The 144,179-nt window shown below is 37.2% G+C and overlaps 3 protein-coding genes and 1 pseudogene across 3 annotated transcripts; 1 reads left to right on the forward strand and 3 right to left on the reverse strand.

Moving 5' to 3' along the window:
- Positions 1–5,944: 5,944 nt before the first annotated feature.
- LOC108995270 (berberine bridge enzyme-like 18) lies at positions 5,945–7,855 on the reverse strand. Its single transcript, XM_018970810.2, has one exon. The coding sequence runs from the start codon at positions 7,822–7,824 to the stop codon at positions 6,208–6,210; it is 1,617 nt and encodes a 538-aa protein (XP_018826355.1). The 5' UTR covers positions 7,825–7,855; the 3' UTR covers positions 5,945–6,207.
- A 10,049-nt stretch (positions 7,856–17,904) lies between these two features.
- On the reverse strand, positions 17,905–62,178 carry LOC108985406 (annotated as a pseudogene).
- Positions 62,179–64,305: 2,127 nt separating this feature from the next.
- LOC118347985 lies at positions 64,306–67,428 on the forward strand. The gene is made up of 5 exons (XM_035688697.1): positions 64,306–64,527; positions 64,797–65,646; positions 65,856–66,297; positions 66,373–66,585; positions 66,897–67,428. The coding sequence occupies exons 1-5, from the start codon at positions 64,306–64,308 to the stop codon at positions 67,426–67,428; spliced, it is 2,259 nt and encodes a 752-aa protein (XP_035544590.1).
- Positions 67,429–111,082: 43,654 nt separating this feature from the next.
- On the reverse strand, positions 111,083–114,790 carry LOC109016332. The gene is made up of 4 exons (XM_035688698.1): positions 112,278–114,790; positions 112,002–112,089; positions 111,768–111,883; positions 111,083–111,611 (listed from the first exon to the last, which is right to left on the reverse strand). Exons 1-4 carry the CDS (start codon positions 114,788–114,790, stop codon positions 111,083–111,085), a joined length of 3,246 nt encoding a protein of 1,081 aa, XP_035544591.1.
- Positions 114,791–144,179: the final 29,389 nt, after the last annotated feature.

Genomic DNA, 144,179 nt, shown 5'->3' on the forward strand with positions numbered 1-144,179 from the left:
AAATAAAAATAAAAAGATACGAAAAATAATTTTTTCTTATCAAAACTGAACACTCTCTCACTCTAAATCTCGTATTACCTAGCTCACATCACTCTCTAACTCAACTCTCTCTCACTCTAACCCTCTCACTCTCTCTCTCCTGCAGGAGCCTCGTGCCTAGACGATTCTCTCTCAACTCTCTCTCTCTCTGTTGCGCGCATGGGAGAAGAAGAAATGAGTCGCTTCCTCCCGTGCGCGTATTCATTAAGTTCTAAAATTATTAGTTCAAATGTTCGAACATTTAAGTTGTACGTTCAAACGTTATATTTTTAGATGATGTTCGAACGTAGTGAAAAACAAAAATTATTCCCGCCCAGAACGTTCGGAAGTTTTCAATAAATGTTCAAACGTGCCCTTTTTATGATAGAACATGAAATCTAGCGGGAAATTGCCCGCACTTTTATTTTTATGTTCGAACGTATCACAAATTTCCGTTTGAACGTTCGTAGATTTACAGATTAACGTTCAAACATCTAATTTAAACGTCCGAATGTTCATATCATCAAAGTGTTACCATATTTGAGCAGAAAATTTTCCACACTAATTTTCCTAACGTTTGGACGTTAAGAAATTTGGCGTTCGGACACTCATAATTTTCTAGTGATTTTCATCAACTAACGTTCGAACGTACAGTATAAACGTCCGAACGTTCAGATCATCACACAGATACCTTAATTGAGCGGAAAATTTCCAGCCCTCTTAGTTTAACGTTAACTTGAAACGTTCGAACGTACCATTCCTAATATAGTATATTATAGTATAGTATATATACTACATTATATATATATACTACATTGTATAGTATGATAGCATAATACTTTAGATGAAAACGTAATAATATATAGTATATAAATTATACCATATATATAAATCAATAATATATAATTCTTTGTTACTTATTTAATTCAGCATTATATACTATATTATAGTATAGTATACATACACCATTTTATATATCTATATATATACTACATTGTATAGTATGATATCATAATACCTTAGATGAGAACATAATAATATAGTATATAAACTATACCATATATATAAATTAATAATATATAATTCTTTGTTACTTATTAAATTCTGCATTATATACTATATTATAGTATAGTATATATACTACATTTTATATATCTATATATATCCTACATTATATATATATATATACACAATAAGTATTTATTTTGGACACCTATCTTGATGTCTGAAGATACGTATGGCTCACTTCATAGCCACAAACGCAATAAATGAAGGTACGCAACTACAACGTGATCATCAAGCTAGATAGCGAGTCGGTCCTTTATTTTTTATTTTTTTTAAGACATAATTTATATTATACTTATCATTTGAATAATAATCATATTCTAACAAAATTAGTATGAATATATTATATATACTTACTCCATCTTATATATTAAACTTCATATTATCTGTATATTAAATGTTTTTAATCTTTACTTAAAATTAAGATCATAAACTTATAATTTTCTTGTTAAACATATTTAATAAAAATTCAAAAACAATAATCACAATATTTTAAATCCATATCACAACATATTCACAATATTCTCACAACAATATTTATACACATATTAATTCATCAATGAACACCATAAACTCACAAACTATTCACAAAATTCACAAACAATAATCACAATTATTTCAAGAGTAAGCATAAAATCACAACAACATGTATAAACATATTGCTAAACTTTACAAATATAACTAGCACTCACAAATTCAAAAAAACCAATTAATCTAATTGTCAATAATATAGGAAGAATAATTTGATTCCAATCAGTCTATTTAGGAATTTGTACACAAGAATTTTGGGTACTAGATTGTAATAATAAAGTATATCGTTTTGGACTAATAATAAAAGCATGTGATTCTAATGTTGATTTCATTAGTTTATAACAGATCATATAATATATAATATATTATATAATATTAGATATATACTGTACTATATATATAATACAGTATATATATAATATATTATATAATACATTTTATATAATACACAATATATATACTATAATATACTATATATATTATAGTATAATATTATATATAGTATGCTATATATAACATTATAATATATAACATAAGCATTTATAATATAATATATAATAGTTAATATTTTGGAAAGTAAATTGACTAACGTTTGAATGTAATAATAATTACGTTTGAACGTTTTGTGTATATAAGGCCAAAACCGAATGTCGAAACGACATTTCCAACAGCTCCATCATCATTCTGTTGCACGCCACCACTCTTCCGTCATCGCCGCCATCAAACTCTGTCACTAAAAGGTAGACATTCATCTTTTATTCAAATAACATGTATTTTATTTGATATTTGGATTAGTTTTGTTTAAAATGGGATAAGTAGTGGCCGGATTTTCAACTCCATTTTCCGGCCACCACGGCTTGCCGTTGGCTAAATAGTCACCGTAAAAATATTTCTTGAAGTGTATACTTCATTTCTACTGTGACATTTCGGCATTTAGAACCTTGTAGAGTAATTTTTAGATTTCAATAATGGCTGAGTCGACTCAGCCTACGTAGTAACGTTCGAACGTTTCACCAAGACGTTCGAACGTACGACGTTTCAATTAAATAGCCATTATGGCTTCTACGTTCGAACATTCATTGTCTTACATTCGGACGTCATTTTCATAAGTTTTATGTTCAAACGTTTAATGTATACGTCTGGACGTACTACTTTTTAAATATTATTAAACGACATACGTTCGAACATGAATATTTTACTTTCGCACGTAAACCACATACAGTTGGACGTTTAATTATAACGTCCGAACGTACTGATTTTCTACTTTATTCATGCTTCGACGTTCGGACGTTCATATTTATGTTCACACGTAAAACAAATACGTTCAAATGTATAACAGAAACATCCAAACGTATGTCAGCCAATATTAATTTACTGCTTATGTTCAAACATGTATGTTTTACATTTGAACGTAGATGTTTTACTTGCAAATGTAAAGGATACACGTTCGAATATAAATTTATTTACATTATTTTACATGCAACCGTATGAAATAAACGTCCGAACATTTTATCTTAACGTTCGAACGTTTATTTTGGTATGTTCGAACGTTAATGCAGAGCAGTTTAAAATTAACACAAAAAAATGCATTAATGTAAATAATTTTTTTTCCTTTTCTATTTTCAGGATATGGCTCATCCACTTCATACTAGGAAACGAGGGAGGGAAGGAGCCACTCAGGACACTGCTCGTATCGGGGCTTGTACATTTATGGTAGAGTGAGAGGTCCTGATTAATGAGTTCGACGAACTCAAATGGCAGCAGACGAACCTGAGAGATGTTTTCCTCAGTAGAGGCTGGGAAATATTTGCACATTGAGGGGGAAGGTATACCCCTCAATGTTTCAGAAGTTCTATATGAGGATGTGTGACATGCCCCAAGACGCATCCTCTCACACCGTGACTGTACGCGGTGTTTCCATTGAGGTACCACCAGATGTCTTCGGCGAGCACCTCGGGATTCATCGAGGAGTTGAGACATTTGTACACTCAACACCCCGTGAGGATGTAGGCACTTCTACATCATCTACTGGCCGCTCATTTGAGCCAGAATCAGCCAGAGATACAGACCAGTCAGAGGTAGAGGATACTGGCATCGAGGCTCAGGATGATGATCGAGACGAGGATTTCTACATCCTCACTGGGAGGAACCACATGCAGATCGAGCGGAAGAACACCTTCAACCAAAACCATCTGCTACATTTCTTCCACATGTTGCACCTTATTGTTGCAACAAATGTGGATCCTGTGGCATATAAAACCACATTTAGTCAGTTTCGGGCACAATTTTTTATACAAGTGGCATGTGAAGATCCTATAGATTTGCCACTGCACATCTTTGAGAGGATCCGTTACAAGGCGAGCATCATCTTCACGGATAATCTCACATACGGTGTCCTAATCAGCCGACTATTACTTGCACGGGGAGTGCCGACCCAGCCAGAGGAGCGGGTCAAAGATTAGATGAGGCCCCTCGACATGACCATGCATCAACGTAGTGTTGGACAGGCAAGGGGATGTCAGCCACCCCTGTAGAAGATTTAGTTCCTCCGACGCAACCTAAGCCAGGTCATGTGGGGAGTAGTAGTCAACATACGCCGAGTACATCTGCAGGAGATGTGCGGCCTGCTTGGGTTGATGCGGTCATCTCATAGTTGACTGCGCATATCGATCATAAGATTGATCGAGGCTATATCGGCATCTGGTGTCGAGCTCACCCATCGTGTAACTGTCCTCAATGACAAGGCTGATACCTTGACTAAGGAGGTACAGAGTTTGACTTTCGCGGACAACGTTATCATCTGACTGTTGTTTACTATATTTTATCAAATTTTGTATTTTATTTTTAATATTTGTAAAGAAAAATATTATTGAATATTTATATCGTTTTTTAATTTCAATTCTTAATCTTCTTTAATGTTATATTTTGCAACTTTAATACTAAATCACTGCATTTCAAATATATATATTTATATATTACAAATTGTGTATATATAAATATATACAATTCAATTTTTTAGACTTGTTCATAAATTATGCACAATAAAAACCACATAATTTTTAAATTACAGTCATATTTAATTTAAATTTACAATGAACGTTCGAACGTTATTAATTAACGTTCAAACATTGGCGCAAACATTTTACGTTCGAACGTTAATTAATAACGTTCGAACGGTTACGCCAAAACATTTCACGTTCGCACATAAACAACCACAATGTTTGAACGTATATGTGACTTTCGAATGTAAATTTCCCATACGTTAGAACGTACAAAAAATCTCATCTGTCTTTAGTGACGGTTTCCAGAAACCGTCACAGAAAATGCCTTTTAGTGACGGTTTAGGGACTGTCACAATTTTCCAATCGTCACTAAAAAGCAATTGTGTTGTAGTGATTATTCATATTGTTCATTGGGCGATAGACGCTTTTAAGTATAAGGAGATATTTATGCATACATGTGTACATGATATGGATAGGCACACAGACACGCATATATATGCGTGTAGATATAATATCAATAGTATTCACTACAAGAAAATTGCTTATTTATGATCAGCTATTTCCTATGAAAGTAACTATTTCCTGCTAAAATGAGTTTGTTTTCATAGTAAATAGTTATTCTCGTTGCAAATAATCTTTTACAAATGCTTGTTTTGATTCTACTTAAGGGCTTTATTAATTCTAAAGTAGTTCTTGTACGGCCTTTTCTTTAAGGCCTCATTTGTTTTTGCAGATGAAATGTGTTGAGATTAAAGTTAAAAGTTGAATAAAATATTATTAGAATATATTTTTTTAATATTATTTTTTTTTTAGATTTTAAAAAGTTGAATTGTATATTTTATTGTGTAGAAATTTGAGAAAGTTGAAGTAATGATTAAATGGGATAAGTTGATATGATTTCTGAAAACGAACGACGCCGAAGTAGAAGTTGCTTAATTAATATATTTTAATTGACAATGTTCTTAGAATTCTAGATGGTAAAATACCCTCAAGTATAGATATATAGCGCTCGGATTTTTATCTTAAATTATTTTTGTATACATCAAATAAGCCACCTAATCATTTATTTTAATCGCAATTAATTTATCCATAGAAATATATTGGACATTGATCGTGGACTTTTTCCACCTTTTGCAGCCCATATGTCAAATTTTTGTTGACATGGAAAACATTTAATATCGGCGCGCTTCCGGTGACCGGCAATTGTCTGAGACTTTCTTTATGGTTCTGAATTTTATATATAATCGAGGCTAAGAGGTGGCTAGTGATATAATTGAGTATCATTAATTCATAACCACCAAACCAACGTCAGATCAAAATATATAATTGAAGTAAATGAAAACTATATTATTAATGGAACATAAACATGTCACAAAATACATACAATATATATATATATATGCATCAATAGACATGAATATATGCCTCAATTTGTGGAAACCATTTTATTTTACAATGCACATAAAATATCGATATATATGGCCTTTACGATATGTGCTTATTACATGGAATAATAGGTAAAACATGATAGAGAGAGGATTTATTGTTGAGTACAATATCTTCTGTAGTTAAGCATCTTTAACATCACCTCTCACCACGACCCAGAAAGAGCTGGGATGCTTTGTTCATTCCTGAAGAAATTAGTGGGATCGACCATGGTCTTCACATGAACCAACCTGTTGAAGTTGCTCTTGAAATATTTAGTACCCCATATACTTGCCTGTCTATAGCTTGTGTTGCCTTCCTTACTATTTGTTCCTATGTCAAGGTCCCTGTAATTGATGTATGCAGCTCTTGGTGATTTTGAAACATAGGCAGCCATGTAACTGTAAAGCCTCCTGATCCAACTTATATGCCTCTCGGATGCCGCAATTCCTTCTTCTTCCCAAAGCACGTCGTCTAGGATTTTGTAGATGTTACCATGTCTATGTGGGAAAGGAATTGCAGATTCTGAGATTTCACTCATTCTTCCCCCATACGGAACCATCACCAAAATTGCGTCCTCGGCCTCTTTTTCGTAATATCTCTCCCAAATCCCTTCCAAGCCAACTTCTGGAATAGGTTCCATCACGTAGTCAGATTTTGCTTTGAAAAAAGTTGGTCTTATTAGAGGAGTCCTACTTAGCAGTACATCCAAGGATTCCCCACTTGGAAACCCGGCGAAGTAGAGGGTAGATTCAATCCAGCTCATTTCAGTGCAATCTTCTCTTACCAAACCCAGTTCAGGGAAGCTTTCTTGCATCAATGAAAGGAGATTATCTATCCCTCCGAGATACAAGGACACAAATGAGGCTTGTATTGTTCTCCTCCCTTCTTGGCTAGAATTGACAGCACTTGAGTTTATGAGAATAAATAGGTCTTCATCAAGCTTGTCTGCAACATATTGCCACCGATGAACAAGCTTGGTTGCATTTTGTTCCAAGGTCCTTTTAACTGTGAATACAGTCACAATGGATGGAACATGAACCAGCTTGATTTTCCATGCAACAATGACTCCAAAGCTGGCCCCTCCACCTCCTCGAATGGCCCAAAATAGATCTTCTCCCATGGATTCTCTGTCAAGGATTCTGCCCTTAACATCAATCATTTGGGCGTCAACAATATTATCTGCAGCAAGGCCATATTTGCGCAACATGGTGCCGTACCCTCCCCCACTAAAGTGTCCACCAACACCCACAGTCGGGCAAACTCCTGCTGGAAAGCCAAAGTTTCTACTTTTCTCGGCAATCCTATAGTATACTTCACCGATAGTGGCACCGGCTTCAACCCATGCAGTGCCATTTTCGACATCAACATTGATTGAACGAAGATTTATCAGATCGATTATGACAAATGGAACATAAGAAACATAAGAAAGGCCCTCAAAATCATGACCACCGCTTCTAACTCTTATTTGCATGCCATGTTTTTGGGAACACTTAATGGTTGCTTGAATTTGGGAGACATGCAATGGTGTAATAATGACTAGAGGTTTCGGGGTGGCAGGTGTTGAGAATCTAGGATTTTGTATGGAAAATTCCAATACAGATGAATATGAGGAATTGGCGGGGGTGTAAATGACTTGAGAAATTGAGGTGGTGGAGTTTCCCGCATGAAGGGTCAGGCATTGAAGGAAGTCTTCAGGAGTGTGAGCCGAAGTTGCCCATAAAATTGAGAAAAGAAGTGTAATAACAAATGGAATAAGCACTGAAGAGCTAATGGGCTTCATTTTTGTTTGTGTTTCTGCTCTAAAAACAGGATGCGAGCTTTCTTATTTATAGTGTTCTGAGGAGATATAGACGTAATTTGTTGAATACTTGGAAATCAATGTGAAAACTGTGCGTACAATGTGAAATCAGGATGCGAGCTAACAGCTGTTGCATATAACGTACATATTTTTTAACTTTGCAGGAAACCATTCCATCATGCATCCAGCTGATTGGCCAGGAAAGATCACGAATTCCAACAAGAAATACATAGAAAAAGAGAAATTTCGAGGACTTAGTAAAGTCGTCGATCTTCTTCAAAAATAGAACTTTGACAAACGTTTATTTTAAATACATAGAAAAATAGAAATTTCGAGGACTTAGAAATTTCGAGGACTTAGTAAAGTCGTCGATCCAAATTGGATGGCGATTTGACAACATAGAACTTTGACAAACGTTTATTTTAAATAAATGAAATTTTTATAAAATAATTATAAAAATATTATCATCTTGCAAAAATACTTTTATTTTAAATCATGATTATGAAAAGAGTAATACTACTTATCATTTATGCCCTCATGATCTCATGATGTATTGACATTAGATGATTAGACTATTTATTATATTTCATTTGTGAATATATAATTTAATACAATATTATGGGATGATGATAAAATAAATAATGAGTAGTTTCTCTTATGAAAATGATTGTGCTTATTGTTACTCAAATCATGATGAGTTTTATATGGCTTCTAGAATGCTTAAAAAAATAAATAGGAGAAAGTCATCTCAAAGCATTTTTACAAATTATATATATATATATATATATATATATATATATATATATACTAGGTGAAGATAACATGTAATGCACGTTGGCTTAGTTTATATTTATTTATTTTTTTGTTAAGAACTAATTTTTTATTAATAAGAATGTAATGTTTTGGTTAATTAAATAATGATATAATATTTATATAATTTATAAATAATTACACTTTGTGATATATTATAAAAGAAGAGAATTAATAGAACCTTTAACATGGTCCTATAAATAAACATCACAAGCAAAATAGATCATTGCATACCTAAATATCTATCCCTACAACATTTCTGGAATGTGCAGAAAAAAAGGTGGTGCAGCAAATAAGACAAAATATGTTGTATTTTGATATTAAACTTGGGAGGGAAAATATTTTGGTACTTTCTCTAAACAAAATTGAAATATTGTTTCCAAGGGATAGATAACTAGAACATAAATTATTTGTAATAACATCAATGTGTGAGTTTGCTTCCGTACTTAATTTCTTGCATGTGACCTTAGGAAGCCATATTTTTAAATTTTTACTTATCAAAAATATATATCTTCTTATATATAAAAGCGGCAATGCAAAAAGTAACAGTCTTTTTCATCTCATGTTTATTTTCCAATGTTGCCCTTCTTTTTTTGGTATTTTTTGTTTTATCCCTGTTCTTTTTTATAATCTGCTTGTGCTTTCACAGTTTTATCTCTCTTTTTTGTTTTTTTATTCATGCTTTTACGTTTTTATCCCTCAATTCCATTAACAGTAGCTTCTCGACCATTTTTCCTTCCTGTTCAGATGTATAGAAAAAAAAAATTCTGTTTAAATCCTATTAGGTTTGTTAATTGCATTAGTTTTGAAACTATCCGATCACAGAAATTAATTGCATGCTTGATGGATCGAACTATATATATATTATACATATATACATATGAGCTTTATAATAATCACCCATTACTTATAATAATATTATAATATATTTTACAATCATTGAAACTTGAATGTCAGGAGCTGGCCAGCTTCTAGTGATCTTCTAGAATCTAGATTGCAGATCGTCATGATGCTCATCTGAGATACACTGGTGACAGCCTATCACGAACAAAGTCCCACTCACACCTCTATTGCCTCTAACTATGTTCTCTCTCTGTCCCTGTCTACTCTCTCCCTCTCCGTGCGAATAGTGCTTCTCTAAAGATATGAGTGGTTTTATTTTTTTTTTTGGTGATGTAAATCTGTGATGTTATTGTTTCTTTCTCAGAGTTGCAATTTTTTTTTTCCATTTTTTTCATTTTTCTGTTAGAGATGTAAATCAAGTACTTGACGTGTGAGTAGGACTGTTCATCCGGGCCGGGTTTTTTTCCGGCCCGGTCCGGAACCCGGAAAACCGGATTCCGGTTCCGGGTTTCGGCCCGGATCAAATCCGGGCCGAAACCCAGTTTTGAAAACCCGGATCAACCCGGTCCGGGTACGGGTTTGAAACCCAGGTACTGGATTTAAACCCGGTACCCGGATCTTTATTTTTTTAATAAAAACCGATATCACTGGGAAGCTAGTATATGAGATGCATTGGTACGCGTTTACGGATGGGAAGGCATGGGAATCTGGGAACCCGAATCAAGTGTGAGGGAGCGTGGTGAAGAACATGATGAGATTATCGGGGTTCTTGTTGGAGCAGGGCTGGCCATTGTTCGTGAGTGAGTTTGGGATAGACATGAGAGGAACAGATGTGAACGACAACAGGTACTTCAATTGCTTCATGGCCATGGCTGCAGAACATGACCTGGATTGGGCACTCTGGACGCTTGCTGGGAGTTATTATTTGAGAGAGGGAGTCATTGGGTCGAGTGATGAATATTGATTTTTTTATTCTTACATGTATTTAGTTAAAAAGTTTAATTAATTATTTATAGGCTCATGAAATATTATAGGATTATGTTGTATTGAGAATATGATTTAAAATTTTAAGTGAAGACAAAATATCAAAATATTTGAAGTCTAATTAATAATAAAAAAAGCTTTTTGTGTAAACAAAAAAAAAAAAATCCGGGTTCAACCCGGAATCCGGAATCCGGGTTTTAAAAAACCCGGATTTACCCGGGTTCCGGCTCGGGTCTGACCCGGATCAACCCGGTCCGGGTTCCAGCCCGGGTTTGAGACCCGGGTTCCCGGGTTGGAACCCGGATGAACACCCTTACGTGTGAGATGTTAATATTGTTTCTTTCCAGATCTAAGTGGTTTTTATTTTATTTTACTTTGTTTTGCTTTTTGGTTGATCTGTAAATTTCTTTTTTGATTTCATTTTCTGTTGTTTCATTTTTTTGTTTTTCCTTCTATGGTGTGTTTGGATGTAGATGAAGAAATAGGTGGATTTTCTTTTCTTTTTTTTTACTTTCACTCCAATATTCAATGTCTTTTCTTTATTTTGTTTGTTGTCTATTTTTCTGTTGCCTTTTTTTTTTTTATTCCTATTAGGTTTGTTAACAATATCATATCTTCATATATTCAAAGAGGTCGTGTTCAGATTTGACTAATTTTTTTTTCTTTCATTTTCCTACAGATCTGTAGATCTTTAGAAGGGAATTAATGTTCATTTTTTTTCTCTCTTAATTTTTTTTCTTCGTACACATCCGAGTCGTTTTATTTTTTTTTAAAGTTGGTTTATTTCTAATTTCTTTTTCTCTATAGAGCTAAATAGATCTTCATGTATTTGAAGACATGATGTCCAGATCTGAGTGGTTTTATTTATTTATTTTTTTTACCTTTTCGTTGATCTACAAATTTCTTTTTTGCTTTCGCTTTCTGCTGTTTCATTTTTTTTGTTTTTCCTTCTATAGTGTGTTTGGGTACAGTCTATCACTATAGAATGGCCCCCTTCTCCAGGTAATTTCTAACCTTTTTTTTCCTCAGTTTTTAGACTTGATTTTCTAATTATTTCTGTAACATTTTTTAACAAATATGAATAGACATGTGTAATGCATAGATAGACTATATATATATATATGTCTACTATAAACACACAAAACAAACATAGATAACCTATATATATATATATATATATATATATATACTATAAACACACAAAAGGCAATTATACCGACCTTTTCAATGTTCCTTCAAACCTTAGGACCACTGGACTGCTTTCACACACCTTATTTTAGAAAAACAGAGCGTAGAAGAAATTGAAAGAAATAGAAGATAAACTGAATACATAGTTGCACGAATAAGTTTTCTGAATTGAGTTGAGTTTTCTGATAGGTTTTTTAACAAGTTTTATGAATTTCTAGGTTTCATGGTACCATTTTCTTTTATTTCTTAAAAATATGAACAAACATATATATTGCATAGATAAGCTTATACTATAAACACAGAAGTCAGTTATACTCACTTTTCAGTCTTCCCTAAAACCGTAGTACCACTGCACTGCTTGTAATATAAGGGTTATTTGAGAAAGAAGGTAATAGAAGGTATCAAGTCACTTTTCAAACCTTAGCACCAATGCACTGAAAGTAATACAAGGGTTTTCTTAAACACAGTTCAATGCCTCTAGGGTTGCTACGAAATATGTGTCTTGGTGTTCAAACATTGAACCTGACTACTGCACTACTTGGCCATTTGGCTACCTCATGTGATTATAAATTTCAAATTTATCACTGCCTAGACAAAAGATCATGAAAAGTAAATTATTAAAAATGATAAGTTGTACTGCATATTATAACTTACATGTGATTAAAATCTGCCTCCACAGATTTAATTCTTCATGCAATTTAATATGTTATCTAATTTCTAAAATATTTTCTCTCTGTTTGCAGCTACCATTCCAATGCATATATTCACAAATTCAGTTGCTTGGACACGGACAATAATGGAAAATCATTATTTAAATTCAGTTGCTGTGTTTTTTCAAATTGTAAGTTATTATAATGTTTTGCTATTATAATGAATATGAAAAGACAATTGCATCCATGATTTATTATTATAAAAAATCCTTTTTATTAGCAGATTTAAATATATTAATAATGGAATACAAACCAACAGAAATAACAAAAATAGCCACAAACAGAATGTATAGGAAAATACAATTATATCCTTGTGCATTGTTTTCATTCTTGATTTAAAATTATTATAATGGAATCAAAATGGACACAAATAACAGAAATGGATAAAAACAAAGGCTTAACAGAAAGTTAACGGAAACAAGAAAATTCTGTTAAAACAAGAAAAATTTGTTTGATAGGCTCTCTCTATATATAAAGAGATATATATAAGATGGAAATGTTACAATGAAGTCTTACACTACACACCTCTAATCAACCAACGTGTAATTTGTCATTCTAATATATTTAAACATACACATATTTAAGCATTAGGATAGAAGAGCAAAAATGACAAATCACATATTGATTAAGTGAATGTGTCATGTGGTATAAAACTTCTATATAGAATTTCTCATATAAATATATATATATATATATCGATTTGAAGTTTGCATGAAGATTTGAATTTTGCATAAGGATTTGAACTTTGCATAATGCACTGATCATTAATCTCTATAAGGACTTTTCAAAGATCAGAGGTTCTGAAATTTTCATTTTCATATAAATGGAAAAAGTCTTGCCCATTGTAGATGCATCTGACACGTATGCATGCCTAATCCTTTCGTGGTTCAAAATTCTTTCCAAGTATATGGAAATTCAGAAGAAAAAAAAATTAAGTCAATAAGTTTCAGGTCTTTCTTTTCAAAAGTTATAAATTGGCATAATTAATTCCATTGTGATAGAAATATAAAAACAGAGTTGCATTATTTCTATTTGATAAAATGCCACAGAGAGGAATTTGGACCGAATGGAATTCATTTCATAACTTGTATTTCCTTGATACAATATGACCAACACAGTGTAGTATTTATAGACTTCATTTAGTCTATATTTCAGAGGAAAAGAAAATTATTTCTGTACAACAGAATTTTCTAGACTTATTCTAGTACGTCCTCTGTACGAGTTTGTTGGAAAAGATTCCTTTGATGTTTAGTCATTATTTGCTCTATTAGCCCCCCTCGAGTCAAGCGGCATAGGAAGTATGGTACGACTTGACCGCAGCAAGGAGAAGCGAGCTGATGATAAGGGCTTGGTGAGAATATCAGCAAGCTGATCATGACTAGGAACAAAGGACACAGTGAGTGTCTTGGCTGCCACACAGTCCCGTACAAAATGATAATCCAAATCCACATGTTTTGTTCTAGAGTGCAAAATAGGGTTTACAGAGAGATAAGTAGCACCAAGGTTATCGCATAGTAAAGTAGGAGGAGCAGTAAGAAAAATGCCCAGCTCTTTTAGAACAAATTGTATCCATAATAGTTCACATGCAGTATTTGCTACTGACTTGTATTCAGCATATGTTGAAGAGCGAGCAATTGTAGGTTGCTTCTTGGAGCCCCATGATATTAAGTGTGAACCAAAAAAGATACAAAAACCAACAGTGGATTTTCAGTCATCAGGGCAATCAACGCAATCACCATCAGAGAAGGCATAAAGTTTTGGCAATGAATTGATAGGAAAATGTAAGGCAAAGGAAGTTGTTAAACGGAGATACCTAAGTATGCGTTTAATAGTTTGCGAATGAGAGAGACGAGGACACTGCATAAATTGGCAAACCTTGTTCACAGCATAGGAGATATCAGACCTTGTAAAAGAAAGATATTGTAGACTCCCTACAACACTGCGGTAGAGTTGTGGGTCCTCAAATGTAAACCCATCGGATTTTTAGTTGGTTTATTTTTATGATTTTTAATTTGTGAAAATTATATTGATATGCTTTCTTAATATTAAATATTTTTTTGCATATAAATTGTTCTTTAATTTAAATTAGTTGTTTGTGGGTTTTAAAAATTTTGTGTTGTTGGATTTAATTATTTTATTTTCATTTAATCACCACGTTTAAATTATTTGTGAGGTCATGTTTGTGAGATTAGCAACTGCATGAACATGTTTGTGAGGTCATGTTTTAGAGTGCTAATCGTGAAAAGTTTCGGGGTTAGGCATTCAAGCATAATTTAGGTTCAAATCCTCACTTAGTCAAGTGTTCCAATTATAAATTTCAAGGTTACGTATGCTTTTTTGGTTAGAAATTTAGAAATTCTGAGGCCAAAGTCCTCACCTTTTTTTTTTTTTTTGAACAAGTTGACTGCTATTATATATTAAAAACCAAAGTACACCAAAAGTAAATAAACAGTAGTGATTAAACTATATAGATAGAGAGAAGGTGGGTCTTTCCCGCAACAAAGAAGGTGGTAATAGGATTTGAGGAATATTCTCAAAGGTTTGCGTCACCGTTGTCCATTGCACGCATCGATACTTTGAACGATGAATTTTTCTTGCCTTCCATTCTTTGAAAAGGAGTAGATGGTGTTTGATATTGCTGATGATGGGGCTCATGGTCTAGTCCTGTGCTATGGATGAGTTGGATATTGCTTCAATGGTAGTACTTGAGAACCCTTCAAATCCTCACTTGGTACAATACTTCTTTTGGTTTAAGGTTATGTTCTTCGATGGATACTGAACTAGCATAGATGTTAATGTTATGAAAAGTAATTTTGGATTTTAGTTTATTCTAGAACAATCCATAATTGAACAAATTCTGACGGAACAATGGTAACTTGATCATCTCATTTGACCAATTCTAACTTCTTGATTTGAAATATTTTTTTGTTTGAAGTATTTGGAAAGAAAAATTAGAATAATCAAGAATATAAATAAAATATTTATTTTAGTTTTACATATCTTATTTTAGCTTTTTTTTTTTAACTGACTCCTTTAATAAAAATAAGAGCTGATGAATCAAAAACAATTAACTAAAAATAAAATATTTTTATTTATTTTTATGGAATATACATACCATTCATGGATCATACCTTTCATTCTAGTTATAATTCCTATGTTAATAGGGGTGGGACTTCTCATTTTTCCGAAGGCAATAAAAAATCTTCGCCACATGTGGGCTTTTCCTAGTGTTTTATTGCTAAGTATGGTTATGTTATTTTCAACCAATCTACCACTACCTATTCAGAAAATAAATAACAGTTATATGTATTAATATGTATGGTCTTGGACCATCAATAATGACTTTTCCGGGTACGGGCATTACACGGGATACCTTTTTACTATATAATGAACAAAGGGAAACAAAGAATGAGTCATGGTTTTGATGATTTTTTTATGAAGATTGTTCTAATTATGGTCATATTCAAATTTGGATATTTTAAAGTAATAATTTAATTTGAATTTGCTAGCTGGTTTAAGTTTAAAAAATTCTAGATAATAAAATACCCTAAGAATTATAGAGGATTTTAAAAATCAGATTTTTTATATAAAATATTAACCCACCTAACTTTAATTAAATCGCAAGATATCCATTCACAACGGAAAATTTTGACAACAATGATCCGTGCTGATCATGTTCTTCTTCTCCTCCTTTTTAATTCTTTTCCCTGCATGCAATGTCAAAACTGCGGAAAACGGAAGCATTATTAATAGCGCTAGCATATGACCGGAAATATTTTTCAAAGACTTCCTTTTTAGAATCTCATAATTAATTAATTGGCAAGTGAGTCTCGCTCATGTATTCATAACCAAATTATATTAAACCAACGGATCCGAAATATAATTGATATAAATAATGAGAAAGATTTGAACATGATAATCATGATCATGTCAGAAAATAAATATTGTTTTTGTATGATCTCCATGAACATGATGCATGTCTCATTAATATATATATATATATATATATGCATGTGAAAATTAACTAAAAAAATTTACTTTGGGAAGAATATATATATGCAGTGATTTTGTAATCTGCTGTGGTGATTTTGTGATAATTTTCTGTGCTGATTTTGTAATCTGTTGTGGTAATTTTGTGATGATCTGTTGTGATGATTTTGTGATCCGTTGTGGTGATTTTGTGGTATTTTGGGAAGAATATTGCTGTGAGGATATAGAGAGGGACAAATAATAAAAACGTAAAATAAGAGTACTGTTCATTACTGTTCATTGGGCAATATATTCTTTTAAGTATAAGGAGATATATATACTACATATATACATAATATGGATAGACACACAGACACGCTTATATATGCATGTAGATATAATATCAATAATATTCACTACAAGAAAATTGTTTATTTATGATCAGCTATTTCCTATGAAAGTAATTATTTCCTGTTAAAATGAGTTTGTTTTTTTAGTAAATAGTTATTCTCATTGCAAATAATCTGTTATAAATGCTCATTTTGATTCTACTTAAGGACTTTATTAATTCTAAAGTAGTTCTTGTACGGCCTTTTCTTTAAGGTCTCATTTGTTTTCACAGATGAGATGAGTTGAGATTAAAGTTAAAAGTTGAATAAAATATTGTTAGAATATATTTTTTTAATATTATTATTTTTTCTTTAGATTTGTAAAAATTAAATTGTATATTTTGTTGTGTAGAAATTTGAGAAAGTTGTAATGATTAGATGAGATGAGTTGATAGAAGTTGTGAAAACGAACAATGCCAAAGTAGAAGCTGCTTAATTAATATATTTTAATTGACAATGCTTTTAGAATTCTAGATGGTAAAATACCCTCAAGTATAGATATATAGAGCTCGGATTTTTATCTAAAATTATTTTTGTATATATCAAATAAGCCACCTAATCATTTATTTTAATCGTAATTAATTTATCCATAGAAATATATTGGACAATGATCGTGGACCTTTTCCACCTCCTGCAGCCCATATCTCAAATTTTTGTTTGAAATGGAAAGCATTTAATAGCAACGCGCTTCCTGTGACCGGCAATTGTCTGAGACTTTCTTTCTGAATTTTATATATAATCATTAATTGACCGGCAATTGGCTAAGAGCTTACACGCCATTGAAGAGATGTAATTGAGTATCATTAATTCATAACCACCAAACCAACAGATCAAAATATATAATTGACGTAAATGAAAACTATATTAATTATTAATGGAACATAAACATGTCTGTTGATATATATATATATATATATATCAACAGACATGTTTATGTAATTGAGTATCATTAATTCATTTCTGTTGATATATATATATATATATATCAATCAACAGAAATGAATATATGCCTCAATTTGTGGAAACCATTTTATTTTACAATGCACATAAAATATCGATATATATGGCCTTTATGATATGTGCTTATTACATGGAATAATAGGTAAAACGAGAAAGAGAGAGGATTCATTGTTGAGTACAATATCTTCTGTGATTAAAATCACCTCTCACTAGGATGAAAGAGCCGGGATGCTTTGTTCATTCCTGAAGAAATTAGTGGGATCGACAATGGTCTTCACATGAACCAACCTGTTAAAGTTGCTCTTGAGATATTTAGTACCCCATATACTTGCCCGTCTATAGCTTGCGTTGCCTTCCTTACTATTTGTTCCTATGTCAAGGTCCCTATAATTGATGTATGCAGCTCTTGGAGATTTTGAAACATTGGCAGCCATGTAACTGTAAAGCGTTCTGATCCAACTTATATGCCTCTCTGTTATGAACCCACTAAGTAGAACTCACCCTTGAAAACTAGCTTACAAGGGAAGGGTGCCTAGGGGCTTATAAACTATCAACCAATCCCATACTTAGTCGATGTGGGATCGTAACAACCACCACGCTCCGCAACCGACGTCCACGGCGGTCCCGGCGCTCACACGGGCTGGCTGTGCGCTAGGTCTTTTCCTAGCTCCGGGCGAACACTGCCATGCTGGCATCACCCCCCGTGCCGCACGATTGCAACCGTCGCAACATGGCCTTAGATGTGGGGTGGCTCTGATACCATTTGTTATGAACCTACTAGGTAGAACTCACATTTGAAAACTAGCTTACAAGGGAAGGGTGCCTAGGGGCTTATAAACTATCAACCAATCCCATACTTAGTCGATGTGGGATCATAACACTCTCGGATGCCGCAATTCTGGCCTTCTTCTACCCAATACACCAAGTGTTGGATTTTGTAGATGTTACCAACTCTGTGGGAAAGGAATTGCAGATTCTGAGATTTCACTCATTCTTCCCCCATACGGATTCAGGATTACCTTCAGAAAGCAAGAACATTCTAGAGCATTGGAGAATAGCTCTGCCGAATCACATTGTAACGGAGAGAATAAATAGACTTGCTAGGTGTCACAATATTAGTGGTCATTCAATTCAATTATGTTATATACATATTCTATAAATAGTCACTATTGTACAAAGCACTGTGGGTGAAAATATCTGGGAATACAAAAGTTGTTCTAAGGAACTTTTCCAGAAGCACTTGTCGTGCATTTCCTTCCATGTTTTATCATGGTATCACGAGCTTAACGGACCCGAGTCCTTCATACATTTTTGTTTGTTTCTTTTCTCTTTTCTCTTCTTGATACAAATTTACAGTCATGGCTCCATCAAAATCAACCAATGCTTCTAACTCTCCCTCCCTTCTTAACTCTGCTAGCCATTTTGTAAAAATTCAACTCGCCATTGAAAAGTTTCTCATTTGGAAGGTGCAAATAGTGCCGTATTTGAAGGGGTATCAAGTCTTCGGACATGTTGATGGTTCTCTTCTCATGCCGCCTGCTACCATTGATTATCTTCCTAATCCTCCCCATCTTCAATGGCTTCATCAAGATTAGTTGGTCATTTCAGCCATTAACTCTTCCTTATCTGATTCGGTCTTAGCTCAAATTATAGATTGTTCTACTGCATCTGAGATCTGGAAAACACTCACCGACCTTTTTGCAGCAAAATCGTCCGCTCATCTTACTCAAACAAAATTTCAACTCTACTATGAAAAAGGGATCTGACTCAATCACTGAGTATTACAACAAAGTAAAAGCTCTTGCGGCTACTCTGAATGCTGCGGGCCATCCCTTAGTCGATTCTGAAATCTCCATCATTATTTTAGCTAGTCTAGGCACAGATTATGAGTCTTTGGCACCTCTCTCACTACACGACCTGACTCACTCTCTTCAAATCAGATCACAGCTATCTCTTAAACTATGAGTTTCACCTTTCTCATCAAACCAACACTCTCTTATTTGGCACCTCCATCACAGCCAATACCACTATCAAAACACCACCATCGGGTCACTCCATTTTCTCTTGTGGTCGTAACAACTTTTCTCACGGTCGTGGTTGCGACTGTCATAATGGTCGTGGAATTATTCCTAGACCCCAACCTCCCTTCTCTCATTTTTACAACAGATATGTCTGTCAAGTGTGTCAAAAAGAAACTGCGGCTACCTGTTACTATCATTTTGATCAATGTTACCAATCTCCTCCACCTAAATCACTCATGGCTAATTATACGGCCATTACTCCAGCTCCCTCTCACATGAATAATTGGTTTCCAGATTCGGCTACTTCTCATCATTTCACATCTGAATTATAGAACCTTAATTTGGACTAGTCTACTTATCAGGGCCGTGAAATAGTGAGCATCGGTGATGGTTCCAGTCTTCCTATTCACAACACAGGCTCGTCTCAATTTTCTTCAAACACTGGTAAATTTCTCTTACATAATCTTTTACATGTTCCTTCCATTTCTCGTAATCTACTTTCTGTCCGTCAATTCTGTCAAGATAATAATGTCTATTTTGAATTTCACTCTTCTCTTTTCTATGTGAAGGATTCATGCACCCAGGCAATGCTTCTTTAGGGCCATGTTGAGAATGCTTTGTATGTGCTTCGGACGGATGCAGAGCCTACATCACCTCAGTCTTCCATGTAACGCCCCGACCCCAGAGGGTCCGGAGAGTTAACTCATATCACTAAAAGAAAAAATCATTTCCAAATAAAACTTTTTAAAATAAACCAGAATCTCCATAACATATTAACCTATTTGTTCAATACAAATATCCATGTTCCTACATAAGGGCACATCAGTGATGTCTCATTGATATAGATAAACTTTTCCACAAGGACTAAAAATATCCAATCCTCAACATACCAAAGCCACATAAAATATCAACGCTACCAAAAGACTCTCCAAAAGTCATGGTACCCTAGGGCACATAGTCTTCTATGATCCACAAAATTTGCAAGTATTTCCTATCCCTGATTTCCAGCTGTTGCATCAAAATTATCTGAAACATATTATGGAGATAGGGGTGAGTTATCAACAACTCAGTAAGCAGAGAACATATACTTGTATGCAAACATGAGCATTTACAGATTTCATGATGCAGAACAAAACACTTTATTTTCAGAATGCAAGATCAGAACATATTATAAAAATATCAGAGCGAAAGTTCAAAAATATTCTTATTCAAATTCTTTTGGCATAGCATAACTGACCACCGTCATACCAGAGCATCATATCGTATCAGAGGCCATGTTTAACCCCCGTGGTAGGGTTGTGCAAATCCCGGTAGCTAACCGAGCAGAAACAGAATGTGAATCTTCCCCTTATTTATTCTCGGAGCCCCGAGTGTGCACACAGGAAAGATCACCAGAAAACCACTTTGTTTCCAAAGTGGGTGCACCAGAAACAGAACAGTTGGTACCAACCCAAACAGAAGCCATTATTAGCACCCGTGGTAGGTCAAATAGGTCACCATCCACAAACCACATCCCAATTCAGAATGTCATGCCAAAAATTTTCAGAAATCACATCATATCAGAATACGGAACACCTTCAGAACAGAACAGAATTTTCAGAAAGCATATCATATTAGAGTACAGACCATCTTCAGAACAGAACAGAGTTTTTCAGAAATTACAAAACATTATTTTATGCACAAACTTTCATATTCGCTCTCTTTTTCAGAGTTTAGAAGCAAAATACAAAATAGCTCATGTCTACACCAGTCATGCCAAAAAAATACTTTATTCTTAAACAGAATCTCATGAGTAATGCAGAACAAATAACTGAGGTAGTTCAAGTATATTTTTATAACAAAACATGTTCATTTTCAAAAATCAACCTCAGTCCATTTTATTTTTATGCAAATCTAGCATAGGAACCCCGCTTACCTGGAACTCTTTAGGAGATGTTTGGATTCGAAGATGAGTTGAGATGACTTGAGATGAGCTGAGATGAGTTGAGATGGATTGTGAATAGTAATGAAATGAGTTGTGAATAGTAGTGAGATTTGTGAGTTAAAGTTGCTGAATAGTAATGAATAGTAGTGAGATGAGTTGAGATGAGTTGAGATGAGCTGAGATGACTTGCGAATCCAAACAAGCCCTTAGTCTTTAAAAAATTTCTCAACAAAGCCGAACAAATATTAATCTTCACCTATAACATAATCACGTAATTTTCATAAATATCCAATCGAAAGCGTATCTCAATATTTAAGCCTAAGATGCTTAAATAACTTATTTTAATTTCTCGAAAATCTAAATTCACAAATTTCTAAATATGTTAACACTTCTCAGATTCCAACTAAATCTCTGACTGAGGTATTAACTCTAACTTATTTACTAATGAAGAATCGAACTATCGGATTTAATACTACATAACATAATTATGCCAAAATTTTCTTTTTAAGTTATACATAAAATTTATTTAACAAGCTATATCATAATAAAATTATAACATTATCAATTGCTTCCGAAAGAGGCTTTACTCAAAATAAATTAAACTTACTAAGATCATTTTGGTACATATGGAAGATTTAGACTTTACAAAATACATATCAAAGTTTTAAAACACAATAATGTAACTTGAAATTCAAAGGTAACACGAAATTTTCTATTTATTAGACCGACTATGCAATAGTTTCTGTAGTACTTTGTTTGAAACATGATCAAAGGGGTATAACGGTAATAACATCTTGCCTATTAGAATATAGACTTCCTCACACACCTATGTATTTATATATATTACTCTCTTTAAGTCAGCAACACGAAAAGAAAAATAGACAAGAGGAAGTGGAGTGCAGACTTACGATTAAACCGAGCTGGACATGGAGGGGCAAGGCACGACGGCTGGGCTGCAGGAACTATGGTGGTGCTGCTGGGTGCCGAGGAGAGCATGCAGTGGCAAGGCCACCTACGCTGGGCGGCAAAAACGCACGAGAGAGGTAGAGAGAGCTCGGAGGGTGCGAGATGAGAGGGAGATAGCAACCGAGAGGGAACGAAAATGGCGGAGGGTCTGGGTTCACCGATCTGCGCAGGGTGACGAGGATGTCACGACCGGCGGTTTCCGTTGATTTTATGGTGTTTTTCGGTGCAAACAGGAGCTGGTTATGCAGTGGCTTACGGTGGAGTTCAGTAAATGCTCTGTTTTTGGTGCAGGAAGCAGAGGCTTCTCAGTGAGGTGGGGGTGGTCCTCGGTTTCTTGCGGCGGAGAAGCGGCTAAGCAGAGGTGTTACGGCGCAACGCTGGGCGTGGGTGAGTCGTGGCAGGTGGCACTGAGGAGTTGGAGTGGCTGTAGGCGTGGCTCTGTTTCGGTTGTCTAAAACAGAGGATTTTCCGTGGCTTGCAACAGATGCTATGCAGGCATTGGGTGGCGGCTTCGTGCGGCTGAGGTTCCGCGTGGACTGGGTTCGGGGGGGTAATGACTCGTTGGCTTGGCTGAGGGAGTGGCGGAGCTGCTGAACGCCACCATGGCTTATAGTTTTATGGCTAGCGACGACGAGAAAAGGAAGAGCTGGTGCTTCCATGTGTGGAGTTGCAGTGGCTGGGTGTGGCTACTTGAAAGTGGTGAGGCGGCTTATTGTTGCAGTCCGAGGCTTCGGTTTGGTGTTTTTGCAGAGAAACAATGGTCTTCTGTGAAGAGGGAACCGAGCGGCACTAGTCTAGGGTTGAGAAAACTTAAACTTATATATAAGCTATAAGTAGAAATTAGAACAAACCTAATTAAAAAGGGAGGGATGAACATGCATGAAATAACAATGGCTTGACACCGTGCGATGAAAATCTGGACCCGATCTCACGGCTGGGCTCTTAACGAGATTATTGCATGGTTTTTTTTTTTTTTTTTTAATCACAAGGTTTTGGATCTCTAATCAACCTAAAAATAAAAATAATTATTCCATAAATTTTTTTTTTTTTGATGAATATCTACTTGATCCATTAAAGACTTTGAAACCTAATTATCAAACTCATAGAAAAATTATACACCGCCAAAAAATATCTTGGGCTCAAACTCTCTTATAAAAATTTTATTCGTAATCCCAAATGATTTTAACTAAAACTCAAAAATTTTTGTAAAGTCGCTTGGCTGGCCCGGGTATTACATTCCATTTCTCCTCAAGCTTATGTTGGTCTTCGTACAACCGCTCAACTCTGGCACTCCAGGTTGGGCCATCCCTGTCCTCGCACAACATCTCTCATCCTACGTCAATATTCTCTACCTCTCAGCATGTCAACTTCTCTTCAACATTGTTCTGCATGCACTTCGGCGAAAGCACACGCACTACCTCATCATTCCTCACCAAGCCGATCCAGCTATCCTTTTTAGTTATTGTTTTCTGATGTATGGGGTCCTGCGTCTACCTTGTCCACAAAAGGATCTTGTTATTTTCTTTCAATTGTAGATGATTACTCAAAGTTTATTTGGTATTTTCCAATGCAATTAAAGTCCAATGTCTCCTCTCTTGTTATTGCATTTATTTAATTTGTGCGAAATCAATTTCCCTACAATATTGTCTCGGTCCAAATAGATGGAGGGGGTGAATTTCGCCCCCTTCAATCCATTTTTCGTAATTTTGGAATTTCTCATCGCATTACATGTCCATACTCTCATTGTATTCTTGAAAGGAAATCCTATGGAGATATATTGTGCATTGAAGATCGATTCTCTCTAGATAAGCAAACTCCATCATATTGTGCTCGTGTTTGAGTACTATTGAGTCCATTGGTGTGGACATGTTCATTGGCTGGAAGGAGTTTCTGGAAACCATCACTAAAGACAAATGAGACTTTTTTTTTTACATTCCAACATATGGAAAATTTACGTTCAAACATCACATATACGTTCGAACATTGTGGCTACTTACGTGCGAACCCGAAATGTTTTGGCGCCAATGTTCAAATGTTATTAATTAACGTTCGAACGTGAAATGTTTTGCGCCAACGTTCAAACGTTAATCGTAAATTTAAATTAAATATGACTTTAATTTAAAAATTATGTGATTTTTATAGTGCATAATTTGTGAACAAGTCTAAAAAATTGAGTTATATATATTTATATATACAAAATTTGTAATATATAAATATATATTTACGTTTATATATATTTGAAGTGCAGTGATTTAGTATTAAAGTTGAAAAATATAACATTAAAGAAGATTGAGAATTCAAATTAAAAAACCATAGAAATATTAAATAATATTTTTCCTTAAATATATTAAAAACAAAATACAAAATATGATAAAATTTCGTAAACAACACTTAGATGATGACGTTGTTCATGAAATTCATACTTCGTATCTCCTTATTCAAGGTTTTAGCCTTCTCGTTGAGGATACCTGTGACGCCCCCAGATTCCGCTTGGGATCGGACGGATATTTGAAGCATCGAGACATGCAACACAAGGTTACCTGCCTCTGTTCATGACATATAAGATGCAATATTTCTAACATGCATCTAGCATTATGCAATATTCGCAGCGGATAATTTTTTTCTTTAGCAATACTATGCACCAAACTAAAATATCCCAAATACTTAAAACATACTCCATACTTAACGACATACTAAACAACTAAGATCACAGTAATAGTCCATAAGGTTGTGATCAAAAGAGTGATGGAGATTGAACTCCACAAATACAAGTAATAATCTAAGGTAACTACTGTACTACCATCTACGTCGCACCGTCGCTTAGTCGACCGTTTCTAGTTGGTCGATTCTTGGTTCTCCTTCAGATCCTATAACGAAATCTACTATTCGGGGGGGATGGTAGTTGGAACTACCACAGTGAGATTTGATTACAAATCTCAGCAAGTTAACAGAAAACTTTCACAAAGGTTAATGATGCATGCATGGCAGTAAAAGCATGAATGCATAATCAAATCATAAGTAATCATAGCATAACTTGACATACAACATAACATAACTGGCATAACTTAAACTGAAACTGAAGCTTAGCATGAACGTGACTTGAAACATAACATGGACTTGAAACATAGCATGAACGTGAACTTGAAATATAACATGGACTTGAAACATAACATGAACGTGAACATGCATAATTTGAACATGAACTTGAGCATGACATAACATAAATGTGAACTTGGAACATAACGTAAACGTGAACATAACATAACATGAACTTAAAACATATTCTTGTCCTATGGGATTACCATGATTGCGTGAACGTAAACTAGAACATAACATAACGTGAACTTGAAACATGACTTGAACGTGAAATACATGAACTTGAAATCTTATTCAATAGACTTAATCATTAAAGTGACCATATGGGTGCTACACAGGTCCCCTTGAGTCGTGTGTCCCTGTCGATTACCGCATCACATCACAGGTGTCTATACCAGCTGTGAGTGCGTTAATACGTACTCCACAGTTGTTGTGGCCTCACGTATTCTACGTGTCACAATTGCTATGTCTCACATAGTGTATGCTCCACAGTTGTTGTGGCCCCATACTTCATGCTCCACAATTGTTGTGGCCCCATGACTTATTTGTTTGTGCCACACTTGTTGTGGACACATGTAACATAATATGTGGCACCATCGACATTAGTGCCTGGCGCACTCCGGTGACCAGCTAATTAGGCCCCATTCGCAACCTGTTGACTGTACTTTGTCAACCCAGGGAATTTCACACATATTTAGACACTCCAGCGTGAACAAAGAAGTTCCACTAGGATATTACCCTATCCTAGCACTTAGGGTCGTGATTGACATGAATGACTTAACTGGCATATATGACATTTCGTAATGTGACGTAACATGAACGTGACATAAAAGAAAAAAGTCCTGACGTAGCATAACGTGACATGAATGTAAGATGACAGACATGACATACTTCAAGACATAAATGTAATAGAGTATATTTCATAACATGGTATACATGTAACATGCAACATTTCGTAACATGGCATACCATATAACAGACAACATTTCTTAACATGGTGTAACATGTGACAGTGAATATTACGTGACATGAAATACAAGTAACAGAAGACATACTTTACTTAACATGACATACTTGCAATGTATAGGAATGCATGATAGAATATCTTGTGTAATAGATGAATAATTCATGACAAAATAAATTATGTGTAACAGATAAATATGTAATGACTTGGCATGGCACATATGATGACATGCATACATACAATTTAGCTCTCTTACTTTTCACTCATACACATTAAACTGATAGTAAGTTAAAAGCTAACTTACCTCGATCGTCGAGTTCTACTAGAATAAAGCGCGAAACAAGAGGAACTGTAAGAGGGTATTCTAAATGTTAGAAATTAATTACTAACACTTAAAAATGTGGAAAGAGACAACTTAGAGTAAAATTACCATTTTACCCTCTACATGTAGGCAAATGACCATTTTACCCCTAACTTAAGGATTTCACATCCTAACTCCAAAAATTACCAAAATTTACATTTCTCATGTAAATCGTGTCCTAGACTCAAATAACAACTCAGAAAAATTTAAAACCAATCACAATTATGGAAACTCACAATGACCGAAACATTCAAAGACCATTTCTCTTGATTTTGGTTGCAATTTCTTCCATATTCAAAACCCATGATTAAACCAAAATTTTGTAACAAGGATCATCCTATCCTAAGTTTAAAAATACACTTAAAATATCCATTAAGAAAAGCTAATCATCAACACCAAACGTTTTGTAAAAAGACCCAAACTTTTTAACAAAAAGTAAACCTTAAATCACAAGTTTTGACCTTAATAAAAACATCTCCAAGAATTTCAAAAAATCAAATCTTACTTCTTACATATTCATAACATCATCCTAATATCACACATGCTTTAAATAATCAAACCAAACTCACCAAAAATCACAAAACAACACTTGGAGTTTTTGGTTTTAAACTTAGTCCAAAACAGAAACTGTTTTTCCCAACTAACTTTGATCAATCTCTTGATTCATGGCTTAAAGACATGTGATCTTCAAACTAACACATCACATGGTTTACAAATGTGTCCTAAAGAAGATCCAACCATCAAACTTAAAATCACATGGCTAAAATTTAATAAAACATGGATCTAACTCAAAAACATCAAAGTTTAGGCCAAACTGAAATCTTCTTGCATAGAAAATCATATCTTTAAAAATAATACTAAATATTTTTGAAATAACATCGTAACATGTATATAAGACGCTTAGGATCATCATATAAAAATATCAAAGCCTTTGAAATAAGATTAAACCACGAAATATTCAAACTTTCACAAAACAAAAACTGTTTTTCCACTTCCAGTTTTCAAGTTTCTAACTCTAAGAAAATCTATCATCAAAAGCTTTATTCAAGCAACAAAACCTCAATGAACATTCATAAACACATGTTAGCAACACTCCATAAAATTTTCGGACCAAGATATGTCCATTAGCTTGGTCAAAACTTCCAAAACATAACATACTCTCCAGTTTCACACCCAGAATGACCTTTCCATGGTTAAAAATATTTTTGACTGACAAATAAGCATGGAATGAGACTAATAAGATATTCACGGAAACTAGACTCAAAGATGAAAAACTTATGTGAAGGAATCATCGTGTAAAAATAGTTACAAAGGGTCGTAAATGGCAACGCAAAATGTCCCATAAATCTGCCCGAGAGAGCTCTTTTGGGTTTCTCTCTAAGAACGGGGGAAAGGAAGTGATAAAATGCAATGAAAAGTGCCTTGCACGACTATAGACTCCTGGAGGGGGAAGTTGTGGGCTGGAATGACCCTTGATTGGAGGTGGCTATGTGACATAAAGTGGAGAATAGTGAGGTGCAAAGACTGCCTGCAGCAGCTGTGAAAGATGGAGGTTGATGGAGTGGATTTCTCCTTCACATCAAGGCACTATTGGATGCAGCCAATGGCAGTGGATGGTCTGCCATGTGGGAGAGGAAACTTCTCCAAGAAGCTTTGCCAAGGTGGCCAATTTCGTGGGCCTTGGTGGGCCCCACCAAGTGGGCTTCAATTTGGGGTTTAAAGGGGGTTTGGTTAGGGTTTGAGATGCAATCAAGCCCAAAACTAATTTTTTCTTGGCCCAATCAAATTTCCAAGGTTTAAAAGGTTGGATAATGATGTCATAACAAGGATTTGATTAATTAATAGCATGTGGAAGTAATTTAATTAAGTGATTAAACACAATGCTATAAATCGGATTAAAAAGGGTTTGGAAGCCAACTTTAGGGTTTGAAAAAACCATTTAGGGTTTTGGTTTCAACCAAGCTTTTGGGGTTTCAATTGGATTCCAACCATTTAGGTTTTGCTAGGGTTAGAACCCTCTTTGGTCTAGCACAATTTAGTTGAACAGATGAAATAGAACTTTGCTTAGGTGGCATGATCTCACACCTTGACTTCCTTCACAAATCCATCTAATGGTTCCTCATGGTGCCAAATGTCTAATACTATTCATTATATGTGGCTAAGATCTTGCCAAGTGTCCAAATAAACTCTTCCAACCTAATTTGAACATTTCAGACTGTGATTTTGAAAATACTGCACTGGGTGCGCTTATTGAGGTTACTATTAACTTAAAAAAATTCATAATAAACTTAGTACTAAAAAATTCTAAATATTCATATTAACCTATAATGAAAATCGTTCATTGAAATTCAACCCCGAAGTGTCCCTAACAATAATTTCACAATTTTCAACAGACGTTTCGTCCGGAATTATGAAAATAGGCTATTGCTCCATAAAATCCTAAATAATCCACTGAGTCTGACGGCGTAGACCATAACGCATTCTGACACTTCTAACTATCTCAAATAATTAAACTCATATTTCTAGCACCATAGTGAGTATAACACTCACTATGTTGACAGACTAAAACCTGTGCGATTGGTCGATTCGTAAAAACTTACGTGGTTTTCACGAGATTCCTAAAGTCAATAGAAATTCCACCAATGAATTTCTAGCGGGCTGTTACAATACCTACATGATGGGCTATCTCAACGCTAGACACTTCTACAGCCGCGAGCAATTGATCGATATGCGCAGTCAGCAGTGAGATCACTACATCAACCCAAATAGGCCGCGCATCTTCCGCAGATGTACTTGCTGGTTGCTGACTACTACTCTAGACATGACCTGGCTCAGGCTATGTCGGAGGAACTAGATCTTTTACAGGGGTGGCTAGCGTCCCCTCGCCTGTCCAATATTACGTCGATGCGTGGTCTTGTCGAGGGGGCTCATCTGATCTTTGACCCGCTCCTCCGGCTGGGTTGGCACTTTCCAAGCAAGTAATAGCTGGCTGATCAGGATACCATATGGGGGATTTTTCGTGGAGACGATGCTTGCCTCATAATGGATCCTCTCAAAGATGTGTGGTGGCAAATCTATGAGATCTTCACGTGCTACTCATATAAAAAATTGTGCCCAAAGCAGACTAAATGTGGTTTTATGTGCCACAGGATCCACGTTTGAAGGCGTTCTTCCTCTCTATCTACAAGCGGTCCTTCACGGTGATGATGTAGAAATTCTCATCTCAGTCATCATCCCAAGCCTCGAGGCCAGTATCCTCGGACTCTGACCGGTCTGCATCTCTGGCTGATACTGGCTCAAATGGACAGCCAGTAGATGATGCAGAAGTGCCTACATCCACACGGGGTGTAGCGTGTGCAGATTTCTCAACTCCTTGCCAAATCCCAAGGTGCTCGGCAATGACATCTGGTGAAATCTCAATGGAAACACCGCGTACAGTCACGGTGTGAGAGGATGCGTCCTGAGGCATGTCACACATCCCCATATAGAACTCCTGAACCATTGAGGGGTATACCTTCACCCTCAATGTGCAAATATTTCCCCAGCTTCTACTGACAAAAACATCTCAGAGGTTCGTCTGCTCCCATATGAGTTCGTTGAACTCTTTGATCAGGATCTCTCACTCTACATTGATGTATTTTTTGTGTTAATTTTAAGCTGCACTGCATTAACGTTCGAACATAATAAAAGAAACGTTCGGATGTGTATCATTTAGGTTTGCATGTAAAACACAGATGTACGAACGTATAACATACACGTTCGAACGTAAGCAGTAAATAAATTTAAATGACATACATTCAGACATTTATGTTATACATTCGAACGTATTTGTTTTACGTACGAACGTAAAGGATGCACTTCCGAACATTGAAGCATAGATAAATTTAAAAAGTAGTACGTTCGGAAGTTATAATTAAACGTTTGGACGTAAATGTTACGACAAATAGCGTCCGAATGTAAAACAATACATGTTTGAACGTAGAAGCCTTAATGACTATGTAATTGAAACGTCGTATGTTCGAACGTTAAGACACAGAATGGCTGAGTCGACTCAGCCATTATTGAAATCTCAAAAATCAAGTTAGAAGATTCTAAATGCCAAAATGGCACCGTAGAAATGAAATATACACTTCAAGAAACTTTTCTATGATGACTATTTGGCCAATGGCAAGCAGTGGTGGCCGAAAAATAGAGTTGAAAATCCGGCCACCACTTGGCCCATTTTAAACAAAACCAAACTCAAATCTCAAATAAAATACATGTTAGAGGTTAAAAGATGGATGCCTACCTTTTAGTGATGGTTGTGGCGGGGTTTGATGGCGGCGGTGACGGAGGAGTGGTGGCGTGCAAACGGGAATGACTACAAAACGGTGAAAATGACATTTTGCCGTTCTAGTTTAGGCTTATATACACGAAACGTTCGAACGTAATTCTTAGTACGTTCAACCGTTTGTTGATTGATTTTCCAAACTATTGACATATATTATATTATTAATGTATATTATACATTATAATGTATATTGTATATTATAATGTATACTGTGGTGCCCTCGACCCCCATGCATGGAAACTCAGGAATCATGACACCTGGATGATGACAACACCGTCACGCAACCCAACGATAGTGTCAAGTGTGTGTACATACAACGGTGTACAACAAAAGTCGCAGTGTACAACTAAGTACCAGAATTTTTAATACAAATTTAAATGAGTAAAACGTTTTAAAAATGAGTTATACAGTTATCCCAAAATAAAATATAATACAAGGCCAAATACAAATACGAGTGATCCCATATCATTCCTTGGGCGGAGCCGAATCCTTAGGCTTACCTTCAGCATCATCAGTATCAAAATCTGCGTTACCATAAAATGGTACTGTAGGTAAGTATAATCCAAATAACCCTCGAGAATAAAAATGCATTAATGGAACCAACAATTATGCATGCATATGATGAAGTATGCATTAGTCCCAAAACAATATGTTTCCCAAAAATAAATATTTTCCAACACACGCCAAAATCACATTTGGCCTAAAATATTTCCTTAAAAATTTTTCCCGCCATTTTCCCAGAAAATGGCCCAAACAAATAATTCATTTTAAGCGTATGCACCATGATCTCCCCTAGGGATCATCCACACACCTTGACTTCCCTCGTCACACCACGGGTAACGACCGTGCGAGTGACTTCGTAATGAGCGATGTCCAGTTCCGCGCCTAGCGCATTCATGGCCAAGCATCCTCTAACCCCGCTAGAAGGGGGGCCACAAAGTTATCACGAGAGCATTACCATCCCGTCTGATCCCGTTGTCACCCAGCGACAACCAAGGGGACATCACTCAGTATATTCCGCTCCCGAGTGACCAAATGAGCTCTATTGAGATAATTCCCCATCTCGACTTGGGGTCATGATACACACACACCCGAAAACGATTTCTCACATGAAAACCCAGTTTTCAAAAATACACATTATTATGTATGCAATCATGCAAAAACCCAGTTTTCATTTGCAAACATGAACATGCGTGCAAATATGCAATGTACATTATACGACGCAATATCCAACAACCAACATATCAAAACATAGACCAGTCACACAACAATTTCATTCTCCTATCCATCCGACTCTCTTACTCCTCGGACTCAGTCCGACACAAACAACCAAATCACAGTAAAAAAAGTTAGTGCCAAAATACATTTAAATCATGAAATTTATTTGGGAAAATACTTAGAGTGCTATAATATAATTTTTGAAGGATCACAGAGCTGCTAGAAGTGGCGGCACAACAACGTAACAGTGCAAAATGCACTATGGCCGTGGGTCACAAAATGCAAGATTTTGAATGGGGACAAGCGAAGACTTTAGGTTATTAGGGAATGGTTTAGGGATGTTAGTGAAGCTAATGGTGGTGGTGGTTGGCCATGGGTGGTAGCGTAGAGGGCGGTTGAAGTCCAAAAAGTTCAAAACAGAAATGAAGTTGGATGGACTCCACAAGTGGCAAATCTGAGCTGAGGATGGGTTGGTTAGGTAGCTGGGAGGTCGATGATGGTGTGGTGAAAAGATGGCCACCAATGGCGGCGCGACGGTGGCGCGTGAACATAAGAGGTGTCACGGCTTGAAGCCATGCGTGGAGGAGAATGATAGCGCGAGAGGGGCTAGAAACCGGAGGGTGAGGTCACTGGTCGGAGGGGAAGAAAACGGGAGGGGTGGTGACTCACATGGGCGGTGTACAGCGATGCTGTGGGTGGAAGAAAAAACCGAACGGGGGAGAGAAGGGAAGGTGTCGCGGGCACGGGGAGAGAGGAGAAAAGAAAATGAGGGGAAAAAGAAAATAAAAAGAGGAATAGAAAAAAGGAAAAAGAAAAAGTGAGGGAAAGAAATGAGGTCCAATTTTCACATCTTGGGTCACACAAATGATCCAACGAAAAAGATTTCAAAACAGTAAGTCAAATAAAATAAATATTTAAATGTAATGATTAAATAAAAATAAAATAATTAAACCCAACAATAAACTAAATTAAAATAAAGAGCAATTTAAATGCATAACAATAATTTATATTAAGAAAGCATAACAAAATAATTTTCACAAATTAAAAATCATAAAAATAAGCCAATGAAAAATCGGTTAAACTTAAAACAAGAGAATCAATTTTTAAATTAATTAAAATAACCCTTCAGTTAAAAATACACTAAAATATGGGATGTTACATATACTATGACATTTAGCATACTATATCTAATATTATATTATATATTATAATATAATATATAATATATATAGGATACATTATAAACTAATGAAAACAACATTAGAACCTCAAGCTCTTATTACTAGCCCAAAAGGATATACTTTATTATTACAATCTAGTACACAAAATTCTAGTGTACAAATTCCTAAACAGATTAATTGGAATCAAATTACTCTTCCTATTAAATGACAATTAGATTAATTGGTTTTTTGGATTTGTAAGTGCTAGTTATATTTCTAAAGTTTAGCAATATGTTTATACATGTTGTTATGATTTTATGTTTACTCTTAAAATAATTATGATTATTGTTTGTGAATAGTTTGTGAGCTTATGGTATTCATTTTTTAATTAACATGTGTAGAAATATTGTTGTTATTGTTGTGACGTGGATTTGAAATATTGTGATTATTGTTTGTTAATTTTTATTGAATATGATTAATAAGAAAATTATAAGTTTAAGATCTTAATTTAAGTAAAGATTAAAACTATTTAATATACATTTAATATGAGAATTAATATTTAACATTTAAGAAGTATATAAAATATATTCATACTAATTTAGTTAGAATATGATTATTATGCAAAGTATAAGTATAGTATAAAACTTTATCTTAAAAAATAAGAAAAAAAAAAGCATATAACTTAACTATATATAAAGTATAATACTTTTCTCATATAGAGGGAAATCAAAGACGGGACTGGCCATTGGATCAGTAAATAGCAAAGCAGCTTTAGTGGGAGGATCTATCCCTTTTTTTTTCAAAGTAATTTCAAACACCCTCTATGATTGTGTTGCAAGTAATAAATATATAGAGGACTGACTAGCTAGCTAGCTTGGTGATCAAATTGTAGTTGCGTACCTTCATTTGTTGCATTTGTGGCTTATGAAGTGAGTCGTACGTATTTTCAAACATCGATATAGGTGTCCATTAAGTGAGTCTCAGTCATACGGGCCTCTGCTGATAGTCGTGGTTACATTAAGTATCCATGTCGAGAATGTAAAACTTTGTGTGCGATAGGGTTGGATGAAGTTGAAAGTCATACAAATTATGACCCTCAGATGATGTGATTCCATAAAATTATTACTATATAGTATATATATAGTGCATTATATATAATGTATTATATACTATATTATATGTAAACTATATATAATATAGTGTATTATATATATATATAATACTCTTATATATGTATATATAATACTCTATATATATTCACAAATAGTTGGAGATGATGCCCAAATATATATCCTGAATAAAAAATAATTTAAAATTAACAAAGAGTATCTCAAACAAGATTATATGAAAGAAGCAAATAGCCACAAAAAATTCGTATTTTTCTCAACTTTTACATAAATAGAAAGAGATTATATTCAATAAAAATATTATGAGTATTTAGAGAAAATACAAATTAATATTAATTTCTTTACATGGTTTGAGATCTATAAATCAAATCAATTGTCTACCATAAACAGGACAACTAATCAATGGATTAAAGAAGAAAATAATCAAATAGTTTATGAAGAATACCCCCCTTTTGAAATCATCAAGTTCAACCAGAAAAATACTCAAATATTGGTCTCGCACCTTCTAGTTATCATAAACCTAAATCTGTTCTTATATCAATCTCTCGGAATAAATCTCAAAATTTTGACACTAGATCTTTTGACATCAGATCCCAGAGTTTTGACACACAGATTCAGAAAATTATATATAAAATATAGTATATATATAGTATAGTATATAGTATATATAGTTCAGATTACTTACCTTGGCATCCACCTCTCATAATCCTAAAAATGAACATTTTTCTCTTCAATATTCACAAGTGATTGGAGATGATGCCCAAATACACACCTAGAGTAAAGAAGAATTAAATAAGTAATAAAGAATATCTCAAATAAGCGGGTTATATGAAAGAAGAAAATAGTCACAAAAGGTTAGTATTTTTCTCAACTTTTCAAAAATAAAAAGAGATTATATTGAAGAGAAATATTATGACGCATCTAGAAAAAAATACATATATATAACTATTATATTAATAAATACTAACTATTGAATAAAAGTAACGTTCGAACGTGCATTTTTTACGTTCGAATGTTAATATTATATTCCTGCTCGATTTCCTCATATATGTAATGATTATCTCACGTTTGAAAGTTAATAGAGATATATGAGAGGAAATCGATGTTATTCGAACGTACAATTATAATACATTCGAACACGAGAAGAAAAATGCGGAAAATTTTCCGCTCGATTTAGAAATCTCTATAATGATCTGAAACGTTCAGACGTTAAAGTTTTACGTTCGAATGCAAAATTTTTTAACGTTCAAACATGACAATAAAAGTGCGGGAAGTTTCCCGCTAGATTTTTGCACGGGCCTTGCTGATAGTCGTGGTTACATTAAGTGTCCATGTCGAGGGTATAAAACTTTGTGTACGATAGGGTTGGATGAAGTTGAAAGTCATATATTTGTGAACGGTTTGGATCAGGGGTATACCCGATGGGTACTGCATGGTGAGCCATATGAACAGTCAGCAGATGTATTGGTCGATCATCACAATTATTTGCGGCACATGGATGATGATTATGAGCAGGATGAGATGGAGGAGATGTTGGGTGACATTAGAGCGAAGATGTTTATGGATGAGGTTGACAACAATGCCTCAAGTGGCGGAGGGACTGATTGTGGAAATTTCGCTTCAATGTGGGAAGATGCAAAGCGCGAGCTTTGTCAAGGCTGTACAAAACATTCCAAAATGTCGTTTATTGTGCGGTTGCTTCACATTAAGTCATTGTGTGGGATGTCGACGAAAGCAATAAACATGGTATTGGACTTATTTAACGAGGTGCTTCCCGAAGGATTTGCATTGTCCAAGAACTTTTACGAAGCGAAACAGTTGAGAAAGGGAATAGGATTTGAGTACAAGTCCATACATGCATACAAGAATGATTGTGTTTTGTTCTGGAAGGAGAACGAGAAGAAACAATCATATCCTGTATGCGGAGAGTCGAAGTGAAAGGGTAAGAAAAACGTGCCGGTTAAGGTGTTGCGGTATTTTTCCTTGAGACCTAGGTTGCAAATACTATATATGTGTAAGAAAACAGCTCACGATATGAGGTGGCACGAGGAAATAATAGTTCAGGACGACGCATATATGAGGCATCTAGCTGACTTACTTGTGTGACAATCTTTCGATAATCAATACCCAGAGTTTGGGATAGAAGCTTGGAACGTGCTTTTGGGACTCACAACTGATGGATTCAACCCTTTTGGTATTATGAGTACAAATTATAGCACTTGACCCGTAGTGTTGATTCCGTACAATCTTCCACCATGGAGGTGGATGAAGGCATCCAACTTTTTGTTAACTTTACTTATCCCCAGCCGGAGATCACCTGGGAATGACATTGACGTATTCATGCAACCGTTGATTGAAAAGCTGAAACAGTTATGGAAAACAGGTGTTAGAACTTATGATGCATCCACGTCAACATCTTTTCAAATGCATGTTGCGGTAATGTGGTACATAAATAACTTTCCAGCATATGGGAATCTTTCCGGTTAGAGTACAAAAGAGAAGTTAGCGTGTCTGACGTATAATAAAGAAACTGCTAGTGAGTGGTGAAAATATTCTCAGAAGTTGTGTTTCATGGGTTATCGACGTTATCTACCAGAAAATAATGCATGTAGAAGAGAATGTGCTAAGTTTGATGGGAGAGTAGATGATAGAATTGAACCAAATGAGTTGTCTGGGGAAGAGATAGTGAAACAACTGGTACATGTTAGAGCAAACAATTTTGGCAAAGGTCAAGGAAAGAACAAGAGAAAACTAGGCGCAATAGAATTAAATTGGACAAAGCATAGTATTTTTTTTTACTTGTCGTATTAGTGGTCTTGCATATTGCGACATAGTTTGGATATAATGTACATAGAGAAGAATATCTATGATAATATATTAGGTACATTGATGAGTATTAACAAAAAGACGAAGGACACGATCATGACGAGGAAATATCTTGAGAGAATGAGAATTAAACATAATATACATTTGCGGGTAGAAAGCAATAGGGTTGTCATGCCGCATTCATGTTTTACAATGACGAGGGAGGAGAGGATGGACTTCTGCAAATGCGTGCAAGGTGTGAAGTTGCCAAATGGTTATGCTTCAAATATTGGTAGATGCGTGAGTCCTGATAATTGGAAAATCAGTGGATTGGAAAGTCATGACTGTCACGTATTTTTGCGGAAGTTATTACTTATGGGAATTCGTGGGAAGTTGACATCTAATGTACATGTCGCCATATCCAAACCCTGTATGTTTTTTAAGGATTTGTGCGCTTAAGTAGTAAATCGAGATGTGTTGCTGAAATTGGAAGAAGACATTACTACTACACTATGTAAATTCGAGCAGATCTTTCCACCATCATTTTTTTTATGTCATGGTCCATTTAGCAATACATTTACAGCGAGAGGTACTGTTGGGTGGACAGGTGCAGTTCCGTTGGATGTATCCAGTTGAAAGATATTTGGGTCAATTGAAGCGAACTGTTGAGAACATAGCCAGAGCTGAGGGTTCAATAGCAGAGGCCTATATACACGATGAATGGTTAACATTTCGCTCTCTATATCTTCATGGTGTTGAGACACGATTTAATCGTCAAGAGCAAAATGCTGATCTTGCTCCACCTCCCTTTAAGCTATCAGTGTTTTCCCAGAATGTACGATCATTGGGTTCACAAACGGGTTACGATTTAATTGATGCAGAGTTGGGTAAAGTTCAGTGGTATGTGCTAATTAATTTCCGGAAAATTAATGATTATCTCAAGTATGTCGTTTGATGCTCCGAATAATTCTAGTTTTCTTGAAGTTTAAAATATAACTGTTGTACTCAAAATATACTTCTTTTGCATTTATCTATAACGGTGAGTACATGGACAAATTTAGGACGGAAGGCGTAGAAAATATAGAGGCAAGACACGAGGAAGAATTTCCCAGATGGGTTGAAGAATGTGTATGAACTAAAATTATATATATGTTATATTTTGAAACTTTTGACTCTGGGTAACTTTTAATAAATATATACTATTTCAATTGTTAGATTTTGGAACAACGTGCTCGTGATCCCAGATCAATTTCTTCTAAATTGTATGCATTGGCCAATAGTCCCTCAAATAGAGTACTTTGAGGTTATAAATTTCATACTCTGGACCGTGAACGTAAGAAAAAGACTCAAAACCACTGTTTTCAATTTCGTACCAAACCGGTCAGTACGGCCGAAATTTTCCGGACCGGCCGCTGGGCCGGTACAGGTACTATATATGTTTCGTACCAGCCCAAATATCGACTGAACTGGCCGGTAACGGTCGTACCGGCCTCAATTTCGGCATTCATTTTTTTTTCATTTTTTCAAACTACAAGCTTATTTTTTTACCTACAATTCAGACTATGCTATTTATAATTTATATATATGTATTTATATATAATATATTTATATATAGACTATTATTTTATAATATAATTTATATATATATAACTTATTCATATATCGACTATCCCGAAACGGTACCGGTACCGAAATATTTCGTTCCAGTGCCTTAACAGGTATGGTATTCAAAACATTGCTCAAAGCACTGGTGTGTTGGTCAAGGGGAGTCATGGAATATATAATATTGACTATTATGGTGTCATACGTGATATTATCGGATTGAAGTATCTGGGTTTGTCTGTAACATATGTCTTTAAAAATAATTTGTGGGATCTAGGCTGTGGTCGGGTTTCAACACATAGGGATAATCACTTTACGAGTGTCAATACTACATCTAAATGGTACGAAGATGATGCATTCGTATTGGCTTGTCAAGCTACCCAAGTCTATTACTTGATTGATCAAATGAAAAGTGCTGATGAAGATAGTGGAGAGATAACTTGGCGAGTTGTACAAAAATTTGTCCCTCAAAATATATATAAAGCAGAAATGAGAGCAGATTAAGAGAATAGTGGAGATGAAGACGATACTCCAATTCTAGTGGCAAATCAGGAAGATGGAGAAGGTATTAACTTCTTTGTTGACCTCGATGCACTTGATGTGACGCCCCGACCCCCTCGTACGGCAACGTGGGAATCGTGACGTCGGGATGATGACAACACGGGTCATGCATTCCAACAATAAGTGCCAAGTGTGTGTACATACAGAAAGTGTACAACAAAAACACAGTGGATAATTTAAGTATGTCGACTAAGTACCAAAATTGTTTAATACAAATATTCAAAATAAATTGCCTTTAAAAAGTTATACAGTTATCAGTAAAATAAAGTAGAAAGCTGAATACATAAAAAAAGGGAAACAAATCCCATAATCCAAAAGCAACCACATGTCCTTCCCTTCACAGATCTGATCCCTCAGGCTCTTCGTCCTCATCTGCATCAAAATCTACGGTACCATAAAACGATACTGCAGGTAAGTAATAATCCAAACAATCCACGAGATAAAAATGCATTAATGCAACCAACATGCATGCATGTGATGAAATATGTATCAGACCCAAAATATCGTTTCCCCGAAAATGAATGTTTTCCAACACACACCAAAACTCCATTTTGGCCCAAAAATATAATCCGTCATTTTCCTAGAAAATGATTCACACAAAAACCAACCATTTATCAGACATTGTCAGCGGGAATCGCAAGTGGGACTATACCACCATCCCTACCACGTGCACTGTAGGCGGGAATCACAGGTAAGACTCTTCCATCATACCGGCTAACCACCATCCCTACCACGGGCACCATAAGCGGGAATGACAGGCGAGACTCTATCACTATCCCTGCTTACCACCATTGTAATACCCCGTATTTTAGTGTATTTTTATTGAATGATTATTTTTATGTTATTCAAAAAATTATTCTTTTGTTTTAAAATTACTGGATTTTAATTGGGTTATTTTTAGGATTTTTAATTTGTTAATTTGGTGAAAATTATTTTTATGTGCTTTCTTAATATTTATTTAATGTTGTGCATTTAAATTGCTTTTAATATTTAAATTAATTACTGTGAGATTTAATTATTTCAATTTGACTTTACCATTACGTTTAAATTATTTTATTTAATTTGTGGTTTTAAAATCGTTTCCGTTGGATCATTTTCGTGACCCAAGTTATGAGGATTGGACCTCATTTCTTTTCCCCTATTTTTCTTTTCCTCCTTTTCTTTTCTTTCTTTTCTTTTTCTTCTCCCAGTATTTTCCTTTCCCGCGCGCGCGAAGCCCAGCCCCCTCCCTCTCTCTTCCGTCCGTTTCTTTCTCTTCCACCCAGCGCCGCCGTGCGCCTCCCGTGACCAACACCGCCCCTTCCGTTCCCCTCCCCATCGGCCGGCGACCCTTCCCCGTGAATCTCAGCCCCTATCTCGCCGCCATTAGCCTCCACGCGCAACACCCTGCCGTGGCTTCATTTCCTTCGCGCGCCGCCGTCGCGCCACCATTGGCCACCATCTTCCTACCACTTCATCCCCGACCTCTTGGCAACCCAATGGACCCAACCCCGGCTCCGATCCATCACCGGTGAAGCACAACCAAGTCCATCTCCGATTTCGGCATTTTTGGCCTTAAACCACCATTTGCGCCGTCATCCACGGCAAACCACCACCACCATTGGCTTCACCGACCTCTCTAGGCCCTACCCTATCATTTTGGGGTCTTCGTTTGTCTCCGTTGAAAAGTGGGTATTTGTGACCCACGGCCACAGTGTATTTTACACTGTGGTGTTGCTCAGACGTCGCCTTTTTCAGCTTCGTGATCCTCCGGAAATTATCATATAGCGCTGTAAGTATTTCTCCAAAGTATTCTCATGAATTTTATGTATTTTTGCACTAACGCATTTCACTGTATTTTTTTGGCATGCCGGACTGAGTCCGAGGAGTACGGGGGTCGGATGGATTTATGATTGGAGTTGTTTGGGTTGGTTTGATTGGATTGGTTATTGGTTATTGAGGAATGTGGATTTGTGTTGGTACATGTGCATATCATTATTTCATGCATGATCATGTTTGTAAAGGAAAACTGGGTTTTCGTGTATTGCATTCATGTTCATGTGTTTATGAAAACTGGGTTTTCATGTGAGAATGGAATTTGGGTGCGTGCGTATCACGACCCCAAGCCGAGATGGGGCATTATCTCGGTGGAGCTCCTCTGGTTACTCGGGAGCGGAATAAACTGAGTAACGTCCCCTGGATTGTCGCTGGGCGACAATGGGATCGGACGAGAGATTCGTGCCGACTCCGTGGTCCTTCTGCTGGCGGGGACTAGAGGATGTCTGGCCATGTACGCGCTGGGCGCGGAACTGGGCATCGCTCGTTGCGTAGTGGGTGCTCGGCCATGTACGCGCTGGGCGCGGAACTGGGCATCGCTACGAAGCCAGGACGTGCGGATGGTCCCTAGGGGAGGCCATGGTGCATAGGGTATTGACGGATTAAATGGACTATTTTCTGGGAAAATAGTGTGAGTTGGATTTTGTGTAAATCATTTTCTGGGAAAATGTTTTACGGATTATTTTGGGCCAAATGGGATTTTGGCGTGTGTTGATAAATTAATCATTTTCGGGGAAAATGATATTTTGAGGAAAATGCATATTTCTTCATATGCATGCATGTTGGTGGTATTAATGCATTTTATATTCCTGAGTATATTTTTGGGTTATACTTACCTGCGGTACCATTCTGTGGTAACGCAGATTTTGATGCAGATGTGGAGGAGGAGGGTGAGCCTGAGGAGACGGCTCCGCCCGAGGAGTGATCTGGGATCACTGTTTATTGTTATTGAATTTTACCCTTTGTATTTTTGGGACATGTGTTAACTTTATTTTGGATGACTGTATAACTGCTTTTAAAACTTTACTGATGTTTACTTGTATTTAAATTCTGGTACTTAGTTGACTAATCCGCTGTGTTGTTGTTGTACACCGTTGCATGTACACACACTTGGCACTTTCGTTGGGATGTGTGACCGTGTTGTCATCATCCCGGCGTCTCGATTCCCCGTGTTTTCCTTACATGGGGGTCGGGGGCGCCACAACCATCCCTACAGTTCCTTTCACACAATGAGTACATATCAGAGCACTATAGGCGGGAATCACAGGTGGGACTATACCACCATCCCTACCGCATGCACCGTAAGCAGGAATCACATGCGGGACTCTACCACCATCCCTATTGCGTGCACCTTCGACGGGAATCACAGGTGGGACTCTACCACATTTCCTGCTTACCACCATCCTTAAAGTCTCTTTCCTTTCTTTCACATGAAAATTCAGTTTTCAATAAACACATGAACATAATTGCTATTATAAGAAAACCCAGTTTTTATTTACAAACATGAACATGCGTCCATATGCATTGTATATGACATAACACAAATATTCAACAGCCAACAAAACCCAACATAATCCAATCACACAACTTCATCCTCCAATCCAACCGACCCCCTTACTCCTCGGACTCAGTATGGCACAACCAACCAATCACAGTAAATAAATGAGTTAGTGCAAAAATACATTTAAATCTCAAAAGTTATTTGGGAAAATACTTACAGTGCAATATAATAATTTTCGAAGGACCACGGAGGTGCAAGAGGTGGCAACACAACAACGGTACAGTGCAAAATGCACTAGGCCGTGGGTCTCAAAAACTCCCTTTTGAATAGGGACAAACTGAGACTCGAGCTTAATAGGGAAGGGCTTAGGGATGTCGATGAAGCTAATGGTGGTGGAGGTTGGCCGTGGGGGGCGGCGTAGAGGGCGGTTGAAGTCCAAAAAGCCCAAAACAGAAATGGATTTGGATGGACTTCACCGGTATCGGATCGGAGCTGGGGATGGGTGGGTTAGGTTGCTAGGCGGTCAAAGAAGATGTGGTGAAGAAATGGTGGCTGAAGGTGGCGCGACGGTGGCGCGAGCTCAATGGGTGCCACGGCATAGAGCTGTGCATGGCGGCTGACGACGGCACGAAAGGGGCTTAGAACGAAGGGGTGAGGTCGCCGACCAATGGGGAGATGAATGGGAGGGGCGGTGATGGCAATGGGTGGCGCACGACGGTGCTATGGGTGGAGGAGAAAAACGAACGGGGGAGAGAAAGAAGGTGTCGCGTGCGCGGGGAGAAAAGCTTGGGAGGAAAAAGAAAAGGAAGAAAAAGAAAGAAGAAAAAGACAAAAAGGAAAAAAAGAAAAGAGGAAAAAGGAAAAAAAAAGGGAAAGAAATGAGGTCCAGTCCTCACATCTTGGGTCACACAAATGATCAGATGAAACAAAACAGCAAGTTAAATAAAATAATTTAAATGTAGTGCATAAATGAAAATAAAATAATTAAATCCAACAATAAATAATTCAGAATAAAGAGCAATTTAAATAATGAACAATAATTAATAACAAGAAAACACATTGAATTAACAATTAAAAATCTTAAAATAATATAACAAATCATATAAAATTTAAAACAAGAAAGCTCATAATTTTAATAAATGCAATAATTTACTTAGTCAAAATACATATAAATACTGGGTATCACATCCTCCCCCTTTAAAATAAAATTTCAACCTCGAAATTTGCAAGGTAAAGCATTAATGCCAAAGCAGGATACAAGATACAACCCAGAACACGCTTAAGACAAACATACCATCAACAACTTTCAAATAAGCATTAGTAATACTCTCCCAAGTCTACTCCTATAGGCAATTCCATCATACTCGCACTAGTCTCTTAGTGACAAATCACGCCCAGTATTCCCAGGGCGGCTATATTATCCAAAATCTCCTTTTCCAAAAGAACCTTAATACAACCTCCAGTAATTTTCAATGATTAATAGCTCCATACAATAATCTGTGCTAACCTCAATCGACTCCTATGCTATAACTTCCAAACCTTCATTGTATTCTTCAAGCTAGTAACCTATTAGCCACTTCCAAAGTTAACCATCAATAAGCATTTTCGTCATCCAGACCTATTCCCTCAAAATCAACAAGAATCATATCCTAAATCCGCCCCACGAAAAGTTTAATATCTAATTACAAGTATCATCTCAAAATTTCAAATCACCACTAATTCCTTAAGATCAACACAAGGTTTGAATCCTTAATTATATCACAAAATAACACCATTGAGTACGAGGTAGCTCAACACCTACTAACCAAAAACTCTTACCAGAGGTAGAAAATTCTTAATCTCCTAAAACCATGAATTATTACACACTTTCCTCAAAATCACCAAGAATTCCTTCATGAATCTGCACCAACTATTATCCTTAAATTCGATATGGCTTAAATCCCAAAACCTGCCGCTATAACCTCGAACTAATAACAATCATTATCCAAACTAGATAAATATCTTCAATCCTCAAAGAAATAATCCCCTTGAAAATCCCTATATCAATAACACAACTTCGATCAACCCCATTTAATGGTAATTGACTAATCAATTTCCCAAATAAATCAACCTAGCACACCAAGCCTACGTAATTAAAAACTTAAATCTTATTACAAAGCAATCCTTCAAATTTGCAATTCAAAAACTTTCAATTTTAAAAGAATCATTTTCCAAAATCTATAAGATCGATGAACTTATATCCAATAATAAAATAATCGAGTCCCGAAGCTTTCGAAATCTAAACAATAAATGATAATAAATACTTTCCTAAAGTCTCCAAAACCTTCAACGTTTGGTGAAATTCTCGTAAATCTATCCTGAGTTTGTTGAACTTACAACCTCCTATTCAAAGCCTCATTTCTAGTCTCCACGAAATCTAAAACCTCAATTATCCTACTCCCTAAAAAGATCACCCAAACCAAGTTGTTCCCTTCATGCCACAAGATTACAAAAGGATACCAAGTCCATAAAAGTTCAAGCCTACTACACTAAATATTTATACCTAACAATGACATTCTCGGTAGTACCATTTTCCTGCCATAGCGTAACCCTTAACCCCACTTTCAACTCAAAACAAATTAAGATATAACTATAGCAAAATAAATTTAAAATACAACAAGATAACATTAAATAAAATACAATAAAACCAACAAAATAATAAAACATACAATAAATTAAAACCATTAAAATAATATTCTTCAAACAAAATAATTTCAAATCGCAACATTAAAACTTTTTGGTACTGTACCTATGGGACATATGGTTTTATCCAAAGTCAAGCTGCTCTGATACCACCTGTGACACCCCCATCCCCTCATACGGCAACATGGAAATCGTGACGTCAGGATGATAACAACACGGGTCACGCATCCTAACGATAAGTGCCAAGTGTGTGTACATGCAGAAAGTGTACAACAAAAACACAGCGGATAATTTAAGTATGTCGACTAAGTACTAGAATTGTTTAATACAAATATTCAAAATAAATTGCCTTTAAAAAGTTATATAGTTATCCATAAAATAAAGTAGAAAGCTGAATACATAAACTAAAGGGAAACAAATCTCAAAATCCAAAAGCAACCACATGTCATTCACTTCACGGAGCCGATCCCTCGGACTCTTCGTCCTCATCTGCATCAAAATCTACGGTATCATAAAACGGTACCGCAAGTAAGTAATAATCTAAACAACCCACGAGATAAAAATGCATTAATGCAACCAATATGCATCAACATGATGAAATATGCATCAGACCCAAAATATCATTTCCCCGAAATGAATGTTTTCCAACACACACCAAAACCCCATTTTGGCCCAAAAATATAATCCGTCATTTTCCCAGAAAATGATTCACACAAAAACTAACCATTTATCGGACACTGTAGGTGGGAATCGCAGGCGGAACTATACCACCATCCCTACTTACTACCATCCCTACCACATGCAGCATTGGCGGGAATCACAGGCGGGCCTCTACCACCATCGCTGCTCACCACTATCCATACCGCTTGCACTATAAGCAGGAATCACAGGCGGAACTCTACCACCATCCATTCTTAGCACCATCCCTACAGTTCCTTTCCAAACAATAAGTACATATCAAACACTATAGGCGGAAATCACAGGCAGGACTATAGCACCATCCCTACCGCATGTACCGTAAGCGGGAATCACAGGCGGGACTCTACCACCATCCCTACCGCGTGCATCGTAGGCAGGAATCACACGCGGGACTCTACCACCATCCCTACTTACCACCATCCCGACAGTCTCTTTCCTTTCTCTCACATGAAAATCCAGTTTTTAATAAACACATGAACACGAATGCAATTACACGAAAACCCAGTTTCCATTTACAAACAAGAACATGCGTGCAGATGCATTGTATATGACATAACACAAATATTCAACAACCAACAAAACCCAACATAATCCAATCACACAACTTCATCCTCCAATCCAACCGACCCCCTTACTCCTCGGACTCAATCCGACACAACCAACCAATCACAATAAATAAATGAGTAAGAGTAAAAATACATTTAAATCTCAAAAGTTATTTGGCAAAATACTTACAGAGCTATATAAGAATTTTCGAAGAATCATGAAGGTGCAAGAGGTGGCGACACAACAACAGAACAATGCAAAATGCACTAGACCGTAGGTCTCAAAAATCCACTTTTGAACAAGGACAAACTAAGACTCGAGATTAGTAGGGAAGGGCTTAGGGATGTCGATGAAACTAATGGTGGTGGAGGTTGGCCGTGGGTGGCGGCGTAGAGGGCGGTTGAAGTCAAAAATCCCAAAACAGAAATGGATTTGGATGGATTTCACTGGTGTCAGATCGGAGCTGGGGATGGGTTGGTTAGGTTGCTAGGGGTCAAGGAAGATGTGATGAAGAAATGGTGGCCGGAGGTGGCGCGACGGCGGTGTTCGAGCTCAATGGGTGCCGCAACTTAGAGTTGTGCGTTGGGGCTAAAGGCGAAACGAGAGGGGCTGAGAACGAAGGGATGTGGTAACTAGCCGATGGGGAGATGAAGGGGGGGCGGTGATGGCAATGGGCGGCGGACGACGGACGACAGCGCTGTGGGTGGAGGAGAAAAACGAACGGGGGAGAGAAGGAAGGTGTCGGGGAGAGAAGCAGGGGAGAAAAAAGAAAGGGAAGAAAAAGAAAGAAGAAAAAGAGAAAAGGGAAAAAAGAAAAGAGGAAAAAGAAAAAGAAAGGAAAAGAAATGAGGTCCAATCCCCATATCTTGGATCACACAAATGATCCGATGAAAAAGATTTCAAAACAGAAAGTTAAATAAAATAATTTAAACGTAGTGCTTAAATGAAAATAAAATAATTAAATCCAAGAAATAAATAATTTAGAATAAAGAGCAATTTAAATAATGAACAATAATTAATAACAAGAAAACACATTGAATTAACAATTAAAAGTCTTAAAATAATATAACGTAAATCGTATAAAATTTAAAACAAGAAAGCTCATAATCTTAATAAATGCAATAATTTACTTAGTCAAAATACACGTAAATACGTGGTATCACACTCGAGTTGCTCCCCTTGTGTAGAGATGATGTCTCACCCGTCCATCTCGACCCGTTCATATTAAATGATCATTCAATTCAAGTAAGTGAGGAGGAAGAAGAAGAAGAAAAAGAGTCAGAAGATGAAGACGAATTAGAATCCGAGCAAGAGGTGGATAAGGAGGACGAAGAAGAGGTGCATGATGATGATGAAGATGTTATTGAGGGAGATTCTGAAACAAGCATGGCAAATACATCCGAAGATGAAGAATAAAAATACAAAATATTTTATTCATATAAGTGACTTTAAAATATTTTGAATTTTCATAATTTCTTCTAATTAATTTTCTTTCAAATAATTAATTATTTTAAAGGATGTCACCAAAACGACAATGAAGAAATGTGCTTCTGCCAAGTCCAAATCTCGAACCCATTGAAGACTCCCCACTCGAGGAATCTGCTTCTGAAGATCATGTTAACACGTAAGAAAACAACAACCAGTCGACACCTACCAGTAAGGAAATACTATCGTTGATAATTAATTATATAGTTAATACTTTTGTCCCAATAACTATATAACTATAATTATACTATTATCATGTTGTTGATGCATCTGCACGTTGCGGTCGTGGCTATACACGTGGCATCTCTCTTGAGAAAAATAGAAGGTATGGAAAACACGAGATCACCATTCCTGATAATTCCACTGGAGGAGTGGATGATAGTGTAGTCACGCTTTCCTCCTATATTGGCACAGTAGTTCAAACTAATGCTCCATTTTATGTGTGCTCATGGCGAGATGTTCTGAATGAGATTAAGTAGCACATTCCAAGTTGTGTGCTAGTGAGTTTACTTTGAGAGTACATTTTTTTCATCTAGATTAGTATATCATATTTTTTACCTGATTCACTTATTAATATGACTTTGACCTCGACTTTGGCCGTAGCGAGGAGTTGAGAACCGTGAATGAGTAGATGGCTACACTATTCCGACGTCACAAGAGACGATGTCATGACGACTTCAAGAAGTTTGAGACGTTAGAAGAGACTGCGGAGTCTCCTTTCTTGCAGATGAAGTTAGATGATTGCAAAAAGTGTTGTGATATTTTCACATTTCTAGATTATTATGTATTTTACATTTATATCTTTTAATTATTTACATTCATATTCGTTCTATATATTATATGTATACATATTACAATTAACATTCTTAATATATTTTGTAGCACTTGAATTCTACATATGCACATAATAGATCTGCTCTGACTGTCCACTATTATGCCGGTTCAAGGTCATTTCACCATCTTGTTGAAAAAAAAGTAATTAAAAAATTATATAATTCATTTATTTTTCTAATATTCTTTTATTTAAGTACTAACATTATCTTTTTAAAATTGCTAATGTCGCTTTGTTAGAAACGTGATAATTTTGAAAAATTTTCCCTCATTCATGTTTATGTTACTGCTCACACTAATGAGTATAGTGAGTGGATGAATCCGGTCGCTGTAGATAATTATGTAAAAAATGTTAATTTTGTTAAATAAGTTATGCAACATGTGAATAATTTATTTTTTATTTCTATTTCTTTGAATGCGTTACTTATTAACGATCATTACCTTTCAAATTGCAGGAAAAAATGATAGAGATGCAGTCGGCTTCTGGAGAATCCTCTCCTTGTGACATAGACATATTCATGCAAGTGCTCGGGCCGTAATCTAGTATGGCAAGAGGTTTGGGACGATTTATCAAGTATAGATATCCATCCTCCTCAACCTCATCGACTTCACAAATTAATAATCTTACCAAAGATTTAGAAGCTGCATGGCATGAGAATGAGTATATGAGGTCGAGATAGCAAGAGTTAGAGTCTCTCTTAGAACTTCAGTCTTATTTAGTGACTAACAGAGAGACCAGGAGGAAAGAATATGCAGTGAAGTCCAATAGCAAGTACAACGGGAGATGATGGTGCAAATGGAGCATGTTATGTCGTTGCAACAGAATCGCGGTGGGCGAGAAAAAAGAAGAAATAAATTTTATCAAGGTATATAACTAGTTTTAATATCTAATTTTAAAATTTTATAAGACATTGTTAGTTGTTAATTAATGGTATGTAATATGATACAATTGGTATGTTTTTAAAATTTATGAAATTAGTATTTATGATCTGTACGTTCAAATGTAAATTAAAAACGTTTGAATGTTGGTTCACATTCGAACAATGTTTGAACGTGAACACATAAAATTGTATAGTAACATTTGAACGTAGGCCTCTACGTTCGAAGGTACTGACCCTCAAATGAACAAAATATTCAAATGATTAAACGATTAATGTTTGAACAAACCTCCAAATGTACCACATGCATTCGAATGCTCCTTTATTTACATTCGAAATAAAGTCCGAACGTTAAACCCGTTACGTTTGAACATTGGTATGTTAACGTACGAGCAGAAATTTGAACGTTTATTGTAGTTAACGTTCGGACGCATAAACGTTCGAACTATAATCAACGAATGTCAACTTCTGTCATTCAAACGCCAGTCGGTCGGGTTGCTGTTCGAACGTTCAATTGGACGTCTGAATGTTACTTTCTGTGACAAATCTCAATTGTCACAAAAAAATGGAACGTTCGAACATTCAATCAAACGGAACACCTCAACCGTCAGTTAAAATAATTTTAGTGAAGGTTCAACAGTGAACCATCACCAATTATTTTCTATGATGCATATTAGGTGAGGTCATGGTGACGGTTTCAAACCGTCACCAAATATCTTTAGTGACATTTTGGCAATTTTTTGTGACGGATTCTTTTGTCACAAAAGACAAATTGTGTTGTAGTGTTCGTTCATTTAACTTAACGGAATACACATGCATGGCGGTATGTAAGAGTATTGCCATGTGAAAAGTGTAGTAAATTTTTCTATAGAAACGAACTTGGTAATGATTTTACAAATCACATAGGTGCTATAAAAAGTTGAATAGAAATCACAGGGACCAATTTAACTTTAGAGCAAACCACGTATAAGATGTATAATTTGGTACTTAACCCTAAATCTTAAAGAGTATTTTCTAAAATTCTTTAGTCATTAGTCTTTTACTTTCATGCGTTAGTACCCACGTAATCTTGAGTGTTTATTGGGACAATATTCATGTAATTTTGAGTGTTTATTGGGACAATATTCATGTAATTCTGACTATTGTGGGACCGGCCAATTGAATATGTTGCATTATGATCATATGAGCTTCCTACAATTTCATTTCACAGCCCCACTTAATTTATTTTCCAATTCAACCTTATCCCTATTGTTTTTTCAAATCTTTAGCTCGTCATCAGTAGTCACATTAAAAGCCATGTTTATGATCTTAGCCAAATTATAAGTCTGAGAATACTCTCTTGTACAAGTTTGCGTGGTCCAACCCAATCGATTTCTTTATTGATATAATTAATGCTTTTATATATCAATGGTTTCCATGCACCCAATTTAGTTTGATCTTCCTTCTATTTCTTGGTTGTCATCTAAAGGCTATTTCTTGCATTACTTGAAGGGATTGTTCAGGATAATTGAGTCCTTTTCCATTTAATTCTCGATCTAACCACATAAATTATTTTGTGCAGGTAATGGGAGAGAAAAACAATCATGAGAAGGGAAATGTTATTTTTTTCATATAACTCTAAAATGGGAAATGCTAGGGAGCCCGTTTTGGGTTCCTGTTGATTTTAAGCTTTTTATTTTTATTTTTTTTGTTTTTTGACTTGGTGATTAAGAAAATATTGTTTAATCATATTGTGAATTTTTTTCTTTTTTTAAAAACATTTAAAAGTGTTCAAAAATAATGTGAAAAAAAAAACAAAAAATTAAAATTATTTTTTTCACATGATTTTTTTAACAATTTCATATATTTTTTTTAAAAAAATTCACAATATTATTAAACAAAAACTAAAAAAAAAAAAAAAAGACGGGGGCCCAAAACGGTCTCCCTAGCATTTTTCCTCTAAAATTAAGCCAGCCATGAAATTTTATTATTTTGTGAAACATGTTCATTTAGTTTAACAAGTTCATGTCCATGGTCTGGAAACCGCCTAAAGGCTCAAGGCAGGATTGGAAGGGTTGGGCGGAATGCTTTGTTCATTTATGAATTGAAATTGGAGGGATCAATGCTTGTTTCCGCACGCATCAACCTATCTAGATTGCCCTTGAAATACTTACTCCCTGTAATGTATCTGCTTAACAAGAACACTACAGCAATCAATATCTTCCAATGCACAGATCCCTCACAAAAGAATGAGTCTCCCTTACACGAAATTATGCTCAAATGCAAGATTCCATTCGTGAATCTTGACAGGGAATTTTCGAGGAATTCCCAACCTCCAAATTGTATTAAATTCCAATGAACAATCAATGAGCAATTACAACTGGTCTGCTCTGGTTTTATACCCGCAGAGCATGAAGATGGCCTTAAACGACCATGACTGACTCATAAAACGCACACTACAACCCTTAAGGCAAAACTCACCGTTTCACTTAAGGCTCAAAACACACAATCATGCAAATTAAACGACACTACACCAATTAATCCAAAGTGCATCGTTTCACTTAAGTAACTAACTTCCCTCTTTTATTCAAAAAGTAGTTATAACAGCAACTCAACACCCTTCAGTTCCAAGCCTTCCCTTCTCCCGCATTCTGAGATGCTAGTATCCCACCTCCCTCAACAGCAACCCCGTATTCCCTTCCTTCCTCTTCAAGGCCTAGCCCCCAAGCACCCGTGACAATCTCCTCCTCTTCAAGGCCTTGCCCCCAAGGCACCCGTGACCTTCATAAGACAGTGCCTATCAAGTGAGGATAGACAGACCTTAACTTGTATAACAGTTCCCAAGAATTATCCTCCACAGCAGCTCCCACCCATTTAATCAAGACTTCAGTGACAGCACGACCTGCTATCTTCTTCATACGCCTTTCCAGAATCTGTTCAGGCTCAGGTTGGACAGCACCCTCTCCATCAACTGGAGGCAAAGTGGGTAAAGGGGTAATTTCATCCCCTAGTTTCTTTTTAAGGCAAGAAACATGGAAAACTGGATGAATTTTTTATGTAGGAGGCAAACTCAACTTATAAGCAACTGTCCCAATTTTCTGAATGACTTGAAAGGGACCATAATATCGAGGAGCAAGCTTCATGTTATGTCTCATGGCTACTGATTTTTGTCTATAAGGTTGAAGTTTGAGAAACACCCAATCACCCTCCACAAAAGATCTCTCGGATCTCCCCTTGTCAGCATACATCTTCATTCTATTCTGAGCTTTGCTTAAGTTCTCTTTCAACAAAGATAAGACTTGCTCACGATTCCTCAAGTGTTGATCTACTGCTTCATTAGTAGTGGTACCAGCTACATAAGACAGTATTCTTGGTGGAGGCATTCCATACAAGGCTTGAAATGGAGAAATCCCTGTAGAGGTATGCACAGAGGTATTGTAATGCCATTCAGCCATAGGAAGCCAAGTAGTCCAACTCTTGGGCTTAGAAGCACTATAAGCCCTTAAGTAAGCTTCAACAGCCTTGTTCAAAGCCTCAGCTTGACCATCAGATTGAGGATGGTAAGCTGAGCTCATAGTCAAGGTTGTGCCCTGCATCTTGAAGAGTTCTTGCCAAAACAAACTTGTGAACACCACATCACGATCGGAGACAATTGTTTTAGGTAACCCATGAAACTTGAAAACTCCAGAAAAAAATTTCTCTGCCACCTTAGCTGCAGTGTATGGATGAGATAAGGAAAAGAAATGACCAAACTTGGTCAATCTATCCACCACTGTAAGAATAACAGTGCTTCCATTAGAACTTGGGAGGCCCTCAATAAAATCCATGGCAATATCAAGCCAAGGGTTCTGAGGAATGGGCAAGGGTTGAAGTAAACCTGCTGGCAGCACATTTTCTGACTTGTTAACTTGACAGACTTGACACTCCTTAACTAATTTCCTGATATCCCTCCTCATGCCAGGCCAAAAAAAATCCATTCTAGCTCTGTGCAAGGTTTTATGGTAGCCCACATGGCCTGCCACTGGGCTGTAATAGATGTATTGCAATACTTTCTTCTGAAATGATGAACCAAGAACAATCATTAGTCTGCCCTTTCTGAGTAAAAGACCTTGTTGCAAGGAGAATGCTTCTGGAACTTGTTCCCCTTTCCCTAGAGCCGCAATGATCTGAAGAATGTGGGGTGATTCTGAGTAACTTTGCTTCAATTCAGTAATCCAAACAGGAGTAGGGAATGAAATGAGTGCTAAAACAGCGGAATCCTCTTCCATCTTTCTTGAAAGTGCATCAGCTACCTTGTTATCTTTACCTCTTTTGTACTCAAGTTGAAAATCATATCCCATGAGCTTAGAGATCCATTTGTGTTGTGCTTCTATGGCTATCTTCTGCTCCAACAAGTGCTCCAAAGCTTGCTGGTCAGTTTTAATCTTAAATGGCTGACCAAGCAAGTAAGACCTCCATTTCCCAACTGCACTTACAAGTGCTAAAAGCTCTTTTTCATAAGTTGATAAGAGGAGAGCTTTACCCTTGAGAGCTTTACTAAAATAGGCTATGGGCTGGCTGTTTTGCATCAACATAGCTCCCAACCCTACTCCAGAAGCATCACATTCAATGAGAAATGCTTGAGAGAAATCTGGCAGCTTCAAGACTGGAGGGTGAGCTACAGCATGCTTAAGTTGCAAAAAAGCCTTCTTAGCCTCTTCACACCACACAAAGGAATTCTTCTTCAATAACATGGTCAATGGGGCAGCTATTGAACCATAACCTTTGATGAATTTCCTATAATAACCAGTTAAGCCTAAAAACCCTCTCAAGGCCTTCACTATTTTAGGAACAGGCCACTCCATCATGGCTGAGATTTTGGTAGGGTCTGCTCTTACACCTTCTGCAGAAATTATATGGCCTAAGTAGTCAACTTCCATAACCCCAAACTTACACTTAGACTTTTTGGCAAACAAAGTCTGTTGCTGTAAAACAGATAACACTGTTTTCAAATGTTCCAAATGCTGAAATAAATCTTGGCTGTAAACCAAGATATCATCAAAGAAAACCAAGACAAACTTTCGAAGGAAAGGTTTAAAGACATGATTCATTAAACCTTGAAAGGTGGCTGGTGCATTAGTAAGCCCAAAGGGCATTACTAAGAACTCATAATGGCCTTCATGAGGTCTAAAGGTTGTCTTAGGAATGTCATCTTCCCTTACTCGTATTTGGTGATAACCTGATCTTAAATCAAGTTTAGAAAAATACCTTGCCCCATACAACTCATCCAAGAGCTCATCTATCACAGGGATTGGAAACTTGTCCTTAACAGTTTCTTGATTGAGAGCTCTATAGTCCATGCACATTCTCCATGTGCCATCAGCTTTCTTTACCAAGAGAACAGGTGAAGAAAATGGACTTTGGCTTGGTCGAATCACCCCATTTAACAACAAATCTTTAACAATTTTTTCTATTTCTATTTTTTGGTAATGGGGGTACCTGTAAGGTCTCACAGAAATTGGAGGAGTTCCTTCCTTCAAGATAATTCGATGGTCAAAGGCCCGAGGAGGAGGCAACCCAACTGGTTCCTCGAATACAGACTGAAACTGGTTTACTATCTCTTCAACTGTTGGTAGAGTCTGTGTTGGCTCCAACTTAGGCTGAACTGCTACAAGTTGCAGAAGCCAACCTTGCTGACCAATGAAGGAAGATTTAAGCATGCGAATCCCAGCATCAACCTAAACCTGTTCAGACAACAACCCTTGCAAAAACAGTTTCTGACCAGCAATCTCAAACTGCATAGACATATTTGTAAAATCCCATTGAATAGGACCCAATGTTTTAAGCCATTGAACCCCTAAAACAATGTCACAGCCTCCAAGAGTCAGAACATGGAAAGGAACTAGAAACTTAGTTCCTTGGACCTTAATCATTTCCTCACATTTGCCTTGGCTGACTATGCTAGTACCATCAGCTACTTCACCTGAAGGGCTCCATCTTCCATTACTCGCAATTTTGCTGCTTCTACCACCAAAGGATCTAGGAAGTTGTGAGTACTTCTTGAGTCTACAAGGATCTCAACAGAAAATGAGCCTATGGTACCCAGGAGCTTCATGGCATTACTGTTGATGCAATCAGAAATGGCATGAATCGAGACTTCAAGTTCCTCCACCCCCTTCAGAACCAGTTCTTTAGAACTCTGTAGAGATTGAGGCACCACTTCATCCTCATTATCAATTACCTCTTGCATATCACTAGGTTCCCCATGCAAGAAATAAACCCTCGGATTTTTACATACATGATTAGGATTCCACTTTTCCTCACAGTGGAAACATAGGTCTTTTTTCCTTTTTTCATCCATATAAGATGAATTCACCCTTCTCATAGGAAACACATTCTTTGGACCATTATTAGCGAGATCAGTCATCCCCACACTATTAAGAGGCCATTTCTCAGCAAAATGGCTATTTTGTCTCCAAGACTTTCTTGAGGATAGCACATGTTCCTCTTGCAGCTTAGCCAGGCTAAATGCAGCTCCAAGGTTTAGTGGATTAAACATTTTTACAGGTATTCGAATGTCATCCTTGAGTCCACTAATAAAGCAGCTCATCTTATGTTTGTCAGACAAGCCTTTGAGCCTATTGGACAAGGCCTCAAATTGTGATGTATACAAACTAACAGAAGTAGTTTGTCTTAATCTGGTTAAGGCCTCCATTGGATCATCAAATGCTGAAGGTCCGAACCTTCCTTGCATTGCTACCACTAAGGTCTCCCATGAATTAAACTGTCTTGATTCAAAGGCACTTTGGTACCACACCAATGCCTCACCTTCCATATGGTGCGAAGCCACCATTAATTTCTGATGGAAAGGTACTTGAAAACAATCAAAGTATTGATTGGCCTTAAAGGTCCACCCTGCAGGATCACTGCCACTAAAGTGTGGAAAGTCCAACCTAATATTTCTCTAAAAAACTCCTCGCTCCTCGTCATTCCAGTATCATTAGACACTTCTCTATCTCTACGAGACATAACATTTACAGAATCAACTACAGATCTCAACAAATCTGAAACTTGTTCTAACCTTTCAGTTATTCCAGAAATTTCTTGTTGATTTTGTTCTAGCTGCTGCTGCATCATTCCCTGCTGCCTTTGAGATTCCTCAAATTGAACTTTCAGTGTTGCGCGCGTCCCTTCCGCCATTAGGCTGCTACTGCAAGGATCGACTACTACTGATACCACTTGTAATGTATCTGCTTAACAAGAACACTACAGCAATCAATATCTTCCAATGCATAGATCCCTCACAAAAGAATGAGTCTCCTGTACACGAAATTATGCTCAAATGCAAGACTCCATTCGTGAATCTTGACAGGGAATTTTCGAGGAATTCCCAACCTCCAAATTGTATTAAATTCCAATGAACAATCAATGAGCAATTACAACTGGTCTGCTCTGGTTTTATACCTGCAGAGCATGAAGATGGCCTTAAACGACCATGACTGACTCATAAAATGCACACTACAACCCTTAAGGCAAAACTCACCGTTTCACTTAAGGCTTAAAACACACAATCATGCAAATTAAACGACACTACACCAATTAATCCAAAGTGCACCGTTCACTTAAGTAACTAACTTCCCTCTTTTATTCAAAAAGTAGTTATAACAGCAACTCAACCCCCTTCAGTTCCAAGCCTTCCCTTCTCCCGCATTCTGAGATGCTAGTATCCCACCTCCCTCAACAGCAACCCCGTATTCCCTTCCTTCCTCTTCAAGGCCTAGCCCCCAAGCACCCGTGACACTCCAATACACTCGTGCACTGTCAATAAGGATTGTACGATTATTGCTTGAACTGGCAATACCGATGTCAAGATCTCTATAGTTGAGAAAAGCCTCCCTTGTAGACTTTGATACTTATGGTGTCATCGCCTTGTACAGGGTTCTTGAAAATTTTAGGTAATGGTTCATGGTCTCTGTTCCTTCTTCCACCCACAACACGAAATGTTGTATCTTGAATATGTTTCCAGCCCTATGCGGAAATGGAGTCTCTGATTCCGAAATCTCACTCATTCTTCCTCCGTAAGGATTCCATTGCATCCTTTTCCCCTATTTCAATCAATAACTTCCATATGGATTCTAAACCAGTCTTTGGAATTGGTTCCATCACATAATCAGACTTGCTTTTGAAGAAGAAATCTGCCTTGGATGGCCAGAGTAAACCACTCGTGGGAGTTTCGATGGGGAAATCTGCCCAAAAAAGAGTTGACTCAATCCATGTCATTTCACTGCTGTCACCTTGCTGCAATCTTAGTTTGGGAAACATCACATTCATCAAAGGGATAAGACTTTCAGATTTTCCCAAAAAGTGTCCAATGAAAGAAACTTGCATCGTCTTCTTGCCTTCCTGACTTTCATTCACTGCTTGTGGCAATGCCCTTATGAAGAGGTCTTTTGGTAGTTTATCTGCAACCTGCTGCCAACGATAAACAACATCCGTTACATTCTGTTCCAATGTCCTTTTAACGTTGAACACTGTCATTATGGACGGAACCCGTACCAACTTTATTGTCCACGAAAGAATGACTCCAAATCTTGCTCCACCACCTCCTCTAATGGCCCAAAACACATCCTCTCCCATGGATCTTCTATCAAGGATCGATCCACTAACAGTGACTATTTGCACATTGATAATATGATCCACAGAGAGTGTAAGAGCTAGCCCACTGTCAAGCCCAGGCCCGTGAAACATCTCCAGATTTAACGTCGCGCAGTGTCACATCCGCCTTCCATTTTCATGCATGCCGTTCATCCCTCTTCCCTCTAAGTTTTTACCCTTTACTTCTTATAGCTTATATATATGTTATGCATCCTTGACCTAGTTTTAGTGCTGCTAATATCTCTTCATGCTCTCAGCCACTCAACTTGTCTGAGTCTCCGCGTCTCACTGTCAACTGCAGGCAGGCCACATCGCACGCGCACCAGCCATCACTCCCCCGTAAACACCAAACCGTGGACCTCGGTTAGCAACCAGTGAACTGCCGCCACCAAGCCAATCCACGTACTGTAGTCCCACCAAACGAAGCCCACGCCGGTACCTCAGTCACTCGGAGTTCATCCCCCTGCCGTGCGCCACTGTCTCTCCGAGTTCCACATCCGGTTTCTCAGCTGTCGATTAAGACTCCCTCCCTTGTTGTAACACCAAGAAATAGAGGAGATTTCCTTCATCCGTGTGCCACCAACCTGCCAACCCATGCTGCCAGCTGTCGTCGCACCTCCCTCAATCTGCCGCGCGCCACCTCGACCTCTTGGTAAGCCACTAACCTCCCTCGCTGCAATTCTCATTTTTGGCTTTGCTCTCTCTGCCTCTCGCTCGCTCACCTCGCCCTCTCTTCTTCACTAGTGCTCAACCCAGCTCGACGGCATCTCTGCACTTCAGTCGCACCCCCACGGTCCCGCCAGCCAACCCTGTTGCGCTGTACTCCTCCACGCTTGCCTCGGTCTCCTTGGAGTAAGTCCCTGTAGCCGCAAGTCCGTGTGTTTTGTTCCTTTAGTTTTGTTCATATGAGTTATATATATAAATATATATATATATATAAGTTATTAACCTGATAGTTGAGTGTTATTACCAGTTTACCCTTAGTGTATGTTCCAGATTCCTATTTTCGAATGAGAGATCTATTTGAGTTTATGTCAAATGGGTTTTTTTGTTTTAAGCCTCATGAAATATTGTATTTGTGTAGATGATATTTTTAATAATATTGTTAACTAAAAAAAAATGGGTTTGGTAAACCCATTTTTAAGAGAGGAGTTTTTTATGACGCATTTTATAAGATTTTTTATTAGGTAGTTAAAGTATCCTATCAAGTTGTAATAGGTTCTTGGAATTTTGGATATTTTAATATTAGTATTTATTGAGTTCCGTAATTATCATAATACTTGTTCAATTAAATTCTTGTTCAGTACGAATTCGATTAAGTGGATACCGATGGTTTTGGGAAATGATGCCATTTTGAGGGTATGAGGATTTTAGGTTTGAGGAATTTAAAATAGGTTATTCTAACATTTTAGGCTTAGATATTGAAGTATGTGATCGACTGAAAATTTACGAAAATTACGTGATTATTTTATGGGTGAAGATTAATATTTTTGTTCGGCACTTTTGAAGAAAACTTTTGAAAGCTAAGAAGTCAAGGTAAGCGAAGTTCCTGTACTAGATTTGCATAAAAAAAATGAACTAAAGTTGGTTTGTAAAAAAATGTGCATGTTGTTTTTTTAAAAAAAAAAAAAGTGAAAAACAATCTCAGTATACATTTTGCATTTATTCATGAGATACGTATGAAAGAGAAAAAATATGTTTTGACATGAAATGTGTAGACATGAGCAATATTTGACATGTTTATGAAATATGTAAAAGAGCGAATATGATATCACTGAGATTTTTATGCATGTGATATGAAATGATTTGGATCTGTTTTTGATCAAATGGAAATTATATGAATATGTTTCGCACGTGTTTCGATATGATATGGATATGATAAAACTTTGGCATACTTATCTATTCTGAATCTCATTCTGAATATGGTTCTGATATGATGATACTGGTTCACGTGATACAGTTGTTACCAACATGATATGATATGATATGAGTGCACCCACTTTGGAAACAAAGTGGTCTTTTCACGTGTTCTTTCCTGTGTGCACAATCGGGGCTCCGAGATTGAAAAATGAGAAGTTCACCACATGATATTGCCTGGTTTGGCCACTGGGGATACCACAACCCTACCATGGGGGTTAAACATGGTATATGACATGATATGATATGATATGACATAATAAGATGAAGATGTATAGTTATGTTATGCCAAAGTGGTTTTCTTTTTAATATGAAAATGGTTTATGAGTATGAAAAGATTTAATAGTCGCTCTGATTTTTCTGATAACACGTTTTGAGATGTGCATATGAAAATGAAATGTTTTTTTTCTGCATACCAAACTTTCTAAAAATGGCTCATGTTTACATACTAGTATATGTTCTCTACTTACTGAGTTGTGAATAACTCACTCCCTTATCTTCTTATATTTTCAAATGACATTGATTGCCCAACTGGGGGTTAGGATTATAAATTGGAGGTTGTCTAGATATGGATAGAAGGTCGAGTTACATTATTAGTAGAAGGGTATAACTTGAGTAATTGAAGTACTTTGAGTTGTTTGGACCTATTGAGCTTTAAAGATGTATCGTTCTGTTTCGTTGAGATTATTGGAAAATTGTGGACCCTTTTGATTTATGTTATTTTGTAATGATGAATTATAGAGTTTGTCTTGTGGTTATTTGGATAATATGAGATTGTGTGCTATTTATGAAATCCTTGGGGTTTTAGGTGCTTGGAGAGACAGGTTGATAAGTGACATGTAGTAATTCTCCGACCCTTCCGGGTACGGGGTGTTACAGAGAGGCCATACTTTTGCATCAAGGTTCCATATCCACCTCCAGAAAAATGTCCACCTGTGCCTACGCCCGGACAGACCCTGGCAAAGAAAGCATGGACTTTACTTTTCTCGGTGATTTTGTAATAGAGCTCGCCAAGAGTAGCGTCGACCTGAACCCATGCAGTCTCGGATGCTATATCAATGTCTAGTCCATGAAAATTGAACATGTCAAGGACTAGAAATGGATTATTTGATACGTATGAAAGACCATCATCGTCATGGCCAGTGCTTCGAATCCTGATTTCCAAGCCATAACGTTATTCACAAATAACAGTTGCTTGGATGTGAGAAATATGATTGGCAGCTATAATAGCTAAGAGTTTTGGGGTTGCAGATGTCAAAAACCTGCGATTTTTTATATAAGAGTTCAAAATTGAGAGCAAACATGCATTGTTGGGGGTGTAGATGGCCTGGGAGACTAGGTGGAATGGTGAAGAATTATTTGGAAGGCATCGGAAAAACATGTGTAGATTAACTTGTTTTGAATTTGCACATGAAATTGAGAACAAAATGGTTGCAAGTATGATTGGGATTGAAGGTGGCCGCGGCCATGAGGTCTTCATTCTGCTAAATATTTTGTTGTTTTGAGCTCTTCTTTCTATAATGTTGCTCTATATTTATAAGATCAATATGAGAGTACTACTGATCATGTCTAGCTAGGATATAAACACTATACTTGTAAATTTTCAATTAATACAGGCCATTTGGTTTGGCAAGGTAATTGACCATTAATTAATGTCCTAAAACTCTAACAGAATAATGATTTTATTTTTCTAGACGGACGCTGAGGCAAACATGACTAGAAAGCTTCCATTTTTCATTCCACTAAAAATTATCCATGTCTCAAAATGCTCAAATCAACATAAAATAATAAATCTATTGAATTGGGCTCTCCAATAATTACTTGTACCCTTTGACACTTATTTATCTACAATCATCTAGTCTTAATCATGTTTCCTACTCTTGACTTCTAGCAGAACCATCAAAATTATCAAAAAATATTATGGAGATAAAGGGTGAGTTATCAACAACTCAGCAAGTAAAAAGCACATACTAGTACGCAAACATAAGAATTTATAGAGTTTAGAATGCAGAACAAAACATTTTTAGCTTCAAAGTGTAGAATCAGAACATGTTACCAAAAATATTAGAGGGAAAATTCAAAACTATTCTTATTCAAAAGTTTTTTGGCATAACATAACTAAAACATCAAATCAGAATGGAATTCCAAGTTTAACCACGTGGTAGGGTTGTGCGAACCCCAGAAGCCAACTGAATAGAAAAAGAATATGAGATCTTCCCCTTATTCATTCTTGGAGCCTTGAGTGTGCATACAAGAAAGATCACGCAGAAAACCACTTTACTTCCAATGTAGGTGCACCGGAAACAAAAACGTTAGTACCAACCCGAATAGGGGCCATAGTTTTACACTCACGATGAGGTCAGAATAAAACATAAACAGAATGTCATGCCAGAGGTATTTAGAGATCATATCATATCAAAGTATAGAATATTTCCAAAACACAACAGAATCAGATCATCGTCATATAATTATGCACAAATTTTTATATATGCTCACTTTGCATAGTTCAGAAACAGAATAGCATAAATAGTCCATGTCTACACTAGTCATGACAGAAAATATTTTTCCTCTTCTTAAACGGATTTCATGAGTAATGTAGATAAAATGATTGAGGTTGTTTTCAAATTTCTATTTTCATAACAAAACATGCATATTTTTCCAAAATCAACCCCAACCCATTTCTTTTTACACAAAGTCTAACATAGGAACCCCGCTTACCTCGAATTTTAATTTTTCTGAATTTTTTACATGACCATGTCGAAGAAATATCAATCGTCAACTATATGAAATACTAAATATTACTAGATTTCTAAAAATACTTTATAAAATTTTCCATTTACTTAGATACATACTACGTAAATAGATTTAATATTTATTTTGTTTTATATAGAATTTAAGAGTAATGCTATGTACAGTCGTAGAGTGAGCAAGTGCCATGCAGTCAATTTGAAAAAGTGTGGGGTCTACTATTAAACAATTTATTTTATTTTTATGTGGGTTTCGTATTTATTTATTTTTTTCAAAGTGATTGCGCGGTGCTTGTTGTTATGGATGGAAGAGGTGCTGGAGTGGAAGGATGACAGTCTGGTTAAGGGTGTTGTGGGCAAGGTGCAGTACGAAGGGAGGCTGGCCTGATGTTCATAAGATAGAAGTGGAAGGTCGTTGAGGGTAGTTAGTTGTATGTGAGCAACTAAGCACAACGTCGTATGATGTAAAAGTAGTTTCAGTCTTTAATAAAACGTTGCCGTTTAATGTCTTTTCTTCTTATTAATTGTAAACGCAGTCGTTTCATTTACGGGAATCACAATAAGTGTTGCTTAAACACTGTCGTTTTGTTCAAACAAACACTATAAATAGAAGAAGTTGGGGGGAAAAGACCCAACGGATAATTCACTTAGTTGCAGACTTCTCTCTTCCTTCTTCACCTTCATTCTTCTTCTCTTCCTTCAATCTGGAGAGTGACTTCTCGAATAGGTCAAGTTTGGGTCCATTACAGTTGGTATCAGCCATGGCAGAAGGAACGCGTTCGTATGCTCAAATAGTAGATTCAATGAATCACTTACAGCAACAACAAGAACGTCAGCAAAAGCAGATCGAAGATGCGATTTGTTTATTGTTGAAGCAGCAAGAGGCGGCGAGATTGGAAAGAGAAACACAAGACAAAAAAATTCAAGAGGTTTTACAACAAATCTCTAAGATTTCTTGTCACGATTCGATTCTGAAGATCCTGGTAATAGACGTCAAGATAATCAAGATCAACACATGAGGCATAGACATGAAGATATGGAGGATGACACAGGGGACGTGAACCAAAGAGAGCTAGTGAATAGAGGCTTTGTCAGGGGTATTAAATTGGATTTTCCTAGATTTCGTGGTGGTAATCCATCACCATGGATCTATCGTGCGAACCAGTACTTCCTGTATCACCAAGTTCCTCCTGGCCAACGTATTTTCATTGCTTCTTTTCACATGGATGATGAAGCCTTGGTCTGGTTCTAGGATGCTAGTGAGGCAGGAACCTTTCTTTCTTGGGAGGAATTCATCAAGGCTGTTCAGATCCGTTTTGGATCTACTCCGTATGATGATCCTATGGAGTCACTTACTCGACTCAAGCAGGTTAGTACAGTTAATGATTACAAATCTGAGTTTGAGATCTTTTCCAATCGTATTAGAGGCTTTTATGAGAAAAACAAGTTGAGCTGTTTTTTGAGTGGCCTGCGAGATGAGATCAGATTACCTGTTAGGATGTTGAATCCTTTATCCTTGAATGATGCCTTTGGTTTAGCCAAAATTCAGGAACAGTATGTGGTGAGTATAAGGAGACCTTGGAGAAATTCACTTACTGATTCGAGTAAGTTTAGTCCAGAGTCGAATTTGTTAAATTCTGGACAAACTCCTTCACTGTTAGGAGCACCACGAGTTTCTCCTTTACCTAGGCTTCCTTATCATAAGGTGTCTGAGTCTCAGATGGTGGAAAGGCGTAGAAAAGGCCTTTGCTATTTCTGTGATGATAAATGGCAACCAGGTCATAAATGTGCAAGGCCAAAGTTATTTTTACTAGAAGGTATGGAATTTGGTGAGTCAAGTGGTGAAGAAAATGTTGATGCTACTGGTGAGTTGGTTGTTGAACCTGTGGAAGTTGAAGCTGAGATGGCTTCTATTTCATTACAGTCTATGGTAGGTGGAGGAAGACCTAAGACCATGAGACTTATGGCTTGTATTGGCAAGAAGAAGTTGATAATTTTAATTGACACTGGTAGCACACATAATTTTGTGGACACTGTGGCTGCTGCTCGATGTAAATTACATGTACAACTTGGCCAGACTATTAGTGTTAAAGTGGCTAATGGTTAGCTCATTGAGAGCACGGGTAAATGTGTGGCTGTGCCTTTGTCAATTCAAGGCATACCTTTCACAGTTGATTTCCTTACACTTCCCCTGGGAGGATGTGATGCGGTTCTTGGATTCAGTGGTTATCCACCTTGATTCCTATTCTCTGGGACTTTGTCAATATGAGTATGCAGTTTCAATGTAATGGTTAGGAAATTTCCTTAGAAGGTTGGACAGTACCTCAGTCAAATCTTATTGATGATGAGGAGTCCTTTGAGACTTTTGGTTGTGGAAGTAAAGGCATTTTCCTGCAGATAGTGGCTTGTAGTTCCATTGAACTTCCATCATTGCAGAATGTACAAGTGCAGCAACTTCTGCAGCAGTATAAGGAAGTTTTTAATGAACCTACTGGATTGCCACCCAATAGGTCTCATGACCACAAGATCAATTTGAAACAAGACATTTCTGCTATCAGTGTTAGACCTTATAGATATCCTTTTTACCAAAAACCAGAAATTGAAAAAATTGTTAAGGAGCTCTTGAACTCTGGGGTTATTAGGCCAAGTCAGTCACCCTTCTCATCTCCTGTGTTGCTAGTCAGGAAGTCTGATGGCACATGGAGAATGTGTATTGACTATAGGGCTTTAAATGAAGCCACTATTAAAGACAAGTACCCCATTCCTGTTGTGGATGAGCTCTTGGATGAACTTTCTGGTTCAACAATTTTTTCTAAATTGGATCTTAGAGCTGGTTATCATCAGATACGTATGAGAGATGAGGATATTCCTAAGACTGCCTTCAGAACTCATGAAGGGCATTATGAATTTCTTATAATTCCCTTTGGTCTCACCAATGCCCCTTCAACATTTCAGGGCCTTATGAATGAAGTTTTCAAGCCATTCCTTCGACAGTTTGTCATTGTTTTCTTTGATGACATACTGGTTTACAGCAGTGACATGTCTTCTCATTTGGATCATCTCTCTACTGTTTTGCAAACCTTACAACACCATCAACTTTATGCTAAGCAGTCAAAGTGTAAGTTTGCATGTTAGGAGATTGAATATTTGGGCCATCTGATTTCCAAGGAGGGAGTGAGGGCAGATCCAAAAAAATTGGAGTCAATGGTCACTTGGCCAATACCAAAAAATCTAAAGGCATTGAGGGGTTTCTTAGGCTTGACAGGCTACTACAGAAAGTTCATTAGGGGTTATGGTCAGATTGCTGCCCCTTTGACTTCCTTGTTGAAAAAGGATGCATTTGTGTGGACAGATCTGCTACAAACTCTTTTAATGCATTGAAAGCTGCTGTCACTAGCCCTTCTGTTCTTGCCTTGCCTGACTTCACCAAAGCATTTGTTATTGAGTGTGATGCTTGTGCAACTAACATAGGAGCAGTTCTGATGCAAGACCAAAGGCCCTTAGCTTTTTTCAGTCAAGCCTTGAAAGGGAAAAACTTAATTCTTTCCACTTATGAGAAAGAACTTCTAGCCTTAGTGCTAGCTGTTAAGAAATGGAGGCCATATCTTTTAGGAAGTGCTTTTGTGATCAAAACTGATCACCATAGCCTTAAATATTTGCTTGAGCAGAAGATTGGCACTATTGCTCAGCAAAGATGGCTTTCTAAGCTTCTTGGTTATGAATTTTCTATTGAGTATAAGCAAGGGGTGGAGAACAAGGTGGCTGATGCCTTGTCTCGAAAGGATCAGGTGGATGAGTTTGGAGAGTTGGCAGCATTGTCATTTCCCACACCAACATGGCTCTCAGAATTGAAAGAAGCTTATGCTACAGATCAGGACACATAGAAGCTAGTCACTGAATTGCAACTTGACCCTACTTCTCATTCTACATTCAAACTGAGGCATGGTATTTTGTTTAAGAAAGACAAAATTTATGTGCCAGATTCCTTCCCTTTGAAACAACAGATTTTGAACTACTTGCACTCTAGTCCTGCTGCTGGCCATTCTGGCTTCCACAAATGTTTGCATAGAGCAAGACTATAATTTTATTGGCCTGGTCTTAAACATGATGTTAAGCAGTTCATTCGGGACTGTGACATATGTCAAAGGAACAAGATCCAAAATGTTCTTCCAGCAGGGTTTTTACAACCCTTACCTATTCCTGACCAAATATGGATTGATCTTTCAATGGATTTTGTTGAAGGTTTGCCCATTTCGAAAGGGTATTCTGTCATTATGGTGGTAGTAAACAGATTATCAAAATATGCTCATTTTATGCCTTTAAAGCATCCATTTACAGCTGCTCAAGTGGCCTCACTGTTCTTCAATAATGTGTTGGAGTGGAAGAGGTGCTGGAGTGGAAGAATGACAGTTTGGTTATGGGCATTGTGGCAAGGTGCAGACGAAGGAAGGCTGGCCTGAGGTGCATAAGAACAGAAATGGAAGGTCGTTAAGAGCAGTTAGTTGGACATGAGCAATTACACACGGCGTCGTATGATGTATAATTAGTTTCAGTCTTAAATAGAACGTTGCCGTTTAATGTCTTTCTTCTTATTAATTGTAAACGCAGTCGTTTCATTTACAAGAATTGTAATAAGTGTTGTCTAAACACTGTCGTTTTGTTCAACAAATACTATAAATAGAAGAAGTGGAGGGAAAACAGAGGAGGATAATTTCACACAATTACAGACTTCTTCCTTCTTCCTTCATCTTCATTCTTCTTCTCTTCTCTTCTTACATTCTGGAGAGTGACTTCTCGAACAAGTCAAGCGTGGGTCCATTACAGTTGGTATCAGCCATGGCAGAAGGAACGCGTTCGTATGCTCAAATAGTAGATTCAATGAATCATTTACGTCAACAACAAGAACGTCAGCAAAAGCAGATCGAAGATGCGATTTGTTTATTGTTGCAGCAGCAAGAAGCGGCAAGATTGGAAAGAGAAACACAGGACAAAAAAATTCAAGAGGTTTTACAACAAATCTCTAAGATTTCTTGTCACAATTCTGAAGATCCTGGTAATATATGTCAAGATAATCACGAGCAACACTTCAGGCACAGACATGAAGATATGGAGGATGACACAGGGGACGTGAACCAAAGAGAGATTGTGAACAGAGGCTTTGCCAGGGGTATTAAATTGGATTTTCCTAGATTTCGTGGTGGTAATCCATCACCATGGATCTATCGTGCGAACCAGTACTTCCTGTATCACCAGGTTCCTCCTGGTCAACGTATTTTCATTGCTTCTTTCCACATGGATGATGAAGCCTTGATCTGGTTCCAGGATGCTAGTGAGGCTGGAACGTTTCTTTCTTGGGAGGACTTCATCAAGGCTGTTCAGATCCGTTTTGGATCTACTCCATATGATGATCCTATGGAGTCACTTACTCGACTCAAGCAGGTTAGTACAGTTAATGATTACAAATCTGAGTTTGAGATTCTTTCCAATCGTATTAGAGGCTTGTCTGAGAAAAACAAGTTGAGCTGTTTTTTGAGTGGCCTGCGAGATGAGATCAGATTACCTGTTAGGATGTTGAATCCTTTATCCTTGAATGATGCTTTTGGTTTAGCTAAAATTCAAGAACAGTATGTGGTGAGTATAAGGAAACCTTGGAGAAATTCACTTACTGATTCGAGTAAGTTTAGTCCAGAGTCGAATTTGTTAAAATCTGGACAGACTCCTTCACTGTTAGGAGCTCCACGAGTTTCTCCTTTACCTAGGCTTCCTTATCATAAGGTATCTGAGTCTCAAATGCTGGAAAGGCGTAAAAAAGGCCTTTGCTATTTCTGTGATGATAAATGGCAACCAGGTCATAAATGTGCAAGACCAAAGTTATTTTTACTAGAAGGTATGGAATTTGGTGACTCAAGTGGTGAAGAAAGAGTTGAGGCTAATGGTGAGCTGGTTGTTGAACCTGTGGAAGTGGAGGCTGAGATGGCTTCCATCTCATTACAGTCTATGGTAGGTGGAGGAGGACCTAAAACCATGAGACTTATGGCTTGTATTGGCAAGAAGAAGTTGATAGTTTTAATTGACACTGGTAGCACACATAATTTTGTGGACACTGTGGCTGCTGCTCGATGAAAATTACATGTACAACTTGGCCAGGCTATTAGTGTTAAAGTGGCTAATGGTCAGCTCATTGAGAGCACGGGTAAATGTGTGGCTGTGCCTTTGACAGTTCAGAGCATACCTTTCATAGTTGATTTCTTTACACTGCCCTTGGGAGGATGTGATGCAGTTCTTGGAATTCAGTGGTTATCTACCTTGAGTCCTATTCTCTGGGACTTTGTCAATATGAGCATGCAGTTTCAATGTAATGGCCAGGAAATTTCCTTAAAAGGTTTGACAGTGCCTCAGTCAAATCTTATTGATGATGAGGAATCCTTTGAGACTTTTGGTTGTGGAAGTAAAGGCATCTTCCTGCAGATAGTGGCTTGCAGTTCCATTGAACTTCCATCATTGCAGAATGTACAGGTGCAGCAACTTCTGCAGAAATATAAGGAAGTTTTTAATGAACCTACTGGATTGCCACCCAATAGGTCTCATGACCACAAGATCAATTTGAAACAAGACATTTATGCTATCAGTGTTAGACCATATCGATATCCTTTTTACCAAAAGGCAGAAATTGAAAAAATTGTTAAGGAGCTCTTGAACTCTGGGGTTATTAGACCAAGTCAGTCACCCTTCTCATCTCCTGTGTTGCTAGTCAGGAAGTCTGATGGTACATGGAGAATGTGTATTGACTATAGGGCCTTAAATGAAGCCACCATTAAGGACAAGTATCCCATTCCTGTTGTGGATGAGCTCTTGGATGAACTTTCTGGTTCAACAATTTTTTCTAAATTGGATCTTAGAGCTGGTTATCATCAGATACGTATGAGGGATGAGGATATTTCTAAAACTGCCTTCAGAACTCATGAAGGGCATTATGAATTTCTTGTCATGCCCTTTGGTCTCACCAATGCCCCTTCAACATTTCAGGGCCTTATGAATGAAGTTTTCAAGCCATTCCTTCGACAGTTTGTCATTGTTTTCTTTGATGACATACTGGTTTACAGTAGTGACATGTCTTCTCACTTGGATCATCTCTCTACTGTTTTGCAAACCTTACAGCACCATCAACTTTATGCTAAGCAGTCGAAATGTAAGTTTGCATGTCAGGAGATTGAATATTTGGGCCATCTGATTTCCAAGGAGGGAGTGAGGGCAGATCCAAAAAAATTGGAGTCTATGGTCACTTGGCCAATACCAAAAAATCTAAAGGCATTGAGGGGTTTCTTAGGCTTGACAGGCTACTACAGAAAATTCATTAAGGGTTATGGTCAGATTGCTGCCCCTTTGACTTCTTTGTTGAAGAAAGATGCATTTGTGTGGACAGATTCTGCTACAAACTCTTTTAATGCATTGAAGGCTGCTGTCACTAGCCCTCCTGTTCTTGCCTTGCCTGACTTCACCAAGGCATTTGTTATTGAGTGTGATGCTTGTGCAACTGGCATAGGAGCAGTTCTGATGCAAGACCAAAGGCCCTTAGCTTTTTTCAGTCAAGCCTTTAAAGGGAAAAACTTAACCCTTTCCACTTATGAGAAAGAACTTCTAGCCTTAGTGCTAGCTGTTAAGAAGTGGAGGCCATATCTCTTAGGAAGTGCTTTTGTGATTAAAACTGATCACCATAGCCTTAAATATTTGCTTGAGCAGAAGATTGGCACTGTTGCTCAGCAAAAATGGCTTTCTAAGCTTCTTGGTTATGAATTTTCTATTGAGTATAAGCAAGGGGTGGAGAACAAGGTAGCTGATGCCTTGTCTCGAAAGGATCAGGTGGATGAGTTTGGAGAGTTGGCAGCATTGTCATTTCCCACACCAACATGGATCTCAGAGTTGAAAGCAGCTTATACCACAGATCAGAACACACAGAAGCTAGTCACTGCTCTGCAACTTGACCCTACTTCTCATCCTACATTCAAACTGAGGCATGGTCTTTTGTTTAAAAAAGACAGAATATATGTGCCAGATTCCTTCCCTTTGAAACAACAGATTTTGAACTACTTGCACTCTAGTCCTGCTGCTGGCCATTCTGGCTTCCACAAATGTTTGCATCGAGCAAGATTAGAATTTTATTGGCCTGGTCTCAAACATGATGTTAAGCAGTTCATTCGGGACTGTGACACATGTCAAAGGAACAAGATCCAGAATGTTCTTCCAGCAGGGTTTTTACAACCCTTACCTATTCCTGACCAAATATGGACTGACCTTTCAATGGATTTTGTTGAAGGTTTGCCCATCTCGAAAGGGTATTCTGTCATTATGGTGGTAGTGGACAGATTATCAAAATATGCTCATTTCATGCCTTTAAAGCATCCCTTTACAGCTACTCAAGTTGCCTCACTGTTCTTCAATAATGTTTTTAAGTTACATGGTTTGCCTAAAACCATTGTTTCTGATCGTGGCTCAACATTTACTAGTTCTTTTTGGAGTGAACTTTTCAAGTTGCAAGGAGTTAATCTGTCTTATTCATCAGCTTATCACCCTCAAACTGATGGCCAGACAGAAGCTGTCAACAAGTGTCTTGAACATTTTTTGAGGTCTTTCTCTGGTGACAAACCCAAGCTATGGGTGGATTGGCTCTCCTTAGCTGAATGGTGGTACAACTCCAGCTTTCATACTTCCACAAAGCTGACTCCATTTGAAGCTGTGTATGGGGTCCCTCCAACTAAACTGCAGGCTTATATTCCTGGTTTGACTTCTAATCAGGCAGTGGACCAGCTCTTACAAACTCGAGAACAGATTCTCTTTACCCTCAAATCCAATTTGTCCTTGGCTCAAGATAGAATGAAGTTTTATTATGACAAACACAGAACTGACAGGTAATTTTCTGTGGGGGATTGGGTTTATCTTAAACTCCAACCCCATAGACAGCAATCTGTGGCACTTAGAAGAAACCTTAAACTTTCACCTCGATATTTTGGCCCATTTCAGATCACTCATCGAATTGGCAAAGTGGCATATCGTTTATGTTTACCTTCAGATTCACTCATACACCCAGTTTTTCATGTTTCTGTTTTGAAGAAAAAGATTGGGGACCAATTTACACCTATCTCTACCTTACCTCCTGTGGACTTACAAGGAGAGTTAAGGCCTCAGCCTGAGAAGATTTTCGAGAGGAGAAGTGTCAAGAAAGATAATAGAGCATTGGTGGAGGTCTTGATTCAATGGGAAGGTACTGGAGTGGAAGATTGCACATGGGAACCTTACTGGCAGCTTCGTCAGCAGTTTCCCCACCTTGTGGGCAAGGTGCTTTAAAGGGGGAGGGTGTGTTATGGACGGAAGAGGTGCTGGAGTGGAAGAATGACAGTTTGGTTATGGGCATTGTGGCAAGGTGCAGACGAAGGAAGGCTGGCCTGAGGTGCATAAGAACAGAAATGGAAGGTCGTTAAGAGCAGTTAGTTGGACATGAGCAATTACACACGGCGTCGTATGATGTATAATTAGTTTCAGTCTTAAATAGAACGTTGCCGTTTAATGTCTTTCTTCTTATTAATTGTAAACGCAGTCGTTTCATTTACAAGAATTGTAATAAGTGTTGTCTAAACACTGTCGTTTTGTTCAACAAATACTATAAATAGAAGAAGTGGAGGGAAAACAGAGGAGGATAATTTCACACAATTACAGACTTCTTCCTTCTTCCTTCATCTTCATTCTTCTTCTCTTCTCTTCTTACATTCTGGAGAGTGACTTCTCGAACAAGTCAAGCGTGGGTCCATTACAATAAGGTTCTTTGGGTCATATGTCATAAGATCTGGTCTCTAAACGAGGGAACCAGATTCGAAAACCCCACCTCCCGTGTAAAAATAATAATAATTTGGTCATCCAACTATGAATTTGACTTTAATGTATTGAGAGATCATTAATATTGTTGTTGCCGACTACTTCATCATGAAGACATATACAAGAAAGAAATATGGAAATAGAGGCTGGTAAGGATAAATTATCCTGTCTTTGTGTATTGTATTTATAGGTATAGATTTACAATGAATAAACTGATTGTACAATCTCCTAAAATATAGGAGATAAGGATAACCATACATATACATAGGATTAAGCCAACTACAACTCTATCCTGATAAGCACCTAACTCGTGGACTCATCCTCTAGTCTGTTGGAAGAAAAAACTGATGTTGAAGGCGGATTTATCTTAACAATACATACATACATGCATGCATACGCATGTACAATATATATATATATATATATATATATATAGTTGTAGCTCTTTAATTTTGAGTAATCTTGTGCCAATTTCACTCATTTCCCAATGAATGACCGGAGTATTAATATTAATAAATATTAAGGAAGACGTTAAGAAATATATGATCTAGCTACTAGACCTTTCATTCTAATTAAGAGATTTGAATTCTAAGGAAAATAATATTTACACTTAAAAGTATGATCTACGTACACTCTCTCTTTATTATTCTCTCGAGTTTATACCTTGAATTCGTGCACTCATTTAAAACAATATCTATAAACGCACTCTTATATATCTTGTTAAGCTAAGTGGTGTGATGTTGTCTATTATTAATCCTTGAATATTTTTCTTACAAAAAATTAAATTCATTAAAAGATTATAAATAATATTACATGAACATAATAAGATAAAGTAAGATCGATCATGACATATTGAGAATATTGTAGTAGAGTCATGTAGTACAATATCACATTTTCCAAATCTAAAATAGCCAAATCTCACCATCCTAAATATCTATATAACTGGCCGGCCGTAAACATTATATCTATATATATATATATATATACACTAGGTGAAAGCAACGTGCAATGCACATTTGCTTAATTTATGTTTAATTTTTTTGTTAAGAATTATTTTTTTTATTAACAAGGACATAATGTTTTATGTTAATTAAATAACGATGTAATGTTTATGTAATTTATAAATAATTACACGTTGCGATATATTATAAAAAAAAAAGCATTAATAGAAGCTTTAACATGATCCTATAAATAAACATCACAAGCAAAATAGATCATTGCATACCAAAATATCTATCTCTACAGCATTTCTAGAATATGCAGGAAAAACAGAAAAAAAAAGGTGGTGCAGCCGGTAAGACCAAATGTGCATTATTTTGAAATTAAACTTGGGAGGGAAAACATTTTTGTACTTTCTCTAAACAAAATTGAAATATTATTTCCAAGTAACAAATAATTAGAACATAAATTATTAGTGGAAACATCAAAGGATTCATATTTTGAACTAATGTTTTTGTTGGATTTGTATTAATCTTATCGCAGACAACTTTATTAAAACATTACGCTCAAATATTTGCTAGAAGAAAATAAATTTTTTTTGTTAAAAACAAATTTTTTATTAATAAGGACGTAATGTTTTTGGTTAATATGATAACGATGAAATGTTCATGTAATTTATAAATAATTACACGCTTTGATATATTATAAAAGAAGAGTATTAACAGAAGCTATAATATGGTCCTATAATTGGTAGATGTTCCTACAAAAAAAATTTTGAATAGCTTTTTAATTATTTATCCACAACGCTTTTTAATTTATTATTTATATATTAAATGGGGGTGAGGGCATGATTGGGCATTTCTAAGGCCTTGTTTGTATTCAGAACTCACATCAATTCATCTCATCTTATTATTACAATTTTTTCAAATTCATATACAAAATATAATAAACAATTTAATTTTTTCAAATCCTAAAACAATAATAATATTAAAAATAATATTCTAGTAATATTTTATTTAACTCATCTAAAACCATCTCAATTCGATTATTTTTTAATGTAAACTGGACTAATTGTATATACATAAATTAAACAGTATTTTTACATATATATGTAATGAAAGTGGCTGACATGATATGACATAATACGCTTATAAAAATAATCATTAATTAGCAATCACAAGAAGGAGTCCACATGATGATCTTTTAGTAAATTACCCAATTACTCTAATTACTCCTGATCATGATCATATGTTGTCTTTCTATAGTAAATTTGCAATAAATTTATAAGCTTGCATCGATCCATTCTTTGAAAGTTGTAGACTCCTTATATTAATATATTGTTCCGTATCTAACTATTTAAGTTATCGACTTGGCCTAGCTATATTGTGATAAATTATTTAGAGATAGATCATGGGCTTCTCATCTTAAAGAAGTGCTAGATCTGTTTAATTATCATTTTTTTAAAATATTATCATTTTATTACTCTTTCATATAATCTCAGATAATTAGAAAATTATTATTTTTTTTTTACTTAATTGTCAATCGTTTGGTGTCACATACATTATATCTCGAACGTACACTTTCACCTATAGCTGATTCGAAACACACACACATATTTTCATGGTTGCATAATCCATGGTGGCTGGGGGCCTGATTCATGATCATCACGATCTTGGGGATAATCAGATGCCGTACGTCAAGTTTATCTTCTTCTAATTTTTTTTTTCTTTTTGGTTGTTTTGGGGGACATGCATGTGTCTAAAGTTAATCACAACATTTATGACAAAATAAAAAGTCCCCAAAATTGACTATTTATGAATAGGAAATAGAATATTTACATAAGAAATAATTAATAGTAAATTAACATATTTTTTATAAAAAATTTGTTTCTTAATTGATTGGCTCCACAAAATTTTAGATTTAATAATAGAGTTAATAATATTGTAATAAAAAGATACATGCACTATATATTTATATAATATGAACCATATTTTTATTGTTAAAAAACACATGTACTGTTTTTGCTTTTCGATTTTCGATCCTCACAATAATTAATAATTTCATCGTTCTGCCTCTATTCCTACCTTTTACCATTCTATATATATTCCCAATATATATCTTAAAAGCTGTTGAAAGATAGGCTATTTGTAAATTATTATAATGCTTTCCTATTATAATGAATACGAAAAGAGAAATCTACATAAATCTGTTTTCCAATTATAACATATTTTCAAATTGGAAATTGAATCCATGATTTATTAATATAATAAAGCTGATTTATTAGCATATTTAAAGATATTAATTGTGGAATAGAAACCAACATAAATCATAAAAATAGCCACAAACAGAATGTAAAGGAAAATACAATTGTATCCATGTGTTCTGTAATTATTACAAATGGAGGGAAAGTTAATGAAAACCAGCATATTCCGTTAAAACAAGAAATTTCTGTTAAAACAAGAAAATTCTGTTTCATAGGCTCTTTATATATATAGAGAGATATAAAGCCAATTTAAATTTAATTAGTGTACGGTTTAAACAATAACATGCATGAGATCGACATCATCGAATGGTAATTTGGAATAATGCGAGAAGAAATCCAGAAAACAATGTAGAATGGTTTAAACGGAGATTGAAAATTAATATTGAACAATCACTACAAGAAATTAAGCTTTTGCAGCAATTTTAGAATCGCCGCAAAAAATCACTTTTTGTACCTTTTGAGGCGATATATGTTGTTGCATAAAATATTGTATCTGTAGCGGCTTTTTATTTTCAGCGTTTTAAATTAACTGCAATAGATACTCTTCCCAGCGAATAGTGCCATTGTAAAAGTCATTTTCTTATTAGCGGCGAATCAGTAATGCCGGAAAAATTAATAAAATTAAATCCCGCGCATTTTCCCCTCATTCCTCTAATTCCCTCCAGCCGTCTCCTCCTCCCCTCCCGTCTGTTTCCAATCCCTCTTCTCCCCCGATCCCCACACTTCATGCCTCCACCCAGCAGCCACTGCACGCCGCCATCGACCCACCTGTTAGGGACCCCGGTCTTGTCCCTAACACTAAGGTCCACGGGCTCGTCTTGGTGATGATGGTGACTGAGTGTTCTTGCCAACTTGCTTGGCCTTCCACAAAAGGATGGTGTTTGAGTGATGGGATGATGATGTATTTGGGTAGGCTAAGGCAAATCAATGTGGGTGGCTAGACTTGTTCTTGAGTGAAGTGCAAAGATGATGGAGGCTAGGGTTGAATGGATGAGATGAGGTTAGGGTTCGGGTTGGAGGCAACTAGGGATGTCATGGGCTATGGTAGAATTAGGGTTGGTGTGTTCTTGGAAGATTGGTTTAGGATTATGGGTGTTTGATGCAATGGAAATGGCTTAAGGGTTGCCCTTGATGTTTGGGCCACTTGGATGGTGATTAGGGTAGGAATGATGAAGTGTAGGTAGGGTTTTGTGAGGTGGCTAGGGTGGATTTCAAGATTTGGCAAAGTTGGCTTAAGGTTGGAGTTTAGGATGATGCTAGGGTTTAGGAAGGAGGTGGAAGAGTGATGCTAGGATTCGGTTGGCTACGGTTACCGAAATGGTAAGGTGGGATTAGGGTTTTGGATGTTGGGTGGCTAAGATGAAGGGATTGGGATGACTTGGTCTTTGGAAGGTTGGCTAGATTTTGGATGATTTGGAAATGGATATGGAAGTTTGAAAGATAAAGGGAATCTTTGAGGGAAGAAGGGAATTCAAATTTGGCTCGGATTGGTAGATAGAGATGATTGAGGGAAGATTCCTAAGTGGTAGGAATCTTCGAGGGAATTGGAAATTCGAATTTGAATTGAGATGGTAAGTCAATAGTTGATTAGAGGGATTTTAGGAAGAGTGATTTAAGGAATTGAAAAGGATTTGTAATTCTTTAAATTAAGGGATTTGAATTGGAATTTGAACTTGAATTTAATTTAGAGGAAGTCGAGACTCATAAAAGGAATGAATTTCCTTATAAGGCTTGAGGTGGGCGGCTAGGGTTTATGGTGGATGACTTTAGGATGGCCGAATATGGTAAGTGGATGGTGTGGCTAGGGTTTTATGACTATGATAGATAAATGGCAATTATGGGAATGTGAACTAATATGGAAAGTAGGGCAACACTAGGGTTGGCCGAATAGTGTATGTGGGAGTGGAGGCTATGTGTATTTCGGCTAGGGCAAGGTGTATGGAGGGAACAATTTATAGAAAGTTGACAAACTTATGAAAAGGATGACAAACACTATGGTGGTCGAGTATGTGGTATGGAATGGATCAAATGAGCAATGGAATGGATGTACACTAAGAACAAATGAAGAATACGATGAACAAGTGATAAATAATCAAGAACAAAGTGAACAAAAGATAACCAATTCAACTATGATTCATGAATTGCGCATAGATGAATAAACCTTTTTATTGATGAATTTGAAAATAACAAAGAGAACAACAACTTGGATTCACGAATTGCACCAAGTTGCAAGAACAAGATAGATTGAACCACACCTATTCACGAATTGCAAGGTGTGATCCTCTCTTAGGGGATTCACGTATTGCACCCCAAAGAGCCCAAGTGCTTTAGTACCGAATGGTGATCTCAAGAACAAAATAGTCTACCCACAAGGAAATTTGTCAAAAGATCTAAATGTAAAGCCTAAGGGTCCTATTTATAAGGATTACAACTTGGAAACCCCCAATAGGTCCCTTGGAAAATAAATAATTAAATAAAAATAAATAATAAAAAAGAACATAGTTGGCATGGGCCAAGTTGACCCATGCCATGCATGAGCCCATGGGTGGGCTAGGCTGGCCCATGGCATGGGCCATGGGCATGGCTGGAATGGCTAGCATGGTTATTGGCATATGGCTGACATGACCCTAGGTTGGTCTGGGCGCTAGCATGGAGGGCATGGCCATGGGCCACAGAACATGGGGTCCTACCACCACCCTCACCCTCACCGTCCACTTCCACCGTCGCTGGCCAACCCAGCCAAGCCCCTCCCTCGTAGTTTCTCTCTTCCGCAGTTCTCTCTCGCTCTTCATTATCGAAGTCCTTTCTCCCTTGGGTTCCTAGTGCCGCCACGTCCTTAGCCGCCACACCACCTCCATATACCGTCGTAGCTAACCCCCAATGGTCCCCAACCCCTCCACCGAAGCTTTCCCTCTCTCTCACCATTGATATGCTCTCCTCCTCACAGATCTCGCCCAAGCTCCTCGTACAAGTCCTGCGCCGCCTTCCTCCACGGCGCAGGAACATCGCAAGTCAACCCTCCACACAGTTGCATGGCCACCCCCATGCTCCATTGCCTCCCCTTCAACGCTGTAAACCAACCCAGAATAGAGCACTGTTTTTGTTTACCAGCATGTAGGAAAGTAGCTTTTATCTCCAATTAAGTGAAATTCTTACGTGGTTTGGAGAAATTCTTAATTGTTTACAGAGTTTGTATCTCTCATTTTACTCAAGTTGTTGATAGCAAGTGATGATTGATATTGTCGTGGTAACAGGCTTGGTTTTCTATTTCAATTTTTTTTTTTTATAAATTGACTTGCATGCGTTTGTGTATGTATAATGTAACTGTGGCCATATAGTGTAAATTAAAAGATTTAGCTTCTCACTTTATTTCCTTCATTGCTTTCCGAGATCTTCTTTTGTTTTGTTTAGAGGAAAGCATGCAAGGAAAGAACAAAACAAGTACTAGGATCGTTAAGGATAAACACATTATTTTGCGTGCACTCGACCTAGCTAGATAAATATATAGGGTAAGAAGTTTGGAGAATTGAAGTGCTAAGGAAATTTTCATTTCTTGTGCCAACTGTGTTAATAAAACTGCTTGGGGATGTGATTAGAAACATTACAAATTTAGAGAGGTTAATTGTAAGAACCAAAATAGTAATATAGGATATTTTATCATTCAATACACACACACACATATATATATACATGTGTGTTTGTGTGTGTTTTTACTGTCCGTGGCATGCAAGCAGCAATTGTGGTGATCATACGTGCATATAGTTTAGGCTATAGTATTATTTCTTTTGAGTTTGTAATTTTTTGCCTTTTGGATCTATTATTTCCTTACTTTTTAAGATGTCTGAGATGTTTTCCATGCACAAAGAGTTTCTTCTTGACTATATTAACCTTGCTGCTATAGATGTTTCCTCTAGTTCCTCATGTTGGATTTTATTACAAAGAGTGCTCCAACTATCCATCAAAGACTCACCATTTGAAGAGCCACTTTTTGAATTTAATTACTGCCTTGGCTCCAAACAGTGACGATACCCAAGAAACTGGCTTTGCTGCAAAAAGTAAGGAAGATGGTTTGCGATGCCTTGCATTTTTTTGTTGCATTTGATTATTTTAAGTGGTTTCTATTTTGAAAGTATAGCTGAAGTTGTTTGTCTGGATCATTTTTTGCTATAAACACTTGAAAAAGTGCACTTATAAACAAAGAGAAGCTTGTACTGGGATGATTTAGTTTAATAAAAAGTAAAATGTATTAAGTCATCATATCACTCAATGGAAATATATTCTTCTTCTTGGGTTTGACATGGGTCAATATGCTTGCACAACAAGTGATTGTCATTATATATGCTAGAAATACTATGAGTTATTGCATCATATGCATCTTTTTAATCAGGTAAATATATATTCAACAAACCCTACGAACCCGAACCATAGGTATGGGTGGGTGGGATTGGTAAGCATTTGCACTGGTTTTTATCGAGAGTCTTTTTATACAACACATGGATTCATCCCCTCCTCCATTTAATCACTATATGTTTTAGTTTTGATTAGTTGGCTGGTTGTAAAATGTGATTTTTAATACTAATGGATAAGAAAATTGTACAAAACAATTCCCATTATTTTTCCAAAAATAATGTTGAATTATTTCACTAATATGATTTGATTATTCTGGAATCTCAATATCATCATAATCTTGTATATAATCATCAGCTACGTGGTATGAAATTTCAATATCTTCATAATCTTGTATATAATTATCAGCTTGTGTCATACTTGGATAAAAAATACTCTCTGTATTTGCTAGGCAACCGCTCAAGGATCATTCTTGATGTCGTGCTTTTCAGAGAGATGATTAGGTACAAGATTATGTACGAGTTTGTTGGGGAAGATTCATTTGATGCTGAGTCACTATTTGCTCTATCACGTTGCAAAATCTTTGTGGAATAAAATGCATTCTCATATGGACTACTTTACGTGCCGTATTTATATTACGTGTCGGCTGTATATTTCTATGGTCTTGACTTTTATGAATTCTTTGTATTTATCTTTAGTTCGTAACTAAGGGCTCATTTAGATAGTAAGTTGAGATGAGATGAGATATTGTTATAATATTATTTTTTAATATTATTATTATTTTGATATTGGAAAATATTAAATTGTTTATTATATTTTATGTGAAAATTTAAAAAAAAATTATAATAATGAGGTGGGATGAGATGAGATAGTTTCTGTATCCAACTGAGTCCTAAATGCATTCTCATACAAACAACTTTTGCACTCAGGTTACGCTTATTTTTATATTAATAAAATCGTTGAGATTGATTGTAGTGATCAGTTGAAAAATAGAGATTATCACTTCCCATATATCACTGCATCGAAAGATAGGAAAGCATGAGCAGATACCAACTCTAGATAAAAGAAAAGCATATATAATCCTAATTGAAGATAGTGGCTTACGTGTTTTGCTTCTCAAAAATGGGATGAAAAGAACCAAATTGTTAATGAATAAAGCTGGCACATGAACCTCACCTGCACATTGGCCACAAATAAGCAGTGGATGGTGGTTGGTGGATTAGCGAGCAAAGAATCCGATGGTGGGGATATAATCGTGGTAGTGGTATAACTTAGGCCTGGTGGCTGAGTACTGCTTTGCCCACCCACTTGACCCCTACCTTGGGTGGGCAAGGTTGTCCTCCCGCATCATGGAAGTAGATGGGCGGGTGAATGAGCGGGCAACCGCCCATTGTGAAAGGCTGGGATGGGTGCTGGGCTAGGCTTCTGCCCTGCTCAAATTTCACGTGATCATTTGGCCCATATATATAAATATACATATTTATTAAAAAGAAATAAGTTTTGTAATGAAACAACGTCGTTTTGAAGAGTTTATACAACGTCATTTCATTTTAGGTTTAATCATCCCCTGGTCTGCATCTCTGCGTATCTTTTTCATACCTCTCTTAAGAAACACATGAGAAGTGAGATGAGATAATAATTTTGTGAATAATATTAAGATGATTTATGAATAATAGTGAGATAGTTTGAGTTAAGTATTTACTAGGTGTTGAAAAATGAGACAGAAAAAGTTGAATAAAAAATACTATAAAGTTAAATATTGTAAGAATATTATTTTTATTTTTAGATTTCAAAAAGTTGAATTATTTTTTTGCATTTTGTTTGGAAGTTTGGAAAATATGTAATGATTAATTTGAAAAAGTTATAACGATTAGTTTGAAAGTGTATGTCTTTTAGTGATGTTTGGGAAGAAGATGAGATGGGATGAGATGAAAATTATATCCAAATACCCCTTAGACTCTCTCTCTCAAACTCTCTCTTAACTCTCTCACTCAGTCACGGCGTCATTGTAGCTCTTATCGTTGTTGTTGCAAATTTCATTTTCTCTCAATCTCACCTTGTAAGTATCTCGAGGCCCTAAGTTTGAGATTCCGAAATATGAATTGTTTTATATTTTCGATGGATGATGGGATTATGTTTTGGATGCTGTGAAGTTGGATTGTGAGATTAGGTTAGACTTTTGGTGTTTTTTTGTGACGCCCCGACTCTCACGTACGGAAACACAGGAATCGTGACTTCGGGATGATGACAACACGGGTCACGCCTTCCAACGATAAGTGCTCAAGTGTGTGCAACATACAAATGTGCACAACAAAAGTCGCAGCGGTTAATTAAAAGTTCACGAACTAAGTATTAGAAATTTAAATACAAATATTCAAAATAAATTACCTTTGAAAAGTTATACAGTTATCCCAAAATATATTACAAATGGCAAATACATAAACGAGTGATAAAACGAATCTCGATACACGAGAGCAACCCCAGATCACTCCACCAGCAAAGCCAAAGCTTAAGGCTCGTCGTCCTCATCTGCATAAAAATCTACGATACCATAAAATGGTACCATAGGTAAGTAATAATCCAAACAACCCACGAGATAAAAAGCATTAATGCAACCAACAAACAAACCTCAAATCCTCATTTTCTCCGAAAATGATTATTTTTCAATACACGCCAAAAACCCCATTTGACCAAAGTGTACACCTAAGCCTAAACTACTTGCATCTGATTAGTTCTACCACTGCAATGACCACCCTGATTCCCTTGGGTTCGATTAGGGCACTCACGAGCAAAGTGCCCCATCTGACCACACTCAAAGCACTGGCTCCTACCCTGACGGCACTCGCCCTTGTGGGCTCTATTACATTTGCCACAAATTGGAGCTTGGCCCCCAACACGTACACAGGATGCTGCTTGCGATCGGGCGCCGGTCCTTTGCACAAACGTCTGTGGCGACCCGGAGCTGTTCCCTTCACCATCAACGTTCAGTCACTTCTTACCTGGAGGGGAGCCTACCACAACACCTCGCTCTCGCTTAGCAATAGAGGCCACCTCGACCAACCTCTGAAAGTTCTGATTTGCAGGCACGCAACCTGTCTGCGGATCTAAGGGCGCAACCCTTCCTGGAAAAATTCGGCCTACAACTCTTCGGTGACTATCAGATGAGTCGCATATCACCCGAGCTCTATAAATTTTCTGGCATATTGCTCAACAGTCATATCCCCTTGGACCATGTTATTGAATTCTCGTGCCTTCTGCCGTGTCACAAAAACAGGGAAGAAACGGTTGTCGAACTCTTTCTTCAAGCACTCCCAAGACATAGCCACAAAAGATCTCAACTCCATCTCTAGGAGTTCCCACTTAGTCTTCCACCAATTAGCTACTTCACCTTGCAGCAGGTAACTCCCATACAACACCTTTTGGGCCTCCGTTCAACCACAGACTTTGAATGTCCTTTCGAGGTCTTCAATCCACCACCCATCCCGAAGTGGATCCTCTTCGCCCGTGAAGGCAGGGGTCCTATGATCTAGGAAGCGCTCGTACGTGCACCCAGTTTGCACCACCCTATTCTGCTCTCCTTCCGGTGGACGAAAATTTTGTTGAAGGAACTCTGTCGCCCAATTTAACGCCCTTGCCTTGGCATAATTCCCATCACCTCTCGGTAATTCATCCTCGGGCTCATTGGTTAGCCTTCTTGGTCGTACCATCTTCCTGCCACAGTGTAACCCTTAACCCCACATTCAACCTAAAACAAACTAAAATATAATTATAGTAAAATAAATTAGAGTACAACAAAATAACATAAATAAAGTAGAATAAAACCAACAATATAAATTAACATACAATAAAAAAGAACAAATAAATTAAAATAAGCACACAATAAAATAAAGAAATCAAATAAAGTAGCGTACAATAAAACAGTTAAAACAACTAAAATAAAATACTTTCAACAAAATAACTTCTAATCTCCACTTTAAAATTTTCTAGTACTGCACCTACAAGACATGTGGTTTTACCCAGAGTTGAACTGCTCTGATACCACCTGTGACGCCCCGACTCTCAAGTACGAAAACACGAGAATCGTGACGTAGGGATGATAACAACATGGGTCACACATCCCATCGATAAGTGCTCAAGTGTGTGCAACATGCAAAAGTGCATAACAAAAGTCGCAGCGGTTAATTAAAAGTTCACCAACTAAGTACCATAAATTTAAATACAAATATTTAAAATAAATTGCCTTTAAAAACTTATATAATTATCCCAAAATATATTACAAAGGGCAAATACATAAACGAGTGATAAAACGAATCTCGATACATGAGAGCAACCCTAGATCACTCCACCAGCGGAGCCAAAGCCTAAGGCTCGTCATCCTCATTTGCACCAAAATTTACAATACCATAAAATGATACCGCAGGTAAGTAATAATCCAATCAACCCATGAGATAAAAATGTATTAACGCAACCAACAAACAGACCCCAAAACCTCATTTTTTTCGAAAACGATTATTTTCCAACACATGCCAAAAACACGCCAATAATAATATCCATCATTCTCCCAGAAAAGGTGCTCGTAACCATTACATTATAAACTGACAACATAATCATTTATCGATCACTATAGATAGGAATTATAGGCGGGACTCTACCATCATCCCTAAGGCATGCACCGTAGGCAGAAATCATAGGCTGGACTATACCACCATCCCTACCGCGTACACCATAGGCAGGAATCACAGGCAGGACTATATCACCATCCCTACAATTCCTTTTCACACAATAGGTACTTATCAGAGCATTGTAGGCGGGACTCTACCATCGTCCCTGCTTACCACCATCATTACCGCATGCACTGTAGGCAGGAATCACATGTGGAACTATACCACCATCCCTACCACGTGCACTGTAGGCGGGAATCACCGGCAGGACTATACCACCATCCCTGCCTACCACCATCCCTACAACCTCTTTTCATTTCTCTCAAAGCAGTCAATCCCATCATTTCAAACATACTCAAAATAATTTCTCACATGAAAATCCAGTATTTCAAGTATACACATAAACATGTATGTAATTATGCGAAAACCAAGTTTTCAGTTATAAACATGAATATGCGTGCAAATATGCAATGTACATGAAATGACACAATATCCAACAACCAACAAATCACAACATAGTGTAATAACACAAACAACTCCATCCTCCAATTCATCCTACCCCCTTAAAAATGAGTTAGTGCAAAAATATATTATTTAAATCTCAAAATTTCTTTGGAAAAATACTTACAGTGCAATAATATAATTTTTGAATGATCATAGAGGTGCTAGAAGTGGCTGCACAACAATGTAACAGTGCAAAATGCACTGTGGCCGTGGGTCTCAAAATGCAAGATTTTGAACGGGGACAAACGAAGACTTGAGATTACTAGGGAAAGGTTTAGGGATGTCAGTGAAGCTAATGGTGGTGGTGGTTGGCTGTAGGTGGGGGCGTGGGTAGCGGTTGGAGTGCAGAAAGCCCAAAATGGAAATGGGGATTGATGGGCTTCATCGATGGTGGATCAGGGTTGAGGATGGGTGGGTTAGGTAGCTGGGAGGTCGATGGTGGTGTGGTAAAAAGATGGCGGCCAATGGTGGTGTGACGGTGGCGTTGGAACAAATGGTGGTCGCGGCTTGAAGCAGTGCATGGAGGGGAATGGCGATGCGAAAGGGTCTGAAAATGGAAGGGGTGGTCGCCAGCTAGAGGGGAAGAGGTTGGCTAGGGTGGCGACGACCACGACGGCACATGGCGACACTGGGTGGAGGACGACGCAACGGATGGGGGAGAGAGGGACTTCGCGCTCGGGGGAGAAGAGAGAGAGGAGAAAAAGAAAAGAAGGAGAAAAGAAAAAGAGGAAAAGGAAAAAAGGAAAAATGAAAAGTGAGGGAAAGAAATGAGGTCCAATTCTCACATATTGGGTCGGAAAATTAACTATTTCAAAACAGCAAGTTAAATAAAATAATTTAAACATAGTGATTAAATAAAAATAAAATAATTAAATCCAACAATAAACTAATTTAAAATAAAGAGCAATTTAAATAATGAACAATAATTAATATTAAGAAAACATATTGAATTAACAATTAAAAATCTCAAAATAATATCACATATATCATCTAAAATTTAAAACAAGAAAGCTCATAATCTTAATAAATGTACTAATTTACTTAGTCAAAATAAAAATAAATACGGGGTATCCACATTTAGTTTAGGGGTTCGGATTTAACCCCTATACTATTTTGGGCCCTTTTTGGATTCAGAGATGAGTTGAGATGGTTTGTAAATAGTAGAATAAAATATTGTTAGAATATTATTTTTAATATTTTTATTGTTTTGAGATTTAAAAAAGTTGAATTATTTATTATATTTTATATGAAAATTTGGGAAACTAGTAATGATGAGATGAGATTCTTTTTAAATCCAAACCGGCTCTTAGAGTGTCAAATTCAAGATCCTAAATAATCTAGGGATTCAATCTGAACCCCTAACCTAATTTAGGGTTTCAATCAAAAACCCTAAATTAGGTGAAGGGTTCAATTTGAAACCTATAACCTAATCTATTTTTAGGTTTCACAATTGAAACCACAAACAAGATTGTGGTTTCAATGTTGTATGGACAACTTCAGGAAAAGAGACTGCATATCAATCTACATTGACCGCAGTATTGGTAGTTTGACTTTTATACACCATTAGTCTTTTAATTAATTATTTATAGTTTGTACTCATGTTATTTTCTTTTCTTAATTGACAATCTTTTCTTTTTGAGATATATCATTCATATCCTCATTTTTTTACCTTTTGTTTTCAAGTTTTATGATGCCACTTGGAGTTGGAAGGAGTTCTCAAATGATCTCTTATGTTTTTACCTTTATTTTTTTAAATGTAATTCAATTGTTCTAACATTGTTATTCATTCAAGTTATTTAAAAATTCGTAATATTCTTAAACAATAGAAGGCGTAAGAATTCATGTCATTAATACAAGGGAACATGTCAGTCGAGCAATATATTGCTAGATTTATGGAGCTTGACAGATTTGCTCCTCATTTGATTGGCACATAGAATATGCAGGAACAAAGATTTCAAGGGGGCTTGCAGCTGAGAATCCGCAACCAGGTGGCCTGTTTCCGAATTGAAAATTATCAAGAGCTAGTTAACATGATAGCAATTGCCAAAGCCGAGCAGATGGGTGTAACTACCCAAATTAATTCGAAGAGAAATAGAGCTTTCCCATATGCTGCAGGTGTAAGTAAAAAAAAAAAAAACAGGATGATAACCGGAGCTAATAAAAGAAATGGGCATCCTGATTGGGGGACAAATGCCAACTATACTACTCGTATATGGGAAGTGTGGTAGAAAACATGGGGCAAATGCATACTCGCTATAAGGGTCTATTTCAAGTATGGTCAGCCGAGCCAAATGATTAGAGACTAGCCCAATAATGCTCAAGGAAGTGGAACTGCCCCAACATTGATAGCAAACCAAATCCAAGACTCCAAGTACTAGCTTGATTGTATGCAGTCACTCTGGGAGATGTAGAAACCTACACTTTAGAGACAGAAAAAGTTGGAGTTATCACTAGTATTTCTTTAGATGTTTATATCTTTGAGCTTTGAGCTTAGTTAAGATTAGTTTAACTATGGTTAATAGTAGTATTTCAGTATTGTCAATGTGAGATAATGTCAAGCTATTAATGTTTACAGCTTGTGCACTGTTTGATTAGGGCGCACCACAATCTTTTATGTCTACAAAATTTGTACAGATATGTAGTTTACAAACCGAAATGTTTCTCCAAAAGTAATAGTGGTAACGATTCTCGATGGGAGTATTATTGCTTGTATTTGAGTTGTTCCAGAGTGCCCTATAGAAGTAGAAGGAAAAATATTGAAGGCCGATTTGATGGTGTTCTGTCTAATGGGAATTGATTTGATTTTGGGGATGACCTAGTTGTTCAGACACTATGCTAAGATAGACTATCGAAAAAGGAAAGTCGTGTTTGAGCTGCCCAAGGTTAATAAAGTAGGTTATGTGGGAGAGTCAGAGCCACCAAACCTATAATTTCAGCTTTACAAGTTAGGAGATGCATTGTTGAGGGTGCATCGACATATCTAGCATTGGTAGTTGAGGAGTCTATCTAGAACATAGGGGTTCATGGAATACCTATGGTAGAGGACTTTCCTGAAGCTTTTTTAGAAGATTTGTCCTAATTACCACCAAATGGGGAGTTCTACAAATCTCGTTCGGTTATTCATAGGAGATAAGACGAGATAAAAGTTGAAAATTAAATAAAATATTGTTAGAATATGATTTTTAATATTAATTTTATTTTGAAATTTGAAAAAATTGAATCGTTTATTATATTTTGTGTGAGAGTTTGAGAAAGTTGTAATGATTATATGAGATGAAATGAGATGAGATGGTTTGGTTAGTCTAGCTCTAGCCAGACTTAAGGAATAAGAATTGTACACCAAACTTAGTAAATGTGAGTTTTGGCTTAGATAGGTAAAATTCTTGAGACAAGTGATATCTAGTGAATGAGTAACTTTTGACCCTAGTAAGGTGGAAGCAGTGATGAATTGGTAGAGACCGACCAATGTACACAAAATTTGGAGATCTATTTGGAAGGATAGGACCCAACTATGGGCATTGAGACCTCACGGGGAAGTGGAGTCAAGCCGTATTGCGAAAGCATGTGCCACTATCCCAATGCTAGAGACTTCAAAGGTGTAGATGTCTTCCAGTCGTCGATATCGCCATCTTGAGGATGGACTGTCTTCTAGTGAAGATGATGAACTTAGAACCGAGATTGACCCTATGTTAACCGTCAATACGTATTATGACTGCAAGGATGACGAGTTGTACTACCTTCCTCAAGATTCCACCTCGGACGGATAAGGAGACCGCCACCTACGTCACCTAAAGACTCTACGGGGAACAAATGATGTTAGCTCATGGTGAGTATATTACATAATTGTTTAATCCATTTGTTTTGTGCATACCCTTTGATTTTGAGGATGAAATCTTTATTTAAGGTAAAGATGCCCTCCATTTGTGCATTGCGTCCATTTGTTTAATCTATTTGGGTTTCACTTACACAGGTCAAGCTTTGTACATATGTGTAAAAAGGTTGAGTATAAAATAAGGTAAAACAATGCTTTCTACAAAGTCTTACAACTTTTGTTCAAGCACCATACCTTGCCCCTCTGTAGCCTTGCACTAATTCTGCACAACCCTCCATTTATTTTGAATTCAATCCTCCAAAACCACCCAACACACTCAATCGGATGCATGCCTAATCACACACTATTGCAATCCTCACAAGCAACCCAAACTAGCCATGCTTTGCATGCCTACATAGCCCATACCCTAACCCAAGTGGCCAGCTTTTCCAGCCAACAAAATCCCCTTTCACTCAAGCCACCAACCCCTCTTTCATGCCTCTCAATTTGCTTGAATCCTTTGCATCAAATCACTTGTCTAATTTGACAAACAACAAGCATTTCAGCCCATGCCCTGCCTTGTACCGAAACCCCCTCCCTCTCATCTCAAGTTTCTTTTATTCCCCACATCCACCCTTGGGCATCCTCACTTACACAAGCTACGCACCTCAGACTTTGCACAAAATAGAAACCAAGTCTGAGAGAGAGGATAGAAGGGAGCAATCTTTTTCTCTTAGTGCTAATTTCGGTAAGCCCTCTTTCCTCTACTTTCTCTTCTATTTTTGATACTCAAGGGAGGAACATGTTAGTATGTGTGTTGAAAGGATTTTCTTTAAGTGAAATGGTTGATTTTGGTGAAGTTGGTATAGGCTTAATTTGGTTAGCATGAGTCATTTGTTGATTTGGACATTTGAAGTGCCACGTAGCCCTAGGATTTGCTTGGTAAGTTCAGTTTTGATAAGCTTAGAACTTGCTTTTGGTATTAAGATTTATGATCCTTACCTAAGCTTTCCATATTAGAAGTTACATGAAACGAAATGGATAACAAAAGCATCTCGGTGAACCACTTTGTTACAAATATTGTTGACTTGAATTCTTAGTTCTAATTATGATTTTTGTCATTTGTGTGGTAAACGTAGTTTCAGTTTCGGGCTTGTGAATTGAGGGTATTGTTCAAATATGAGAGATTTTGGGTGTTGGAAGCTTTTAAATAGCATATTCATTTATGCCTATCTCGGTTGAACTTTGGCCTATGTGTCTATATGACGTTGTCACATTTGTAATTTTGGATTGTATGAAGATTAGTGTCTTTGAACTTTCAAGAACTGTTGTTTGACAACATGTTACAATCTTGGATCACCTTGAAAATTTTAGAACCTAATGAACATTACAAACAAAGCATACTACACATGGATCTTGGAATGATGTTAAGTTCAAGTTTTACTAAAGTAGACTTTTATGTCTTGAATGATGTTAACAACTCCTATGCTTGTAACAAGAGTATATTGCATGATTATAAATTTGTATAAGAGGATAATGAAAATATATAGAAGATAGTTTGCAAAGTTTTGCAACACTCATGTTTTGGCAAAGGCTAGATTTTTTTTTTTTATTAAATGGTTTCCCTTTCCATGTATATTTTAGCTCTATGTAAATGCTTGATTTTAAGACTTGTTGGATTAATTTTGGTCATGAGTATACCAAAAACTTTGCTTGCCATTTAGTGCTAGGTTGTAATGAACAAAGGGAAACAAAGAATGAGTCATGGTTTTGATGGTATTTTATAAAGATTGTTCTAATTATGGTCCTACTCAAATTTGGATATTTTAAAGTGAGATTAGCAACTGAACATGTTTGTGACGTCATGTTTTAGAGTGCTAATCATGAGAAGTTTCGGGGTTAGGCATTCAAGCATAATTTAAGTTCAAATCCTCACTTAGTCAAGTGTTCCAGTTATAAATTTCAAGGTTACATATGCTTTTTTGGTTAGAAATTTAGAAATTCCGAGGCCAAAGTTAGTAATTTAGATTCAAGTCCTCAGTTTGTTTTTTTTTTTTTTTTGAACAAGTTGACTGCTATTATATATTAAAAACCAAAGTACACCAAAAGTAAATAAACAGTAGTGATTAAACTATACAGATAGAGAAGTTGGGTCTTTCCCGCTACAAAGAAGGTGGTAATAGGATTTGAGGAATATTCCCAAAGGCTTGCGTCGTTGTTGCCCGTTGCGCGCATCGATTCTTTGAACGATGAATTTTTATGACCTTCCAATCTTTGAAAAAGACTAGATGGTGTTTCATATCACTGATGATGGGGTTTAGGGTCCAGTCCTATGCTATGGATGAGTTGGAAATTGCTTCAATGGTAATACTTGAGTCCCCTTCAAGTCCTCACTTGGTACAATACTCCTTTTGGTTTAAGGTTATGTTTTTCGAATGATACTGGACTAGCATAGATGTTAATGTTATGAAAAGTAATTTTGGATTTTACTTTATTCTAGAACAATCCATAATTGAATAAATTTTCTGCTGCAATTATTGCATACTATTATACGCATATTGCATATTATCTGTCATGACCCCCCTGGGGTGGGGGGGTGGGTATGTTGCGTTTCATATTCCGACGCTTTAGTCTCCGTCCAATGACGTTTTCAAAAGAATGCACGTATGCACGTACACATGCACGAACTCTTGAAGAAATGAAGGCACTGACGGGAGAAACGTTTTACGAAAAGGATGCCCTTGTTTAAAAGAGAAAAACCCCATCTAGTGATGTTTTCAAATGAAAGCACGTAAGCACGTATGCATGCACGTAATAGTATGTATGAATGATGAATGCATGAATGAAAACCTATGTTGTTATATTTTAACTGTATAAAGTAATGCTTATGAGTCTTCGACTCATTTTAGTTTTTATGCTTGTCCCTCCCTCACACAGGAACTGCATGATCAGGACGGACACGGCCCATGGGGAAGAGCACAGAAGTCTAGGCATGAGTTTTAAATGTATGAGAGGCATTTTTATTTCAAGATTTATGTTTTACGTTGTAAACCTCTTTTATTGTCAAAGCACATTTTAATTTATAAACGTAGAGTCTGGCATCCTGGTATGCAAGTGAAAAGTTTTGAATAGGACGGTAATTCCCGTCATCCATTCTAAAAATATTTTGTAAAAAGTCCCACCACAAGGACGGGCGTTACAGTCTTAGATTTCATGTTCTCTCAATCTCACCTTCTAAGTATCTCGAGGCCCTATGTTTAAGATTCTGAAATACGAATTGTTCTATATTTTCGATGGATGATGGGATTATGTTTTGGAAACTGTGAAGTTGGATTGTGTGATTAGGTTAGACTTTTGGTGTTTTATTTTTAGGAAAAATTTTAGAGTTTCAATCCGAAAGCCTAAATTAGTTTAGGGGTTCAGATTTAACACCCACACTATTTTAGGTCCTTTTTGGATTCAAAGAGGAGTTGAGATAGTTTGTGAATAGTAAAATAAAATATTGTTAGAATATTATTTTTAATATTATTATTGTTTTGGGATTTGAAAAAGTTGAATTATTTATTATATTTTATATGAAAATTTAGGAAAGTTGTAATGATGAGATGAGAAGGGATGACATGTTTTTCGAATCCAAACTGGCTCTTAGAGTGTCAAATTCAAGATCCTAAATAATCTAGGGATTCAATCCGAACCCCTAACCTAATTTAGGGTTTCGGATTGAAACCATAAATTAGGTTAGGGGTTCAATTTGAAACCTCTAACCAAATCTATTTTGAAGTTTCACAATTGAAACCCCAAACTAGATTGTCGTTTCAATGTTGTACGGAAAGCTTCAGGAAAAGAGACTGCATCTCAATCTACATTGGCCGCAGTATTTGTAGTTCAACTTTTATACACCATTAGTTTTTTAATTAATTATTTATAGTTTGTACTCATGTTACTTTTTTTAAATGCAATTCAATTATTTATTTATAGTTTTAATTAATTAATTATTTGTAGTTCAATGTTACTTGAAGTTGGAGGGAGTTCTCAAATGATCTCTTATGTTGTTACCTTTATTTTTTTAAATGCAATTCAATTGTTCTAACATTGTTATTCATTCAAGTTATTTAACAATTCGTAATATTCTTAAACAATAGAAGGCGTAGGAATTCATGTCATTAATCCAAGGGAACATGTCGGTCGAGCAGTATATTGCCAGATTTATGGAGCTTGAAAGATTTGCGCCTCATTTGATTGGCACAGAGAATATGAAGGAACAAAAATTTCAAGGGGCTTGTAGTCGAGGATCCTCAGCCAGGTGGCCTGTTTCTGAATTGAAAATTATCAAGAGCTAGTTAACATGATAGCAATTGCTAAAGCCAACCAGATGGGCGTAACTGCCCAAATTAATTCAAAGAGAAATAGTGCTTTCACATATGTTGCAGGTGTAAGCAAAAAATATAAGAGGATGATAATAGGAGCTAATAAAAGAAAAGGGCATCGTGATTGGGAGACAAATGCCAACTATACTACTCGTATATGGGAAGTGTGGTAGAAAACATGGGGTGAATGCATACTCGCAATAAGGGTTTTTTTTTTTTTTTTGAAAATAACCTCAGTATTCATTCATTGATCTAAAACCGCATTACAAAGTTTTTCCTTGAGCAAGATACTCTCAATACAAGCTGGAGCTTCTTCTATCTAAACATTTTCAAAGCACAAAGATAAAGCTTCTTTAGCAAGATAATGTGCTGCTTCATTAGCTTTTCTATTAACAAACTTGACACTCCATTGACTCCTTCCCTTTAACAGCTTCTTGGCATCTTCAATGACACATCCATAACTGGAGAGGTCTTCTTCTTCTTCATTGACTGCATTCACAATGACTTGTGCATCACCTTCGAAGATGACTCTGCCGAAATTAAGATCTCTGCATAATTCCATAGCTTTCCTTAGTGCATAAACTTCTGCTATTGCAGGATCAGAAATGAAGCTTTTTTGTTCACCAACAGCAGCCATAATTTCACCTTCCTCATTTCTGATTACTACTCCGAGGCCAACCTTTTTCCCTTCTTTATCAACAGCTCCATCCCAGTTTGCTTTGACAAAACTCTCCCTTGGTTTGCTCCATAATGACTCTCCTTCTATTACTCTTGGTTCTGTGTTCTGCCTTAACTTCTGCTTAGCCTGATAATAAGTTCTCAGTTCCTCTTTAGCTTGTGTCATCACTTGGCTTGGACTCTTGAAAGTGTCTTTGAACACAACTTCATTTCTTCTCAACCAAATGCTTCTCATTACCATACTGATCTCTTCTAATTCTTCTGAACTGACCCTTTCCTCCAATTTATCAAGCAAGCATGGCATATCTGGTTCATTGGTCCTCCATTTCTGTATCACCTGAATCGACTCTGACCATACATCTACAGCTGCAGGGCAGGACCATAAGGCATGTATTGTTGTTTCTATTTCCATCTTACAAATTGGGCACAAATTCTCTTTTATAATACCCTTTTTGTAGAGGTTGTTTCTTGTAGCTAACAAATCTTTAGCAGCTTTCCACAGGAAAAATTTTACTTTCCTTGGAACATTCAACTGCCATAGTACCTTCCATCTATTCTCCCCTGCCCTTCCATTGGAACACTCTCCTATTGCTGTCTCCCTCCTCTTCCTTTCCAAGTGGTAAGCACTATTGACAGTGAAAATACCTTTTTTAGTATACTCCCATATTAATTTATCTTCAGCCTCCGTTCTACTAATAGGTAAGCTCCATATCTGCTCTGCTTCTTCTTTATGGAAGATACTCTTTATCAAAGGCTCATTCCATTCCCCACCTGTAATCAACTCAGAAACTTTGGCTTGTTGATCTAAAATTGTACAAGGAGATTGGACACAGAATGAGGAGGGAGTTGGTAGCCATTTCTGCCCCCATATTTTTATGTTTTTCCCATTCCCTACTCTCCATCTTAATCCATCCTTCAACAAATTTAAAGCTCCCCAAACACTCCTCCAAATGTAAGAAGGTCTATGCCCCAATTTTGCTTCTGTTAGAGAAACTGTTTTGAAGTATTTTTCTTTAAAGACCCTTGCTGCCATACTCCTCAAGTCTTGTAAAAATCTCCACCCTTGTTTAGCTAATAGAGCCATATTGAATGACTCTATGTCTCAGCCCTCCTTTGCCCATGGAAATCCCTAATGTTTTCCAGCTGCACCAGTGCAGACAGCTGCTAGTCTTTTGGTTTCCCCACCAGAAATTAGCCAGAAGTGAATTTAACTCCTTGCAAAGGTTTTTTGGGAGTTTAAAAACACTCATTGTATAAGTAGGTATTGCTTGTAAAACTGCTTTTATCATTACCTCCTTTCCAGCTGCTGACAGAAAAACATTTTTCCAGTTATTAATCTTCTTCCATACCCTTTCTTTAATGCTTCTAAAGGTGTTGTATTTGGATTTTCCAACAACAGGAGGTAATCCTAGATATTTCTCATAGCTGCCCTTCATAACTTCTCCCCCTAACTCCATTATCTTCTCCTTATCCTCACCCCTCGAGTTGGAGCTAAAAAATACTAAAGTTTTGTCCTTGTTTAGGAACTGACCAGATGCCTTTTCATAGGTTAATAACAGCTCTTGCAACCTCAACCACTCTTCTGTTTTTGCTCGTGCAAAAAGAATGCAATCATCTGCAAAAAGTAGATGATTTACTCGTATGCCACCCCTTGACACAGTTACCCCTTTAGTAATTCCCTTCATATCTGACTGGTTTAATAATGAGCTAAGGCCCTCAGCACACAAAATAAATAGGTAGGGTGACAAAGGATCACCCTGCCTTAGTCCTCTTGAAGGTTGAATCTTAGAACCTGGCTTACCATTAATAAGAGCAGCATAACTCACAGTGGAGACACACCTCATAACAAGATCAATCCATCTTCTACCAAAACCCAGCCTTTCCATCATTCCTTCCAGAAAACTCCATTCAATTCTATCGTATGCTTTAGACATATCAAGTTTGATGGCCATATTACCCACTCTACCTTTTTTCCTTGCTTTCATGGTATGCAAAACCTCATATGCCACCATTATGTTATCAGTTATTAGCCTTCCCGGGATGAATGCACTTTGATTGGGTGAGACTATCTCATTCATAAATTTTTTTAGTCTATTTGCCAACACTTTAGACATCAACTTATATCCAACATTACACAGACTTATTGGCCTAAAGTCACTAGCCTTCTTAGGTTCCTTAACTTTAGGAATTAGAGCTAAATAAGTATGATTCATAGAAGGTGTAAGAGAATTACCATTAAGCCAAGCCAGAACTGTTTTGCTCACCTCATCACCAACAATCTGCCAATGCTTTTGATAAAAGCAAGCTCCAAAACCATCAGGTCCAGGTGACTTCAGAGGGGCCATGTGTTTTAAAGCTTCCTCGACTTCATCTCTAGAAAAAGGCTTTGACAGATTGTCATTCATTTCTTCCGTTACACAAGGGGACACTGCCTGCAAACAAGCTTCAATATCCCCAGCACTTGGGGTTGTGGATTTAAACAGGTTTTGGAAGTAGTCATTAAAGACCTTGTCTATCATTTCAGGCTCTATTTGCATTTTATCTTGTTCATCATGAATCTGTCTTATCCAGTTCTTCTTCCTCCTTTGATTGGCACAGCTATGAAAAAACTTTGTGTTACGATCACCCATTTGATACCAGTCCACCTTTGCTCTTTGCCTCCATTTCAGGTCCTCCATTTCTAAACAGATTCCTATCTCATTTTGAAGTTTCTTGATCTCCACCATATTATGACTCCCTTCATTCTTCTGTAAATTTTCCAGCAAAGCTGTTTTTTCTTTCAATATTTTGCCCTTGTCATTCTCTAAGTGCTTGTTCCATTTGACCAGTGCACCTTTGCTGTCTTCCAGCAAATTTTGAAGAATCTTAGCTGTATCTCCCCCTCCTTGCCTCATGGTCCAAGCATTCCTTATGACTTCCTCACAACCTTCCTCAAGAGACCATCTAGCCTCATATCTAAACATCCTCCTCCTCCTCCCTACTATTGAAAGAAACTGGTTCATACTCAGTAAAAGGGGTCTATGGTCTGAAACTCTTGCAGTTAGCACCTCTACCCACCCTTCTTTGTAAATCTCCTTCCATCTTGAATTTGCTACTGCCCTATCAAGCCTTTCCTTAGTGAAGGTCTCATTATCATGCTTGTTACTCCACGTAAATTTGTCTCCCCTCCAACCCAAGTCAAACAGACCTCCCCTTTCTAGTACATTTCTGAAATTATTCATTTGCTTTTCCTGCCTTTGTTTCCCTCCCACTTTCTCATCATGTGTTAAAATTTCATTAAAATCTCCCACCACACACCATCCCACCCCATCATTGGTCTTTAGAGAAGCCAACAGACTCCAAGCTTCTTCCCTTAGACTGGTTTCTGGTTGCCCATAAAAACCAGTAAGCAACCATCTCTCTTTCCCTTCCTCAGTCATGACCCAAGCACTAATGTGTCTGTTTGAATAATTCAGTATCTCTACCTCTACAGATTGGTCCCATAGAAGCATAAGACCCCCTTTTCTTCCTTTTGGATCTACTACAAAACACCCTTCACTTCTAACCTTTCTTTTTATACTATCACACTTTTCACTCCTCAATTTTGTTTCCATCAAAAAGATCACATTTGGCCTCTTCTCCTTTACCAAATGGCAAAGGTCTTGAACTGTCCGAGGGTTGCCAAGCCCTCGGCAGTTCCAACTTAGTGTTTTCATAATGATTGGTGGGGCTCTCTTCCAGCCTCCACCAAAACAATTTGTGTCTCTTTCACCTCATTGTTACCACCTTTTGCTTTTTTTCTCTCCCTTTCCACCACCTCTCCTTCCTCTTCTTGTCTAAATAGCCTTTTTGATAAACAAGAGGCCCTTTTAGAAACCATAGAATTGTTTTTTTCCCTTGCTTTCCTCTTCCAAGCCCCCATAGTTCTTCCTTTGGCCTTCATTACATAGTCACTTTTATCAGTTCCTTCTCCCCCCTCACTCCTCTCCTCCCTTGATTCCTCACTCTTTTTCTCTTTATTTTCTGTTGAAGATTCCTTCCATATCTCAGTACTAACCATTTTTGCATTCCCCCTTTCATCTTCTTGAAAACTTTGACTTTCATTCATCACCTCCTCACTTTCTACATTAAGTTCTTCATCTCTCTGAGTTACATCTTGTTTCTGTTGTCCTTCTTTTTCCTTTCCACTAATATTCTTTTCCTCATCCTCTTCTCCAGCTACATTTCTTGCTTTCATTTTTTGTTCCCATTTCACATTTCTACCCTCCTCTTTCTGTTTAAATTTTGCTCTCATCCCAGCCCTCATCCATGTACCAAACTGAATCTCTTCCTCCTCCTTCCCCATACATCCTTCTTCTCCATGAATAATACTACCACATTTAAAGCAAAAATGTGGTAATTTTTCAATTTTCAGAGGAATCCAATAAGTTCTCCCCTTAATAGCAATGGTCCTTCCCCTAGCCAATGGCTTCTCAATCTCTATTTCTATTAAAATCCTCAGAAAAGGACCCCAACCACTCCCATCCTCCTGCAGCTCTACTTCCAGTACTCTACCCACAGTCTCACCTATTTTTTCTCCTCCTGCCTTATTCATGCATGCCATTGGTAAGTCATGAAACTGAAACCAAAACCTCTCCCTACTGAAGTCCATCTGCTGTGGTGGTATAAATTCATCTAAGGGCAATATTACGAACAGCTGGTTGTCAAATAACCATGGTCTCCCATCCAGAATCCTCTGTTTATCAGCTTGGTTTGCAAAGATGATTACAAACTTGTTTGTACCCACCTCTTGAAATAGAGCCTTCCTGCTTATCCTCCACACTTTAGCCATCGTAGTTTCAATCACTACCTTGCTTATGTTTCTTTCCATCCATATCTTTCCCACAAGACTGCATTCCCCCTTATTTTTCAACTCCTCTGATATCTCCTCATCCAGTTCTACTTGCTGAGATTCTTTCTCCGTTAGTTTCAAACATTCCCATTTCTTTGCAAGGTCATTCATCATTTCTTCCTCCACACCACTCTGTAGCGTAGGAATGAGAGAAAAGAAACCCCAAAGCTCTTCTGCCACCTTTCTACCACCTCTCTGCCACCACTCAGCTCCGTGTAGCAGACTAAAACCTGTCCTTCCACCACCTTACTGCCACCCTCAATGCCGTTACACACACACTCCGTACCTCTCTGCCACCTCCTAATTCTGTTAGAATATTCGTGGACCCCACTTCACCTCACACCCCTCCCCGAGAGAAAAGATAGAGAGAAGAATAGTTCCTCCTGTGCGTTTTTTCATAAAATATCCGCAATAAGGGTTTGTTTCAAGTATGGTCAGCCAAACCAAATAATTAGAGACTACCCCAATAATGCTCAAGGAAGTGGAACTACCCCAACATTGATAGCAAACCAAATCCAAGACCCCAAGTACTAGCTTGATGTATGCAGTCACTCCAGGAGATGTAGAAACCTACACTTTAGAGACAAAAGAAGTTCGAGTTATCACTGGAAATTCTCTTGATGTTTTTGTCTTTGAGCTTAGTTAAGATTAGTTTAACTATGGTTAATAGTAGTATTTCAGTGTTGTCAATGTGAGATAATGTCAAGCTATTGATGTTTACAGCTTGTGCACTGTTTGATTAGGGCATACCACAGTCTCTTATGTTTACAACATTTGTACAAATATGTAGTTCGCGAACCGAAATGTTTCTTCAAAATTAATAGTGGTAACGATTCCCGATGGGAGTATTGTTGCTTGTACTTGAGTAATTACAGAGTGCCCTATGATTATAAGTTTGTATTAGAGGATCATGAACATATATAGAAGATAGTTCGCAAAGTTTTGCAATACTCATGTTTTGGCAAAGGCTAGATTTTTTTTTTATTAAATGGTTTCCCTTTCCATGTATATTTTAGCTCGATGTAAATGCTTGATTTTAACAATTGTTGGATTAATTTTGGTCATGAGTATACCAAAACCTTTGCTTGCCATGTAGTGCTAGGTTGTAATGAACAATGGGAAACAAAGAATGAGTCATGGTTTTGATGATTTTTTTATAAAGATTGTTCTAATTATGGTCATATTCAAATTTGGAAGTGGAACTACCCCAACATTGATAGCAAACCAAATCCAAGACCCCAAGTACTAGCTTGATTGTATGCGGTCATTCCAGGAGATGAAGAAACCTACACTTTAGAGACAGAAGAAATTGGAGTTATCACTGGAAATTCTCTAGATGTTTATGTCTTTGAGCTTTGAGCTTAGTTAAGATTAGTTTAACTATGGTTAATAGTAGTATTTTAGTGTTGTCAATGTGAGATAATGTCAAGCTATTGATGTTTACAGCTTGTGCACTGTTTGATTAAGGCGTACCACAGTCTGTACAAATATGTAGTTCGTGAACCGAAATGTTTCTTCAAACTTAATAGTGGTAATGATTCCCGATGGGAGTATTGTTGCTTGTACTTGTGTAATTACAGAGTGCCCTATGATTATAAATTTGTCTTAGAAGATCATGAAAATATATAGAAGATCACTACAAGAAATCAGGCCTTTTCCAGCGCCCAAAATCGTCGCAAATACATATAATAATAGCTGCATTTGATCATTTTCAGCGATTTATAAATCGCTGCAGGTTCGCCAAAATCCTAAAGCCATTTTTGATCAATTTCGGCGATTTTAGTCTGTCGCAAATGTTAAAAAATCGACAGAAATGGCCTTTTAGTTAACCATTAAAATCGCTGAAAAACGTTATTTACGGCAATATTAACCGTCACAAAAAGTAAATAAATCGCCACAAATAATCATTATTTTCCCAGCAATTTTAAATTATCGTCGTCATTAAGTATTTCCAACGGGTACGTTTCGCCGCTAAATATTATTTCTGGCGATTTAATGTCGCCGGGAATAAAATTATGCTATAAAAAATATTTCCTGCGAATTTTACTCGCCGGAAAAAGTGTTTCAGAAAATAAAATAAAAAAAAATTCACAAAACATGCCTTAAAAAGTAAACAGATGCCTCAAATGAGATGAACTGGAGAACAATGATAGGGAGAAACCTTTTTAAGTTATAAGATGAAACATCCAACAAATTGAACTTCTTAAAAGACCAACACTCAAAAGTTAACCAAATCAAATAGCTGACATTTCTAAAAGTACTAGTCAAAGATGAATTAGATAGATAATGAGCAACACTGACCCCAATGCTTGACTGAGACGAAGGTGAAGTTCAGAGCAATGAGTGATATTGATCTAAATAAAGTGGTTATTACCAAGAGCTGAATTTTTGATGACGAAGACCGAAAACCGAACTTAAAAGCAAACCAATATGTAATTCAGACAGTCCATATTTAATGAAAGACAACAGCAGATCTGCACTATAACGTCAGGTAGAAAAGTCATACATGGCATTTATACTGAACATCGTGTGTAGTAGCATGTATTACTACCTCCATGGGTCTATAACCGCTAAATAAATACATTGAAGGTTATTCCACTTTTCTGAGTACGACATCAGGTACCTAAATCTCTTAAATTTTTAGCTGCTGAAAATGTATATTACAAACAAATGATTAAGATCAGATGTTAAAGGATTTATAACTTGAGAACAAAACACAGTAAAACTTCACAAAATGTATCTTGCTACCCCTCAATTCTGTGAAAGTACAGTAAAATTCAAAGAAAAGAAAATATAAACATAAATGCTTAGCACATAGGATCTTTGAATTCAGAAAACAGTAAGTTCTGGTAACAGACAACCCATTAAATAAATTTATCAGTTTTTTCAAAGACCCTTGCTATTGCTCAAATGCAAGAAAGACTACAGCAAATTCGTTTCCAGGAATTGGTGAATCTAGTGATATTTTTTCAGGCACCAGATCAAAATCAAGCTATTCCAAACACAAAATTGTACATGTAAAATAATGGCTTCAGAATATACAAACAAGCAACAAATCCCAATACCAGCACTTGCTGGAATCCTATTCACAAGTATACAGCCCAGGTGACTTCCTAAATGCTAACACTGGCTTTTTACCTTAATCCTCCAACAGAAAAAAGAAAAGGAAAAAAATATGAAAATATGTATCTTAAATTTATCAAAATCATTGTGTACTTGGTGTTATATATAAAGATGATGGAAATGATTAAGCAATATCTTAAGCTTTGGTGAATTTAATGTTTTGAACAAAATAATTAGCAGAATTTGCATCTCTAGGATAATGTCTCTACTGCAGTGCATGATATTGTAAAACATGAATTTATGAACTAATGGTTACACTACAGTGAATGGAATAAACACCTCATAGGAAACATTGCTGATGCTCATGAAGCATGACCTCAAAAATCCCCTGCTTTGAAGTTGGCTTAAGAAATATCTTTCATGATCAATACAAACCAATGCATCCAGAACATAGAGTGCGATTGTCTTTCCAGGTTCACTGCCTTGAGTTGCATCCTTTATTACCTGAGGAATTAAAATGGAAAAAAATATAAAGGAGAAAAGAGCAGAAAACAAAGGTCAATCATAGCTCATCAAAATTGTAGATGAGAATGAAAGCAAAAGGCAACAATATCCCGATAATCTGTCAAAATAATGTACACAAAAAGATTATTTTTGACGTTGCAACTAATGTGCAATTACCTCATGCAAGAAGATTCCCTTTGAATTTATCAGTTCAAGGGACCAAAACTTACTGGAACAGCCCAAAAAGCACTACAAGGAATATGGTCTTTATCGGCGGTGAAAGTTCGTCGCAAAAATCTGTTAAATCGTCGTGAATAATATTTTCCCAGCGTTTTATGCTTCGCCGCGTAATGGTTGCGAAAAAACGGATGCCTAAAATTACCTCCGTCGTTCTACCACTAATCGACGTGAATAACACTATTTGGGGCGAATTTCTCTCCGCTGCAGTTCGGTCTTATAGATGCCGGGAAAAAATTTCCAAGTGCCCTTATAAACTGCCGGTAATGGTAGATGTCGTCGATTTGAGGACGCTGCAACAACCAAATTGTGCGCCGCAATTCTGGGCGACGATTCACTCTTTTCGCTGGGTCAGTTACTATGTTCCAACGTTTATGTTCGCCGCATGTAAATCGTTTCCGACGGAAGAAAGTTCTCAGCATTTGCAGCAGTTAATGGGTTCGCTGGAAAATTGGGATTTTTTCGGGACAGTTTTGCCATCGCCGCTTGAGAATTCCGTCGACTATTCTGCAACAGATTTCGCTGCAAAAACCACTCTAATATTTGCAACCATGTCTTATTTCGTTGCAAAAGTTTTTATTCCCAACGAAGGACAGCGTCGTGATAAACTAGTGCGAGCCGTACGTACGTTGACGTACGTGGTGTCCATTTCCAACGAGTGAGTAAATCGCTGCAGATAGAAAATTACTTGTTGATACCCGTCGCATTTGGCCAGTTCCTAATATGCATCACTACCTGCTTTGGAAATGTTTTCTAATTGTTTAGGAACATTACGTAATACCGTATCTGCATGGTTTATACCTTAAGTGCAAAACCATATATATCACAAACTACTCTTAAATATGCATTCCTATATCAGATCCCCAATAAGAAGCAGTGTATTGAATCAAATCAACAACCATTTGATTCAAATATTCCATCCACATACATTTGTTAAAAATCCTTGATCAGTTTAAGACAAAACTGATCAAGGAGTTTTAACTATTACATCCCAAATCCACTTAAGCATTTACAAACTTAATGTATGGAAACTTCCATAATACATAGAAGTCAAGCTTAAACCACTGAATCCAACTTAACATAAAACTTATATGCATTAATATTAATGGCCTGGCAGGGCTGGGTGAGACAGGCAATGAGAATTTCATTCTCTAAGCAGTCATTCACTTCACAAACTCACATCCATCATATTGGCTTCCATGATGAGTTGTACCCCCAACATAGTAATTGTAGTACTTTAGTAACAGAGCCCTCAGCTTACATGCATCCAGGATCAACACCTCAAGTACCTTATTGACAAAAAAACATCTAAACATATTAATAGCCCACCGTTGCATCAACCAAGGCAGCCTACTAATGCCATCAGTATGTTGATGTAAAAACATACACCCATAAATAATAAGAGTTGGCCGAGTGTGTGCAATAAACCATATCACTATTTTCAATTATAATATTAATTAAACCAGGCCATGCAAAACATAATTACACATATACTAAACATGCATGGAATGATGGTTTAAGAAATCTAAACTATTATTAGGACAACCAATTATATAGAAAGTTGTAACCCACTTAAGACCCAAAGAAAGTAGATTTAAATAAAAAACGCACCCCCATCCCCATTCACTTTCTTATATATATATATATACCAAAAATGCACAATATGTAAGCGAAGGTTTAATATGAGTTTGTAGAATTGTCCAGATAAAGTGACCTATCCTATCATAAACATGACCATCCAACTCAAATCAGAGAGAACAAGATTTGGACACTACGAACCTTGTGCTAAATAGAAGCACAAGCTGCATTCCTTTTTCAAGCAAAGCATAACCAGAAGAACTGCCATATGCGGGTGCAATACCTCAAAATAACCCAGCATCACCATTGCCTGTCAGATGAAGAGAATATGTGTTAGTATGCAATGCCAATATAGTATTAATAAAGCAGGGAATTAGGCCCAATAGGCCTGGAAAGTGATGATTTCATACCTAGAGGGTATAGTGCGAGCAGTCCCTTTCACAATTACAACTCCAACCAAGTTCCCATCATAGTGTCCCAGTTACTTACAAGTCCTCCACAAAACAGCCCACAAAATAACTATATATATTTCATATCTATACCAAGCACTGCCAAGGAACTCCTGTTCACCACCCAAAACTATTACTTACATAACCAAAAAATTAACCTGCCACCATTTACTTCAAAAAAGGCCACAAAAAAGCACTCCTTCACATCAGTCTCACCCAGTCACCATGAGTCTCTCTATGAGACTCTCCTTGTGACTGAATTGTGTTCACTAAACTCCCCAATGTCTTCTCATACTCAACCTGCCTCTCCAGAAGAATTCGAACGCTTGCCCTCAATTCTTCAAACTCACTCTTGTAATACTCAGCCTCTTTTTTGTGTCTTTCCACTTCTTCAACATGACGTTTCTCCCGTTCACGATCTATTTTTTTCATAGAGTCCGGTATTATCATCTCACCTAGGCCCCTAGCATAACCTGGTCGATGTCCTAGGACATCCCTAAAAACAGAAGCTGCTGCCTCTTCACTACGCAGCTCAGGTTCCATATCTTGCATTTTGCCAACCATCCGTGACTGCACAGATAATGCCATCATATAATAGTCTACTTTTTAACAAACTGAATAATAGTAAACTGCAACTATTTACTAAACTATAACTGGGCTGTTTTAAATAGCAGCTACTCACATAAAGCTCCCCCGTCGTCTCTGTCACAAATGCATCTCTCTTTTTCGACCAACGGACTTCCTTGTAAAACTCTACCAGGTTGGGGGTGCACGAACGCTGCCAAACATGTAATAAATAATCAAATACAATAACTGATGTTATCAAGAATTATGCCATTTTTGTATTATGTTCGTGCGATGCCTAATCTTACACCCTGCATTTTCTACTTACTGCAATGTGCATGCGTATGTTAAATTGTATACTGCATATATTTCTTGATTGACCTATCAAATTTAATGTGATATTGTACGTCTTGCATGTGTAACAAGTGGTGACAAAAATTGGAATAGCATAGGTAACTACATGCATACCTTCTCCTCTAATATTCGAACAAATGACTTCCTCCCAGCGGTGTGATTGATTTTCAGCTTGTTACGGTTCTCTTTATTTTGCTTTGACAATTTCTACAAATATACCAACAATACATCGTGAACCTTAAATTAAAACTAGACCTATTATAGCTAGAAGTAAGTACTGTTGTTATGTTGCAGAACCAACAAAAAGATTAAACAACTTCTCGCATGTTTACAGGCTCTACCTGGAAAACATCAGCTTCTCCTCACCCAAAACAGATTGAGAACCCATGTTATTAATACACAACAGCCTATTTCACCCCCCAAGAATATATGACAATGCCACATATTACTCTTCTCCACTATTAGATCAGTGCTCAATTTTGTAAATGCTACGCGTACCTTGAACTGGTCGCTCCCCCATCTACCACATAACTTTGCCCAAACACACTGCCCAACCATATCAGGCGCACTAGCCAAGGCTTCTTCATGGCTATCATATGACAAATATTTCTTATGAAGCTCATGATGGAAAGCATTGAATCGCTTTCGTAACTGTTTCCACACCGTCTTGCGATGATTGTCCAATTCCCAGTCCAATATGAAGTCGGCCTAAAAGTGACAAGTTATTAGTATCAATATCATAATCTAATTTCCATGAACTATTTCTTTCTAATGTGCAAGTCCAATTCAGGACTTACCCGGACACGGTCCATTAGCTCTTCCTTCTCAACCATGGGTACATCAGTCCATCGTGGATAACTCATGTCCCCATGATGCTTCAAGATCCATGTGACCCGTGTTGTAAACATCGCAGCATTTTCGCAGCAAGGTGCTGTTTGCCCATCGTTGATTTTCAAAGGTATTTTCCCGTGCTTCCGAAGCTTATCAAACTCAATACATTTTGCTGGCCCACGGCCACGTCTTGGTGGTTTGACAGTTTTCGTTGCAGGTGATGCCACATTGTCTGCTGCAGGTTCTATATACCACATGAAATGCACCCATAATTAGGAATATTCTTACACAACAGCATGACTAATGCTTGAACAAGAAATATTATGCTTGGATGCATAATATTTCTTGTTATATTAATTTCATAGTATGAGCTAATGGAAGGCTGCATACCATTTAGATTTTCATTGTTGCCTCCACGCCCATGCCCGCTCAATGTTGGATTTATAATTGCAATTTCAGGCGGCCTCACTGGACTTGGAGGCTGAGTAGAGTCGTCAGAACTACCCGCATCGCCATCATCATTTGGGGTCCATGATGAAAGTATTGGAGGGCGTGGCCTTCCTATGAATTGACAAGGCACAACTCGTCTGAACCCTCCACCTCGCCTGCACCCTCTTCCTCGTCCGGTTGGTGCCATTGATGTTATCCTACAACCAAACATATATCTTTAGTCAATTCCAGCTGGAAATCTTATACTGTTAATCATACTAGTTGCGCAAAAAATATGATCGTGGAAATGAGCACAAAGCTGGACACATGATCATCAACCAGGTTAAGTATGCATATTTGTCAGGATGTCTATATGTGTCACCAGTCACATTCTAGTACATATATTGAAATTGTTGTACATTAAATCACCAAAAGCTACATATGTGGGTGACCTAACACAAAGATGTGCAGTCAGTGCATATACATATATATATATATATATGTGCATATTTTCAGATGGACGACATATTTTAGACCTCAATCCAGCTCCAACTAAACACTTAAACTATCCACAATCAATTAATTCCTAGCCTTATTGTACAACAAGAAGCAGTGTATTAGCTTGGGAGGGTCAAAAAACAACCAAATACTAACTAATGAAATAAGGTTAATAATATCAGCAGTCTCACCATAGCATTGTGTCAAAGTCAGAATGGCAAAAGATTTGGATGCTCTTTTATTAGTCTGATTCACATAGTCTACTTCCTCATTGTCAAAGTCTAAGAACAATAACATTTATATATGAAAGCATATATTTATATATATATATATATATACATGAGCATTTATATACTAAACAGATGCATGACTGCAATGGCCCAACATATCGTCTCCATTGGCAGCATAAACAATGCAACACACTGGGCAACACAAAATCTCCACAACCATATCCAACTATATTATTACAAAGAAATAAATTATAGCCATACATAAGGGAAATGAATAATGATACCTTTATGGAGTTTGTTTGTCAAATGGTTTAGTGACAAGTCTCATACCTGGAAAATGCTCCTCCACTGGAAATACAGTCAACCAAGCGACAGCAGTACCTTGGTGCCACTAAAATACTATAACAATGTCAGCCCTCAATGTTATGCATGTGGTGATCACATGCAGTTCCAACCCATTTATGCGAGGAACCCAAGCTCTAGAAATATAACAGACCCTGGAAAATGATCAGCAATCTTTCATGTGGGCACGCTAGTTGTGAAGAGCAATTCCTCAACAATGCTCTCTAATAGCTGGTTATGGCCATATGAGCAACCAAATAACACTCACGACTTCACCAACCCATCAGATAACATCCAATCCAGCTGTCACATCACATATCTTTATTTGAATACTTCCAATTTTAACCTTTATGAAGCATTGGAAGGGAAATAAATTTACCCCCAAGTCCCAGCTTTTCCCTCCCAGGCGCCATTTAGTATCCCGCCATTATTTTGGTCCAAATTCCTCGGGCCAAAATAATCTGCCAAGTCTCACTTGTGAAATTGAGACTAGAAGTTGACTTTTCTATTAAACTAGATAACCATGTGCTTCCCTGTACATTTGCACATCTGTCTAAGCTAGCATTTGCTCTATATGATTTTTTAAATTATTTCTGGTTGGGCCAGCCAGTGCAAGTTATTTTGTATCCAACAAACGATCTGCCAAGTTTGAAAGTGTTAAACTGACACTAGAAGTTGACTTTTCCATTAAACTACATAACCATGTGCTTCCCTGTACATTTTCACATCTGTCTAAGCTAGCATTTGGTCTATATAATTTTTTACATTATTTCTGGTTGGGCCAGCCAGTGCAAGTTATTGACTAAATCCAAAAAACACCATTCCCTCATCCAGCCATATATATGACTGCAACACCATTCATGCCAATCCAATCCATTGAGTACTAAAGCATCATTAATCAATTTGCCCAAATCGTTTGCGGTAATAGTCACCAATTGAAAGCCAGTAATACAAATTGGTACTTTTACATGTAACCTTTATAGCAGACCTTTATGTGAACATGTAAAAGCCAAATGAGCCGAAATTGAATAATATTTTTTATTGGACCATTTACGTAAGATGCCATTGATTTGTTGCATTTCATTCAATTCTTGACAAATATATTTATTTTCCATATCTTTTGGTTTAGCAGTTTTGCAATTTGCTTTTTTTAGGGGTGTCATCCCATATCAATAAGACGCACATCTCACAAATGAATTCCTCATTAATCAATAAAGTGCATCTGACATTTCCCAACTTGTGCTCATGGTAAATAAGGCGTACAACAATATATATTTATGTACAGACATGCTCTAGAGTGAAAATCCTGTTGGATAATTTAAATGTATATATATACATTATTCCAAGTATATATATATATATAAATACATATATAATATATGTTAGACACAATATATATATATATATATATATACACATGGGTAATACACCAATTACCCGTACTAGTAGTCATACAAGACAGCCTATATATGAGTGTGTGCGCAAGTGAGAGAGTTAGAGAGAAAGAGAAACAAGAGAATAGGTTTCAATTCATGCTTCTGGATGATAAAAATCTAAAGAGTGTAAAAGGATATATTTTCCTTCCAAATGGATATGGTTGCAATGCCTGCCGATATGTGCCACATACCCACCAAATAATACATGACCATCAACCTCTGCACGGACTAGCACCTGCCACAAACGGAGGAAAGTCCCAATGTAAATATAATAAATGTGCAGGAATTGGCTCCTTCATAGTTTTACATAACACGCAAGTAGCAGGAGCAAAATCATAGAAAAATTAAGAGTACAATATATATATATATATGTTAATACATATCAAGAACTGACTTTGCCAAGCCTATATTCAACTAATATTACACATTCATATCCATAAATTTAAATGATATTCAACCAAGCCAATCTCCTAACTGGCCTAAGTGTTGACTAGTAGTCATAGGACAAACGTGACTCCACGCTCCACGAGCTTAACATGAGGTATCTTTAGATATACTTCAAATAAGTTGTTGAAAGTAGCCGCCTATATGCCAAGATAGAGGCATGTGTTAGTGCAGTAAACGATGTGAAAAAATTACATTACACACTCCACTGTAAAGGTGCCAGTTCAATACAAAAGGAAAGTAACCTTCTTGCCTATGTGGTTCTCGCATGACTACTCCTCGTCAGACAGAATATCATCATCGGAATCCGTCTCCTCCATATCAGAACAAGAATGCTCGCCATCCCCACTGTCTAAACCCGACTCAACCTCTGCGTCGTCAATAAAATCTCTTCCGAGTTGTTGTTGTCCAGATGACCGAACCAATGTTGATGCATCAAACTCAAATGGTTCTATATCAGGCCTATGGAGTGGACTTGCCACTCCATCAACGGCGTCGTCAACATTTGTTGGGAAACAGTCTACTTCCTCATCTTGATATGCCTCACCTTCACTTGATGACGTCTCATGATCCTCGTTTAAATGCACCTGTGGGATGTCGTATACATTCCTATTCGTGAACTTCTGTACGACATACCAACTACCTTTCACCCTTCTATCTTTGACATAGAAACATTGTTCAGCTTGGCACGCTAAAACAAAGGGTTCATCTTTGTACCATGTCCTGGCAAGATTGACACTAGTCATATGTGAATCCACTCGGACACCTCGTATTTGATCGCCAACGTCAAACCAGTCACAGCTGAACAAGTAGACTCAACGCCATCCCATATAATGTAACTCTACAACATCATTTAGAACACCATAGAAGTCCAAATTGTTTGCTTCCTCGTCACCAATGACTAAAACACCAGAATTTTGAACGCGGCGACTTTGCGCTCGATGCTTTGTGTGGAACCTTTTTCCATTAACGATGCACGTTGCGTACGATCTAATAAGCGATTCAGGGTCGCACGCTAAGGCATATAGATCATCCACGACTTCAGTAGGGGTATCCTTACGCATAGTTTGAACCTGAAAAATTACAACCAAGTCCATTAATAAGCATGTAATTATGCGTGGACTGTAGTACTATTAGTTACTTAAAACTTAGTTCTATATGACGAGGAGAAGTGTAAGTGGGGTGACATACACGTTTCTTGAACCATCCAGGAAACTCTACTTGATGCGTTCCATCGGCTAGCATTGGGTTCTTTTCCTTACATAGTCGATAGTGCTCACTGCAAGAAATATGGTATTATCGTTTCGTCTTAAAATGCTTCGACAACAATAACCATAAAACATGTGCAGCAAGCTTCAAGTGTTGACTAAGTTCAGGAACCAGTTGTATAGCATAAAATACTGAGAGCATATAAAAGATGCGTACTCTATGTAGGCAGCAATCTCGGTGCAATTGTTAAGCACATACCAACGGGCTTCTGCAAATAGTCTTGGATCAAGTTGTATAGGTGATGCCACACCTAGGGGACGGACCTTCTGTGTGAAAATGCCAAATCCATCTATGGCATCATCCTCCAAACCATCAATGTTGCGTTCCGGTCGATTGAATCTCGTCTCAATATCATCGAGATACATCGAGCAAAATGTCAAGCATTCGACATGAATGTATGCTTCCGCTATTGATCCCTCTGGGCGAGCCTTATTCTTAACATACCGCTTGAATCTTCCGAGAAACCGTTCAAATGGGTACATCCACCTATATTGAACTGGTCCAGCAAGCAACGCCTCACGAGGCAAATGGAGAGCTAGGTGGACCATCACATCGAAGAATGAAGGGGGAAATATCATCTCCAACTTGCATAAAATCAGGACGATATCACTTTCGAGCTTTGCCAAACTCTCCACACTTAGAGTTCGTGCACAAATCTCTTTGAAGAACTGACTAAGCTCTATCAGAGGCAGAGCAACATCGTTCCGCAAACACCCCCCGACTGCAATAGGGAGTAGTCTCTGCAAGAAAACATGACAGTCATGACTTTTCATCCCAGTAATTTTGCAATCACGAACAGAAACACATCTTGAAATATTTGCAGCGAACCCATCTGGGAACTTCACATCCGCCAACCACTCACAAAACATTTTCCTCTCGTCGCCATTTAGTGTAAAACATGCATGTGGCATTGCACACCGGTCACCTTGTTGCATCAAATGAAGTTCTTTTCTTATACCCAAATTTGCAAGGTCACGACGAGAGTTAATATTATCTTTGCTTTTTCCAGGAATGTTCATTAGGGTGCCGAGTATGCTGTCACAAATATTCTTTTCAATATGCATTACGTCCAAGTTATGACGAAGCTCAAGTGAGGACCAATACGGTAAGTTGTAGAAAATGCTTCTCTTGGTCCAGTTCAACTCTTGAAGAGTCCGTTTTCTCTTCTTCCGACCTTTGCCAAATTCCACTTCCCCAAGAAGACTGAGTTGACGGACAATATCCGGTCCAGATAAACGGATTGGCGGCATGCGGTGATCATCCTTTCCGTTGAAACAAGATTTTTTCTTCCGCCATACGTGGTTTGAGGGCAAAAATCGACGATGTCCCATGTAGCAATGCTTACGGCCATAGGTCAACCACATAGCATCTGTATCAGCATTGCATGAAGGACACGCCAATTTCCCTTTAGTTGACCAACCCGAGAGGTTCCCATATGCGGGAAAGTCATTTATTGTCCACATTAAAGCCGCATGCAATCTGAAAGTTTCCTTCTTGTACGCATCATATGTATGCACCCCATTCTCCCAAAGCTCATTCAATTCATCTACCAAGGGCTGCAAGTATACATCAATCTCATTTCCAGGTGATTTTGGACCAGGAATAATGAGAGATGTGATGAAGAATTGGTCTTTCATGCATAACCACGGAGGCAAATTATACGGCATGAGGATGACGGGCCAGATACTATACGGTTTTGCAAGGTTGTTGAAAGGATTGAAACCATCACTCGCTAAACCAAGCCTGATATTGCGAGCATCTCTTGCAAACCAACTATGATCATTGTCGAAAGTAGTCCAAACTTGTGAATCGGATGGATGCCTCATAATGCCACCATCACTGTTTCTATGCTCTTTATGCCATCTCATATTAGCTGACATCTTAGCTGACATATATAGTCGTTGCAACCTCGTCTTCAAAGGAAAATGACGTAACACCTTCTGAGGGATTAAGCGGTTTCTATGTGTATTTGGTAGCCACCGAGGGGCCTTGCATTTTGGACACTCATTCAGGTCTGCATTGTCCTTCCAAAATAACACGCAATCGTTAGGACAAGCATGTATTTTGTGGTATTTGAAGCCTAAACCCCGCTCTAGTGACCGTGCCGCTTCGTAAGAATGCGGGAAATCAGCGTCCGGAAATGCAGACCTCAACAACTTCAGGAGCAGATCGAATGACTTAACCGACCAACCCCCAATGGCTTTGATGTGAAGCAACTTCACAATGAATGAGAGCTTTGAATACTGTTTACACCCCTGGTAAAGTGGAAGCCGTGCATCATCTAATAGTTTGTCAAATGAGGAGGAAGGGGTTGCCTCACCTATAGGTGGGTGAACTCTTGGTTCGGCAAGCTCGTCCACCTCACCTATGACCGTGCCTTCCCGAATGTCATCTAACATCTGCTCCATGTCATCAATATATTCGTCATCATTAGTAGGTGACGCTGGCTGATTGTCATCACTAACATCCAGAATCTCATCTTCCCCATGAAATATCCAGGGGTTGTAATTTGGATTAATCCCATTTAGGTACAAGTGTGTTTCCACCTCCGATATAGGGAGGAAGATATTATTATAGCACGAACGACAAGGACAACGGATGCGGTCAGTTTCTATTGCGTGCGCTCGAGCTATTGTAAGGAACTGTTCGACCCCTTCAGCGTACTCCTTTGACGTAACTCTATCTATCAGGTGCATCCAACTTCTATCCATCTAGTCACAAAGCAGATCGAAAATACTGTTAACCTTCATGATGAGGGCGACACTGTTAAAGTCGTCTATGAAATGGGGTTATAAGCATGACCAATTGAAAGAGGTAAATAGTGATTCAAAATCGGCAAAAACAATTAAGGTAGGGATGAAAGCTCTTTATTGGTGGTGATAAAACAATCAATCAAAGGTTTATACCAAAATATCAACAAATACTTCCTTGTAATATATGGGCGCAATCCGAAAGCTATTAGTCTAGACATGTCCCCATCGAATTGTACATAGAATCTGATATTGAAAACAAATGGTTGTTGGGTGAGGCTGAAATGTTGTGACAAGTAGGATTTCCTAACTTAGTACACCCAAGTCCCTTTATGGTTGCTAGGTAGTTGAATTCCCTAAACTTACATATGATCAAAATGTTCAAATCCACTGGGGGGGGGGGGGGGGGGAAACCTCAGTTGTGAACTAGATTTTATAATTTCACTTTCAAGGGCTTGTGCTATTCTCAAGAACAGAATAATAATTTTATGTTCATGTCAAGGTTTTACACTCGGAATATTCACATTCCTGAATAATCATAGAAAAATCATATTCGGATTCTTTATAAATTATTTTGTGACAAATTTTTGTTATTTCAGGCATATCATCATAATTATACTCACATTTATTCACTATAGAGAAAGTAAAGACCATGAAAGTTACATTCTCATCAAATGAGCTGGAATGATCATTACAGTCATTTCACTCTAGGTAAATGATCACTACCAGTACTGGAGGGCGTGGCTTTTCTTTGTCTCTATATATAATCTTTATTTTTGAAATACTGAGGAAATGATCTAAACCATTTCCTCACAATTCTATGTTCCGGAAATTCTTCCTCGGTTTCCATTGAAACTAGCATTGACTAAATCATTGGGTCTTACTTTAGTAGGCATAATTAGTGCCATTGAAATAGGCTACCGGGGGTGCAAGAGACTGTCATCTTTCTATCTAAGATGTTAATTAGTTGAGGAACACACTCTAGAATATGAATTAGGCCAAAAATTGGGATATGAACCTGCTGATCATATGATACGGCCAATAGAAAATTCAAATGGCATGGATCCCAAAGAAACTTGGAGACACTTCTTCAGAAAATTACTTATTTGTGTCTAGCATCTGCTCCTGCAAACTGCCAATTGATTAGGCCTATGCTAACAAACTAGCTAGTAATTCACATTTATCAGAAAATGATAAAGGTGAAAATTCCAGTGGTATTAAAATAATGATTTTAGGAAATTGTTTGATCCCAAACTAAATAACATCATGATATATAGATTATTTTTAGAAAAGTTGATATAATCTCTATCCTTTCTCGGTTTCCTAGGCAATCAAAGTGCTGGAAAGTATATAAAGCACTAGCAGTACTACCTGATCAGCAAGAAGACTTATACTTATTGGAGTAGGAAAGAATATAATAATGCACATGACTATCTACCTGGAAATAAGAATTAATATGAATCTAACAGCTAGCTAGCAGGCAAATGAAGTTTTAAAGTTGAACAGGATCAACAATACATGTGACACATATCAGATGATGATCTCTCTATGTTTGTTGCAGCCTTTACAAGAAAACTAGTTGCTAAAATGGCAAATCTCTGATTCTATCCAAAACTATTACTTTCATAACAACTGGCAGAAAGATGGGCTGCTAAATATAAATAATAGAGGTTTTGCAGCTTAAATAATATTCATGTACCCTTTCACATAATTATTCACTCTCTGCCAGCCATAATATATATATATATATATATATATATATATATAAGCCATCATGATCTTCTCCCTTCAGCACATATCAATTTTAACCTTCAACTACTTACCAATAATGCATTCGTAAATTTCCCAATTGGGATACAAGGGCCCTGAATAATAATGTTTGGTATATGATGTCAGTGTCGATAAGCAAGTCCTATATTCGAAGTATGAATATATTTCTTTTATCCTCCTCACTATGGTTTAAGGGCATTTGTTTTGGGGAAAAGAATACAGAGCGGCATAGTGAATCAGCAAAACTATTCTCCATCCCAGATTCCAAATATATTAATGGAATCTGGTGGGAAATAATATTTATGGTGCAGAACTTACTGTCTAACTTGTTTCTCCAATTGAAGTACTGCAAGTAGTATGTGGTTTGTAATTCTATCCATTCTTATGAGTTTTGTAAATGCATATATTGGGAATTGGAAAAAGGCCACAAGAGTTTTACAGAGAAGATTTGTGAAAGATGTACATCAATGAATAACGTGAAAAAAACAAAAGAGATCACACTCTCCAGCCAGTTGAGTCCTCTCAAAAAATATGTAAGAGGCTAAGATAAAGAAATAGCTAAAGCTACTATTCTGAAAGTTGCTGTTTCACCTACGTAAATTGAGGCATATACGGTGGCCAACAAGAGCAATTCATTCCTGATCAGAGGCCTTTAAAGTGAAAGTGTATAGAAATCCCATGTAATCTTTTCATGATAGTGCATATAAATTTGTTCCCCTTCCCTAGTACAAAACATAATTACAACAAGAGTCGACAATAACTAGAGGCCTATAGGCATCCATGGTGAATATTCAGTAGCTGGGTTTTGACAGTTGGGGGGAAATAATATATAAGCATGACTTAACTTGAACTCTTTTATGTAATAACAAGAGCAACTATATGGCCTAGTAGGAAGTCTTGGTGGGGAATAAGATTGGGGTTACGTTTGGGAAATAATTTACCCAAAACCATGAAGATTATAATTTCGTAATGAATTCGGTTATTCCCAACAAATAAAATATAGTTGATTACGTATGTAAGTTAACACAATATCCTAGCTGTAAAGAGAGAACAACTGCCCTTTTGAATCTGTATGTGGTTTTGAAATCTCCATGAAAGAAGTGAAGACAGAGTAAGCCAACGCACAAAAAGGGGATATATTACATCATCCATCATTTCCATGCAAGAAATGAGCCTGAAGTAAATTGTATACTGAGCTAAGGTTTAATTCCTTTCCTTACTTGGCCCGATTCTGACCTTTGAAATTCAATTCCAAAGTATACGAATACAGGTAGGGAATACATCGAGAAACTATATGCACGAAAAATGCCAAACTGATTGCTTCAGTAGTTTAAGTAAGAGAAGTGCAATACCTTTAAGATTTACGAACCCAGTCGCCGTCGTGGAAGATTGCGATGGAAATCGATGGTGCGATTCCTTGGATACACTCACGCTGGTTCATACAGATCCCTAAACAAGAAGCCTGTCCCAAATCACATAAATTCAGATAAATGGCTTCAGGTTCTAGATGTAAGGTAGCAGAAATCACGACTCAATATATTAGGAAGTCTAAATGCAGAAACCCTAATAGGCGAAATTAAAGGTTGGAAATTACTCAAAATTTCTCATGGTTTCAGCGAGATAGATGATGGTGGTGGCCTTGGGAGGGAGCGGCAGGGCTGGAGATCAGACACCCAAAGAAGAACACGAAGATGCTATCGACAATGCAGTTTTACTTCAGGAATGGTCATGGAGACGGGAACATCAATGAGAATCCAATCTGAGTTTGAAAGCGTATGAATTACAAAGGGGGAAAGCGTGAGGCACGAAAGGAATTACTTTGCCTTTTACGGCGGTTTATTAAAAAATCGCAGTAATAAAATTAATTTACCGACGTTATAGTAGCGACGCAAAGATGGGATACTTTTGCAACGCACAAAGTCGACTGGAAAAATTACTATCCGCTGCAATAGAACTAAGTTCTGTTCACTGGCGCCCATTTTCATTAACGACCCGTTAATTATGCGGCGACAACCAATGTCGTCGTGATTTCTTAACAGTTCCGTCGATATCAAATTCGGCGTTAGGAAAAACGCCGCTTAAAGCCAAATTCCTTGTAGTGAAGGGACAATTTGCACCATGCATATATAAGCTACCAAATGGCACGAGACAGAAACCCAACCGTACCATGACTCAAGTCACTCAACCATGACTTTCATATATACAATAGAGACATTAAAAAGATGGTTTTGCCATATGAAAAACTGATCAATAAACTTACAATTTTTTCTACTATATATGTTTTAACTTAATTTCAAATAGAAAGTAATTATGCCAATATCTATAAGACGCACGATCGTCATATCATTTATAATCTCAGTTGAAGTTGATATCAAATTTTTAAAATGCACTTTTTTTTTTTTTTATCAAGCTTACGTTTGGGCGTTCGTCATGAAGAATTAACTAGCTAGATGTCTCGACTTTATTACCTTGGACGGAATTCATATCAGCTTCTTGCTATATTATTTTATAGAGAAATTAACAACCAACAAAAGTAATATTATATATCACTTGATCTCGTCGATCGTGTTATTGATATAAAATATATATATATATATATATATATATATATGCAACTTGAATGCATGCAAGGAATTAAAATATATTTTTGTAATGTAATGCGAGCCTTAATTAGGTGCTTCTTGTAGATATATAGGCTGATGGAAGTTTCATGGTTCGACGGCAGGGGGCAAGTCCCAGAAAATAAAATGCGTACACCAAGAAGAAAGGACAACGATGCAGAAAGCCCGTGCTTACAAAACCAAGATTCATTTGCTTGGACTTATGCGCACATCTTATATATGCTTTGAAGTGTGATAGTAAATTACGTCGTAAAACCCTAGTTTATGTGGATCATTAATATATATAGATTAATTTCTTGGAAGAATTTGATAATTAATTATAGAGAAATGCTAGCTTTAGCTAGAGTTTGATCTGATCATCTCACCCTCTCTCTATATATGATCCCCCTTAGCTTATCATAGATACCAAAGTAGTATTTCGTTAATATCGTTCTAGCAAATTAAGAAGATTGATCCTTTCTTGGCGACAAGCACAGATTTAGCATAAACTGACAAACTTTAGGCTAAAAGAAGAATCGACATGAATTAGGATACCAACAGGAGAAGTGAACTTGCAACTGCATATATATATATATATATATATATATATATATATATTGGAAAGTATTGTTGACAAACCACCGCACATTGAGGCTTAAGTTGTTCAAAACAAAAGGATAAATACAACTCATGTAACCATTTGCATTTTTATATTAGCCTAGACCACTTTGCAACACATTCAGCCTTACTGCAGCAACACACACGCATCACAGTAGTGAAAATGTTTCTAGAATATCATTGTAGAGTACATTTATGGGTTGTTATTCTTTGATGTATTTGTTGTTATCCTCTGATGTTCTCGGTAACAACTTTTATTCCTTTTATTCTTTTGTGGCAATTGTAGCCCCCATATCCATCTACAAGTACGTCATGGCATATTCTTTCGGCCCCTGGCTAGAAACCAAACATAACGGAATTAAAAGAACAAAAATCCAAGGGGGTGTCAACCACATTGAGGCTCAATCTCATGAAGCGAATAAAAGTTTCTGCAACTAGAGGCTTGGTTAGTACATATGTTATTTGGTCCTTGGAGCTGCAGAAAGACATGCAGAGAGTGTTCGTAGTGATCCTATCTCGGACAAAATGGTAATCTATGTCCATATGCTTGGTCTTCGAGGGATATATTAGATTTGCTGTAAGGTAAGTTGCTCCAAAGTTGTCACATCACAAGGTTGATGCTTGATGGAGAGAGAGACCTAGCTCAAGGATAAGAGTTTGAATCCAGATGAGTTCAGTTGCTGATGATGCAATGGCCTTGTATTAAGCTTCTGTTGATGATCTGGCCACTGTTTTTTGCTTCCTTCAGCTCCATGAGATGAGATGCTTGCCAAGATAAATAAAAAAAACCACCCATTGATCTTCTATCATTGGGGCATTCCTATCCGTATGCTTGCAGAATAAAGTTTGATTTTGAGGCAAAAAATAGGCCATAATTGATAATGGCCTTGAGGTACTTGAGTATGCGTTTAACTAAACTCCAGTGGATTATTTTAGGTGTGTGCATAAACTGGCACACCTTATTCATGACAAAGGATATATCAGGTCTAGTTAGTGACATATATTGTAGACCCCCAACCAAACTTCTATATAAAGTGGCATTATGAAAGTCAGGTGAATCAAACTTTGAAAGTTTTAAGTGATGCTGCCATAGGGGAAGACATTGGTTTAGCTTGTAACATGTTGCTATGGGTAAGAAGGGATTTAATGTATTTCCTTTGTGTTAGCAGAACCCCATTCTTTGTATAATCAACTTCAAGGCCTAGAAAACAAGATAGTGACCCAAGGTCTTTGACAGGAAAAGCTTGGCCTAAGTCATGTATTAGACTAGTAACAATAGAGAACTTTGAGGTAGTGATGACTATGTCATCGACATATACTAGCAAAAATATTGTGAGCTTGGCATGAGTAAGAACAAATAATGAAGGATCAGCTTTAGAAACAATAAAACCATATTGAAGAAGCCAGGAGCTTAGTTGGGCAAACCAGGCTCTTAGGGCCTGCTTGAGACCATAGATAGCTTTGTGAAGCTTGCACACGTAGGTTGGATGAGCAGAATCCACAAATCCCTGAGGCTGTTGCATGTGTAAATCATCTGTGAGAGTGCCATGCAAGAAGGCATTTTGAATGTCTAATTGGCGCAATGGCTAGCCCCGAGCTACTGCAATGGACAGGATGAGGCGTATAGTTGTGGGCTTGACCATGGGACTGAATGTCTCGTAGTTGTTAATGAAGGGCTGCTGGCTAAAGCCTTTGGCAACTAGTTGCACCTTCCTTCATTCAAAAGATCCGTCAACATTGGTCTTTGTTCTGAAAACCCACCTGCAGCCAAGTACATTAGAGAATGGAACAGGGGGAACTAAGCTCCATGTGTGGTTTTGAAGGAGTGCAGTATGTTCTTGAGCCATGGCATCACGCCATTCAGAGAACTTGGAAGCAACTGAGTAACTTGAGGGATTGTCAGGAATAGTAGTAGTGGTGGAGAAACATTGTCGAGTGGGGTAAGGAATAGTTCCATCTGTGGCAACTCGAGGTCGGGAAGAATTTGTAGTGGTTCGAGTAATGATTGGTGAGCGAGGAGGCACAAGATTTGTTCGTGCAGGAGAGGAGTAGGAGTTGGGGGTGAACGATCGCATGTAGAAGGGATGAAGGGTCTGGAGGTTGAAGACGAAGGTGTTGAGGAGATAAGAGGGGATTGAGTGATTGGGCTTGGGCTAGGCCTGAGTAAGGAGGGAGAGGATTGTGTGTGGCGAGTTGGACTAGACTGTGAGGAGAAATGAGATGGGTCTAAAAGGGAAGAGTTGAAGATAAGTAAGTTAACAATGTTAGGAATCGTGGGAGGTTGAACTGTATTGGGCCGAGATTTTTTGAATGGAAATGAGTGTTCATGAAAAAGAACATCCCGAAAAATATAGAGCTTATTAGCGTTGCGATCTAGACATTTGTAACCTTTGTGAGAGGAACTGTACCCTAAAAATAAACATGAGGTTGAACAAAATTGAGTTTATTAGAATTATAGGGACGTAGATTGGGCCAACACTCACAACTATAGACTTTTAAAAATGTGTACTTGGGTTCACACTTATGAACCATGAAATATGGAGATTTATTTTTAAGTGTTGGGGATGGAAGAAGATTGATTAAGTATATGGTAGTTTCGAAGGCCTCGGCCCAATAAGTAAAAGGAAGAGAAGAATGGGCTAAAAGTGCAAGCCCGGTTTCAACAATGTGCTGGTGTTTTCATTCGATAAGTCCATTTTATTGATGCGTGTGTGGGCAAGAGAGATGGTGATTGATTCCAAATTCTTGACACATGGAGGAGATGGGTTTAAATTCACCTCCTCCATCAATTTGCATTGTAATTAACTTTGTTTCGAACATGTGCTCAACAAATGGTAAGAATGTAGTAAAAACTTGAATAGCATCAGATTTTAATTTAAGAGGAAATAACCAAGTGTAATGAGTGAAATGATCAACAAAGGATAAGTAATATTTATATCCATCTTGGGAAACATAAGGGGCTGGACCTCATAAATCAGAACAAACTAATTCTAAAGGCCCATTGTAAGAGGCCTGACGTGAAGAAAATGATAATTGATGAGATTTAGCTCGTGGACAATTTGGACATTGAAATTTTTTATGAGTTAGACATATTGGCAAACACTTGTTATGCATAATACGAGAAACAAGAGCAATGGAGGGATGACCCATCCGGCGGTGCCACTGTGCAATGGAGGTACGCTCACCAACATGAGCAGAAGGGGAGGGAGGAGAAGCTGGGCACTGCAGAGGGGAAATATGTAGAGGCCATCATGAGTTGGTCCGGTGAGGAGGGTTTTCTTGGTCCGAGAGTCCTCCACAGAGAAGTGAGTGGATTAATATTCAAAGTAGCAACAATTATCAACACAAAACTTAAGCATAGAGACAAGATTCTTGGTGATGGAGGGAACATGTAAAAGATTACGAAGTCTGAAAGAGGAAGAGGAAGTAGAGAGATATAAGTCATCAAAGTTTTGGATATGAAGACCCAGCCATCACCAACTCGGATAGTTTCACCACCAGTATGTTGTTTAGAAAATAGGTTCAAGTTATTCATATCATTGGTTATGTGATGTATGGTTGTAGAATTTGGGTACCAAGCATTGTCTGGGTACGAGCTGGGAGCAGTAAAACTGGCTGAAAATTTTTGAGGAGCCTCGAACTGAAAGGAATTGTTGAATCTGTGTCGGCATTGAAGGGCAACATGCCCAGGCTTTTTGCATACTTGGCATGTAGGCCTTGAAGCATTGTAATGATTTGTTGAGGAATTTGAAACAGAACGACCTCCACATTCATTGTAGGGGTATCGACCTCGGCCACGTCCATGATGACCTCCATGGAAAAAACTACGACCTCTTTGGTCACGGGGTGTAGTTGAGTTGTAATGGGCAGACACTTCAACAAGGATATTACATTTCTTGTATTATGAGAAATTCGGTTTTCATGGATGAGGAGCAATTGATAAAATTCATGGGAAGATAGTGGGTCAGTCCTTGTGGTAACAGAGGTGGAAAAAGACTCATACGCAGGGCCTAAGCCATTTAAGAGGTATGAAACAAGTTCTTTATCAAAGAGAATATTACGAGTAGTTGCCAGTGAATCAGCAAGCAATCTTACTTTACCAAAATACTCAGAGACCGTTTGTTCTCCTCTTGAGAGATTTGTGAGTTGGAATCGAACTTGAAATTCCTTAACCTGTGAGTGAGAGGAAAACATGGAAGAGACAGAGCTCCAAAGTGCACAAGCTGTGGTAGAGGAGAGGACATGACCAAGAATGGGTTCTGAGATAGATGAGAAAAGAATACTCAGAACTAATTGGTTAGTGCATCTCTAGGTCAAGAAGTCTGGGTTGGATTTTGGGGTTGGGTCTGAGCTGTCTGTGAGAAATTCTGGTGGGGAGGGCAGAGTGCCATCGACATAGCCATACAAGTCTTGACCTCATAAGTAGGCATATGTTTGGACCTTCCATAGGAGGTAATTTTCAGTATTTAATTTGGTGGTGACAATGTGGGAGAATGAAGATGTAATGGAGGGAGTGGTAGACGGGGGAGGGGAGGAGGATGAGGCCATGGATCAGAGTTGACAGTTTAGTCATGTGGCTCTTAACACCATGTTTGATAAAAGGTCTGAGAGAAGAAAGTTCTTCATTTACTTTTTCATATTTCATTTATAGTGACCGAGTCTATATGTAGACTATACAAAGAATAAAAGGAATAAAAGTTGTTACTAAGAACAGCAGAGGATAACAACAAATATAGAGAGAATAACAACCTATAACTGTACTCTACAATGATATTCTAGAAACATTCTCACTACTGTGATGCCTGTGTGTGTTGCTGTAGTGAGGCTGAATGTGTTGTAGAGTGGTCTAGGCTAATAATTTCTTATCTACAATATTTATATATATATATATATATATATATATATATGATGCTTGCCCAAGTAATGTTGGGCATTGGTGGAAGCATGCATGAATCGATCAAGGCTAATCTACCCGAATTACGAGCGAATACGACATTTATATCTATTGAAGTAGTTTTAAGAACTAAGTATTTTCAGCTCCATATATATTACCAATAAATGATAATTAGTTATGCAATATGTAAATCTTGTCTCCTCTCTAGTTTGGAACCAGAGGTGGCGAAATAGTTTGGGTCTACTAGTTTCTATCAAGGTCAATTATGGCATGTGAGGAGGAAAATAGGATGGATGGTCTTGAGGACCAGTGGAGGAATTTCAAGTTGACGGAAGAAGAGGAGGTGGTTTTGGGAATAGACAACAGTGATGGTGAAGAGATATCACGAAAGGGTGACAAAAGCCTCATTGGGAAGGTTTGCACAAATAAAGTTGTGGGAAAGGATCTCATTAGCAACACAATGGCAAAAATATGGAGGATTGGTAAAAGGGCTACCTTTCAAGAAGTTAATAAAAATATCTTCACTATTACGTTTGAGACCCATGCGGATACGCACAAAATTCTAAAGGGCAAACCATGGACATTTGATAATGCTTTGTTTTAGTTATGGCCATACGACAGCGTTATGCGGCCAAGAAAACTCAATTTCAATAAGGAAGTGTTATGGTTGCAAAACATGACTTACCTCTAAGCTGCATGACAATGGAATGGGGAACTCAAATTGGAGGTTCTGTGGGACGAGTTCTAGAAGTTGATGTTGAGGAGGATGACATTGGATGGGGGAGATGCCTACAGGTAAGGGTGGAGGTCTTTCTCTATAAAGCCATCACAAGAGGCCATTTCAGAAGCTATTAGGGCTCTAAACATTGGGTTCAATTCCGATATGAGAACTTACCTAAGATTTGCTTCCAATGCGGTTGGATAATTCTTGGTGACAAGGGGTGTAAGTCAGTTTGTGAGGATAAAGGAGAAAATGCAGGGTCAAGCCCATAGTTTGGGCCGAGGTTACGTGCCGAAAGAATAATGAGACGGCAAACATCATCTTCCAATAATGGTAGAGGAGAAGGGGAAGGAAGACGGGAAAGACAAAGGCAGGATGGATGTGGAGACCACTGCAAGCAGCCCAGCTGAAGGGTTACTGGAGACAGGAGGGGAGCAAGGTCAACCTGGCAGCTTTCTTCCTCAACTTCAGAACCCTAGAGTTGTCCAAAGGGGAAGCACTGTAGCAGTAGGGAACAAAGAGTTGTTGTAAGCAGAATTAGAGGGAGGGAACGTAGTATTGGGAATAGTTCCTTCCTCAGAATCGGGGGAGAAATTCTCGCAGGATTTGTAAAAAGGGGATGTACCTTTGGTGGCAAAATCTAATGGAGGGGAGGATGATGGGTGGGAATTTGTTCTTGAGACTCAAATACGCGATGGGCCTAGGCTGGGGAGTGGGCCTTAACCTAACGTAGGGTTGGTGTTGGATAAAAAGGGCATTAAAACACTAGCCTCTATTACTCCAACAGCTAGTAACCCAGTAAAGGAAATTCAGGAGCAATCGTGTTCGGTTATAAGTACTCAAAGGTAAGGGGAGGGTCGAAAAGGGAAGAGGTGTGCTCGAGTACAAGGAATTTCTCCATAAGTACCTGCATCTCACCTTTCCCCTAGGAAAAAACAGCACGCAGATGATAAAAAGGTTAGCTTAGTTCCTTTAAAAAAAAGTAGGAAAACTCGAGCTAATGTTAAGCTGGTGGACAGCACTAGCCCTGTAGAATCGGTGGTGGCTGCGAGTCAGCCCAGTCGGTATCAATGAAACTGTGAAGCTGGAACTATCAGGGGCTTGGGAACCCCCGAACAGTTCAAAAATTTTGCTTGATTGTGAAGGATAAGTTGCTCGATTTGGTTTTCTTGATGGAGACTAAATTTTCATATGCTAATGGCCTTAGGGCCACAAAGAGGCTAAAGTTCGATGGGTGCATTGTAGTCGAGGCCAGAGGAAGGAGTGGAGGACTTATGCTTTTGTGGAAACATGATGACTTAATAGAATTGGTAAATTACTCCTAACATCATATCAATGTATTTGTTAATGATGAAGGGTGCAACTTTAAATGGCTGTTTTCTTATTTTTATGGCCAACCAAAAGCTAACCTAAGAAACCAGACTTGGAAGCTACTATCTTCATTCAGGCCTTTAGATGGGGATGGGGAGTTATAGGTGACTTTAATGAGATATTATACAAGGAAGAGAAGGTGGGGGGGATTCCTCGAAGTGAAAGACTAATGAGTATGTTTAGGAGGGTGATGGAGGAAGGAAATCTCTTTGATTTAGGGTGGAGGGGACATAAGTTTACCTAGTGCAATCTTCATGAAGATGAGTCTTTTACCAAAAAAAGACTAGATCGAGACATTGCCAACAATGTTTGGAGAGTTAAATACCCTGAGTTCTCAATAGAAACTCTTCCTGCAGTGTGCTCTGATCACATCCCAATGCTACTGCAATGTAGTAGTAGAGGGCCTTCAATTCGAAGGACTCATAACTTCTTTAAGTATGAAGTAGGCTTGAATAAGGAGGTGGGATGCAGTGAGGTTGTTTCTGACGTTTGGAAGAGTAGAAGTTGGGGGGGGGGGGTTAGTCATATGAATAGTGTGCTTTGTAAGTTGGAAGCAACAAAGAAGGGACTGAAACAATGGAGTAAAAACATAGTAAGGGACAGAATCAAAGCCATTAGGGACAAGACCAAATTGTTAAGCAAGTTGCAGAATGAAGAAGGACCTGGTAATATGACTCAACATAAAAGGCTACAATAAGAATTAGACTTCCTTTTAGACCAAGAAAACACATGGTGGAGAGAAAGAGCAAATAGACATTGGTTGTAACGCCCCGACCCCAGAGGTCTAGGGAGTTAACTCCTGACACCTAATAATCAACTCTAACAATACTAGTATATTTCCAAATCCAAGAGTATATACTTCCAAAACTCCAAATCAAACGTAAATACTACAAATTAATAAATCACACATACTCACATACCAAATCCTCAATACAACAACCCAAATAAAAATGTCAACTACTCTTCATGTCTCGATTAACAAATTAGAATAAAATAGAATTGACATAAGTCTCCATAAACCGTCTAAACATATTGAAATCAACTTACTAAATAAATAAAGTCTACCAACAGCACTAGTACCACGAGGTACCCATGAGTTATCCACAGCTAATCTTGCCCACAAACTCTAATACTGATCTTCAGCTGAACCATCAATGTCATCTGAAAATATAATGAAGATTAAGAGGTGAGTTATTAACAACTCAGTAAGCAAAGAACATATACTAGTGTGTAAACATGATCATTTACAGATTTCAAAATGTAGAACAAAACATTTCCATTTTTAAAGTACGGAAGCAGAACATGTTATCAAAATATCAGAACGAAGATTCAGAAATAATTTCATTCAAAAATATCATTTGGTATAGCATAAATGATCATCATCAGAACATCATATCAGAATAGAGGCCATGTATAACCCTCGTGGTAGGGTTGTGCATCTGCGGATAGCCAAGCAGAATATAAATCACTATGTCACCAAGGTGTGCACTCAAAACAGAGACCACTACTATAACCCGTGGCAAGGCCGTATGCACTATTATAACTCATGGTTGGGCCGTATCTACTATTATAACTCGTGGTTGGGTCGTATACCACTATTATCACCTGTGGTAGGGCCGTAACTGAATAATGTAGAAACATAATCAAATTTAGAATTAGAGAGTCATGCCATAGGTTTTCAGAAATCACATCTTCTCCAAACAGATTACTGAACAAATAATATCATCTTCATAATCAAAGCAGATCCAAATTATATTTACATAATCATGCACAAATTTTCATATTCGCTCTTTTTGCATAGGTCAGAAATAGAATGCCAAAAAATAAGCTCATGTCTACTCCAGTCATGACAAAAATGCTTTTTCTTTCATTAGAGTTCAATGAGTAATGACGACGAACAAATAACTGAGGTTATTTTTACATTTCTTTTCAAAACAATAAATGCACATTTTCATAAATCAACCACAGTTCATTTTATTTTTATGCAAAGTCTAACATAGAAATCCTGCTTACCTGGACTTCTTAACTTTCCCAAAAATTTCCTCAACAATGCTGAACAATTAACAATCGTCACCTATAAGATAATCACATAATTTTCATAAATTTTCAATTAACCACATATTTCGATATTTAAGACTAAACTTCTAAAATAACCTATTTTAATTCCTCAAAACTTAAAATTCTCATAACCTCAAAATATATTGTCACTTTCTAAAATCATCAATGTCCATTTAATAACTTCGACTAAAACATTTAAAAGTCTGACCTATTTACTCTTGAGGTGTAATTATAAAATCTGATACTGGATAATATAATTATATCAAAATATTTTAAATTATCTAGCAACAATATAGTAAGCTAGATCATAATAATAAAATATAACATTATTGTTTACTTTCTGAAAGAAAACCTTGCTTAATGCCAATTTATTTACTTAAAAGATTTCTGTAAAACATAAATAAATTAGAAAGTACTAATACATAATAAAGGTTTAAAAGCACATTAATACAACTTGTAGTAAAGATTACTAATGTAATTTCATTTAATTAATAGATCAAATATTTGGTAAGGTATAGTTAGGCATTTTGTTGTTTGAAAACATATATAACATAAACATGAGCAAAAATTAGCTTTGCATGGCACAGTTTCACTGAGAAGGGAATGTGTGACAGTGCATAGAGCTGGCTATGGTCGATGGCGATGAGGGTAGCGCCTGGGCAGTTGAAAATGATAGAGAGGGAGAGAGAATAATGAACGAGAGAAGCACACGGTGAGAGGGAGAGACAGAGAGAGAAGCAACCAAAGGCCATGGCCTTACCGAGTCAAACAACAATGTGGGTGACGAGAGGTGCTCAGCGGCACCTTTATGCAAAGGCAATGACAGTGTGGAAGGCTGACGACGTGCTAAGTTCACTGCGCCGTGGTTGGTGTCACCAACGTAACAAGCTTGCTCTATTTTGAGTTGCAAAAACAGGGGTGTAATGTGTTGAGTTTCTGTGAGATGGGGGGGTGGTGGCATACTGGGTTGTGGGTTGGTTGAGCAGATGAGAATTCATGGTGGTGGTGCAGGGATGGTGTTGTTAGGGGTTGTAACACAGAGGTATTAGGGACGCTCTCGTTTGGGCTTCTGTAAGGGTCTTGGACGGCAACGGGGGTGCGCTGTTTGATTTTCCTGGTGGACAGTCATGCATGGGCTATATGCATGGAAGGGATGGCCTCAAAGGGGTGCGGCTTAGGGTTTTCCTTTCATGCAGGGGTGAGTTTATTATAAAAAGGCAATTGAGAACCCCAACTAAAACCTAGATTAAAAAAAAAAAAAAAAAAAAGAACTTGCGTGGCGGCGAGATTTCAAAAACTGAGAGTTGTTTTTCATGGTTTAAAACAATCGAGTGTGGGCTTGGGTCTGGGGCTTTTTCTTGAGTCATGGGTCTCGAGTCAATTTCTAAAAATAATCCAACTTGTCTTAGAAAATTCTCGACTTAAATCTCACCTTGGCCCTTTAGAAAAACAACCTAATTATCAAGCCCCAAAAAATCATAATCCGCCAAAACAAAGATTTTAGGCCCGTAGTCTAATAAAAAAAATAATACTTGAAAAAAATAACTAGGCTCTTCATATGTATAAATCCAGAAACAAAACTTTTATAAAACGGCTTGTAACTAGACCCGGGTGTTACATTGGTTGTTAGGCGAGGATAGACAAAGTTTTATCATGCATGTGTGAACTAGAGGAAGAAAACAAACTCGATCCATAGAGTGTCTGATATGAATGGGGCAGTTTTAATTGGGAAACCTGAGATAGTAGATGGCTTTAAGAGATACTTCTCTTCAATTTTCCAGTCTACACAGCAAGACTCAGATTGTGTGGATTAGTGCCTTATGGGGATCAATACAAGGCTGTCAACTGAAATGCAACAACAATTGGAGAAAGACTTTACAGAGAAAGAGGTGGAAGAGGCCCTAATGCAAATGTCACCCTTTAAGTCTCCTGGGCCCGATTGATTCAGTGTAGGCTTCTACCAAGAACACTGAAAACTAGTGGGGATCAAAGTGACTTAGGCAGTTTTAGAATTTCTCAAAACAAGGAAGATGCCAAAGGACTTAAACCATACCCATCTAGTGCTAATCCCCAAGGTCAAGTCCCCCAACTCAATGCATGAATATAGGCCTATCTCCCTCTGATTTCCAAAGTCTTGGCAAATAGAATGAAAGGTAAGTTGGAAAAGGTGATATCTTGGAACCAAAGTGCCTTCATCCCCAAAAGACTGATTACAGATAACATAATGGTGGCTTATGAACTAGTCCATACCATGAATTCTAAACAGAAAGGTAGGAAGGCTCTATGGCTATCAAGCTAGATATGTCAAAATCATACGACAGAGTGGAGTAGGTTTTTCTAGAAGAAATGATACTCAAGCTTGGGTTTGGAAAGAAATGGAATGTGGAGTGTGTAAAGACAGTCTCTGATTCTGTCATGACTAATGGGGAACCTGGTGAAATTATTTTACCATCCAGAGGCTTACGTCAAGGTGACCCCTTGTCACATTATTTATTCTTAATCTGTGCTGAAGGCCTCAGCTCTCTATTGTACAATGCAGAATCTAAGGGTCTCATCAAGGGGGTGGCAGTGACGTGGGATGGTCTGAGTATAAACCACCTCCTTTTTGCTGACGACTGTGTAATCTTTTGTAGAGCAAGACTGGTTGAATGGTACCTTATCCATGACTTACTAATTCTATACGAGAAAGCATCAGGCCAAACTCTAAACAAAGAAAAACTAGTATCTTTTTCAGCTTGAATACTAGGGTGGAAGCTAAGGAATTTATATTGCAATAAGTGAATGGATTAAGATGCAATGACTATAACAGATACCTTGGTCTCCCAACTGTGGTAAGGAGATCCAAGTATAATACTTTCAGAGTTTTGAAGGAAAAGGTATGGAAAAGGTTCAACATATGGAAAACCCCTCATCAGGGAAATAGATCCTTATAAAGAGTGTGCTATAGGTTATCCCAGCATACACCATGAGTGTATTCAAACTGCCTGGGCTTCTTCTCAAAGAAATAGAAGCTCTCTTGGTTAGATTCTGGTGGTGTAATAAAGGGGAGGGGAAAGGCATCCATTGGAAATCATGGAGGTCTTTGGGAGAGGTTAAAAATCAATGGGGTTTGGGGTTCAGAGACCTCAGCAGTTTCAACAAAGCTCTCCTAGCCAAGCAAACATGGAGAATGATTAAAGATCCTAACTCACTGGTCTCTCTAATTTTTAAGCAGAAATACTTCCAGAAGTGTGACCTAATGGAGGCTAAATTGAAAGGTGCTTCCTCTTTTATTTGGAGAAGTTTATGGTCCAGCTTGGAGCTGATTAAGGAGGGGGCTATGTGGAGGGTTGGTAATGAAAATAGCATAAAGATTTGGAAGGAGAAATGGCTACCTAGCCCCATGACACATCAGATTCAGTCTCCCATCAATATACTGGACCCCGAGGCCAATGTAGATGAATTTACAGAAGAGGGTAGCTGTTCTTGGAAGAAAGAATTTGGTAGCAATAGTTTTCAATGAAGGTGAAGGTCAAGTTATATGTTCCATTCCAATTAGTAGTAGAGGTTCCAGAGATAAGCTAATTTGGGTGGGGTCAGAAAAAGGAATCTTTACTGTTAAAAGTGCCTACTTTTTGGAAACTATGATTTTGAATAGAAAAGCAGGAGAAGCCTCGGCAAGGGGGGAGAATCAAGTGATGTGGAGAGGGGGAGAATCAAGTGATGTGGAGAGATGTATGGAATCTAGAAGTACCTGGTAAGGTTAAAATGTTTATCTGGAAGTGTCTTAATAATGTTCTTCCTACAAAAGACAATCTTTATAGGAAGAACATTATTGAGAACAACCTTTGTCCACTATGTACATGAGAAGTGGAAACAGTAGTACATGTCATGTGGGACTGGCCTTCTATAACAGATGTATGGGGAGGAGAGCCTAGCATGTTCTGCAAATGGAAGAGATATCACTCTGATTTCTAGCTGCTGGTGTTGAGATGAGGAGCAAGCTGACCAAAGAGAGTTTAGAGTTGACATCAGTCATGTGTTACCAGCTGTGGGTAAGAAGAAATGCCTTCATTTTTCAAAATCGGTTTATGCATCCTGGTATACTGGCTAAAAAGGCACAAGTTGATTTATCCTTTTAAAGAGACCAAATAGAACTGTTTGAAGAGTACAGAAGGAACTCATGCAAGAGGATAAACCCAAAGATGGAAACTACCTGCATGGCCATGTGTCAAAGTGAATTTCGATGCAGCTTTTGAAAAAGCTAATGGCAGGATGAGTATTAGAGTAATCATTAGAGATTCAGTAGGCAGATTGCTAACTATGGTGACAACCTATAAGGACCACATCTCTTCAGCAGCTGAAGCTGAAAGTTCTGCTCTTCATAGAGCTATGGACCTTTGAACTGAACTTGGTTTGAACCAAGTTTGTTTTGAAGGGGATGCCAAGGTGGTTGTTGATGCAGTGAAATCCAAAAATGAAGATAACTCGTGGCTTGGACAAATGATAGAGGATTTACAGCAGTTGATGAAAAGCAACCAAGCATAGAGCCTTAATTTTGTACACAGGTCAGCAAACAAAGCTGCTCACACGGCATCAAAGTTAACTATTAGGGATGTTTGTGAAAAAGTTTGGCTGGAGGATGGCTCTCCTGAGGTCTTAAACTCAGTACTGGGGGAGGAGGCAGTTATGCATGATGTAATTTTATCTTGTTAATGAAATCATTACATTTCAAAAAAAAAAAAAAAAATGATAATTAGTTCTCTTATTTAATGAATTCGTAATTTGCATGAATAACTTATTATAACTTATACCATTAATAATGTTCTCTCAACTTCTCCGTACTTATGAAGTACATTGTATCATTTTCATTTGCTGATATATATATATATATATTTATATATCACGGACTTTTTGGGTCATTAGAGGCTTTTAATATGGGCAATGTGCTTTCTTGTATACATTCAGTGTATTTGGTTACTCTTTTTGATATATATAATATTTTTACTTAACAAAAAATATATATATATATATTATATTCACCATAAAGTGGACGCAAAAGACTCCCTTCAAATACTTATTACATCAATTTTTTTTTCCTTTTTGCAGTTGTAAATAAAACTTTTTGCAACCGTTTTTAATCAAGAAAAAGTGGGCCTCAAATATTTTTTTTGCACGATGGACGTTTGTGGTAGCAAATAAGTATTTGCAAGAAGCACTCTCATTGCGAATAATGATATGTGTCAAAAAATTATTTTGTGGCGAATTCTCTTCGCTACGAATAACAATATAAGACCAAAAATTAATACTTGTGCGGCCAAGCTTCTCAATAAATACAAAAGCAAGAAGAAAAGAGCACTGGACTTCCCTATAACCGCATATCAGAATAGGAGCTCTTCCCACATTCTAGTAGCAGAGTAACTCGTTCCACTGCATGGCTGCTGCGCAAGAGTGAATTCTGTAATGGTTTTGTCTTCTCTTGTATAGGCATGTACCATTAGCTGGCAAATTCATTTTTTTTATTCCTTTTTGATAGGTTCTAGTGCATTCTTTTCGGTACATATATAATAATGTGTTTTTGCTGTACAGAAATAGACAGAGTAATAAGAATGAAATTATCTCTTTCCATTTTGTCTCGATCCAAGAATTTTAACATGGTATCAAAGACCTAGGTTTCCTCATTCTCATATTGCCTTGTTTTCTTCTAGTCATTTTATCAGTCACCTTCTCTGTAGTTGGCTTTTCATCTTTTAGCCATCCCTTTTCTCAATCGCTGCTTCATCAATGGCAGAGGATAATGAATCCACCAACACTCCTCCACCCAATGTTCCAACTCCCGTCATTTCTCCCTTAGAAACCCAAACAACCCATACTTTCTTCATCATAGTGAAAACTCCCACATTGTGGTCATCACTCCTCCCTTCATTGGGTCGAACTACCTCACATGGCATAGGTCCTTTACTCTGGCTATTTCGATTAAGAACAAAATGGGCTTTCTAGTGGGAGCATCTCAACCCCAGATTTGGTTGATTCTCTCTACGTTCCTGGCTACACTGCAACAACCTGATTCTCTCGTTGATACTCAACTCTATTTCGAAGAAAATAGCCTCCAACGTTTTCTACATCAGCTTTACAAAGGAGGAGGTATGGGAAAAGTTCAAGACTCGCTTTGCTCAACCAGATAATGTGCAGATTTTTCAACTTCAAAAGCAGCTCAGCACTATTGTGCAAGGGACACAGATGGTGAGTAAGTACTTCACTAAGCTAAATGGTATATGGGAGGAATTGCACAACTAGGTCATTACCTTGTTGTTCTTGTGGGCTTTGTACGTGTAAAGTAGTTAATTTGGTTGGAGATATACAACAATCAGATTATGTGTTCAAATTCTTCATGGGATTGAACGATTCCTATGAAACAATCAGAGGACAAATAATCCATATGAGCCCAATCCCTTCACTAGACAAGACTTTTCCATGGTTCTACAAGAAGAAAGGCAAAGGCAAACTAGGAGCTTAGTTTTGCTAGGCATTGAATCTTCGGCTCTTGTTGTTCAGTTCAAAAGAAAGGAAAAATATGATATTGACTTGTCAACATTGTGGAAAGGCAGGGCATACACGAGAGAAATGCTACAGGTTGGTTGGGTTTCCTCCAAACTTCAAATTCACAAAGACTAAACCAGGATACTCGAACAATGGTTCTTCTGGTTCTCACTCGGCTAATTAGGTTGTGTCTCAGGGTCAAGGGAAAGGGTTTTTGGAAGGTCCTCAACTGTCATTCACTCAAGATCAGGTTCAGAAGCTATTGGCACTTGTTGATGGCCAGTCTCTACAACCTAGTCATAACCATCCTTCTACTCCTCAAGGAACAATCTCTGTCAACACAAAATCTACTCCACCCATAGCCGCTAATTCCAACTTGGCATGTATACCTCATTGTCTTTTTACTACATTAGCATCATTTCCCTTTCCACCTTCTTAACATCACCATTTCTTATCACTCTTACATCACAAACCCTTCTCTTCTCACAACAATCACTCGCATCACCAAAGCCTATGTTCAACTACCTAATGGTACTCAAGTTGCTGTCACTCATATTCGTGATGTGCAACTTTCAGCATCTATCATACTAAAAAATGTCCTCTGTGTTCCTACCTTCAACTTTAATCTACTCTCTGTTAGCAAATTCACTCATTGCTTAGTATTCTTGGATCAATTTTGTTTTCTGCAGGTGCAATCTTCATGGATAACGATTGGACTTGCTAGAGTTCAAGATGGGCTATAGTTTCTTGAGCTCAGTTCACTCGGGTGCACTCCTTCCAACCAGAAAATCAAAACTCACTTACCTTCCTCCAATACAAGGATTTGCAATGCTATGACACAGCAGGAGTTCGACATTTGGCACTTTAGATTAGGACAGTTATCCAATCAAAGGCTTAGTTTAATTTAGTCCTCTTCTCCTGATGTAAAGTGTAAAGAATAAACTCATTGTACTATTTGTCACATGGCAAAGCAAAATGAATTTCCTTTCAATTGAGTGAATCTTCTACTTCATCTATCTTTGAATTAATGCAATGTGATATTTGGGGGTCATATTCACAACCTTCTTTACAAGAACATCACTATTTTTTAACTATTGTCGATGATTACAGTCGGGTTACATGGGTTTACTTGATGAAATTCAAATCTGAAGCTAAACAACTTCTACAATCATTCATTTACATGATAAAAACCCAATTTAACTCTAAAGTCAAGAAAATTAGGACCGACAATGGTTTAGACTTCCATATGCCAGATTTCTTCCACTCTTAAGAAATCATCCATAAAAAACTTGTGTCTATATACCACAGCAAAATAGAGTGGTACAAAGGAAATACCAACACTTGCTCAATGTAGCTGATCACTTCTTTTTCAAGCCTCCCTTCCAATTAAATTTTGGGGGATAATATTTTGACAGCCACATACTTGATTAACAGAATACCAACTCCAATTCTCCACAACAAATCACCATATGAGATCCTCTTTTCTTCTTTCCCTACTTACTCACACTTGAGAGTCTTTAGGTGCCTATGTTATGTCTCTACTCTTAAGCATAACAGATTGAAATTCGACTCTAGGGCATGAAAATGCATGTTTCTGGGTATCCTTCAGGGATTAAAGGGTATAAGGTGTTTGATTTAAACACTCAAACTACGCTTATCTCTAGGGATGTCATTTTCATGGAATCAGTTTTTCCATTCCAAGATTCAAACTCAACTCCTCCCATTAATACTTAACTTGATTCCTCTTCCACTAATCCACTTGTTTTTCCTGACTTCATTAACTCATCAGTTCCCCTCTTTCCTACTTCCAATTCAGGTTCTTCTTCTTCTGCATCTCATTCTTCTCATTCTCCTTCTCTTAGATCAGATTTCCCCTCCTCTAGAAGCATCTACTCCTAATATAAGTGAATAAGTACATCCTGAGTTTTCTTTTCCTGCTGCATCACCACCACACACTCACCTTAGGCAGTACAAGAGAATTAGACATACCCCATCATACTTGAATGACTATTATTGTCAACTTGTTGCATCCTCATCTGCTAATAATTTGTCTTCTTCTTCTACCATTCATCCTCTTTCACATCATATTACTTATGATCACTTATCCGCCTCTCATAAATCATATGCCCTTTCTCTTTCCCTCACACATGAACCTAAAACTTATGACAAGGCTGTAGTTTCTCCTCATTGGTGTGTTGCCGTGCAATCTGAACTCGATGCTCTTGAAGCCAATGACACCTGGTCCATTACTTCTCTACCCCTTGGTAAGAAGACCATTAGGTGTAAGTATGTTTTTAAGAAGAAACTCAAATCAGATGGGTCCATTGATAAGCACAAGGCACGCTTGGTAGCCAAAGGTTATACTCATTGAGAAGGGTTTGACCACCAAGAAACCTTTAGCTCGGTAGTTAAGCTCACTACTGTCAGATTGTTTTTGGCTTTGGCGTCCTTATTCAACTGGCATTTGGACTAGTTAAATGTCCATAATGCTTTTCTTCATGTCGATCTTTCTGAAGAGATTTATATGGAGTTTCGCTCGGGTTCTTAGGTTAACGGGGAGTCTCAAGCCGATGGTGGTAGACTTGTTTGCAAGTTACACAAGTCCCTATATGGCTTGAAACAAGCCTCTAGAAAATGGAACTCCAAATTTACTTCTTCTCTTCTAGCTATTGGGTTTTGGCAATCAAAATCAGACTATTCTCTATTTACAAGAACTGATGAGAGTGGTTTTATGGCTCTCCTCGTATATGTTGATGACATCATAGTGGGGAGTAACAATTCAGCAGCTATAGAAGCAATCACAATTTATTTGCACACGCAATTTAAAATCAGAGATCTAAGAGCTCTCAAATACTTTTTGGCTTTGGAAGTTGCGAGATCATCAACTGGTATTCATGTTTGTTATAGGAAATACACTTTGAAAATTCTTGAAGATGCTGGATTATTAGGGTGCAAATCTATCAGCACTCTCATAGAACAAAATCACAAGTTGTCACATGCTTCCAAGGATCCCTTATCTGATATAACTGGCTATAGAAGGCTCATTGGTAGGTTGATTTATTTGACAATCACAAGGCCTAACATAACATATGCAGTAAATGTTCTTAGTCAATTTATGGACAAGCCAAGTCAAGAACACTTGCACACAGCTCATAAGATACTTAGATATTTGAAAGGGTCAATTGGACAGGGCATATTTTTTCCTCCAATTCATCTTTACATTTAAAAGTCTATAGTGACTAGAATTGGGCAGCATGTCTAGATACAAAGAGGTTAGTCATGGGTTTTTGTATATTTCTTGGAGACTCTTTGATTAGTTGGAAGTCTAAAAAGTAATTGACTGTATCTCGGTCCTCTGCTAAGGTAGAATACCGAGCTTTAGCGCATATTAGTTGTGAGATAGTATGGTTAATCACATTGCTCAAGGATTTCAATACAAATCATGAACAACCTGCACTTCTTTTTTGTGATAGTCAATCAGCCATTCAACTCACTAACAATCCTATTTTTCATGAAAGAACTAAACATGTGCAGCTGGATTGTCATTTCGTTTGGAAAAAGGTATTGGCTGGAACTATCACACCAATTCCTGTGACATCAAAATTTCAGTTGGCAGATATATTTACTAAGGCATTATCAGCACCTGTCTTGAATTTCTTATTGTCCAAGATGGGCATCTTGAACATATATGCCCATCTTGAGGGGGAGTCTCAACAAATACAAAAGCAAGAAGAAAAGAGTACTGGACTTCCCTACAATCGCGTATCAGAATAGGAGTTCTTCCCACATTCTAGTAGCGAAGTTTTGTATATTAGATCAGCAAAACATATAATTTTTTTTTTTATAATTACTAATAAAAAAGATAGATCTATCTTTTCCAGCGACTTTAAGATCGTCGCAAACAAAATTGCCACAAATAAGCACTATTTACAGTTATTTTTGTTTCGTCGCTGAAATCCAATGTAATATATTTGAAACGATGATCCTGAATTTACTATTCACTTATTTACGACAACTTTAATACCTTTTGTGGCGATTCATGTCATCGCAAATAAAATTTATGAATGTACCGCATTTTATTTGCAACGAATACAAAAATTACCTCAAATAGTTCTTTTTACGGCGATATAAAGATTATTAGTAGCGAATAAAGAGCGCCGCAAATAGGAGATTCTTTTTGGCGAATATTTAATCGTCGAAAATGAGTATTCCCAAGTCCAACAATTTTGATATCCGTTGTAAAATCAGTTACTATTTGCGGCGACAAATGTAGCTTTTGCGGCGAATTAAATTAATAAAATTAAAATCCCTGCGTTCCCCCTTCTTCTTTTCCCTCCACCCCCTCTCCCCAATCCCTCTTCTCCCTCATTCCACGTTGTTGCGCATAGCCCATTGCCAACGACCCCACCATGCCATCGCCACCTCACCTCGACGGCCACCCCCTCCTTCTTCCCCAGCCCCCACGCCGGATATTTCCATTTCTTCGAATATTTTGGCATCACCTCTCTCTCTCTCGAATTTCTCTGAAAATCACCACTGCTTGGAGCGCCGTTCTCCAGAACTCACACCTCGACACCATCGACAGTCCTCCGTCGGAGTCCCCTTCTCCTCCACGCCTAGCCCAGTAGCTAGAGGCCCTCCCTCTCTCTGTTTCTCTCTCTGCTAAATCTCTCAAGACCCACTCCATGGAGCCGAGCACCTCCTGGTCTCTCTCTCATGTCTACGCCTCCTCAGTCCTGCTCCACCACCACAACCACCATGCTCTTCATCCTCGTCGGTAGGCATCTCTCCTCCACCGTCTCTCTCTCTCTCTCTCTATTTTGCGCTGCAAGAGTGAGTAATAAAGAAGATTATTGTGTCTTTGTTGTCTATGTTGGTGACTTAGAGTTGTGACGTTCTTTGTGATGGTGGTAATTAGAACTGGATTGCTACTTTAATGGATCTGGGTTATGAACTTGATGTTATGATTTTGTTTCAATTTTTGTGTTAATGATGTTGGTGTTAAACTGGCAGCTCTAGGATTTTGTTTGCTTATGGATTTTTTTTGGGTTGGAGTGGGATTGTTTTTGGATTTTGATATGTTGGAGAAGTAGTGACTTGAATAGTTCTCTTGGCTTGTTTCCACCACTAAAGGATTTAACAAAGTTGAAAACACTGTGACTTAATAATTCGTTTGTGGAAATCTGTGGTGTGTGCATGTGTCTTATTTGTGTGTAGCTAAAAAAGTTTGATTAATCTGTACTATAAACACATTAAATGACATAATAATTAGTTCAATAAATGGAGATATTTGGCTCAATTAATCTGTTGTAAAGTATCTTGTTTGTAGCGATTACCTTATCTCACTTCTCATCAAACATGAGATGCATTGGATGACCTTAGCAAAAGGGAATTTCAGTCAGGTGTTAGAGGTGACGGTGATTCAGTTGATTTATGTTGGCATAAATCAGTGCATCAACTTGTGCAAAAAAATTTCATTGATATAATTTTTTCCCCTTTTTCCATTTCTTTCTGGGCAGAAGGGGCTTAGTGGCAAAATAAATTTGGTTTTGATCTCCTCTGACTTCTTTGTGACCTCTCTTTCTTCTCGATTTGGTTTTGCCTTGCAGCTTTATTTTCAAATTGAGCATGATGTTGTGATGGACTCGATCAAATTGAAAGCTTTGATAGACCTTTTGATGAAATTGTGGAAGAACCACTTTTCAATCATCAGCTGAGGTAATTTTATTTGATGCCGAAAGTAGGAGTATTTTTTTCTTAATTTTCTGGTTTTGATGGATGAAGCTTTATGTATTTGGTTTTTGAATTCTAGCTCCAAAAACTGAGCTGAACAGTTGGCAGTAGCCAAAATATTGCAACTTTTTATCCTCTTCCTTTTTGGGTTTTTTTTGGGAGTAGTGAGGGGTGTTTGGCATTTATGAGGTCCATATTTTTTTTTTCTGTGTACACTGGCTTTGCCTATTTCCTTTATGATTACGAATTTTATCACTTGCAAAAAAAAGGCCAACATTTTTTTGTTCCTGGATGTTGTGTTTGTCCATAGATATCTCTGCTCGTCTAAAGAATCTCTTTGATTGGGTCATGGCATATACTGGTATACAACAATGTGTTAAGATGCTGCTAGTGTGAATGATGTATATGATTGACACGCCTCCCTTTTCCATTCTATGGACTTACCTGTTACGGGAAGACAATTTTAAACAAATGGAGATGAGTTTCTTCATGGATTTATATTGTTTTTTGTATACATTCTTAAAATTATTTAACTGTACTTGAATATAGGACAAAGAAGCAGCTTGGGTATGTTGTTCAATGTAGCCCACGAGTGACATACCATGTTTTTGGGTTTTGTTTCATTGTTCAATCTTCTGAGTACAACCCTTTGGTAAGCAATTCAAGTTCATTCCTTCTACAAGCTACTTAGCTTAAATACTAGTGTACTAATTATATTTTCCAACATGTCTGCTGAGAAGTTGTCATATATCTGGCTGTCTGTAGCGTTTTGGTGGCCTCTAGTGACAGGTAGTGTACTGATATTCTTCTTCTTCTTCTTTTTCTTCTCCTTTTTTTTTTTTTTTTTGTCAATGTCTTTAATGCATGCCAATGGACTTGCTGAAAATAAGAATCTCAGCTTGTTGGAAAAATCTTCCTGAGACTGACTTGACTGGATATTTTCAGAGCTTTAGCAATTCAAGTTCAGTTTTGTAGCTTCCACACTTCTGTGTTTAAGAAGGCTATTCTTTTAGCTTATTTTCCAAGACGGTGCCTCAAAGTTTTCTTTATCAATATTTCATTTTAAAGTTAATGTAAACAAAAATGACATTTCCATCAATTTTTGGAACAATTGCGACGAAAAAAATCACCGCAAATAGTTAATATTTTTGACGATTTTTACTTTTCGTTAAAATTGATCAAAAGTGGCGAACATGCATGCAGCGATTGAAAAATTGCCAGAAATAATCAATTGCAGTGATTTTAGCAGGGGTTTTTGTGACGATTTTGAGTGTTAGAAAATGCCTTATTTCTTGTCGTGAGAGTTGGGCTACTCTGCCGCCCAGAGTAGCCCGTTCAAGTTGACTGCTTTTCACATTTTAGTTTTTTTTTTTCATTTTTTTTCACATTTTTAATATATTTAAAGATTTAAAAAAAAATCCCAATACATTTAAAATCATTTCTTTAATCATTAAGTTAAAAAAAAAAAAAAAAAATTTGGCAAGCGGTCAAGTTGAGTGATACAATTGGGAGGTGAAGTAGTTTTTTTCCAAAATGATAATGGCTGGCTTGCATTTCTGTGAGAGTTACTCGTTTTTCTAGCAAAAAATAGTCATCCGTGGTCAGACCCTAGAAACAGGAGGCCGAACAAAAAGGTAAGAACACTTGAGAGACCCAAAACATTTTTGCTCAAAAAAAAAAAGAAGACCCAAAACATTTCGGACACTCTATAAGAATGAAAATAGAAAGTGATGATCTAATTATAAGATCCAGTTTTATAGATCATGAAATATATGAGACCTTTTATACATTTTCCTATGAAATATATGCAGTAAGAGTATTCTCATTGGATTAGTTAAAGTTAAATGACATCTTTTATGAATGTAAGAAATATTTGACTTTTAGTTATTCCATTCACATAAATCTCCACATTGGAATAGTTATTTTTTCATTATATATTAATAAAATAATATAAGATAAATTTGATTTTAATTATTCACATCAAATCTCCACATTAGATTATACATTTATTTATTATATAGTAATGAATAACTAATAATTTCAAAAATATTTAATTTTTTTAATTATTAATTTATTTTATTTTATCATATTTTACTATTCTACCTATTATATATTAATTAATAATCATATTCTTATTAAATTAATATATTACTAACTCAAATTAATATATCAATTTCAAAAATATTTTAATTTTTTTAATTATTAAATTATTTTATTTTATCATATTTTACTATTCATAATATTATATATTAATTAGTAATCATATTCTAATTAAATTATAGATTAAAAATAGAAACTAGAAAGATATTGATGGAGACTTCGAGAGAGAGAAACAAATGATATAAAATGAATTTGATGAATAAACAATATCTTTCAAATTTGAAAATAACTTTAAAAGTTACTGTAACTATATTCTAAATATTTGAAATATAGCTATTTCAATATGATACATTTTATGGTTCAATAGCTAAATTCTTATTAGATTTAACTTTTTTAACTAATCCAATAAAAATGCTCTAAATAGGAATTGATTATTAAGAGAAGCGTGTATACATTTGCCTACGTTGTTAGTACACTCTTATATAGGAAAGTAAAAGAGCGGGAAAACTCATAATGCCCACAAAAGGACAAACCCTTAGTTCATGCTTTGGTTGCTGTAAAAGAATGTTAGAGAAATTGTTAGAGCTCTGATATAATTAAACACGTACAGTCATTAAATACGTAAAATGCAATCTGAGTCGGTAGCCATTCCACATACAAGTTTTTCACGGCTTCTCCAACGTTGTTCCTCTCGGTTCCGTTCATCTTGATGGTGGAGCGCTGCACCACTAGCTAGCTAGATAACTGCAGAGCAACACGTAACTCAGCCATATCAAGAAAATCAGCTCCTTAAAGAGTAGAGCCAAAAAAGAAGAAAACAAAACAAAACAAAACAAAACAAAGATCAAAGAGTGCTCAGAATTGAATATTTCGATGTTCAGAGTGTAAACTAGTGGATTGGTAATTTAACTCACGGGCTCACCAAAAAAGCCATTCATTAAACCTCATCATGAAGAGGGCCACTTC

This window comes from Juglans regia, chromosome 3 (assembly GCF_001411555.2).
Source record: "Juglans regia cultivar Chandler chromosome 3, Walnut 2.0, whole genome shotgun sequence".
NCBI classification, from domain to species: Eukaryota; Viridiplantae; Streptophyta; class Magnoliopsida; order Fagales; family Juglandaceae; genus Juglans; species Juglans regia.

Bases quoted from the DNA above. Each gene is read 5' to 3' on its own strand.
- LOC108995270 (XM_018970810.2), bottom strand. From the start codon at position 7,824: ATGAAGCCCATTAGCTCTTCAGTGCTTATTCCATTTGTTATTACACTT.
- LOC118347985 (XM_035688697.1), top strand. From the start codon at position 64,306: ATGGCAGAAGGAACGCGTTCGTATGCTCAAATAGTAGATTCAATGAAT. The intron at 64,528-64,796 runs GTAATAGACGTC...GTCTGGTTCTAG, and splicing joins ATTCGATTCTGAAGATCCTG to GATGCTAGTGAGGCAGGAAC. The intron at 65,647-65,855 runs GTTAGCTCATTG...TTTCCTTAGAAG, and splicing joins TAGTGTTAAAGTGGCTAATG to GTTGGACAGTACCTCAGTCA.
- LOC109016332 (XM_035688698.1), bottom strand. From the start codon at position 114,790: ATGGATAGAAGTTGGATGCACCTGATAGATAGAGTTACGTCAAAGGAG. The intron at 111,884-112,001 runs GTATGTCACCCC...GTAATTTTTCAG, and splicing joins CTGGATGGTTCAAGAAACGT to GTTCAAACTATGCGTAAGGA. The intron at 111,612-111,767 runs GTTCCACACAAA...CTACTTGTTCAG, and splicing joins TGCATCGTTAATGGAAAAAG to CTGTGACTGGTTTGACGTTG.